Source organism: Pristiophorus japonicus, chromosome 2 (genome assembly GCF_044704955.1).
Source record: "Pristiophorus japonicus isolate sPriJap1 chromosome 2, sPriJap1.hap1, whole genome shotgun sequence".
Taxonomy (NCBI): Eukaryota; Metazoa; Chordata; class Chondrichthyes; family Pristiophoridae; genus Pristiophorus; species Pristiophorus japonicus.
The window spans coordinates 361230427-361352713 of record NC_091978.1 but is presented as its reverse complement, the minus strand read 5'-3'; the positions used below and the strand labels follow the sequence as shown (position 1 = coordinate 361352713).

Below are 122287 nucleotides of genomic sequence, written 5' to 3'. Positions count from 1 at the left end.
AAAAAAAATTGCTTTGTCTTCTCAATGACAGCCAAGTTGACACCTGTGTTGAAATGCGAACGGTCCACTTTGAAAGAAAAAAGTTGGCATGTGGGATTCTGTCTGGGCTAAATTCAAGACGGGATCCTACAGGTTAAAGGATAGTGTCAGCTATGACTCAGTGGGCAGCACTCTCACCTCCGAGTCCGAAGGTTGTGGGTTCAAGTTCCACTTCAGGGACTTAAGCACAAAAAAAATCTAGGCTGACACTCCCAGTGCAGTACTGAGAGAACGCTGCGCTGTCGGAGGTGCTGTCTTTCGCATCAGATGTTAAACCCAGGCCCTGTCTGTTCTCTCAGGTGCATGTAAAAGATCCCATGTCACTATTTCAAAGAAGAGCAGGGGAGTTATCCTCAGTGTCCTGGCCAATGGCCGGTGTTTATCCCTCTATCAAAAAACAGATTATCAGCTCATAATCACATTGATGTTTGTGGGAGCTTGCTGTGTGCATTGGCTGGTGCGTTTCCACATTAAGGACAACAATGATTACACTCAAAGAAGTTCTTCATTGGCTGAAAGCACTTGAGACGGTCCGCGTGATCATGAAAGGTGCTATAGAAATGCAAGTCCTTCCTTCCTTCCTTCCTTCCTTCTTCCCTTCCCTTCCCTTCCCCTCCTCCCTTCCCTTCCCTTCCCTCCTCCCTTCCCTTCCCTTCCCTCCTCCCTTCCCTTCCCTTCCCTTCCCTCCTCCCTTCCCTTCCCTTCCCTTCCCTCCTCCCTTCCCTTCCCTTCCCTTCCCTTCCCTTCCCTCCTCCCTTCCCTTCCCTTCCCTCCTCCCTTCCCTTCCCTTCCCTTCCCTCCTCCCTTCCCTTCCCTTCCTCCCTCCTCCCTTCCCTTCCCTTCCCTTCCCTCCTCCCTTCCCTCCTCCCTTCCCTTCCCTTCCCCTTCCCTCCTCCCTTCCCTTCCCTCCTCCCTTCCCTTCCCTTCCCTTCCCTCCTCCCTTCCCTTCCCTTCCCTTCCCTCCTCCCTTCCCTTCCCTTCCCTCCTCCCTTCCCTTCCCTTCCCTTCCCTCCTCCCTTCCCTTCCCTTCCCTTCCCTCCTCCCTTCCCTTCCCTTCCCTTCCCTTCCCTCCTCCCTTCCCTTCCCTTCCCTTCCCTTCCCTCCTCCCTTCCCTTCCCTCCTCCCTTCCCTCCTCCCTTCCCTTCCCTCTTCCCTTCCCTCCTCCCTTCCCTTCCCTCTTCCCTTCCCTTCCCTCTTCCCTTCCCTTCCCTCCTCCCTTCCCTTCCCTCCTCCCTTCCCTCCTCCGTTCCCTTCCCTCTTCCCTTCCCTCCTCCCTTCCCTTCCCTCCTCCCTTCCCTCCTCCCTTCCCTTCCCTTCTCCTCCCTTCCCTTCCCTTCCCTTCCCTCCTCCCTTCCCTCCTCCCTTCCCTTCCCTCCTCCCTTCCCTCCTCCGTTCCCTTCCCTCTTCCCTTCCCTCTTCCCTTCCCTCCTCCCTTCCCTTCCCTTCCCTTCTCCTCCCTTCCCTTCCCTTCCGTTCTCCCTCCCTTCCCTCCTCCCTTCCCTTCCCTCCTCCCTTCCCTCCTCCGTTCCCTTCCCTCTTCCATTCCCTCCTCCCTTCCCTTCCCTTCCCTTCCCTTCCCTCCTCCCTTCCCTTCCCTCCTCCCTTCCCTCCTCCCTTCCCTTCCCTCTTCCCTTCCCTCCTCCCTTCCCTTCCCTCTTCCCTTCCCTTCCCTCCTCCCTTCCCTTCCCTCCTCCCTTCCCTCCTCCCCTTCCCTCCTCCGTTCCCTTCCCTCTTCCCTTCCCTCCTCCCTTCCCTTCCCTCCTCCCTTCCCTCCTCCCTTCCCTTCCCTTCCCTTCCCTTCTCCTCCCTTCCCTTCCCTTCCCTTCCCTCCTCCCTTCCATCCTCCCTTCCCTTCCCTCCTCCGTTCCCTTCCCTCTTCCCTTCCCTCCTCCCTTCCCTTCCCTTCCCTTCTCCTCCCTTCCCTTCCCTTCCCTTCTCCTCCCTTCCCTCCTCCCTTCTCTTCCCTTCCCTCCTCCCTTCCTTCATCACGGTCTCTTTGACAAACGCATTTCTATTTCAGGTTTGGGACCAAACAGGGCAAAGAACCGAAAGATTGATGCAAAAAACCCCAATAGAAATGGTTTGCTGGTTATCAATTTCTTCTCTTTATGAGCCCACATCAAAATCAATAAATCATTTGGAAAGGTCTGGAGATTAATTTTCATAAATTAGTAATTGATGGGAAAAGGCTTGTACTTGACGCGCACGACACACTTGACGTCTTGTTTACGGCCACCGCAGGAATAATATTTGGCACCGAAGTCCATGCTGGCTTTATCTGACACTATTGTTTGCTTGCAACGTATAACCAAAATAATATTTTATTAGTAGTATTTGAATTTGGAATAAAATGTTAGCGCTGAAACATCTATCAACGATAAGTAAAATATCCCAGAACAAAACAATTTATTTGGTGTCAGAACCCATCTTCATTTCCAACATCATTGTTAAAAGGCTGATGTGCAACATGAAAACCCATTCAACATGGCAGAAACCAATTTGTAATAAGTTAACCGAGGCTATATTTCCACTTTCTATCACAGGAACACTGTGTGGAGCAATAAATTACTGACCCAAATATTACGCAGATGCACTATAATATAAACTGATGATAAAATGCCAATTAAGGCAAATAAATTGGTAACGTACAGTATTTGAAATATGTTTTATCCTTGGTCCTTTGTATTCTCATCGAGCAGTATTCATTCAATATATTGGTTACATTTTATCTGATGAATGCAGTGCAAACGACACAACAGCTAAAACAGACAGGAGATGCATAACCTGCTTTCTTTAATAGTTTATTTCTGCAACCACGCATATAATTGAGCAGCCACTTGAATATTAACCTGCCGTGTTGAATGAACAGAAACCAAATATAGTTCGGGAGACTCTTTTTCATTGATATTAGAAACAGGGCACGATGGTTGAGTCATGTGGCACGATATTCGAAATGAATGTGTTTGAAAATCAGTCTGAAATTCCTCAGGCCATTATTTAACAATGGTTAAGTGTTTTTGAACATGAATTGGTTAATGACCAGATAATCTATTTCATTTCGATGGTGTTGTTTGAGAGATTAACCAGGGGTAAGTCATTTAGGACCGAGATGAGGAGAAACTTCCTCACTCAGAGAATTGTGAACCTGTGGAATTCTCTACCACAGAAAGTTGTTGAGGCCAGTTCGTTAGATATATTGAAAAGGGAGTTAGATGTGGCTCTGACGGCTAAAGGGGTCAAGGGGTATGGAGAGAAAGCAGGAACTAAAGTTGCATGATCAGTCATGATCATATTGAATGGTGGTGCAGGCTCCAAGGGCCGAATGGCCTACTCCTGCACCTATTTTCTATGTTTCTACCCCTGCTCTTCTTCGATTCGTGCTGTGTGATCCACCTGCACGGGCAGACAGGGCTTCGGTTTAACATATTCATCCGAAAGGCTGCACCTCTGACAGTACAGCACTCACTGAGTATTGCACTGAAGTGTCAGCCTAGATTATGTACTCAGGTCTCTGGGGCAGGATTTGAACCCACAACTTTCTGACACAGAGCCGAGAGTTAGGCCACTGAGCAACAGCAGACATAGTAGATCTCCTCTGCACCCTCTCTAAGGCTTTGACATCCTTCATGAGATGAAGGGGTTGTCTCATGAAGAGATGTTGGGCAGGTTGGGCCTATATTCCTTGGAGTTTAGAAGAATGAGAGGTGATCTTATTGAAACATATAAGATTCTGAGGGGGCTTGACAGGGTCGATGCAGAGAGGACATTTTGCCTCCTGGAGGAATCTAGAACTAGGGGGCATAGTTTCAGAATAAGGGGGCGCCCATTTAAAACAGAGATGAGGACAATTTTTTTCTCTCAGAGGGTCGTGAATCTTTGGAATTCTCTACCCTAGAGAGTAGTGGAGGCTGGGTCATTGAATATATTCAAGGTGGAGATAGACAGATTTTTAGTGATAAGGGAGTAAAGGGTTATGGGGAGCGGGCAGGGAAGTGGAGTTGAGGCCAAGATCAGATCAACCATGATCTTATTGAATGGCGGAGCAGGCTCGAGGGGCCAAACGGCCTACTCCTGCTCCTCCTAAAGTGCGATGCCCAATATTGAACACAATACTCCAGTTGAGGCCCAAACCAGTGATTTATAAAGATTTAGCATAACTTCTTTGCTTTTATACTCTATTGCCCCACTGTTTACGGGGAGGCCTATTATGCGGAGGTCCTGCTGAATTTGACGGCAGGACCGTGTCATAATTTTTTTTCTTACGATTCCTGCCCGGGGCCGGATAATTGGCAGGCTGGCCAGCTGCCGGGCGGGAAAAATAATGACTAGAGACTGCAGCCGGGGACCAATGGTGATCGTCCCTGGCAATCGGGAGGGGTGATAAGCCGGAGATCAGGGCTTGGGGGTGGGTCAGAGAAAGGTCATCATTGGTGGAGGGAAGGCCGATGCAATGTATGCATCTGTGAGTATGCTCACAGGTATTTAGAGCTATTGCATTGTGATTGGCTTAGCCAGTCACGTGATGTTCACAAGACTCAATAAAACACTAGTCAGTTGCGTCTAGGTCATCCACGATGAGGTATGTAGTTGTGGGCCCAGTGCATGAACTGGTAATGTGTAGCGTGATTGTTGACTGCTAACGTGTAGTGTGTAATTGTCAACCGTGAGGGTTTATGGAGTGCCCTTCTCAAATTCGGTTGTCCTGAAAAATTTGTCACCATCCTCTGCCTGCTTCATGATGACATGCAAGCCGTGATTCTTACCAATGGATCCATCACACACCCATTACAAGTGCAGACCGGGATCAAGCAAGGGTGTGTCATCGCACCAATGCTCTTCTCAATCTTCCTCTCTGCAATTCGTCATCTCACCTTTAACAAACTCCCCGCTGGAGTGCAGTTAATCTTACAGGACAAGCGGGAAACTGTTCAACCTCCGACGCCTCCAATGCAGATCCAAGCTTGTTACAACCTCTGTCATTGAATTACAGTATGGAGACGACGCTTGTGTTTGTGCACACTCGGAGTCTAAACTCCAAACTATCGTTGACTCCATCGCTGAAGCCAACGAGAGTCTGGGCCTTACATTAAATATCAGTGAGAAAAAGGTTCTCTACCAAACTGCCCCCGCCATACAGTACTGCTCCCTGATTATCAAGATCCATGAAGAGACCTTGGACAATGTGGAACACTTCCCATACCTTGGGAGCCTATTATCAGCAAGGACAGACATCGATGAAGTCCAATACCATCTTCAGTGTGCCAGTGCAGCCTTCGGCCGCCTAAGGAAGAGAGTGTTCAAAGACCAGGATCCCAAACCTGGCACCAAACTCATAATCTACAGAGCAGTAGTGATACCTGCCCTCCTGTATGCTTCAGAGACATGGATTATGAACAATCGGCACCTCAAAACACTGGAGAAGTACCACCAATGCTGCCTCTGCAAAATACTACAAATTCATTGGCAGGACAGGCGCACCAACATCAGCGTTCTCTCTTCAGGCCAACATTCCCAGCATCGAGGCATTGACCACGCTCGATCAGCTCCGATGGACGGGCCACATTGTCCGCATGCCCGATATTAGACTCCCAAAACAAGCGCTCTACTCCGAGCTATGTCACGGCAAGCGAGCCCCAGGTGGACAGAGGAAATGCTTTGAGGGCACCCTCAAAGCCTCCTTGATAAATGTAACATCCCCACTGACTCTTGGGAATCCCTGGGCCGGAACCGCTCAAAGTGGAGGAGAAGCATCCAAGAAGGCTCTGAACACTTTGAGGCTCTTCACCTGGAGCACGCGGAAGCCAAGTACAAAAAACAGAAGGAGTGCATGAAGAATCAAGCACCCCACCCACCTGTCCCTGTAACCACTGTCTGCCCCAACTGTGACAGAGGCTGTAGGTCCCACATTGTACTTGTGGAGGTGGAGGTGGAGGAGTCTTAAGCAAATACACTACAGCTGATGATCGGGGGTTGAAACAGGGGGGTTGGGCGGTAAGAGATGTCATCACGGAAGTGAGGGGGCAAAGCCAGAGATCAGGGCTTGAGGGGGGAGGAGATCAAGGCCATTACAGTGGGTTGAGATCGCGTTCTCCTTTTTTCAGGTTTATTCCCCCCGACCCTCGCCTGCCCATCGTGGGGAGGGCTGGTGTTTAATGTAGAGGCCTATGTCTCTATTTATGTATCCAAGGGTCCCGTATACATTTTTAGCAGCCTTAATAACTTGTCCTGCACCTTCAAAGATTTGTGTATTGTAGGAGAGGACGAAAACCCCTCATTTTACCCAGAAGGAAAAGAGCTGTGGGATCTGTCTGTGCTGCAGCAGGCCAGTGTCCTGGAAGGAACAGGGAACCCAGAACCAGATGTGGATTGAAACCGAGACTTGGCAGGGCAGTGATTGGATGGGGGAGGACACCGGAGGGCCAATGGTGGGACAGAGTCAGCCCAAAGCAAGGGACTCCAAGCCAATGGGAGTGCCCTTGCTCGAAAACTCGGTACTGACTCATCACCGATACCGGGCTATTGTCTCCCCCACGTTTACACTATGAAGGGATATTATGCAGGCCTTAAGAAAACTAGGGAACCCAAAACAAACCGAGGGCCTACACAATGGCTACAGGAGGCCCACACCCTGCCAACCCAATTAACACCTACTCAACCCTTGATTAGGTTAACATCAGGGATGGCCAGTGGGAAAAAAAACCGCGAAATCCAACACTGCTGCATTTTTCAAAAATCACAAGCCCACCAATGGGAAGGATTTATTTCAGCATGAAAGTCTGGCTGGATAACTGGATTTAAGAAGGGGTTTCTGCCCTGACAAGTTGTTCCGTTCTCGTGTTCCAGCAATCAGTCAGCCTTTCGACACAGAAGGAAGACCAGTGTCTGAAGACACCGAAGACAGAAGAAGCAAACCACCATCCCAAGACGGCATCAGTTCAGCCTCCTTTCATTACTGGAGACTGAACCTTTTCTTTTTCCACAAGGATCTTCCCCTGAGAGCTGGATTCCGTTAGATCCACAGCAACAACAATCAAGTTTCCAAGAAAATCACAACCGAAAAAGTAACTTCAAGATCCTGAAGATAGCAAAAAGAGAATCCCGAAACCGCATTTTGACCTGGAAAGACTGTAAAGGCTGTAGTGAGTATAATCTTTGGTCCCCAGAACTTCCAACTTAGTTAGGTCAGGAAGGTGGGAGGTTAGACATTGCACTGCTGTTAAACTTGTGTAAAAATTTTCGTTGTGTCCGTTTAGTGGGATTTAGGGGGATTGTTTTGTTGGTGTATTGCGGCTTGTCAAATAAATTGGAAGCTTAAAGTTCCTCTTGGAATCACCTCGTTTCAGTTCTGTTGTATTACATCTCCTGATCGTGAGTCTTGGGTCAGAACAGTGTAAGGGAAGCCTGGAGCGCCTTGAAAACATTCAACTGTGTGCCACAGGCTAGGGAAGAAGGGGTTAAGAGTGTTTGACACTCACAGGTGCCTCACAGGCTAGTCATAAGCTGTGGGGACGCACGAGTCTCAAAACCCCCTTCATAAGCTGTGGACACAGTCTCTCCAGGAGTTCTCTTGCAGCACTCAGGGTACCTCACAGGCCAGGCATAAGCTGTGAGGGCTCCCCAGAACCCCTTACAGTATGTGAACCCACAGGTCTCACTTTCATGCCTTTTGTCATTTATTCTCTCCTGCCTTCCACCCGATCACAGACTTTCCCTTTTGTTCTTTCCTCCCCTCCCCCCTTTCCCTGCTCCTGCACTCGCTTAAATACCTGTTGCATCGCTAACTCTTTCCAGTTCTGACGAAAGGTCATCGATCTGAAATGTTAACTCTGTTTCTCTTTCCACAGTCGCTGCCTGACCCACTGAGTATTCCCAGCATTCTCTGTTTTTAGCCCAGATCTCACTTTTTCCACACCCCCTTTAAATTTGTACCATGGTAGTTAGATAAGGACGCGTTTATTTGTACTAATGGGATTGTAGCCCTTTCTCTGATTGGCTCTCTATTATCATATGACCTATTGCTGATTGGTCCCCCCGTAGGATAAGCCACATCCTGTGTAAATAGAACCGCCCAGCCTAACTTTGCACATTGTAAAAGATGTCAGAAAGGACACATCTTTTTCCCCCAGCCGAAGTCCCTTACCCCAGCACAAATGCCGCCTCCTCTATCCGAAGTCCCTCCTTACTCCAACGCAAGTGCATGACCTTAACCCCCTCCCCACCTCCCCCCCCCCCCCCCGGCCCGCCATAGCTGGCGCATTGTGTACGGATTGTTAACAAGTTTATTGGGTATGAATGAATAGTGACAGTGTTGTGACTTCTGGATTTCATCCACTCCATCAATCTCCCTTGTAGGGGGTTGGAAGAACGTGATCCGTCTTCCCTGTGTTCCCTCTCACCCTCTCCCCTCCAATTCCCCCACCCGTGTCTCTTGCTCCCCCCATATCTCCCCCCACCGGCCCACCCCCCACCCCCAGGCTCTCTTTCTCTCCCTCTCCCAATTTTGGGCCCTTGAAGTGAAATGTTTTAAAGGACATGGGAAAGAGCAGGTAGATAGCTCCAGTGTGGAGCTGGAACTGGCACAAGCAAAAGAAGCCAAAATTCCCTCCTTTTATGATTCTATTTGTGATTAGATGCCAGGGAACATTGGCCTGTGCATATTGGAGCCAACAGTATGTGGCTAACAGTTTAAACACACTTATATCTCAATAAAAAAGGATTAATTTAAGTGGCAGGTGCACTGACGTTTAAATATCGTTAAGTAAACACTGAAAGGTGCACAACACAACTGCTCTCCTTATTCATCTTTGTCTTGAGCCATTGTGTATTATACTTCAAAGACGGCCTTTGTGTAACACTCTCTACTTTCTAGTTGTAAAGTCAAACGTGAGGCATTTATCATTACACCCTGCATCACTGAAGTTTCCCCGTTGTGGGGGCAGCGTAGATAACATAACAACTCAGTCACTGACTGTAGACTGTCAGAAAACACGTACATAATCCCCAGTGTTGCAGCGTTACTCCAACTGCTGGCCAAAATGTCTGATACACTCACAGCACAAAACAAATAGCCTTGGCAAGCTCCTGGTTTGATCGCTGGTCGATGCCGTGTTAGCTATTCTTAGCCAAAGAAACACTGCGAATGCCGCAATTAATCTCAGTGCCTCTTTGCTGGAGAGGTTTCTTCAGTCGATATTCATGTATACATTCGAGTATATTCAAGATGGAGATCAATAGATCTTTGGACACTGTAACAATCTGACATTTATATAGCGCCTTTAAAGTAGTGAAACATCCCAAAGCATTTCACAGGAGCATTATCAAAATAAGTTTGATACCGAGTCACATAAGGGCAGATGACCAAAAAGCTTGGTCAAAGAGGTTGGTTTTAAGAAGTGTCTTAAAGGAGGATAGGGAGGTAGCGAGGCGGAGCGGTTTATTGAGGGAACTCCAGAGCTTAGGGCCTAGGTAGCTGAAGGCACGGCCACCAATGGTTGAGTGAGTAAAATCAGGATGCTCAAGAGGACAGAATTGGAGGAGCGCAGACATCTAGGGGAACTGTGGGGCTGGAGGAGATTACCGAGATAGGGAGGGTGGCGAGGCCATGGAGGGATTCGAAAACAACCAAGGGAATCGAAGGATATGCGGATTGGGCGGGAAAGTGGAGTTGAAGTCGAAGATTAGCCATGATCTTATTGATTGGCGGAGCAAGATCGAGGAGCCGTATGGCCAACTCCTGATCCTAATTCTTAGGTTCTTAGCTATCATCAATTTTTCTCTCTATTGAGAAACCTGGTTTAAGAGTTAAGGCCCATTGTACAGGTCACCGCAGTGGTAGAAAAGGAGGGAGACAGCAAGAAATTAAGAAATAGTGCTTGTAATGTATTTGCTTCATGGGTTCTTTGCTTAAGGATACATAGCAACACTTGACTGAGCCACTCACAACGCAACAGCTCCACAAACCTGTGAGCATACTCACAGGTGCACACATTACAATAGGAGGGAGGTACAACTTAGGGGAGCAAAGAGTTCAACAGTATTGAGGCTTTGGGGAAGAATAAATCAGTGAGAAACAGTGGGAAAGGGTCTTCATTGCAATTAGTGAGGGAGAGTTTGAGCCCCCCTATTGGTGGAGAATTATTTACTGCCCAGCTCCTACTGTCGCTATAGCAACCGGGCCTATCGCTGAGTAGCCGGAGCTCTCGCCAGAGTCAGGCAGTACGCCCTTTTAAACAGGCAAATTTGGAATCCTATGACGTGCATAGGACCTGGCGTGCCATTTTCGGACAACACCAGAGCAGACATACATGCTCATACTCCGCCCAGTATCAGCTGGCGAACCAGACGGGGAGGAGCCTACCGTTAAGTTTTCAGTTTTACATTTGCGGGGGCCGGGAGAATCAGGAATGCTCCTCCAGGCTTAACGAAACCGGTTTAGGCCGCTCCCGCTCTGGCTCTTCTGCCCCACCCCCTGCACCCAGATTGGGACCCACCCCACCCCAGAACCGATCTTCTTCCGGGCCCAGAGGCAAGCCGATACCTGACATAATGACAGACCCGAGACAGCAGGCTGCGCATGGGATGGGCCGGGCCTATCGGGACCCCAATATCGGCACTGGTGGCGAGGGCCATGGGGAGGGGGGGGGACAAATTGACCCCTAGTGAGAGGATGCTGCGAAAAGGAAAATCTAACGAAGCCACTTACATATGAGTGCACATTAAATAAGTGGTAAAAGAGGACTTGTACACTTGAAGACGTACGGTGATGCAGTGATTAGGTGACTGGAGCAGTCAGTCCAGAGAATGTGAGTTCAAATCTCAACAGGGCAGTTTGAGAATTTGAAGTTAGTTTAAAAAAATATCTCCAAGTCAATAAGAACATAAGAAATAGGAGCAGGAGCAGGCCACCTGGCCCCTCGAGCCTGCTCCGCCATTTAATAAGATCATGGCTGATCTGATCATGGACTCAGCTCCACTTCCCTGCCCACTCCCCATAACCCTTTATTCCCTTATCGCTCAAAGATCTGTCTAAACCTGCCTTAAATATATTCAATAACCCATCCTCTGGGGCAGAGAATTCCACAGATTTAGAACTCTCTGAGAGGGGAAATTCCTCCTCATCTCAGTTTTAAATGGGCGGCCCCTTATTCTGAGACTATGTCCCCTAAGTCAAAAGCTGGCTGTCAGATTGTTGCAAAAACCCAACTGGTTCACTAATGTCCGTTCGGGAAGAAAACCTGCCGCCTTTACCCGGTCTGGTTTATAAGTGAATCTAGTCTCGCACCAACATGGTTGTCTTTGAAATGCCCCATGGATTGGACCACTGCAGCGGTTCAAGAAGATCCACCAACACCTCCTGAAGGCAACTAGGGAGCGGGCATTAAATGTCGGCCTTGCGAGTGACACTCACATCCCAAGGACGAGTAATAACACTAAAAAACGCCTAGACCCGTAATATGGAGAGTGCACCCCTTAACCAATAATTCCTATTAAATGTATGGAGTGTGAATTAGAGCCTTGTGTAAATAATCCCCTTAAAGGGGCATTGCTGACCGCATTTCTGTATTTGAAGAGAAATTGCGGGTTATAAATAAATAAATGCAGCGAATGTTTGCATCTGAGGTGATGGCAGAATGTAATTCAAGCATCATTTTTAACTACTCGATCTGGGAAGTATGAATAATGCACTGTTGAAATTCAAAGCTTTAGATTGAAGATCAGATGATTTTAACAGATGACAGATACTTGCCATTTTCCAGTGAAGGGGGTGGGATGGAGGGAGATATTTATGTTTCCCTCTTTCTCATGGGGAATTTTAACTTGTCCTGCAGGGCGGAACATGGGAGGGAGTGCATCACCCCTCCCACCCATTCCCCCCTTCCCCCCTTCTCCCTTCCCTATTATAGTGTCAGCCGTGGCTCAATGCATCGCGCTCTCGCCTCCGAGTCAGAAGATTATGGGTTCACGTCCCACTCCAGGGGCTTGAGCACAAAAATCCAGGCTGACACTCCAGTGCAGTGCTGAGGGAGTGCTGCACTGTTGGAGGTGCCGTCTTTCGGATGTGACATTAAACTGAGGTGGACATAAAAAAAATCCCATGGCACTGTTTCGAAGAAGAGTGTGGGAGTTATCCCCAGTGTCCTGGCCAATATTTATCCCTCAATCAACATCATTAAAACAGATTATCTGGTCATTATCACACTGCTGTTTTGGGAGCTTGCTGTGCGCTCATTGACTGCTGCGTACAACAGTGACTATGCTCCAAAAGTAATTCGTTGGCCGTAAAGTGCTTTGAGACGTCCGATGGTCATGAAAGGAGTTATATAAATCCAAGTTTATTTCGATACTCCTTGCCTCCAATTTTCTTTTCCATAGACTTTCATTATCAGGGGATCAGCCAGCCGAGAGTGCCGACAGGTCTCACGCTCCATTTGGGGGGACCGAGCCTCATTACCATACGGCCGGCGGGTCTGTGGGTGAAAAACAGATATCCCGCGGGAACCTTAGTCTGTCTCTGTCACTTTGTAACTCCCTGCCTCCATCAACACAAATTACTGTTTCTCCTAACCTCGGGCCATCTGCAAACTTGGATATATAACTCTCTGTTCCTTCCACCAAGTCATGTTGTAAAAAAGCAGAGGCCCAAGTATTGATCCCTCGAGACACCACTTGTCACATCCCGCCAATCCGAGTACGTTCCCTACATCCCTACTCTGTGTTTCCGACCTCCCATGTCGCAAGATTCTCTCCGATTCCGTGCACTTTCACTTTTCCTAATAATCTTCGGTGCAGAACATTATGAGATGCCTTCTGGAAGTCCATACAGCCAACATCCATTGACCTCTAGCCACCATGTTAGTGACCTCTTTCCAAAGTGATGTCGGCCGACTGGGAGCAGGAACGGGGCGGTAAGCTTTTCCCGCCAGAGGCATCAGTGGAAATCTCCCGCTCTGTATCGTGCACCATCCCTGTAATGTATTTGCTTCATGGGTTCTATGCTTAAGAATTCATAGCAACACATTGCCATTCAGAACGAGCTGGTTTATTAGCAAAGGTTTAACAATCGCACTACACATTACCAGTTCATCCACCAGACTCACAGCCACCGGCCTCGTCGTGGATCCCCCCGAATCCAACTGGCTGGGGTTTTATTGAGTCTTGTGAACATCATGTGACTGGGTAAGCCACTCCCAACTCAACAGCTCTACAACTATTTTAGTTTAAAAAAAAAATTCAGGGAGAGGGTGAGAGATAAATTGAACGCAGGAGGGAGAAGCGAACAGTTTTGTGGATTGGTTGACGGCGGTGTGAATGTTGCGAGCAGGCTGTGGTGGCAGCAAAAGTCTACAGCACCTGGTATTCCCAGTCGGTCACCCCGCCAAGTACTGACCAGGCCTTACTCTGCTTAGTATCAGAGATCAAACGAGATCGGACTTTTTCAGACTAGTATGGCCATAGGCTACAGCAATATTAATTCGGGAATTATCCAAAGGAAATGTGTCCCCGACATGACCTGAACATGCAGCCTTCTGATCTGGAGTCAGACTCACTACAATTACTACAAGTGGCCTACTCAACAGCTCTACAACTATTTTGAGTTCTACCTGTAAAAACATAAATAATTAAATCAAGTGCCTCCTGGCTAAAATTGGTGCAGGGGGGCACTAAAACCAATCAACATAGACAAATTAAACTTTAAATATTGAGGATCAAATTAAAATTTGGTTGCCGGGGGTGATGATGCACTCCAGTCCCTCCAGCGCTCACCTCTCACAGAAGGCCGCGAGCGTAACGGTGGACACCACGTGCTCCATCTCCAAGGACACTCTGGCTCGGATGTAACCGCAGAAAGAAGGCAGGCAGTCGAGTTGAATGACCCCATCGACTGCCCGCTGCCTGGACCAGTTGATGGCCACCTTGGCCGTGCCCAGGAGCAGTCCGACGAAGAGGCCTTTCGACCTGCCTGCTCCCCTCCACACAGGGTGCCCAAAGATCAAGAGTGTGGGACTGAAGTGCAACCAGAATTTGAGGAGCAGCCCCTTTAAATATTGGAAAAGGGGCTGCAACCTCGCACACTCAACATAAATATGGAACACAGACTCCCCTAGACCGCAGAAATTACAGGCGGCCTGGGAGCCCGTGAACCAACTTAAAAACCGATTGCACGGGACTGTTCCATGCAACACTCTCCAGACCAGGTCCCCAATGAATAGAGGGAGGACTCCCGCATTGAGAGTACTCCATTGGGGACCCCCGCCTCCTCCAGACAGCAAGATGGTGCGCCATGGCGTGTCCAGATGGCAGACGAGGATGGCAAAGTGGAGAATATGCAGGAGCAACCCGTACAGGAATCCCCTCCGTGCAGAACTGAAAGGCACGGAGAGGATTTCCCCGAGGATGCTCAAGTTATGAGGCGCCGGCTCCCGAGGGAGGTTTCCGGGCTTGGTGCCGATGAGGAATTCTGTCCGGACGGGAGTCAGTTCGGACGGGATCTCCCCACGTGCTTGAGCCTCCTCGACACACCTAACGGAGTCAGGACCCAGTGCTGTTTTTAGCGACGCGATGACATTGGCCGCGCGCCCGACGTCGGCCCAGGATGGGCGTCATGCCAGCTTCGTCTGGCACCATCCAGCCCGCTCCTCCACCATCGAGCAAGTTCCCTGATCCTGGTCACCTCACCAGCCACAGCCCTCTTGTCCGCCTGCCATCTAAAACCGCGGTCGTGGAGGTACGGATTCCTGAGCAGTGGCTCCCGAAGGACAGCCGCAACTCCAGATGGGGGAGAACTGCGTTTGGTGGCGACTCTATTCCAGATCCTGATGAGTTCCTGGTAAAAGACAGGCAGCCCCTGGACGGCGTTCCTGACGTGCCCAAGGCTCACAAACAGGAGCTGCGTGTCGTAGTTGAGGCTGTACTGCTGGCGGATGAAATACTTTGCCAGGGCACGCCACCTAGGAGGGGGCTCGACGTAAAGGTATCTCTGCAGGGTCTGAAGACGAAAAGTCGCTAGCTGGATGCTGTATCTTGGCGACAAACCCAGGGGGAGGGGTCAAAGTGACCAGCCGGTACCACAGCATAGCGGCCACCAGCTGATTGATGACTAGCGCTCGACCCCTGTAGGACAGCACTCGGAGCAGTCCTGTCCAGTGCCCTAGGCGAGCGGCGACCTTGGCCTCCAGCGTCTTGCCAGTTCGCCGGCCTGGCTTCCTCGTCGGGGCTAAGGTAGACTCCCAGATAGAGGAGATGGGTCGTGCTCCAGGCAAAAGGCCTGAGCTCCTCCGGCAGGGAGTCCACCCGCCACTGACCCACCAGGAGTCCGGAACATTTCTCCCAGTTGATCCTGGCGGAGGATGCGGCCAAGTGAATCTCATGGCACTCACGCATCCTCCGCGGGTCAACGGGATCCTCTACCGCGAGGAGCACGTCATCGGCGTAAGCCGAGAGGACGACCTCCACACTCGGCCCTTGCAGAGCCAGTCCCGTCAACCTCGTCCGCAGGAGGCGCAGGAAAGGCATCCCTGGCGCACCCCTCTCCCAAAGCGAAGGGGCGCCGTCAAGGACCCGTTAACCTTAATCTCAACAGCTCCACAACTCTTTTGGGAGAAAAACAACTAAACATTAAATCGTGCCCCCCGATCTGGGGGACACACCAAACATTTTCAAGGCCCCTTTTTTTTGTGTGTTTTTTTGGGGGGTTTTTGTATTTTTTGGGGGGTTTTTGGGCACTAAAATCAAATTTTTTTTCCAAGTGCTCCCTATAAAAGGGGAGGGGAACACTAAAAACACCAGCAATTAAAACAAATTAAACTTTAAAACATAAGATCAAATTAAAACTCCAGTCCCTCCGGCGCCCACCTCTCGCGGAAGGCCGCGAGCGTACCGGTGGACGCCGCGTGCTCTATCTCTAAGGACACCCTGGCGCGGATGTATGTGTGGAAGAGAGGCAGGCAGTCAGGCTGAACGACCCCCTCGACCACTCGCTGCCTGGACCGGCTGCAGGCACCCTTGGCCGTGCCCAGGAGCAGTCCTACGAGGAGGCCCTCGGACCTACCCGCTCCCCTCCGCACAGGGTGCCCAAAGATCAGGAGTGTGGGACTGAAGTGCAGCCAGAATTTCAGGAGCAGCCCCTTTAAATAATGAAACAGGGTCTGCAACCTCGCACACTCCATAAAAACATGGAAAACGGATTCTTCCAGACCGCAGAAATTGCAGGCGGCCTGGGAGTCCGTGAACCGGCTTAAAAATGTGTTGCACGGCACTGCTCCATGCACCACCCTCCAGGCCAAGTCCCCGATAAATAGTGGGAGGACTCCCGCGTAGAGTGCCCTCCATCGGGGACCCCCACCTCCTCCGGACAGCAAGATGGTGCGCCATGGCGTGTCCGGACGGCAGACGAGGATGGCAAAGTTGAGAGTGTGCAGGAGCAGCCCGTACAGGAAACCCCTCCGCGCAGAACTGAAAGGCACGGAGGGGATTTCCCCGATGCAGTTCAAGTTGTGAGGCGCCGGCTCCCGAGGGAGGTTCCGGGGTTTGGCGCCGATGAGGAATTCCGTCCGGACGGGGGTCAGTTCGGACGGGATCTCCCCACGTGCTTGAGCCTCCTTGATGCACCTAACGGAGTCGGGGCCCAGAGCTGTTTTTAGCGACTCGATGGCATCGGCCGCGCGGCGGACGTCGGCCGAATTTAGGCGCCGCGTCAGCGTGTCTGGCGCCATCCAGCCCGCTCCACCGCCATTGAGCAGGTCCCTGACCCTAGTCACCTCACCAGCTATAGCCCTCTCGTCCGACTGCCACCTAAAACCTCGGTCATGGAGGTACGGATTCCCGAGCAGCGGCTCCTGCAGGACGGCCGCCACTCCAGCCGGTGGAGAGCTGCGCTTGGTGGAGACTTTGTTCCAGACCCTGGTGAGTTCCTTGTAAAAGACAGGCAGCTCCTGGACGGCGGTCCTGACGCCCCCCAAGCTCACAAACAGGAGCTGCGTGTCGTAGTTGAGGCCGTGCTGCTGGCGGAAGAAATACGTCGCCAGCGCATGCCACCTAGGAGGGGGCTCGACGTAAAGGTATCTCTGCAGGGTCTGAGACGGAAAGTCGCGAGCCGGGCGCTGACGCACACCAACGACTGACCGCCCTCCCTAAGAGGGAGACTCAAGACCACGGCAGAGACCCAGTGCTTCCTGTTGTTCCAGAAGAAGTCCACCAGCTTCTTCTGTATCTTGGTGACAAACGCAGGGGGAGGGGTCAAAGTGACCAGCCGATACCACCAGCATGGCGGCCACCAGCTGGTTTATGACTAGCGCTCGACCTCTGAAGGACAGCACTCGGAGCAGTCCTGTCCAGCGCCCTAGGCGAGCGGCGACCTTGGCCTCCAGCTCTTGCCAGTTCGCTGGCCAGGCTTCCTCGTCGGGGCTAAGGTAGACTCCCAGATAGAAGAGATGGGTCGTGCTCCAGGCAAAAGGCCTGAGCTCCTCCGGCAGGGAGTTCACCCGCCACTGACCCACCAGGAGTCCGGAACATTTCTCCCAGTTGATCCTGGCGGAGGATGCGGCCGAGTGAATCTCCTGGCACTCACGCATCCTCCGCAGGTCAGCGGGATCCTTTACCGTGAGGAGCACGTCATCGGCGTAAGCCGAGAGGACGACCTTCACGCCCGGCCCTTGCAGAGCCAGTCCCGTCAACCTCGTCCGCAGGAGGCGCAGGAAAGGCTCCACGCAGATGGCATATAACTGGCCGGACATGGGGCATCCCTGGCGCACCCCTCTCCCAAAGCGAAGGGGCGCCGTCAAGGACCCGTTAACCTTAATCTCAACAGCTCTACAAACCTGTGAGCATACTCACAGGTGCGTACATTATACACCCCATCTGACAGGTTGCACGAGTGACCTTGTCCCAGATATCTCCCGTTCTGTGACTGGCTGCTGGGAGATGCATAGGCCGATATAGCATTTTCCATCCTTCCCTCCTTCCTTGTCGGTAAAACACTGGGCCTCCTCAACATGCTCGGCTGAAATTGGACACCTCATGGAGAATCGTTTCTGCACTCTGCATCATCGCTGGGTTGCACTGTTTGCTGTCTCGGTACTGTGCTAGCAGTGCCCCTTTAAATCAACACTCCAACATTAACTGGTGTGTACTGTAACATAAAATCATACAAAGGGCCGATTGCTGTTCAAATTACTATAATTATCTCATGCAATCTTATTTTAAAATACAACGTTTACATAAAGAAGAAACTATATCAATCTTCGTTACATTGCAGGTTGTTAACCATAATAGCACATTCAAATGCCCTCTGTTGTGTTGCTGAAATCTCGGAATCGGTACCGAACTGACACAACATTATAGTTATCAATTTTAAAAATGCAGCATTTGTCTGCCAGAGCTTTGCATGCAAAATTCATGGCTAATAACATTAAATGAAATATTCAGATATCCGTAGCTTTTTAAGCTCACTAGCTCATCAGTCACCCGGTGTGCCGCTGGTGCTAATGTAAATAAGAATAATTACAAATGAGGATCAAGAGAACGCTGCATAATTTCCATTTTACAAGCTAAACATTTTCAGTTGGACTTCTAAGTTACATTTATGGGAATTAAATTCCGATGAGAGCTGACTGAACTGTAAAAGGTTACATTGGGATATTCTAGTTATGTATGTACATTCTTAGCATAAAGAAGCAATCTGCACACAGCTGTACTGATGCCTATTGTCTTATAATGCCGCCTTTCAGATAAGACATTAAACCGAGGTCCCGTCTGTCCTCTCGGGTGGACGTAAAAGATCCCATGGCACTATTTTGAAGAAGAGCAGGGGAGTTATCCCCGGGGTCCTGGCCAATATTTATCCCTCAATCAACATAACAAAACAGATTATTTGCTCATTATCACATTGCTGTTCATGGAAGCTTGCTGTGCACAAATTGGCTACCGCATTTCCTACATCATCATCATCATCATCATAGGCAGTCCCTCGGAATCGAGGAAGACTTGCTTCCACCCTTAAAATGAGTCCTTAGGTGGCTGAACTGACCAATACGAGAGCCACAGTCCCTGTCACATGTGGGACAGACAGTCATTGAGGAAAAGGGAGGGTGGGATTGATTTGCCGCATGCTCTTTCCGCTGCCTGTGCTTGATTTCTGCATGCTCTCGGCGATGAGAGTCGAGGTGCTCAGCGCCCTCCCGGATGCACTTCCTCCACTTAGGGCAGTTTTGGGCCAGGGACTCCCAGGTGTCAGTGGGGATGTTGCACTTTATCAGGGAGGCTTAGAGGGTGTCCCTGTAACGTTTCCTCTGCCGTGAAGGAGTTCCGAGTAGAGCGCTTGCTTTGGGAGTCTCGTGTCGGGCATGCGGACAATGTGGCCCGACCAGCGGAGCTGATCAAGTGTGGTCAGTGCTTCAATGCTGGGGATGTTGGCCTGGTCGAGGACGCTAACGTTAGTGTGTCTGTCCTCCCAGGGGATTCCTACATTACAACAGTGACTACACTTCAAAAGTACTTCATTGACTGCAAAGCACTTTGAGATGTCCTGAGGTCATGAAAGGCGCTATATAAATGCAAGCATTCCTTGGATTCTAGAACGGTCACCGCAGATTGGAAGGGAACAAATGTAACCCTGCTATTCAAGAAAGAAGGGAGAGAGAAAACAGGGGACTCTAGACCAGTTAGCCTGACATCAGTAGTCGGGAAAATGCTGGAATCTATTATTAGGGACAAGGTAACACAGCACCTAGAAAATGATAACATGATTGGGCAGAGGCAACACGGTTTCTGAGGTTGTAGCAGCAGATTAGATAAGAGGGAACTAGTGATGTAGTGTATTTAGAAGAATGAGAGGAGATCCCATTGAAATGTATAAAATTCATAAGGGGCTTGACAGGGTAGATGCTGGGAGGTTGTGTCCCGTGGCTGGGGAGTAAGAAGTAGGCGTCATAATCTCAGAATATGTGGTCATCCATTTATGACTGAGGTGAGAAGACATTTCTTCACATAAAGGGTTGTTAATCTTTGGAATTCTCTACCCCAGAGGGCTGTGTCTGCTCAGTCATTGAGCATATTCAAGACAGATCGATATTTGGAGACTTAAGGGACTCAAGCAATATGCGGATAGTGCAGGAAAGTGTTGAGGTGGAAGATCAGCTGTGATCTTATTGAACGGCGGAGCAGGCTTGAGGGGCCCAATGGCCTACCCCTGCTCCAATTAATAACAGGTTTCTTCACCTTTGCTTTGAACAATGCCAGGATGCCTGACTTTCTTCCTATTTAACAGCCAGTTGAGAAAATTGCACATACAGGAGTTGCCTTCATTAATATTTAATATTGGAGAAAGCTCCATAATAAGCAGATCCTCAAAAAAAACACAGCATTTTCCACTCCACAGAAATTAGTGAAAGGCAAAAGATTTATATACCATTACCATCTGAAGGGAAACCAGAACTGCGCATTCTTGCGATTGAGCTAATTATAGTGAGCAAGAAACAGTCTCCCATTTGTCATTAAAAGATGAATTTCACCTCGAGCAAAGGAGCTGATTTTTGGGCCCGTTTCAAGGAGGGTAATTTGCCAGTGAATTAGCAGCACAATGAGATAGTTTGGGGACACAAGAGATTGGGACCACATAATGAGATTTGTTTTGTGTCAGCACGTGAAAAGCTTGCACATCACCCTGAGGGCAGGGAACCCTCAAATTAAGAGTGTCAAACGTGATTTGCTTCAAGTATCGGTAGAATAAAGTCTCTGACAGATCCGATAGAGGTACCAGCTATTGTGGATTGTTGACTGAGGAACAAAGCAGGGGGACGGCAGCCCTTGTTGGGCGAGGAGTAGGAAAGTGGAGACAGATTCTGGTGGATGATGAAAGGTTATACATGTCAGTTATCAGAAAGATGGCGGAATACCATGAAAGAACAGGTGCTAATTTCCTTTGGGCGGTCCCAGCAATGCCACTCCTGCAAGTCAAACACTGTAATTTCCCGCATATTCGTGTGACATTTCACATCCACTCAAATTTTCTGAAGTACTTCGTAAAGTGGTCATAGCACACCTCTTGAAGAAAGGTCTTTGGATTTCCCCCCCACCCCCCTTCTAAATCTTTATGGCCAATATTTTGTGCTCATCGAGTGTGAAGAGTGCAGGTCTTGTGGGAAGGGAACTTTTTTGTCATTTATCACTTGAGATCTGTACTGCGTATGTTGGCAAATTCCACTTCCCACACCAGCCATTTTATGGCATCTCCAAAAGAGAGGTTTTCAATTTACTGTCAAAGGGTTATAAATTATAAAAGGAAATTGGGTGACAAGCAAAAGATGCTGCCGATTCGCTGTCGCCTGTCCTGCGACTCCGCCCAAGATGTATTTGTGATGTAGAGCTCACCCTGGTGGACTGCTATGGTAATGCAATTACTGATGTATATAATAAAAAGATCATGTGACAAGGTCACATGACAAGTTCCTGTTGGAGACATCTTGTCGTCTGTGTGTTTGTGATGTCGTAAAGAATATAGCTCAGTATTCATATCTCCAGAAGTTCTGCATTTGTCTTAACTAGTTTGAGCACTTGTAATTTTGCTTCCTGTCACCCAAGCCCAATAGGCGAAAGGCCAATTCACTCAGTCACCCACTAGTTCGGAAAATACATGTTAACTGTCATTGGCATAAATCCAGCAACGTGACACAACTGATCTCTTCAGCCACTAAATCCCCTTCACAATTTTTGTTTCATAATTTCAACTCCAAAGCTAATTATTTTATGATCCCAAACATTACAAAGTTCATTTGCATGGACTTGAGAATTCAAATCCGTCCATTGGCAGTCTGCAACATCCACCCAATAATGTCTTAAGAACTTCAGAACAGAAGTCTATTGTACCCTTTGAGATCATTTGATTAAGGACCATGTACATGACTACGTTACTGATTATCAGGATCTATACTGCATGTACTTTGCAACACCTCAAGTAATTACCATCAGCATGCTCTTCAACCAAAAACTTCAATCATAAGTTCTTGCCAATCTCTCAGAATAATTCCGTTTCCCAATAGTCCTTTGTGGTGATCGATAGTTGCACACTTACTTCAGCCCTTATTATAGTGTCAGGTCAGCTGAAATTTCATGTACGTCACTAATATATTTAGTTTCTATTTTGTGCCTGAGCAAGCTGAATCAACGAAAACCAGAACTCGGAAGTTTCCACCTTGTACGTGGTATCCACAATTATTGTTTTAAAAGATGTAACTTCTCACTCTTAAATAGACATGATCTGCTCCTACTATTATTACTACCACTAGTATGACAACAAAAACAACTTGCATTTATATGGCTGCTTTAACGTAGTAAAACGTCCAAAAGCGCTTCACAGGACTGTAATCAGACAAAATTTGACACCGAGCCGCATAAGGTTGATATTAGGACAGATGGGCAAAAGCTTGGTCAAAGAGATGTTTTAAGGAGCACCTTCAAATTGGAAAGAGAGGTAGAGAGGTGGAGTGGTTTAGGGAGGGAATTCCAAAGCTTAGAGCCTTGGCAGCCGAAGGCACGGCCATCAATGGTGCAGCGATTAAAATCGGGGATGCTCAAGAGGTCAGAATTAGAGGAGCGCAGACATCTCAGAGAGTTGCAGGGCTGGAGGAGATTACAGAGATAGGGAGGCGGGGGGGGGGGGCGAGACCATGGAGGGACTTGAAAACAAAAATGAGCATTTTAAAATTGAGGCGTTGCTTAACCGGGAGGTCAGCGAGCACAGGGGGTGATGGGTGAGCGGGACTTGGTGCGAGTTAGGACGCGGGTAGTCGAGTTTTGGATGACCTCAAGTTTACAAGGGTGGAATGTGGGAGGCCAGCCAGGAGTGCGTTGGAGTAGTCAAGTCTAGAGGTAACAAAGGCATGAATGAGGGTTTCAGCAGCCAATGAGCTGAGATGGGGCAGATTAATACTACTAATAGCACTAATTCTATGATTGGTAGTACTACAACAACAAAAACTTGCATTTATACAGCACCTTTAACATAGAAAAACATCCCAGATACATCACAGATAAAAAGCAGATGCTGAGCCAAAGAAGGAGCTATTAATAGGGGGCACCAAAGAGGTGGATCTTAAGGAGTATCTTAAAGAAGCAAAGGGCAGTGTTGAGTCAGAGGGGTTCAGGGAGGGAATTTCAGAGAGTGGAACTAGATAGCTGGATGCATTGCAGACAATAGTACAGCAAAGGGTAGGAGATTTTGGGGGAGGGCCGGGGGTGAGGTGGGTGGATTGTACAACCTGAGGATAGTTATAGAGATAGGGAAGGGTAATAGGGAGGCCATGAAGAGATTTAAATACAGGGATTTCCCGAGAAGGCATTGGCGATAACAAAATTCACTGAGACACATTCCCATGATGAAAGTAATTCACAGATCATCTAGCCCTACAACAAAAACACAACGCAGCAAGAACTTGTATTTATATAGCACCTTTAACGTCGTGAAACGTCCCAAGGCGCTTTACAGGAGTATTATGCGATAAAAATTGAACACCGAGCCGCATAAGTAGAAATGAGCTCAGGGGACCAAAAGCTCGGTCAAAGAGGTAGATTTTAAGAAACATCTTCAAAGGAGGAAAGAGAGGTAGAGAGGCGGAGATGTTTAGGGAGGGAATTCCAGAGCTTGGGGCCTAGGCAACAGAAGGCACGGCCACCAATGGTTGAGTGATTATAATCAGGGATGCTCAAGAGGGCAGAATTAGAGGAGCGTAGACATCTTGGAGTGGGGGGGGGGGTGGAATTGTGGGGCTGGAGATTACAGAGACAAGTGAAAAGCACTTTAAATAAACACATCTCTGGATATCTGAATGGTCTTTTGATCTGTCATGCTCACTGTGCCGATAAAATCTCAAACTTTGCAATGAGCCAAGATTGGAAACCATGCCGAATTTTGGAATTCTAGGGTCACAACATGGGCCTTCCTTCTTCAGAGATATTGGCGTTGATGTGCACAGGAAGTCGTATGATGGCACTTCCTGTGCTGAATAGAACTTTCTGTTGTGACAATTTCATTGAGTTTTTTTTTAACTTTTGTGCAACTACGCACAACAAGAAATAAAATTAAATGTTGTCACCACCACTTGGAAAGATTGGGGACACTGCAGTGACACTTCTGTTCTAATTAATGCTGTTTAGGTCCTGACTCCATCAATTCTAGCTCAGGAGAACACAGAGGAAAAAATGAACATCTAACATTACTAATACAAAAGCAAAATACTGCTGGAATCTGAAACAAAAACAGAAAATGCTGGAAATACTCAACAGGTCAGGCAGCCACTGTGGAGAGAGAAAAATGGAACGTCTGACCCGAAATGTTAACTCTGTTTCTCTCTCCACAGATGCTGCCTGACCTGCTGAGAATTTACAACATTTTCTGTTTGTATATCTAACATTACAAATTGATTTGAATTCTCCTCTAACGGGAGAAGTAGGTTAAGCATGCCTTTTTAGTAATTCAGTAGTAAAAGTTACATAAAATATATCGCTCGTGTCTGCTTTACTGGTTTTGAGGAGTTTATATATTATATATGTGTGCTGTTAGTTTATCTTATGTGCGATACAATAGATAGCCACCGAATGTTGTCACGGGTGGAAACTTTGCTGGAATTGAACCCGATGTCAATCTTAACCAAACTCTTTGCCCATAGTTTAACTCCAGCACCGCGTCGCCTGTCACAACTCTGCTGCTGGAGACGCTACTGTCCGTATCTTCAGACTGGAAGGCCAGCTTATCCACTCCATCAACCACCAGGTAGCCAGACAAATGTGGGCTGGAAGACTCGATAGTGTACTTGAAGACATACACGCCGAGGTAAGGAATTGAAAACTTGCCACTGCCGGTTGCATAGGAAGCACCATAATTGACATAGAGGTGGTTAAACCTGATTGGGCCGGCTGTTTTCATCATGTAGGTGTGCGCGACGAAGAACGTCACCATCGGGGCATATCTGTAGGATCCTCTTGAAAAATCTACCAAAGAATTCAAAGGAAAATCAGGTGAATGATTTGATGGCGACAAAGAGATCATGACTCAATGCTGTCACTACCCACTGCTATTGTAATGTTAAACTGCTGCAAGGAGTAAGCAATCTGCTCAAATATAAGATAGTCACCAATAATAGTCTTGCTACGATTGTACAGGGCCTTGGTGAGACCACACCTGGAGCACTGTGCACAGTTTTGGTCTCCTTATCAAAGGAAGGATGTACTTGCCTTGGAGGCGGTGCAACAGAGATTCACTAGATTGATTCCTGGGATGAAAGGGCTTTCTTATGATGAGAGATTGTGTTGAATGTGCCTATACTCTCTGGAGTACTTATATATTGCCTTTAACATAGTGAAATGTCAGAAGGCGCTTCACAGAAGTCTTATGAGATTAGAAAATGTGACACTGAGCCGCATAAGGAGAAATTAGGGCAGATGACCAAAAGCTTGGTCAAAGACGTAGGTTTTAAGGAGCGTCTTGAAGGAGGAAAGAGAGGTAGAGAATCAGAGAGGTTTAGGCAGGGAGTTCCAGAGCTTGGGGCCCAGGCAACAGAAGGCACGGCCACCGATGGTTGAGCGATTATAATTAGGGATGCTCAAGAAGGCAGAATTAGAGGAGCACAGACATCTCGGGGGGTTGTGGGGTTGGAGGAGATTACAGAGATAGGGAGAGGCGAGGCCATGCAAGGATTTGAAAACAAGGATGAGAATTTTGAAATTAAGACGTTGCTTAACCGGCAGCCAATGTAGGTCAGCGAGCAAAGGAGGTGATGGGTGAGCGGGACTTGGTGCGAGTTAGGGCTGCTGAGTTTGGGATCACCTCTAGTTTATGTAAGTTTCCATTAAGACAAAAGTATCAGGATTAAATGGGACTTACTTATTGTGAGGCAGAATATCTCTGTCACTAGCCTGGAAGTAAATCTATATTTCAAGTAAAAGGCAAAACTATTTCAGCTATTGACCCCAAGCACTCATCTGGGAAACTTTGTAACATGGTTAAAATGGCAACACGCATGCGCAGAGCGTGGTTTCGCTCCACCTTGTAATGGCACTGACTCCTGCTTTAAAGGGGCAGGCGTGTCCAAATCTGATGTTTTTTTTAAATCAGACTCAAATGCACACCTCAGCTTTGGAACATGACCTGTTGGTCATTCCTGCCTGGCACAGCACCAGCCTGCTCTGCCCAAACTCCACGGGGTGGAAATTCGCTCTCGCCTCGGTTAGGGGGTTGTCCTGGGCGGAGCGGTAAATTTTGCGCCGGCAAATGGTTTGCATCTACCACCGCAAAATCCATCAGCTGGGCCCGGAGTTTGTAGCGGGGCACTAAGGGAGGCGTTAACGCCTCCTTTAGGGCACTAGGCCGACTGAGCGACTGAAAATCCCGAGCTAAAGAGCCAGCCTCATACTTACCCGAAGTCGACATTACTTACCTCACTGCGCCTGCTACAGCTCGGACCGCCCGCTTTCCCAGGCGTTCCCACCAGGGGGCGCTACAGCGCGCTACAGGTCGGGCGGGAGCCAAAAATCGAGCCGGTGTTGCAACCAGAGGCGTTGCACACCGGCTCGCCTCTCCGAGGCGGTAATGCTCCGCGCCCCCGCCGATACCAGCACCAGATGTCCCGGTGGGGCGCTGGAAGCTGACCGTCTGGGTGCAAGTGCTTACCGCCGCCATTACCGCCCCTCCGAGGGTGCTAAGAGGGGCGGCAGAAGGCCGAATTTCCACCCCCATGTGCCTTCTCGCTTGGATTGGGAAACAGTGTCAAAATTGGCCTTGCTAATGAATGAGTTAAAGCAAAATAATTTCACTTTGTTTCCATTGATAAATGTTTTCGAAGCTTTGTTATTGTAAAAAAAAAACACAGCAGGTTCTGTTACTGCTGCCAAGTTACCCCCAAATAAGCCTCAATTTGTTTACAAGTGTAACAGTGGAAGATAAATTCTTTGGTTTGGCTCTTGATAGGACTTTGTCTTCCAGCACGGAGGGTTATGAATTCAAGCGCTGCTCCAGGGTATGAGCATATAATCTGGGCTGACACTTCAGCACAGTACTGAAGCATTACTGAATTGTTTGGTGGTGCCTCCTCTTGAATGAGACGTTAAATTAAAGCCCCGTGTGCCCCGCTCAAGGAGTCGTAAATGATCCCATGGCACTATTTGAAAAGCAGAGGGTTCTCCCAGTGACCTGAACACGACTCACCCCTCAATCAATACCATCAATAGCAGACAAACTGCTCATTTATCTCATTTGCTATTTGTGGGACTCAAGTGCGCAAATTAGCCGCAGTGTTTGCGTACATAATAATAACAGTGGCTACACTTCAAAAGCAAAGCGCAGGAGTGCAAAAGGTGTCTGCAAATACATGCAAGTTCTTTCTCACAGAAGGGGTTTTTGGCAGCTCATTCATCACAGGATAGCTCAGGTAAATACGTGGCTTGAGGAGTGGTGCAGAAGGGAGGGATTCAAATTCCTGGGGCATTGGAACCGGTTCTGGGGGAGGTGGGACCAGTACAAACCGGACGCAGGGCAGGACCGGAACCAATGTCCTAGGGGCAGTGTTTGCTAGTGCTGTTGGGGAGGCGTTAAACTAATATGGCAGGGGGATGGGAACGTATGCAGGGAGACAGAGGGAAGTAGAATGGGGGCAGAAGCAAAAGGTAGAAAAAAGAAAAGTAAAAGTGGAGGGCAGAGAAACCTAAGGCAAAAAGCAAAAAGGGCCACATTACAGCAAAATTCTAAAGGGGCAAAGTGTGTTAGAAAGACAAGCCTGAAAGCTCTGTGCCTCAATGCGAGGAGTATTTGGAATAAGGTGGACGAATTAACTGCGCAGATAGCAGTTAACGGATATGATGTAATTGGCATCACGGAGACATGGCTCCAGGGTGACCAGGGCTGGGAACTCAACATCCAGGGGTATTCAACATTTAGGAAGGATAGACAGAAAAGAAAAGGAGGTGGGGTGGCATTGCTGGTTAAAGAGGAAATTAATGCAGTAGTAAGAAAGGATATTAGCTTGGATGATGTAGAATCGGTATGGGTGGAGCTGCAGAATACCAAGGGGCAGAAAACACTAGTGGGAGTTGTGTACAGACCACCAAACAGTAGTAGTAAGGTTGGGGACAGCATCAAACAAGAAATAAGGGATGCATGCAATATAAGTACATCAATTATCATGGGTGAATTTAACCTACATATTGATTGGGCTAATCAAACTGGTAGCAGTGCGGTGGAGGAGGATTTCCTGGAGTGTAATAGGGATGGTTTTCTAGACCAATATGTCGAGGAACCAACCAGGGAGCTAGCCATCCTAGACTGGGTGATGTGTAATGAGAAAGGAATAATTAGCAATCTTGTTGTGCGAGACCCCTTGGGGAAGAGTGACCAGAACATGGTAGAATTCTTTATTCGGATGGAGAGTAACACAGTTAATTCAGAAACTAGGGTCCTGAACTTAAGGAAAGGTAACTTCGATGGTTTGAGGCATGAATTGGCTAGAGGAGACTGGCAAATGATACTTAAAGGGTTGACGGTGGATAGGCAATGGCAAACATTTAAAGATCACATGGATGAACTTCAACAATTATACATCCCTGTCTGAAGTAAAAATAAAACGGGGAAGGTGGCTCAACCGTGACTAACAAGGGAAATTAAGGACAGTGTTAAATTCAAGGAAGAGGCATATAAATTGGCCAGAAAAAGCAGCAAACCTGAGGACTTGAGAAATTTAGAATTCAGCAGAGGAGGACAAAGGGTTTAATTAAGAGGGGGAAAATAGAGTACGAGAAGAAGCTTGCCGGGAACATAAAAACTGACTGCAAAAGCTTCTATAGATATGTGAAGAGAAAAAGATTAGTAAAAACAAACGTAGGTCCCTTGCAGTCAGATTCAGGTGAATTTATAATGGGGAACAAAGAAATGGTAGACCAATTGAACAAATACTTTGGTTCTGTCTTCACGAGGAAAGACACAAATAACCTTCCGAAAGTACTAGGGGACCGAGGGTCTGGTGAGAAGGAGGAACTGAAGGATATCCTTATTAGGCGGGAAATTGTGTTAGGGAAATTGATGGGATTGAAGGCCGATAAATCCCCGTGGCCTGATAATCTGCATCACAGGGTACTTAAGGAAGTGGCCCTAGAAATAGTGGATGCATTGGTGATCATTTTCCAACAGTCTATCGACGCTGGATCAGTTCCTATGGACTGGAGGGTAGCTAATGTAACACCAGTTTTTAAAAAGGGAGGGAGAGAGAAAGCGGATAATCATAGACTGGTTAGCCTGACATCAGAGGTGGGGAAAATGTTGGAATCAATGATTAAGGATGAAATAGCAGTGCATTTGGAAAGCAGTGACAGGATCGGTCCAAGTCAGCATGGATTTATGAAGGGAAATCATGCTTGACAAATCTTCTGGAATTTTTTGAGGATGTAACTAGTAGAGTGGACAAGGGAGAACCAGTGGATGTGGTGTATTTTGGACTTTTGACAAGGTCCCACACAAGAGATTTGTGTGCAAAATTAAAGCACACAATACTGACGTGGCTAGAGAACTGGTTGGCAGACAGGAAGCAGAGAGTCGGGATAAACAGGTCCTTTTTAGAATGGCAGGCAGTGACTAGTGGAGTGCCGCAGGGCTCAGTGCTGGGACCCCAGCTCTTTACAATATACGTCAATGATTTGGATGAAGGAATTGAGTGTAATATCTCCAAGTTTGCAGATGACACTAAACTGGGTGGTTGTGTGAGCTGTGAAGGGGACACTAAGCGGCTGCAGCATGACTTAGATAGGTTAGGTGAGTGGGCAAATGCATGGCAGATGCCATATAATGTGGATAAATGTGAGGCTATCCACTTTGGGGGCAAAAACGCGAAGACAGAATATTATCTGAATGATGGCAGATTAGGAAAAGGGGAGGTGCAACGAGACCTGGGTGTCATGGTTCATCAGTCATTGAAAGTTGGCATACAGGTACAGCAGGCGGTAAAGAAGGCAAATGGTATGTTGGCCTTCATAGCTAGGGGATTTGAGTATAGGAGCAGGGAGGTCTTACTGCAGTTGTACAAGGCCTTGGTGAGGCCTCACCTGGAATATTGTGTTCAGTTTTGGTCTCCTAATCTGAGGAAGGACATTTTTGCTATTGAGGGAGTGCAGCGAAGGTTCACCAGACTGATTCCCGGGATGGCAGGACTGACATACGAGGAGAGACTGGATCGACTGGGCCTTTATACATTGGAGTTTAGAAGGATGAGAGGGGGACTCATAGAAACATACAAGATTCTGATGGGACAGGACAGGTTAGATGCGGGTAGATTGTTCCTGCTGTTGGGGAAGTCCAGAACCAGGGGACACAGTCTTAGGATAAGGGGTAGGCCATTTAGGACTGAGATGAGGAGAAGCTTCTTCACTGAGAGAGTTTTGAACCTGTGGAATTCCCTGCCGCAGAGAGTTGTTGATGCCAGTTCATTAGATATATTCAAGAGGGAGTTAGATTTGACCCTTATGGCTAAAGGGATCAAGGGGTATGGAGAGAAAGCAGGAAAGGGGTACTGAGGTGACTGATCAGCCATGATCTTATTGAATGGTGGTGCAGACTCGAAGGGCCGAATGGCCTACTCCTGCACCTATTTTCTATCTTTTCTATGTTCTATTTCCGTAAATTGGACGAGTAAATCCGCAGGGGGATGAGAGAGGACAATGGGAGTTGGGGGTGGGAATCGCAAGCCAGCAATGCCCCTCAGGACTATTTTAGAGCCAGGGGGGTCTCTCCCAACTCCACATCAGACTTAAAGAAAGATATATACTCGCTTTTTTGTTTTTGCTTGCTGCTCAGCCACAGCAACGGCTGCAGATTCCTGAGGCCGTTAAATTTAGCAGAGGGGGCGTCGGTCTAACATTTGCAGATGTAAGGAGCACGTTTTCGACGGCTGATGGTCACTGAAAAATCACCAAACCCAATATGGGGTCGCATGTCTTGGGGCGCAACAAGGGTCCAAAAAAGTAGGCCCAACAAGGGTCCATTTTCCCCACCACCCCAGTGTTGTGCATAAGCAGTAGAATAATGTGTTATTTAATATCCATTCTATGTATGTACAATGTTATGTGGCAAAAGGATGACTGGGGGAGAAATAGGGGGCGGTAACCGGCTTAGGGTGGAAGCCCAGGCCAGGAAATTGTGGTTACCGCTCCTCAGAGGAAGTGGAGTGCAATCTAACGCGCTCCACTTCCTATTGGGGCGGGTCCCGGGGCGGTACTGGGGGCACGCGTAGCGCTGACGCGTTTCAACACCCTTCCCCTTCGGTTAAAGGGGAGGGGCCGCTGCAAGCTCTGCCGGGCCTCTGACGGCCTCCACTGGGCCACCAGGGCGGTGTGGTGCTGAGGCCTCAGCCCGACCCTCCCAACCGGGGCGCGGGGGGGGCTGCACGATGGCGGCCCGGACCACGCCAGTGCCGAGGAAGTCGGGCCGACCGGCGAGTCGCCAAACCCACCAAGATGGCGGCACGGGGCGCTTGGAACCGGCCCTTTAACATCTGCTCCGCGAGCGGATGTCGACCCTCAGGGCGCAGGGCAATATCCGCCGCCGGGTGGAAAGGGGTCGGCCCGCGGCTGCTCAGGGGTCAGCGGGTACGGCGATGATGTAATCGCCGGTTGCGCGGTGGCCCGGAGCGCTACCGGCGGGCGCGCCGTTACCACGGCAGCTCCTCCGCTAACCAATGGGAGCAGGTAGCGCCCACCCCCCCAGCCACTCCCCACCCCAGGCAAAAAGTGTTTCATCTCCCATTAGCGCCCCCCAGAGGCGCTAATGGGCATCGCAGAAAGAGGCGATTCCGACCCCACTTTGCCGCCATACTTCTCCATGGGCTTCTGTCATTACCTATATGTGGACCGGGTGCAACTAATGTTCCACCGCCCCAATTTCCTGACAGGCCTATGATTCCATTCCCCCGATATTCTTCGGAGGGGATTTGCCCTGGAGGATTGCAGCTACTCTCATTATCTTTCAGATAATGGTGACTGGGATGTGACCATAATTTCCTTGGTGGTTTAGATCGGGAGCGCGATGTAAGTTAAAATCTTCCTTAACCGAGTGGCGCAAGATGCTATTAATCTGAAGTGCCTGGCGAGATGAGGATAGCGATTACATTATCATATCATGTTCCATGCACTTTCACCCAAGTCATCCCTTGGCCATTTAGTAGAGGCCTCAGACTTTTTAAAATACATGAGTGATCGGTGCCATGCAAATATCATGTATACATTGATACAGACGCACTAATTATTTGTACATTAGAAAGAGATCTCCCAAATAAATGGAGTTAAGTTCAACTAAGAGTGTTCAAGAGTGTTCAAGAGACTATAAAATACAGCAGGGAGTTCCAGAGCTTGGGGCCTAGGCAGCTGAAGGCACGGCCACCAATGGTTGAGTGTTTATAATCAGGGATGGTCAAGAGGGCAGAATTAGAGGAGCGCAGGCATCTCGGGGGGGCTGTGCAGCTGGAGGAGATTACAGAGATAGGTAACAACATAGGAGAAAAGTCATCGGGTCATTTAGAAAATTGTGGGTTCGAATTAGTTTTCTTTGAATGCTTTTATTAGTTGGAGATGGGGAAGAAAACTGTTTGACTGGGTGGGTCTGGTGGCAGGAGGTCATGTGATGAAACCTCCAGGAATACGTCCAACCAGAGTGGGAAACCCTAAGAAAGAAAAGAAAGATTTGCATTTATAGAGCGCCTTTCCTGACCACCAAAGCTCTTTACAGCCAATGAAGTACTTTTTGAAGTGTAGTCGCTGTTGTAATGTCGGAAACGCGGCCGCCAATTTGAGCACAGCAAGCTCCCACAAACTGTGATATGATAATGACTAGACAATCTGTTTGAGTGATTTTGATTGAGGGATATATATTGGCCAGGACACCAGGGATAACACCGCTGCTCTTCTTTGAACTATTGTCTTGAGATCTTTTACGTCCACCCGAGAGAGCAGATGGGTTTAACGTCTCATCCAAAAGACAGCACCTCTGCCAGTGCAGCACTCCACTGGAGTGTCAGCTAGATTTCCACACTCAAATCTCTGGAGTGGGACCTGAACCCACAACCTTCTGATTCAGAGATGATAGCACTACCCACTGAGCAATGGCTGACACAAAGTCCCACGTCAACATAGCTGACTCTTATCTGCCTTCCAAAGTGGTCTAGCAAGCCACTCAGTTGTATCAAACCACTACAAAAAAAATACAGAATGCAGTGTTTCAGGAAAAAGGTTTACCACCAACTTCTCAGGACAACCAGGGATGGGAAATAAATGCAGCCTTGACAGCGTTGCCCTCATCCTGAGGAAGAATAATTTAAAAAAATGTCTCTTGAGTGAGGCTTGAAATCATGACCTTCCCCGGCAGAAGCACGAATGCTGCCCCCGAGCCAATGCTGGCACCTTGTTAGCAAAGCTGGCGCCATTTTTACCCTACGGACTCCACTTGACCCAAGCCAACCTTTCGTCTGTTTGTCCAGCAAAGTTCATCACCCTTCACCGCTCCTCCCTGGTGTGTGTGTCTGTGGAATTTTAATTTTGAGTCACGGAATTGATTGTTTGGCAAGGGGTGGGGAGGAGATGGGGCAGAGAGGATCCAAATTTGAATCTAAATGCTGAAAAATGGAAAAGTTCAGAATCAGCAATATCAATGTGACTAATTGAGCATTTGGAACAATTTCAAGATCCTGATTAGTTTGCTTTAGGGTGTGAATAAAATGCTGGATAAATAGTGTGGCAAAAATGTCAGCTAAAATTTAGTACGTGTTTTACAGACCAAAGCAGACCCTATTTGGACTGCTTCCAATGTGATTTAGTAAGTAATGCGCTGATAGATTTGACTGTACCACAATGCCTCTGAACTGGAATAGTTGATTGCTGTCTGGTTTAAAACCACGCGTTTGTGGAGATCTTATTCATGGGCGTTGGGTTGTTCTATTGATTGCACTGCTGAAAAGAAAAGGGGTCCATTCAATTGGAAAATTCATCAGGTGAAAATAAAACCCTGTTGCTTTCTCTAGGGGGCCGGGACATGTCGACAGCACTGAGAGCTTAAATAAATGGAAAGTCCAAGAACCTCACCTGTCTTCAAGGCATTTTCGTCTAGCAGCTTTATGTCGCAGCTGGGACCACCAAATGGAGGGCGGCAGGCACACACAAAGCCTTTCCGTTGATTAATACACGTACCACCGTTCTGACATGGGGCACTGTTGCAACTGACAGGCTCCACTGCAAATATAGACGGCAAGAGTCATTATATGATACATTAGCACAGGGAAGTTTTGAAAACATTCAGCCTCTTCCATAGGTGCTACCCTCCTCTGACAGCATAGTCGTTGCTCTCTGAAGCAGCCATCAGCTTGATTGAATCTGTCCGTTCTCTTCCCCCCCCGCCCCCCCAATATTGCCATGTACTCGGCTGGCTTTGTGTGCTTAGGTCGGAAGCATTAGTGGAATGTAATAGCCACTGGTATAATGTATTTGCTTCATGGGTTCTTTGCTTAAGAATTCATAGCAACAAATTGCTATTCAGAACTAGTTGCTTTATTAGCAAAGTTTAACAATCACACCAGTTCACCCACCAGGCTCACAACCATCTGCCTCATCATGGATCCCCTGACTGCAACTGGCTGGGGTTTTATTGAGTCTTGTGAACATCACGTGACTGGCTAAGCCACTCACAATGCAACAGCTCTACAACTATTTTAATGGAATATTAAATCAAGTGCTCACTTTTGGCAAGGGCACTAGAACCCACAAATTTCCAAATAAAGCTTTAAAGAAGAATTAAATCAAATTAAAATTTGGCTGCCGGGGTTAATGATGACTCCAGTTCCTCTGGTGCCCAACTCTTGCGGAAGGCCACGAGCGTACCAGTGGACACTGCAACAGACCTGTGAGTTTACTCACAAGTGCATACATTATAACTGGCACGTCTTGTGAAAATGGTTACTTCATGATGTTGAATTTTGTGCAAAAACTGCAGTAGTCCTCCCTGTGCCTGCATTGGCTCCTGGTCCGGAAACTTAAAATTCCCATCCTTCTTTTCAAATCCCTCCAATGCCTTGCCACTCCCTATCTCTGTAACCTACTCCAACTCTACAACTCTCCGAGATCTCTACACTCCTCCAATTGTGGCCTCTCGCGAATCCCCAATTTTCATCGCCTAGGCCTTAACCTCTGGAACTCCCTGCCTAAACCTCTCCGCCTCTCTACCTTTCTTTCCTCCTTTAAATCGCTCCATAAAACCTACCTCTTTGACCAATCTTTTGGTCATCTATCCAAATATCTCTTTATGTGGCTTGGTGTCAAAGTCTGTTTGATAGTGCCCCTTTGAAGCGCCTTGGGACGTTAAAATTTCCTGCAATATAATGCCCCTCAACTCAACAGCTGCATCTCCCGCCATCACCTAATCCTTACTCCAACAACCAGTCTTCACTAAATCCCGGTCATGCCTACATTTAAATTTCTGCTTACAAGTGACAGAGATGTAGATTGCCTTCCTCGACAATATTTCTGCTCTTGCTCATACCTCATCATCATCATAGGCAGTCCCTCGGAATAGAGGAAGACTTGCTTCCACTGTTAGAATGAGTCCTTAGGTGGCTGAACAGCCCAATACAAGAGCCACAGTCCCTGCCACAGGTGGGACAGATAGTCGTTGAGGGTGAGGGAGGGTGGGACAGGTTTGCCGCACGCTCTTTCCGCTGCCTGCGCTTGTTTTCTGCATGCTCTCGGCATTGAGGCTCGAGGTGCTCAGCGCCCTCCCGGATGCTCTTCCTCCACTTAGGGCGGTCTTTGACCAGGGACTCCCCAGATGTCGGTGGGGATGTCGCACTTTATCAGGGAGGCTTTGAGGGTGTCCTTGCAACGTTTCCTCTGCCCACCTTTGGCTCGTTTGCTGTGAAGGAGTTCCGAGTAGAGCGCTTGCTTTGGGAGTCTCGTGTCTGGCATGCGGACAATGTGGCCTGCCCAGCAGAGCTGATCAAGTTTGTATCTAACGTACTACCATTAGTAAATCCATTGCTACCTACTCTGGCAACATGGCTTCCTTCCCTGAAGACACTGCCATGCTATGTGAGAAAGAAAGACTTGCATTTATATAGCACCTTTCACGACCAGCGGACGTCTCAAAGCATTTTACAGCCAATGAAGTACTTTTGGAGTGTAGTCACTGTTGTAATGTAGGAAATGCAGCAGCCAATTTGCGCACAAGCAAGCTCCCACAGACAGCACTGTAATAATGACCAGATAATCTGTTTTTTTGATTGGGGGATAAATATTGGCCAGGACACCGGGGATAATTCACCTACTCTTCTTCAAAAATAGTGCCATGGGATCTTTTACGTCCACCTGAGAGGGCAGAAGGGGCCTCGGTTTAACACTCATCTGAAAGACGGCACCTCCGACAGTGCAGCACTTCCTCAGCACTGCACTGGAGTGTCAGCTGAGATTTTTGTGCTCAAGTCTCTGGAGTAGGACTTGAACCCACAACCTTCTGAGGTGAGTGTGCTACCCACTGAGACACAGCGGACAGGACAGGCCAGGCCATTTCTTAACCCAACAGCCTAGTTTCCAGTCATTCAAATCACATGAGTGTAATAAACACTATGCAGGGTATGGACATCTACTGCTGGTATTTCACTCTTACTACTCTTTAACATTAATGTATTAAGGCTAATCAAAATAATATTAAAGCAGTCACTGACAATAGTGTCTTCCCCACCCCACCCCCACGCCCCCAATAGATTGACAGGAATAATCAATGACCAAAAGTTACAGATCAGTTCAACAAATGAAGCCATTGTAATTCCCTGTACAGTTCAGTACGAGCTGCAGATATGATCAATATTGAATGCATTGTAATGAGACAATTTATATCGCTGCCTTCTTTCTCGCAGAGAGAGCTGCAGGTGACACAGTTTGTGATCACAATTATAATAAAATCTGACAAGGCTTTAATATCAGTCGGCACAGGGCAGGCTGCAAAAATCCAGAAGTTCTTCGCTAGCTCTCCTGCGATGGATCGGGGCTCGCAACTTCTGGCTTCAAAGCGAGGTGAGCCCCTGAGAAACTTCACACAGCAGCACTGTAATTCCAGCTTTAATTAACACCGTGGCTGTGATTTCCAGGCGGATGTGTGACAGATGATCTATCCCGCAGGGAGAACTGGGAGCAGGTAAGCTCTCCTCCCCCACCCCTCACCCACCCACCAAGAAAAATCTTTTGTCACAGAGCCGTCAGGCAGAGAGAAAATAAAATGAAAACACGGTGGGATAGATTTTCGTCTTCACTGCCTGGATGGCTCTTTGCAGAACCCGGCTGATTATCACTTCATTGATTCCATGCTTGGTCACGAGAATCCATGCAAATGTGTGTCAGTTTTACCTTTGATGGGCTGTTGGAAATCAGGGTTGCCTAAAAATGTACAAAAGGACGTTTTTGCTATTGAGGGAGTGCAGCGAAGGTTCACCAGACTGATTCCCAGGATGGCAGGACTGACATATGAGGAGAGACTGGATCGACTGGGCCTGTATTCACTGGAGTTTAGAAGGATGAGAGGGGATCTCATAGAAACATATAAAATTCTGACGGGATTGGACAGGTTAGATGCAGGAAGAATGTTCCCGATGTTGGGGAAGTCTAGAACCAGGGGTCACAGTCTAAGGATAAGGGGTAAGCCATTTAGGACCGAGATGAGGAGAAACTTCTTCACTCAGAGAATTGTGAGCCTGTGGAATTGTCTACCGCAGAGAGTTGTTGATGCCAGTTCGTTAGATATATTCAAGAGGGAGTTAGATATGGCCCTGACAGCTAAAGGGATCAAGGGGTGTGGAGAGAAAGCAGGAAAGGGGTACTGAGGTGAATGATCAGCCATGATCTTATTGAATGGTGGTGCAGGTTCGAAGGGCCGAATGGCCTACTCCTGAACGTATTTTCTATGTTTCTATGTAAAATTAACATGAGTGATGTGTTTTACATCGTTGTTTGTAACTGGAGACAAAGTTTCTCCTTAGAACGATAGTAGATGTTTATAAATGATAACGTGCTGAGATGTGATAGCATTCTGCCCTATGACAACCATTATCTGTGGTTTTCAAGTTAAAATTTCAGCTATGTTTATGTATCTTTAAGACCATTTATTACAGAAAGACTTAGAATGGATGGAATTTGTAAGAGTTAATGTAAACATGTTGCTTCATCGTAAAGGAGATAACAACGCTGAGTGGATAGTTTTCTGGTTTGGGCTTCATAGTTCAAAGGGTACAGGGCAAAGGCTTTGTACCCGAGAGAATAGGGACAGAGAGAGATAAAACTATTTCCACAGGAAGAAAAACTGGGTTAATATAAACTGAGAATGACATGTGGCCAAATATTTAGGACATCTTTAGAGCGGGCTTTGTTTTAAGAATTGAGACAAAGAACTTGAAGCCTTGTTGGATATTAAGGTTTTTGGGAAAACTCTACAGCTCAAAAAGTCTTGTCAATATCCAGGGACAGGCCCACCCCTAAAAAGAGAATAAAAGTAGCCTAATCAAGATTGACCCCACAAATGGTGTGAGGGGAGAGTGAAACAGAAGTTGGACTGGTTGAACACTCTTCGAGTGATCCCATGTTTTACCGAAGGGTGCTCTAGACAGAGAGAAAGAGAATGCAAACCAGAGAACTGCTCATGTGCGACAGCCGTTTGTCCAATCGGGATGGGTATCAACTATTTGTTATGGTTATATGTTTTTGCTGTATAACCAATGTGTTATATTCCGTCTTAAACTCTGATTAAACACAATATACCCACCAGATTGGTTTACAGTTGATTCTGATTATTAAAATAATAATCAGAATCAACTTGATTCTGATTATCAAGCACAATGGAAATCATGGTCAGGAAACTGGACAATCCTAAAACAATGCAAACCCAGTGATAACACATTCTCACACCCTAATCGAGTTACTGCTGACAAAGGAGACATTTGAAAATCAATGGACCGAACAGTTTAAACAGAGCCCAACAGATTTGATGGGAGATAACGGAGCCTTTTTTTGGGGGATATATCTATCCCCAGTTTTACAAGGAAAAACTAACAGAACACAGACTGGAACTCGCACAGACTCGAACAAGGACACAGACTGGAACACAGACACAGACACAAGCAGCCTGCTTCCTCTACAGTGAAGAAATGGCATAGTGAAGGAAACTAACAGAATTCATCAAGAACTGACCGAGCACGAGGCCCACGAAACGGAAGGTTGTCAGCAACAAAATTGACAGCCACTCTACAATCTACTTCTGAATGACCCAACGGGGGAGAAATTATCAAAAAGGACTAACTAAAACTATTCCTAACCAAAGAAAGTGGGTACTTACCCCATACATCCAAAACGCAACTTAGCGCATCAACGGACGCACCCCAACCGAAGACTACGCAGTCCGAAGTCCTCTCCTCCGTCCGGGGTACGGCTCGCCTAGAAGGCCAAGTGCAGCAAAACCCGAAACCGCGATTCACCGGCAACTGTCTAAAGGGATTGGTGAGCATAACCCCTGAACCCCTAGAGCTATAACTTAGTTAGTTAGGGGAATTGGGAGGGGGGAGGCTGGGATAACTTGTGTAAATGTATCTGCATTCTCTTCTTTACCCCATTTAGAGTTAAAGCTGTATTCTTTTCCCCACAGGCTGTAATTTGACAATTTATTCAATGTGTTGTATCCCTCAGTGTGTATTGGTCTGTGTGTGTTATTAAAGGTGTGCCTTTTACTTATTTTTAAACACAATAAAGCCATACCTGCTTCCTACTTTGAAACCGATTGTCTGTCCAAGTCTGTCACAGTCCCTTCATAATTCTAGTGTCTAGAACCAAGGGTGTGGGAGCGATTCGGAACCGCTCATATAAGGTCAGAAAGGAAAGCTGACCCCCTGCAAACCGCCCCTTACAGTGTACAGTTTTGGTCCCTAACTTGAGGAAGGACATTCTTGCTATTGAGGGAGTGCAGCGAAGGTTCACCAGACTGATATCAAGAAAGACTGGATCAACTGGGCTTGTATTCACTGGAGTTCAGAAGAATGAGAGGGGATCTCATAGAAACGTTTAAAATTCTGACGGGTTTAGACAGGTTAGAGGCAGGAAGAATGTTCCCAATGTTGGGGAAGTCCAGAACCAGTGGTCACAATCTAAGGATAAGGGGTAAGCCATTTCGGACTGAGATGAGGAGAAACTTCTTCACCCAGAGAGTGGTGAACCTGTGGAATTCTCTACCACAGAAAGTTGTTGAGGCCAATTCACTAAATATATTCAAAAAGGAGTTAGATGTAGTCCTTACTACTATGGGGATCAAGGGGTATGGCGAGAAAGCAGGAATGGGGTACTGAAGTTGCATGTTAAGCCATGGACTCATTGAATGGCAGACTCGAAAGGCCGAATGGCCTACTCCTGCACTATGTTTCTATGTTTCTATGTAGAGTAAGGACTTTACACAAGTTCTACTACCAGAGACTTTGAGCACAAAAATCTAGGCTGACACTCCAGTGCAGTGCTGAGCGAATGCTGCACTGTCGGACGTGCCGTCTTTCAGTTGAGATGTTAACCCGAGGCCCTGTCTGCTCCCTCAGGTGGATGTAAAAGATCCTTTGGCACTAGTTAAGAGCAGGGGAGTTATCACTGGTGTCCTGGCCAATATTTATCCCTCAATCAATGTAACAAAAAAGATTATCTGGTCATTATCAGCTAATTGTGGGAGCTTGCTGTGTGCAAATTGGTTGCCACCCTTCCTACATTACAACAGCACTTAATTGGCTATAAAGCGCTTTGGGACGTCCGGTGGATATGAAAGGCGCTATATAAATGCAAGTCTTCCTTTTCTTTAAAACCTACCCTTTTGACCAGTCACCCATCCCAATGTCTCCTTCTTTGTCTCAGTGTCAATTTTTGTCTGATTACGCTCCTCTGGGTGCTATGTTAAAGGCCCTATATAAATGCAAGTGATTGTTGTCATGGTTGGAAATTCATTACCCTTTTTTAGCTTTTCTTTAAAAAAAAACGAAAAACAATTTGGTTATGGTTCCTCAACCTCATCCAGCCGGGAGTAGCAGAAAGTGTTGGGCTTCTTCGAAACTGGTAGAAAAACTACCCCATCATTGTCTCAACCAAAGGTACTGATCATTGTTGCATCCAATCCCCCTCCCACCCAATCTATCTTATGCACCCCCTTTCCCTCAAACGACAGGTGGAAAGAGACTTTTCCCTGAAGTCACCACGGTCACGCAGCAGGACTTTATGTTACCCAGGCGACCATATTTGTATTCCTTCTGTTAAAGCACTCTGTCACGGAGCGTACTTCAATCACCATCAGTTTGCTGGCAGCAAATACAATTTTGAGCGATAAATTATCTTAAAAGGAACTGCACGCTGTTTGACACTAATGCTGTTTGCACTGCAAATGGATGGCACTGTGTGAACGCAAGGATAATGTGAAGGTTGGTTTCTCCTGCCAGCAACCAATGGGAAACCTTCCCTCAGGTAAGAGATTCTATTGAGTAAACAGCAATGCAGAGAAAGGAAGAGTGAGGGGTCCGAGTCACTGCTATGTTGTGTGGCGATAACACTTCTGCAGTCTCACTGCTGCTGTCAAGGAACACATATATTGTGTGCAAGAATACTTCTGACATTACAACATGTTATTTTGCGCCACCTAGTGGACTACTGTTGTAGTGCAACGACTCATGCAATCGCAATAAAAGGTCATGTGGCAGGTCATGTGACAAAGGTCATGTGACAGTTTCTGTCAAGGAGCCATTTTGTGCAGTGTATGTTTGTGTTAGTGATGTATAAAGATACCACACAACAGTGCCGTCCTTCGGATGCAACGTTAAACGTCTGCCCTCTCAGGCGGATGTAAAAGATCCCACGGTCTTATTCAAAGCCAAGCAGGAGAGTTCTCCCCGGTGTCCTGGTGAATATTAATCCCACAACTAAACATCATTAAAACACATGTAGCTGGATTTTCGGTTGCCTATAGCCTCAGTTAGCGGCCAGAGGGAGCTTTTAGCGCCCCGCCGGAAAATTCGTTAGAGGCTCACTGGGGGTGCAAACCGCTAGCGTCCGGCTGCTGACGATCGCTGCGATCCTGACGTCAGTCCTGGTGCAATGCCCACACTTGTGCCCAGCTCGCTAAATTAGGTGCGGCCGCCTCATTGAGCGCCCGCCAACAACGTCTGTAAAATCAGTCGGTCCAGGCTTGCAGAGTCGTTAACTGGCGGCTAGTTAAGGGGATGAGGAAGCGCTTCCCTCGGAGGTCACAGTCGGGGCAACGTTTACACACAGCACGGGGCGTGAGCCTCCCAGTTTGCAGCGGCAGACAGACATTACAGCGCAGCCTGAAAACAAGTGATTTTGAAAACTTTAATGGGTGCATTACCAGGCCGCGCCTTTAAGACTCGACTTTTCCCGGGATCGCAATAGGAGATCAGCGCATGCCCAATGGGTCAGTTAAATTTAACACCGGCATTTTCGTTAGCGCCCCCCTCAGTTCAAGTGTGTAACGGCTGATTTCGCGCCCCTATCAGCTCTTCGCCCAATTCCGACGAATTTCACGGCGGGAGGCGTAAACTTTTTCAAGGTGCTAAAATTACCGCTCCGCCTGGATTAATGCCACAACAGGGTCGCAACCAAATTTCTCCTCCATGATCTGATCATGTATCTCTTCTCAGTTTGTGGGAGCTTGCTGTGTGCAAATTGGCTGCCGCGTTTCCGTGCATTACAACAGGGACAATGCTTCCAGAGTTCTTCAGTGGCTGTAAAGCATTTTGGGATGGTCTGAGGTCATGAAAGGCACCATATAAATGCAAGTCTTTCTTTCAAGAAACATTTCTTTGGATTTACATGCAAAGAAAATTGCATGAGTTCACCCATCGTCATACTTTTATTTGTTCATATCCCCTTCCTTCCTAAAAGTCTCATTGGGCCTTTGATTTGCAACATGGATTGGACAGACAGCTGACCCCCATTAGTTGTGCCGATTATACCCCAGCTGCCTGCTAGAAATCCTTGTATGGGGCTGGTTACACTCTCTCTTTCCCCTTGTTTTCAAATTCCTCCATAGCCTCGCACCTCCCTGTCTTTGTAATCTCCTCCAACCCTTCGAGATCTCTGCGTTCCATCATGGCCTCTTGTGCGTCCCTGATGTTCATCACTCTACCATTGGCGACCGTGTCCTCAGCTACCTGGGCCTTAAGCTCTGGAATTCCTTCACTAAACCTCTCTGCCTCTCTCTCCTCCTTTAAGACGCTCCTTAAAACCTACCTCGTTGACCAAGCATTTGGTCATCTGCCCATATATCTCCTTACGCGGCTCGGTGTCAAATATTGTTTGATAATGCTCCTGTGTTACTATGTTAAAGGCGCTTTACAAATGCAAGTTGTTGTTGTTGAGCCATGTTTGGGCTCCACTCATCATTTGCTGCTGATGCCATAAAGGAAGACTTGTATTTATATAGCGCTTCTCATGACCACCAAACGTCACAAAGCACTTTACAGACGTTGAAGTCCTTTTTGAAGTGTAGTCACTGGTGTAATGTGGGAAACGCGGCAGCCAATTTGTGCACAGCAAGCTCCCACAAACAGCAATGTGATAATGACCAGATAATCTGTTTTTTTGTTATAGTGATTGAGGGATGAATATTGGCCCAGGACACCGGGGATAACTCCCCTGATCTTCTTCAAAATAGTGCCATGGGATTTTTTACATCCACCTGAGAGCAAGCAGGGCCTCGGTTTAACGTCTCATCCGAAAGACGGCACCTCCGACAGTGCAGCACTCCCTCAGCACTGCACTGGGAGTGTCAGCCTAGGTTTATGTGCTGAGTTGGAGATGAGTCAGAGTTGTGGGTCTGTGTTCTAACTATCCATCCCAGTGAACTGCTGTAGCAGCTTTCTCTGTCACTCTTGCGACTTTGTAGTTCAGCTAAAAATTCAGGCGAATTTTTTCTTCTTCCTTCTGAAACCTTCTGGTGGGGGATAAAAAAATGTTCTCGTGGTTGCAAGAAAAGCCTCTGACAGGCCCAACTTCTGAACTCTCAGTGCACCAAAATTGATATCTCTGTTAATGTGCAGTGCTGAGCTAATCGATACAAGCTAGAATTTCAGGGGCCGAAATTCCTTGGCTGCTCCGGTGGAATCCCTCGGTAACACAACAACATAAGAAATGGGAGCAGGAGTAGACCATTCGGCCCCTCGAGCCTGCTCCACCATTCAACAGGATCATGGCTGATCTTCCAGCTCAACTCCCACCTTCCTGCCCGATCCCCATATCCTTCGATTCCCTTAGTGACCTATCGCTCTTAGTCGTGAATATACTCAACGACTGAACCTCCACAGCCCTCTGGGGTGGAGAATGTCAAAGATTCACCTCTTCCAGAATGGCAACAAGCATCGCTGGGACCTGGACATACCGGGGGAGAAAATGTCGTGGGATGGTCTCGAAGGCCTGGATAAGAACATAAGAAATGGAAGCAGGAGTCAGCCATTTGGCCCCTCGAGCCTGCTCCGCCATTCAATAAGAACATGGCTGATCTACCTCAAATTCACCTTCCTGCCCTATCTCCATATCCCTTAATTCCTTTTGTTCCCAAATATTTATCGACCTCTGTCTTGAATATACTCTACGACTGGGCATCCACATCACTCGACGATACAGAATTCAAAAGATTCACAATCCCTTGAGAGAAGAAATTTCTCCTCATCTCAGTCCTAAATGGCCAACCCCTTATTTTATGACCTCGTGTTCCAGATTCCCCAGCCAAGGGAAACATTTTCTCAGCATTAACCCTATCAAGCCCCTGAATAATTTTATATGTTTCAATTAGATCTTCTGTCCATCCCGACAAGGCCAACGACATCAGGAGGTAGGGGTCCACTGCCTCCTGGCCTCATTAGGACCCGATGTAACATTGGCTACCGCTGTGCCAAGCAAGAAGAGGCACACTGGCCTCTTGAAGGGCGGTGGTGGGCTGCATTGGAGAGGGAAAGAGGGGGTCTTGGCTGGGATTATGGACTAGACCCCTGGTGAATCCAGAATGTATTTATATAACTGCAGGTGCCCTCTTCTGGGCACGGCAGCTCAGGAAAGATATATTGGTCTTGGAAGGAGTACAACCCAACTCACCAGATTGATACCATGCTGCAGAGGGCTAAATTATGAGGAGAGGTTGCATAAACTAAAGTAGTATTCCCCCCAAGTATATAAGGTTAAGAGGTGGTATAATTGAGGTGTTTAAGATGATTAAAGCATTTGATAAGCGATTTCCTCTGGTTGTGGAGACCAGAACAAGGGGGCATAACCTTAAAATTAGAGCTAGGCCGTTCAGGACTAAAGTCAGGAAGCACACATTCACACAAAGGGCAGTGGGAATCTGAAACTCTCTCCCCCCTAAAAGTAATTGAGACGGGGCTCAATTGAAAATTTTGAAACTACGATTGGTAGATTTCTGTTAGGGAAGCGTGTTAAGGGATATGGAACCAAGGCCGATAAATGGAGTTACAGATCAGCTATGATCCAATTGAATGGTGGAACAGGCTTGAGGGGCTTGATGGCCTGCTCCTCTTCTTATGTTATCTTGGCCTTTATTGCAAAGGGGATGGAGTATAAAACCAGGGAAGTCTTGCTACAGCTATACACCTGGAATACTGCGTGCAGTTTTGGTTTCCATATTTACGAAAGGATATACTTGCTTTGGAGGCAGTTCAGAGAAGGTTCACAAGGTTGATTCCGGAGATGAGGGGAGTTGACTTATGAGGAAAGGTTGAGTAGGTTGAGCCTCTACTCATTGGAATTCAGAAGAATGAGCGATAATCTTATCGAGACATATAAGGTTATGAGGGGGCTCGACAAGGTGGATGCAGGGAGGATGTTTCCACTGATGGGGGAGACTAGAACTAGAGGGCATGACCTTCGAATAAGTGACAGCCCATTTAAAACTGAGATGAGGAGGAATCTCTCAGAGTGTTGGAAGTCTGCGGAATTTGCTGCCTCAGAGAGCTGTGAAAGCTGGGACATTATTTAAGGGCCGGAATTGCGGCCCATGGAATTTCAGAGCCCCGGTCTTGACTCACATTCACAATCTTGCTTCCCTAAAAAGGTGAGATTCAACAAAAGTGGCCTGGTTATCCACGAGAGGGCAAGGGAAATCGTCCTCGGAGAGTGACTTCCTACATTGCTCAAGCACTCCCCCTGGTGGGGCGATCGGGGAGCAGCACTGGTGGTGCACATGAAGGTGTTCGCTGAACAGAATATTCTTCTGGAGAAGGATAGCTTGTTAATTATTATTTTATTCTTCGCCATTATGTTGGGGAGGACGTCCATTGGAGGATAAGTGCTTTCCTGCAGGAGGGAATGGAAATTAAACGAATGGGGGAACAATGGGCCTAAATTCGTTAGCGACTAAAACCAGGTTCGATTCCAGCCAAGACGCACCAGAACGGGAAGGGACCATCCTAAATTGGTCCTGGGGCCTTGTCAAGTGTCAATCGGGCGCTCAGACGCAGCTCACTGGATGGGGCCTGGTAAATTTAAGGCCCACACCCGAGCGCACAAAGGGCAGGAAAGATGATCAGGAGAGGATCGAGCATGGCCAAATTCTTATTGTGGAGACAACAGGAGCTCACCTACTCTCCCCGGCTCCACCTTAAGGCAAATTTAAAAACAAAAAATTACTTGCAGGCTTCTTCCGCAAAGAACCATTGGTTAGGCCCACTGTCGAGCCTGAAAAGTACAGTTGGAGCAACCCAATATCCAACTGTCTTTTATATAAATAAAAGTTAATATTATTATTAGGCCAACAGGTTCTGAAGTGGGCACAGGAGCCGAATTTCATCATTAAAACAAAGCCTGTGCTCATTCCAGGCGCCTGCCATGGCCACCTAAAAACAAAGCATGCAAATCAGGTGCCTACTTTCCTGCGGCTAAATTTGTCATCGTTACACCAATAAAACGGGCACAATGTTGAATTCTTACACCAATCAATTAAAAATGGGAGGGGCACAGATACTGTATACATAAAGTATTTGATATTGCTTGATTCTGTATAACAACAACAACTTGTATTTATATAGCGCCTTTAACGTAGTGAAACGTCCAAAGTGCAGGAGTATTATGGAATAAAAACTTGACACTGAGCCACATAAGTAGAAATTAGCGCAGGTGACCAAAAGCTTGGTCAAAGAGGTAGGTTTTAAGGAGCGTCTTGAAGGAGGAAAGAGAGGTAGAGAGGCGGGGAGATTTAGGCAGGGAGTTCCAGAGTTTGGGACCTCGGCAACAGAAGGCACCACCACCAATGGTTGAGCGATTATAATCAGGGATGGTCAAGAGGACAGAATTAGAGGAGCGCAGACATCTCGCGGGGGGTTGTGGGACTGGAGGAGATTACAGAGATAGGGAGGGGCGAGGCCATGGAGGAATTTGAAAACAAGGATGAGAATTTTGAAATCGAGGTGTTGCTTAACTGGAAGCCATTGTAGGTCGGCGAGCACAGGGGTGATGGGTGAGCGGGACTTGGTGTGAGTTAGGACACGGGCAGCCGGGTTTTGGATCACCTCAAGTTTACATCGGGTAGAATGTGGGAGGCCAGCCAGGAGTGCGTTGGAATAGTCAAGTCTAGAGGTAACAAAGGCATGGATGAGGGCCTCAGCTGCAGATGAGCTGAGGCAAGGGCGGAGATGGGCGATGTTACGGAGGTGGAAATAGGCGGTCTTAGTTATGCTGCGGATATGTGGTCGAACTACATATAGGAAGAGGAGGAGGCCATTCAGCCCCTTGAGCCTGTTCCGCCATTCAATTAAATCATGGCTGATCTGTATCTTAACTCTTTCTACCCGCTGTGGTTCTGTAATCTTAATAGCCTTGCCTAACAAACATCTATAATCTCAGTTTTGGCACTTTCAATTGACCCCAGTCTTGACCGCTATTTGGGTGGAGCAAGTTTGCGATTTCCAGTACACTTTGTGTGAAGACATGCTTCCTGACATCACCCCTGTACTGCCTGGATCTAACTTTAAGGTTGTGCCCTCTGGTTCTGGAAATGAGCCAGTTCTTTGCATTGCTGCTATGATGGATGTCTTGTGACACTGAAATGTCCTGCCTCCTTCAGTATATCCTTCAGCAGTCAGTTAATTCAACAACCTGGGTCTCAGTCACAGAACGATCTGTGCCTCTCTACACTGGCTGAGTAACTACATGAATAGCAGCAGTGCTTGTATTTCGAGAGTTTGGAATAATGAGAGGGGATCTCATTGACACGCATGAAATTCTGACGGGGTTGGATAGACTGGATGCGGGGAGGATGTTTCCCCTGGCTGGGAAGTCTAGGACAAGGGGTCACAGTCTCAGGATATGGGGTAGGACATTTAGGACTGAGATGAGGAGAAATATTTTCACTCCGAGGGTGGTGAACCTGTGGAATTCTCTACCACAGAAGGCTGTGGAGGCCAAGTCACTGAATATCATTAAGAGGGAGATAGATAGATTTCTAGAAACAAAAGGCATCAAGGGGTATGGGGAAAAAGTAGGAATATGGTGTTGAGATAGAGGATCAGCCATGATCATATTGAATGGCGGTGCAGGCTCGAAGAGCCGAATGGCCTACTACTGCTCCTATTTTCTATGTCTATGCTTGAAAATAAGGAATCAAATAAGAAATTATCGTACATGTACCTGTATTGGTGTTCTTGTCAGCATAACGTTGGCTTCTCCCAGCACTGGTCGTGGCGTTGTATTTATTAATGGCTCCTGGTCTCTTATACAACTGTTTCATTTGTTTCTGGAGCTTGGTAATATTCCTGACAATAGTGGAAATGGCCCTATCCATGAACACTGTGATATTAGTGAAAAAGAATGCCGCGGTGGCCTCACTGGTAGACTGCATGAAGTCCCTGAGGTCCTCTTGAAGAGCTGTGATGTTTGGCTTTGCCATTGGCACTAGGGTCTGTGGGATGCTGGCATTCACCTGAGCAACCGGCAGAGTGAGATTCTGACAGCATCCCCAGGTTTGGCCCATGACGTCTTTCAGTCGGGAGACCCGGTCGTTCAGGTCAGTCCACTTGGACTGCAACCCTGACACCTTGCGACTCAGCTCCTGATACTTTGGCGGGGCGAGCTGGACTTTGCCACCCTGCGCCACTTTGGGTCTCTTAACTTTCGCTTGAGATCTGGAGCTGGCCGCCATTGAGCCCAGCTGTGATTCCAGCGCCAGAAGACGTGACTCATAGTCCCCAGCTTCTGGAGCAGAGTGGGGGGCAGTTCCTTCCAAATGTTGGATCATCCGCTGGTGATCTTCAATTCTGGCCACAGTTCTGTTCAACAACCGAGACACAACCATGAGATTAGGAGGCGCCCTCGTCTCATTGTCTTCTGCATCCTGAAGGGCGCCCATCATTACCAAAGCATTCTGGTGTCTCACCATGTCATCCAGCAACACCTGAAAAGAGTCATTCAACTGAGTCAATTGTGGGATCACAGCCAGAACATCGCCCTGCCTTTCAACACTCTTGTAATACAGTTCCAGAACATACCCCCTTAGATCAGTGACATTATTTTTCAAGATATAATAATCATCTCTGATGGAATCCACAGCACCATTAATAACCGTCATTGTATCATTCAAGCCGTCCTCAATTTCAAGACGGCACTCAGCCAGAAACCCGCTGAAGGTGTCCTCTCCAGCTTGGAGTTGGTTTCCAGGCGATTGACTTTCTGCTGTGCCTTTGACAAATGCAATTAAGCTGTCCACCGTGGAACTGAGGTTGTCCAATCGGTCCACCAGGGCAGCAACTTCAGATCCACGGTCAGCAGTGGCGCTTTCAACACGAGGCCCTTGCTCGTCAGCGACAGGCTGGAGGACTTCGATATCGTACGATAAATTGCTGATTCTCTCGTTCATTGCGTTGAGGAAGTCGTCTAATGGAGAGAAGGTGTCCGAGAATGTCTTGTTTAAGTCGAGCATTTGGTTCTCCATTTGGAGCAGCCGGGTGTCCAACTTGCTCTTGCATTCTTCAACCATTTCTTGGCAACTTCCAGTCACCAGGTTTTCCTGGCGTCTAGCCGAATGGGTCAAGTTGAAGAGTTGTAACCCGTGCTCATTTACTTCAGTGTGCAACTGCAATATTATACGGCTCTGGATTTTGACACTTTCGGTGAGGTTGAGCAAGTACTTTTGGAAGCTCTCCTCTCCCGGGCTCCCTTCTTCCCCAGAGATGGTGACATCTGGGAACATCTGGTTGTAGAGCAGTGCCTCCTGAGCCTCTCTTACCCGTGAAAAGGTACGGTTCATGCTTTCAAAGAAAATGCCAATCCTATCGCGTTCCTGTTCCAGTTCTGTCTGGAGGGACCTGTGCTTTTCATTCAGCTCATGAGATGTGTTGTGACAAGCCACCGATAGTTCGGCTCTGAGCAGTTCCATGTGCTCCCGAATCTCTCGGAGTTCAGCACCGGTTGTTGGATTTGCCTCTGCTATTTGGGAGCGGGGATTCTCAGAGAGTGCCAAAATGGTGCCATTTAGCTGATGGATTGCTTCTGTGGTGCTTTCAACTTCCTCGGTTAAACTGGAAATTGTTTGGTAGAGTTGAGCCACCGTCTCCTGGATGTTGTCTTGAAATGACCGAATCTGCTGTGTTACAAGTTCTTTCACCAGCTCCTGAATCTCTCTCGATTTAGTTGCTGAAACAAAGAAATTGAGTCGATTTAAAGGAGTGATTCTTCTTTGGCAAGTAATTTGCAGAAAAATCACTTGCATGGTAATTGTGTGTGTGTATTGGCAAAACAAATTAGGTTTTATTTGATCCCATTGACTTTCTCCCACATATTTCAAAGGAGAAATCCCTCTTTGACATCCTCGGAGGTGAAACTCCTGTGTTTTGTTTCTCTATAATTTACATTCTGCCTAATGAAATTGGATTCACAGAAATTGCTCATTTCAAAGCTGTGCCTTCCTCAGGTTCTATCTACCCCAGAGGGCTGGGGAGGCTCGATTGTTGAGTATATTCAAGACAGAGATGAACAGATTTTTGACACTAAGGGAACCAACAGATATGGGGAGAGTGTGGGAACATAAGAAATAGGAGCAGGAGTAGGCCATACAGTCCCTCGAGCCTGCTCCGCCATTTAATACGATCATGGCTGAGCTGATCATGGACTCAGGTCCATTTCCCCGCCCGCTCCCCATAACCCCTTATTCCTTGATCGGTTAAGAAACTGTCAATCTCTGTCTTAAATTTATTCAATGTCCCAGCTTCCACAACTCTCTGAGTCAGCAAATTCCACAGATTTACAATCCTCTGAGAGAAGAAATTTCTCCTCATCTCAGTTTTAAATGGTTGGCCCCTTATTCTAAGATCATGCCCTCTAGTTCTAGTCTCCCCCATCAGTAGAAACATCCTCTCTGCATCCACCTTGTCAAGCCCCCTCATAATCTTATATGTTTCGATAAGATCACCTCTCATTCTTCTGAATTGCAATGAGTAGAGGCCCAATCTCCTCAACCTTTCCTCATAAGTCAACCCACTCAACTCCGGAATCAGCCTAGTGAACCTTCTCTAATCTGCCTCCAAAGCAAGTATATCCTTCCTTAACTATGGAAACCAAAACTGTACGCAGTATTCTAGGAAAGTGGAATTGAGGTCGCGGATCAACCACGATCCTATGAATGGGTCGTATGGCCTACTCCTGCTCCTATGCTTATGCTCTTGTCTGTGCGTTATTCATTACATTGTCCCATTTTTTCACTTAAAGAGGATGCTACAAGTTTGGGGTCTTGCCTTAGATATCCTCTCAGATACTGCACTGCTGGTCACCTCATAACTGGACTCAGCATCTGATGTCACGGGGTTACCCAATATATAACTATATGATAACATATAGGTGTCAGCCATGGCTCAGGGATAGCAAGCTCCCCTCTGGGTCATAAGGTCGTGGGCTCAAGCACCACATCAGACATTTGAGCATATAATCTAGGCTGACACTTCAGTCTTTCGGGTGAGGCATTAAACCAAGGTCCTGTCTGCCCCCTCAGCTGGAGGTGAAAGATCCCATGGCACTATTCAAAGAAGACCAGTGGGCTCTCCTCCTTTCTGGTCAACCAGCATCACTAAAACAGATGATCTTGTCGTTATATCATTGTTGTTCTTGGGACTTTGATGTGCATAAATTGGTTGCCGCTTTTTGTATATTACAACACTGGCTACACTCCAAAAGAAAAATATTTCATTGGCTGTAAAGTGCTTTGGGACGTCCTGAGGTTGTGAAAGGTGACATGTAAGTGCAAGTTCTTTCCTTATAACCCAGCAGAGTAACTATGCACTCCTTTTGCATCTTGTGATGAAACCTTGCTCTCCCTCAGTACCACTTTTCTCGACCCCTCCTCAGTCTCTAAATTGTCAGACTGCTTGTCCGACATCCAGTTCTGGATGAGCAGAAATTTTCGCCAATTGAATATTGGGAAGACCAAAGCCATTGTTTTCGGCCTCTGCCACAAACTCCGTTCCCTAGCCACTGACTCCATCCCTCTCCCCAACTTCTGTCTAAGCCTGAGCCAGACTGTTCGCAACCTTGGTGTCATATTTGGCCCTGAAATGAGCTATTGACCACGCAGCTACAGCATAACTAAGACCGCCTATTACCACCTCCGTAACCTCGCACATGTCTGCCCTGCCTCAGCTCATCCACTGCTGAAGCCCTCATCCATGCTACCTCTAGACTTGACTATTCCAACGCACTCCTGGCTGACCTTCCACATTCTACCCTACATAAACTAGAGGTCATCCAAAACTCAGCTGTCTGTGTCCTAACTCGCACCAAGTCCCATTCATCCATCACCCCTGTGCTCGCTGACCTGCATTGGCTCCCGGTTAAGCAACACCTCAATTTCAAAATTCCCATCCTTATTTTCAAATCCCTCCATTGCCCTCGCCCCTACCTATCTCTGTAATCTCCTCCAGCCCCACAACCCCTCGAGATGTCTGCGCTCCTCTAATTCTTCCCTCTTAAGCATCCCTGATTATAATCGCTCAACCATTGGTTGCCGTGCCTTTTGTTGTCTAGGCCCCAAGCTCTGGAACTCCCTGCCTAACCCTCTCCGCCTCTCTACCTCTCTCTCCTCCTTCAAGACGCTCCTTAAAACCTGCCTCTTTGACCAAGCTTTTGGTCACCTGCACTAATTTCTACTTCAACGGCTCGGGGTCAAATTTTTTCATCTCATAATACTCCTGTGAAGCGTCTTGGGACATTTCACTACATTAAAAGTGCTATATAAATACACGTTGTGCACATGCCCTCACATGCCAATCCAATTTTCTTAGCAGACTTAAAAGCATCTGTTATGTTGAGTCGCGATACAATCATTTAGCTGCTTTCCTTCACACTAAGTGAACATATCAGGCAAGAGTTATGATCGGACACGCTTAGTTCAATCAGCACAACTGAGATTGTCCAATTGTTCTATGAGGGCAGCAACTTCAGACACATGGTCAGCATTGCAGAGCAATATAAAATTAAGGAACATGCTACACTTCCCCAGGTCAGTGGGTCATCTTGCTTGAGTTAAACAAAATACCTACTAGCTACTATTTTGATTTTAAAAACCTGACTGCCTTCATAGTCTTTCCTGGAACTGACTGTCAATGAGTGTTTCTGCAGCTGTCTTTAGCTCTCGATGTTCATAGCCTGCAGAGAAGGCCGGCCAGACCACTATTGTCACGCACCCAGGATCAGATACTTCCCAACACAATGGGTGTGAGGTGTTTATCAATTACTGACACAAACTGCTCAATTGATTATTGCTTTCAGTCTTTGGGGAAATTAACCTTTTACCTCAGTGCTTATTTTTAACGCTTCAGAGAATACACGCTGCTTTAAAGCTGAACATTTAAAATTAACTCTTTTTCTTAATTGTTTCTGTGGAAAAGCGCTTTAAAAACCTCAAAATGTGACAAAAGGGATTTCGGACCTTTGCAGGTGTACTGGTTTGGATGAGCACGGGAGAAAATGAGTCGTCGGTCTTCTCATCGCATAGAATCATCGAACGGTTACAGCACAGAAGGTGACCACTTGGCCCGTCGTGCCCATGCCTGCCCTCCGCAAGAACCGGGCACAGGAAGTCCCACCTCCCCAAGGTTACTGCCCCAAACGGGGCGCTCCCAAATTTTGCCCCCGATGCTTCTATTTATGAAGCCCTGGATCCCATATGCATTTTAACCGTTTTCTCAACTTGCCCTGCCACCTTCAACGATTTGTGCACACATACCCCCAGGTCTCTCTGCTCATGCATCCCATTGTTGGAATTTCCATATTTCGTAGGGTTTGACTCCAAATACAGACATTCTTGTAACAAGTCTGTCGACACAAGAACTCCTCCCACTCTGAAGAAGCAACTTGTGCCCACAGGAGGCTAGCAGTGATGGAGAACTCCTCTGTTTCTGACAATAATTTTCATTAACCAGTGTTGCACTGTGTGACAGCATCAGTGTGTCTTAACTTACCAGCTGCTGACATTCTTTGGGACTTTCCCAATTATTAATCCTTTGTCCCAAATCTTGATTTTAGCCCGTTTTTTTGCTTAAAAAATACAATTTTATCTCTTATTTTTGTCCCATAGCAACCCTTTTATCTTCCTCTCTATCATTTCCTTCCCAGTTGTTCCTATTGTTACCCTGTTTGGTTTATTCTGAGTGTGAGTGTGAGTGTGAGTGTGTGTGTGTGTGAGAGTGTGAGGGTGTGGGTGTAAGTGTGAGTGTGAGTGTGAGAGAGTGTGAGTGTGAGTGTGTGACTGTGTGTGTGTGTGTGTGAGAGAGTGTGTGTGTATGAGTGTGTGTGTGTATAAGAGAGTGTGTGTGTGTGTGTGTGTGAGACTGCGAGTGTGTGAGACTGTGAGAGTGTGTGTGAGAGAATGTATGTGAGAGACTGTGAGGGTGTGTCCGTGTGAGAGTGTGTGCGTGAGTGTGTGTGTGTGAAAGTGTGTGTGAGACTGAGAGTGTGAGAGTGTGTGTGTGCGTGTGAGAGTGTGTGTGTGACTGTGTGAGTGTGAGCGTGAGTGTGTATGCGTGAGTGTGAGTGTGTGAGTGTGTGTGTGCACGAGTGTGAGTGAGTGTGTGAGTGTGAATGCGTAAGTTTGAGTGTTTGAGTGTGAGAGTGTGTGTGAGACTGTGAGTGTGTGTGTGTACGTGTGAGTGTGAGAGAGTGTGTGTGTGTGTGTGTGTGAGTGTGTGTGTGACTGTGTGTGTGTGTGAGAGAGAGCGTGTGTGTATGAGTGTGTGTGTGTAAGAGAGTGTGAGATTGCGAATGTGTGAGACTGCGAGTGTGTGAGACTGTGAGAGTGTGTGTGAGAGAGTGTGTATGAGAGACTGTGAGGGTGTGTATGTGTGAGAGTGTGTGCGTGAGTGTGTGTGTGTGAAAGTGTGTGTGAGACTGAGAGTGTGAAAGTGTGTGCGTGTGAGAGTGTGTGTGTGTGAGACTGTGAGAGTGTGTGTATGTGAGAGTGTGTGTGTAAGAGAGTGTGAGTGTGTGTGTGTGAGATTGCGAGTGTGTGAGACTGCGAGTGTGTGAGACTGTGAGAGTGTGTGTGAGAGAGTGTGTGTGAGAGACTGTGAGGGTGTGTATGTGTGAGAGTGTGCGTGTGAGAGTGTGTGTGTGAGAGTGTGTGTGTGACTGTGTGTGAGTGTGAGAGTGTGAGTGTGTGAGAGTGTGAGTGTGTGTGAGTGTGAGCGTGAGTATGTATGTGTGAGTGTGAGTTTGTGAGTGTGTGTGTGCGCGAGTGCGAGTGAGTGTGAATGTGTGTGTGCATGCGTGAGTTTGAGTGTGAGTGTGAGAGTATGTGTGTATGTACGTGTGAGTGTGAGACTGTGAGTGTGAGAGTGTGTGTGTGAGAGTGTGTGTGAGAGTGTGTGTTTGTGAGACTGTGAGAGTGTGTGTATGTGAGTGTGTGTGTGAGTTGTGTGAGTGTGTGTGTGTGAGAGTGTGTGTGTGAGAGTATGTGTGTGTGTGTGTGAGAGTGCGTGTGTGACTGTGTGTGTGAGAGAGAGTGTATGCGTGTGAGTGAGTGTGAGAGTGTGAGTGTGTGAGAGTGTGAGTGAGTGTGAGTGTGAGTATGTATGTGTGAGTGTGTGAGTGTGTGTGCGCGAGTGTGAGTGAGTGTGAATCTGTGTGTGCATGCGTGAGTTTGAGTGTGAGAGTATGTGTGTATGTACGTTTGAGTGTGAGACTGTGAGTGTGAGAGTGTGTGTGTGAGAGTGTGTGTGTGAGTGTGTGTGTGTGAGAGAGAGTGTATGTGTGTGGCTGTGTGAATGTGCGTGTGTGTGCGTGTGTGTGTGAGTGTGTGTGTGTGTGTGTGTGAGAGAGAGTGTATGTGTGTGGCTGTGTGAATGTGCGTGTGTGTGTGTGTGTGTGTGAGTGTGTGTGTGTGAGAGAGAGTGTATGTGTGTGGCTGTGTGAATGTGCGTGTGTGTGCGTGTGTGTGTGAGTGTGTGTGTGAGTGTGTGTGTGAGCCTGCGAGAGTGTGTGTGTGAGTGAGTGTGTGAGCCTGTGAGAGTGTGAGTGTGTTAGTGTGAGTGTGAATGTGTGTGTGTGTCCTATTGTCTGTAACTCTGCTTGGATTCCTATCTCCTCCTTCTCCCATTTTAATTCAGAAGATAAGAAATAGGAGCAGGAGATAACCCTCGAGGTTGAGATTCAATGAGATAACGGCTGATCTTCGACCTCAACTCCACTTTCTTGCCTGATCCCCATATCCCTTTATTCCCTTCGAGTCCAAAAATCTATCCATCTCGGCCTTGAATATACACAACGACTGAGCATCCCTAGCCCTCCGGACAGAAAATTCCAAAGATTCACAACCCTCTGAGTGAAGAACTTTCTCCTCATCGCCAATGGCCAACCCCTTAACCTGCTCCAATTACTGTACTCCAATTTCCTCTTTCTCTCCTTTCTCACAGACCACGCTCCTAGATTATCGACTCCAATGTTTCTCAGACCACTTTGGATAGAACCATGTTTCAAGAAGACGAAATAGATTTTGATTTTGTTTTTTTCCCAATTACATTCACCACGCTCATGAACCAAGTGAGTAAATACAAGCAGGCTCTGAAAAAGGGAGTAATCTCCACAACACGGTGCTGATCATCCCTTAAATCAAACGAGACGCACGGCTTCTTGTCTCCAGAAATCTCCAACAATGAAAATCTGAGTCAACAATTTCCAGTTTGAACATCTTTTGAAAGCCCAGCCCTCGTCGAGCCCCGGGTCACAAACATACCTGACTGAGAAGCGAGGCAATTTAGGCTGTGTGCTGTGGACTCAACTGTACTGGGACGAGACGGAGCCTGATACATAATTTAACAAAAGCCCTTTGACCTGGTGTCGCTGCTGAGCTCGGTCAATTTCCATTGATCGCATGGGAACCCGCGCATCTGTGGGGACGGGCAAAGCACATTCGCAGAGTGGGCCAGCCGACCTAAGTGCGTCACGTTAGAACAAAAAAGAATGAGTTAACAGTGTCACGTGAGCTTAATAAACCTGACAGCAGCATGCATCAATACAGCAGCAGCTCACTGCAAAATTTACAAGCCATTTGTCTGCTGTCAGGGTAGGCATGTTAGAACTTGACAGAGGCAAGTACATCTTTCTTGAGGGAGGAAGCCAACTGCCCCAGTTCATTCAGGAGGGCTCTTGACTACATGTGAAGCAAACTGTGGGGGGGGCGGTGGGGGAGAGTAACCTAGGCCGTTTCCGTCATAACTCCGACGGGGTTAACTGCTGGGGAAAAGGTCAGAACTTGAATACGTCCGATCCCAATTTTAGTTAGATTTCCTGCTTGGCTTGATAAGGGCTGGATCCTCTTCCAGACCAGACCAAGTGGGAGGGTGGGGGCAGGGGGAATTCCTAGTCTGGGAATTCCCACTTTTGCAACCCATACTGGAGCCACTCGAACACCGGAGGCCAGTACACATGCGGCAGATATGCGTGGGAAGGAGGTGGAAATGAAATTCTTAAACAGAATACCCCCAGAATCCAAGTGTGTTTGATTTGGAAGATGCACTGCAGCAACTCGCCAAGACTTCTTTGGCAGAACCTCCCAAACCCGTGACCTCTACCACCTAGAAGGACAAGGGCAGCAGGCGCATGGGAACACCATCACCTCCACATTCCCCTCCAAGTCACAAGCCATCCTGATTTGGAAATATATCGGCCGTTCCTTCATCGTCACTGGGTCAGAATCCTGGAACTCCCTCCCTGACACGGAGTACCTTCACCACTCGGACTGCAGTGGTTCAAGAAGGCGGCTCACCACCACCTTCCCGAGGGCAATCGGGGACGGGCAAGAAATACTTGCCTTGTCAGTGAAGCCCACATCCCGTGAATGAATTTTTAAAAATCTAGACGGCAGCACACTGCTTTTCCTTCACTGACATCCGATCGCCATAATCAATTTATGAGGATGTTGCCTGGACTGGAAAATTGTAGCGATGAGGACAGATTGGATAGGCTGGGTTTATTTTCTTTGGACAGAGGAGGCTGAGTTGAGACCTTATTGCGGAGTTCTGATGGGTGGGGGCGGGGGGCCAGATGAGAGTTGAGAGTTTGAGAGTGAATTACTGAGGGAGTGCGGGGAGGGAGTTTCTTCAATGGCAGATTGTGAGGGTCGTGGAGTTGAGAGAAAGCAAGGTGGATGATTCCTTTATTAGCCAAGGCATGAAACACAAGAGCAGGGAGGTTATGCTTGAACTATAAAACACTAGTTAGGCCACAGCTTAAGTACTACTTGCAGTTCTGGTCACCACATTACAGGAAGAATGTGCTTGCACTAGAGAGAGTACAGAGGAGATTTCCGAGGATGTTGCCTGGACTGGAGAATTGTAGCTATGTGCTCCTTGAAACAGAGGAGGCTGAGGGGGAATTTAATTGAGGTGTATAAAGTTATGAAGGGCCGAGATAAAGTGGATAGGAAGGACCTATTTCCCTTAGCAGAGGGGTCAATAACCAGGGGGCATTGATTTAAAGTGATTTCTAGAAGGATTAGAGGGGAGATGAAGAAACATTTCTCCACCCAGAGGGTGGTGGGGGTCTGGAACTCACTGACTGAAAGGGAGGTAGAGGCAGAAACCCTCACCACATTTAAAAAGTACTTGGATATGCACCTGATGTGCTCCAGCAGACCCAGGAGCTGAAAAGTGGGATTAGGCTGAATAGCTCTTTGTCAGCCGCCATAGACACGATGAGCCGAAGGGGCCTCCTTCCGTACGGTAAGTTTCTATGATTCAGTGACTCTTTGTCATCTGAACTGCAGATTCAGCGACATTCGCAATCCGCACTCTTGGAACCTGAAGTCTGACTGCTCAATTGGCCGTCGCTGGGTATCGGCTATTCTTCACACACTGATCGGGACAAGCGATCAATTCTTTGTTTTGATTTTGGGTCTGAATGCCATTGGGATCGGTGCTAATGAGGCTGATCTGTCTCTTTGCCCAGTCCGAAAACGGACAACCCTGTTGCAAGCTTGGAGCATTCGCGTACCTTTCGAGGTTGCCTGTGGATCTTTCCCACCATCTTCGTGTATCTTGCCCTCCAGAGAGTACAGCACACTCCGCACATCATTCATGTTGGCAGAGATGTTTTCCACCTTCTTTTGCAGCAGGCTCAGTTTAATTTCCTGGTTATACAGCTTGTCGCTGAATTTTGCTGTTAACGCTTTAAAACATCAAAATGGTCGTTAAGGTTATGATTCAAGGGGGCTTACCTCTACCCACACATTCCGCGCACAGTGTGTAATTATATCAACACTAGCAGAAGGAGGATTACCTCCTGTTTACTATTATAAAAAATATATTGGGTTTTTTTTCCGGATCAATCAAGAACTCTACTTAAGCTTTTGTGCCTTTTTATATAAAAAGCTACTGCACCTGAATGAGAAATTTGCATTTTGAACATATTCCGCAAGTAAAGCATAGATAGCTTCCCGAACATTTCAAATGTATTTGATTTGAATGTCAAGATACTGTAAGGTGAAATATTCCCTGGTGTGTCCCGAATAAGGGTCTTGCTGTCAATCACGATTACATTGCAAGGGACACAAGACACGAAAGCAACTGCTCAACTATCTTATTCAGTGACATTCTCTCTGGACCCCGTTGTGATGGACTGAAGGGGCTTCCTTTATCGTTCAATGTAATTATTTTTTATTGATTTTTAAAGCAACTTATCAAAATATTTCTCCCCATCCTCCCAATCTTGCTCTCCCCCACCCACCAATCTCTCTCTCTCACTCTTTCAAAATCGTGAGGGGTCGAGACAGAGTAGACAGAGAGAAACTGTTCCCATTGGCGGAAGGGTCGAGAACCAGAGGACACAGATTCAAGACGATTAGCAGAAGAACCAAAGGTGACACGAGGGAAAACTTTTTTTATGCAGCGAGTGGTTAGGATCTGGAATGCGCTGCCTGAGAGGATGGTGGAGGCAGACTCAATCGTGGCTTTCAAAAGATAAGCACTGAAGGAAAAAAGAAATTGCAGGGTTATGGGGAAAGGGCAGCGGAGTGGGACTTGCTGAAGTGCTCTTGCAGAGAGCCGGCACGGGCTCGACGGGCCGAATAGCCTCCTTCTGTGCTGTAACCGTTCTGTGAGTCTATATATTATCGGCTCCGCCAACTCCAATATTTCAATATATGGACGGATTTCAGGGAGAATAAAAACTTCAAAAATGTCCACAACAGGCGTGCAGGAATGGCAGATTTAGGAATTTCTGAAGAGAGATGCAAGCGCTGAAGGAACAGGATTTATTTATTGAGGTGTGGTGGGGATTTTGATTTCCAACACTGGAGCTGAAACTATAATTTTGCCCTTCAAGCCAAAAAGTAATTATTCTAGTTGGGTCTATTTTTGTCCGATTATGCTTCTGCAAAGGGCCTTGGGATGATTTTCTCTGTTAAAGGCACTATATGAATGCAAATTGTTGTTGTTGCAATTACATTGGGCCAGATTTAGCTGGGTCTGGGACCGGGAGGTCATTCGGCCTGGGATAGGTGCGGGAATCGGGAGGGGGCAGCCATTCGGCCTGGGATAGGTGCGGGGACCGGGAGGCCATTCGGCCTGGGATAGGGGCGGGGACCGGGACAGGGAGGCCAAAAAAGTGCTTCCTGATATCCCCCCTGACAAACCATTTCCCGGCGCAAAATTTACTGCTCCGCCTGGGTTAACTCTGCAACAGAGGCGCGACCAAATTTCCACCCCTATGAATTTTAGCGTTTCATCAGTTTTCATCAGAGTAAAATCTTGCTTTGCTAAAGGACTGGGAATTAGTCACAGAACCATATTAAGCCTATAGCAGAAGTATACAAGATACTTAAGTTTTACTTCAGAGTTGGGCTTCTTTGTGACCCTAACCCCCTCAAGTCTCTCTGCACCATTATTTTCTTAATGAGCCTTCGTGCCATCAAGCTCAAACTGAGCTGCGTTGTAGTGATGACCCAACTCCACCTAGCACAGGAAATTTGAGTAGGGCATGTTGCCTATTGATTTTGAAGATGAGTGGGTGAAGCAGTACTGGGTCCTAATGCTGACTGCCTACATAAGAACAGGAGTAGGCCACTCAGCGCCATAGGCCCGTACCACCATTCAATTAAATCATGGCTGATCTGTAACTCAGCTCCATTTACCTGTCTAAGTTCCATATCCAATAATACCCTTACCCAACCAAAATCTCAGTTTTGACATTTGCAATTGACCCCAAAGCCATAACAACCGAGAGTATTCCAGATTTCCACCACCCTTTTGTGTGAAGAAGTGCTTCCTGCTATTCCCTCTGAATGACCTAGCTCTAATTTTAAGGTTATGCTCTCTTGTTCTAGACTTGCCCCCACCATAGGGGAATAGCTTCTCTCTACCTACCCTATCAAATCCTTTAAACACCTCAAGTAGATCCATCTTCAGAGAGCGTGGGCGATTAACGAATATGCCCAGGTCTTGGAACTGAATAAACGTAGCAACCAGTCCACTTCTGCACAAAGAACTTGCACTTTAACGAGTCTCCTTAATAACCACAATTAATGATTCGGTCTCGAGATAAAGAACGAACGCACAGAGTTCCTGACCTGGATCATGGCGGGGTTGAGGTTCCTGCGGCATTCCAACTCCAGCTGTCTTACTCTCAGCTTGATTCTCCTCGGCTTGTCTCTTCAAAAGTTGGTCTATGAACAACACAGACGCAACAGTCGCAAAATAACATTGTTTTGTCATTGTCTTTATTTTTCATTTTGGTTCATTAGCAATAAAAGTTTTGGAGAAGGATCAAAAGAAATGTCTGTTTGGCTGGGTTCTGTGCTCAAGAATTCATAGCAGCACATTGCTATTCAGAACTAGTTGGTTTATGAACAACATAAAAACATAAGAACATAAGCAGGAGTAGGACATTTGGCCCCTCGAACCTGCTCCGCCATTCAATAAGATCATGGCTGATCTGATCTTGGGCTCAGCTCCACTTCCCTGCCCGCTCCATATAATCCTTGACTCCCTTATCATTCAAAAATCTGTCTATCTCTGCCTTAAATATATTCAATGACCCAGCCTCCACAGCTCTCTGGGGCAGAGAATTCCACAGATTTATAAACCTCTAAGAGAAGAAATTTCTCCTCATCTCAGTTTTAAATAGGCGGCCCCTTATTCTAAGGCTATGGGCTAGAATCTCCACTTTTGTGCTTATTGCACAAAAATGGGCGATATTTCTGGAGTGGCCGGTAAAAAAGGGTTTTCCGATCGCTGGCTTCTCGCTCTTTCTCAAACCACCTAGTCTCCACTTTTGAAAATGGGCATTATCGATAAAATAGGCAGTAGCGTTAAATTTTTTTGACCTTCTGCCGTAAAGTGTGGCCGTTCTTAGCAACGGCATGGCAATGTTCGATTCCTGCGATTCTGGAGGTCAAGGGTCACCATGACATGTGCAGAAGAGGAGACAGAGAGAGAGGGTGCTCAGAGGGATTGAAGGTGTGGCTGGGTGTGGTGTGGCTGCTTTGGGAGGAAGGAAGGAGACTTTAGAGCTTCACAGCAAGTAGGCAAACAAAAAGTAGGTGTTACCGACCACATATTTGACCGAATTTGGCCTATAATGGAGAAAGAGGAAGAGGCATCACAGCACGCTGTGGAGACTGATGCTGGAGAGAGCAGTAAGCTGGGAGAGGAGCACATTGGAGGGCACAAAAGAGCCAGGAGGTTCTCTGACGAGGCAAATGCCTCCCTGCTGCAGGAGGTCAAGTTACGCTGGGGTGATTTGACACAGGGAGGGCGTGGGAAGCCCACCCCCAAAGACATGACAGAAGATATGGACCGAGGTAGCAGAGGTGGTCTCGTCGGTGACCAACGAGGTGCGTGAGGGCAACCGATGCTGCAAACGATGGAACGACCTTGTGGGATCCGCAAGAGTAAGTATTACATTGATTTACATGTACTTACGTATTTAAGTAATTGATTTGTAACAGTCATGATTGACTATCAGCAGATGTGAGGTCTTGCACTTTTACCGGGAATGTTTTAGAAACATAGAAACATAGAAAATAGATGCAGGAGTAGGCCATTCGGCCCTTCGAGCCTGCATCGCCATTCAATGAGTTCATGGCTGAACATGCAACTTTAGTACCCCATTCCTGCTTTCTCACCATACTCCTTGATCCCCCTAGTAGTAAGGGCCACATCTAACTCTCTTTTGAATATATCTAACGAACTGGCCCCAACAACTTTCTGTGATAGAGAATTCCACAGGTTCACAATTCTCTGAGTGAAGCAGTTTCTCCTCATCTCGGTCCTAAATGGCTTATCCCTTATCCTTAGACTGTGACCCCTGGTTCTGGACATCCCCAACATCGGAAACATTCTTCCTGCATCTAACCTGTCCAGTCCCGTCAGAATTTTATATGTTTCTATGAGATCCCCTCTCATTCTTCTAAATTCCGGTGAGTATAAGTCTAGTCGATCCAGTCTTTCTTCATATGTCAGTCCTGCCATCCCACGATTTAGTCTGGTGAACCTTCGCTACACTCCCTCAATAGCAAGAATGTCCTTCCCCAGATTAGGAAACCAAAACTGTATACAATATTCAAGGTGTGGCCTCATCAAGGCCCTGTACAACTGCAGCAAGACCTCCCTGCTCCCATACTCAAATCCACTAGCTATGAAGGCCAAAATACCATTTGCCTTCTTCACCGCCTGCTGTACCTGCATGCCAACTTTCAATGACTGATGTACCATGACACCCAGGTCTCTTTGCACCTCTCCTTTTCCTAATCTGTCGCCATTCAGATAATATTCTGCCTTCCTGTTTTTGCCACCAATGTGGATAACCCCACATTTATCTACATTATACTGCATCTGCCATGCATTTGCCCACTCATCTAACCTGTCCAAGTCACCCTGCAGCCTCTTAGCATCCTCCTCACAGCTCACACCGCCACCCAGCTTAGTGTCATCTGCAAACGTGGAGATATTACATTCAATTCCTTCATCTAAATCATTAATGTATACTGTAAATAGCTGGGGTCCCAGCACTGAACCTTGCGGTACCCCTCTAGTCACCGCCTACCATTCTGAAAATGACCCATTTTTTCCGACTCTTTGATTCCTGTCTGCCAACCAGTTCTCTATCCACTTCAGTGCATTACTCCCAATACCATGTGCTTCAATTTTGCACACTAATCTCTTGTGTGGGACCTTGTCAAAAGCCTTTTGAAAGTCCAAATACACCACATCCACTGGTTCTACCTTGTCCACTCTACTAGTTACATCTTCAAAAAATTCGATGACGATTTGCCAAGCATGATTTCCCTTTCATAAATCCGTGCTGACTTGGACCGATCCTGTCACTGCTTTCCAAATGCGCTGCTATTATATCTTTAATAATTGATTCCAACATTTTCCCCACCACCGATGTCAGGCTAACTGGTCCAAAATTCCATGTTTACTCTCTCCCTCCCTCAAAGCTTACGGTCGCGGTGTACATCTTTAGGTAAAGAATGATAATTATCATAATAATTATGATTACATCTGTCAGTTATATGTTGTATCAGTCTCTGTGACAATACCTAGCAATTATATCACACAATGAACTCTTGCCATGCCATCCCGTCACCTTTTACAGAAGAAGCTATCAACGATGAGGTCCGTCCAGAGGCGAACGGGTAGGGGGCCACCAGTCCCCAGCAACATCATTGACATGAGGAGCGTGTGCTCACACTCGTGGGAAAGCACCCCCGGACAGCCACGGACGCATCTGCAGACCCTGAAGTGATGCCACGTGAGCAAAGCTTGCATCATTACATCATGTAAAGTCTATAGATGCCACACCCTGTTTTGTGCTGCAATACAGCAGGACCTGGGGGTACTTGTGCACGAAACACCAAAGTTAGTATGCATGTACAGCAAGTGATCAGGAAGGCCAATGGAATCTTGGCCTTTATTGCAAAGGGGATGGAGTATAAAAGCAGGGAAGTCTTGCTACAGCTGTACGGGGTATTGGTGAGGCCACACCTGGAATACTGCGTGCAGTTTTGGTTTCCATATTCACGAAAGGATATTCTTGCTTTGGTGGTAATTCAGAGAAGGTTTACTAGGCTGATTCCGGAGCTGAGGGGTTGACTTATGAGGAAAGGTTGAGTAGGTTGGGCCTCTACTCATTGGAATTCAGAAGAATGAGAGGTGATCTTATCGAAACGTATAAGATTATGAGGGGGCTTGAGAAGGTGGATGCAGAGAGGATGTTTCCACTGATGGGGGAGACTAGAACTAGGGGGCATGATCTTATAATAAGGGGCCGCCCATTTAAAACTGAGATGAGGAGAAATTTCTTCTCTCAGAGGGTTGCAAATCTGTGGAATTTGCTGCCTCAGTGAGCTGTGGAAGCTGGGACACTGAATAAAGTTAAGACAGAAATAGACAGTTTCTTAAACGATAAGGGAATAAGGGGTTATGGGGAGCAGGCAGGGAAGTGGAGCTGAGTTCATGACCGGATGAGCCATGATCATATTAAATGGCGGAGCAGGCTCGAGGGGCCGTATGGCCTACTCCTGCTCCTATTTCTTATGGTCTTATGAAGGCACCATGAGCTGCAGCTGGTGCCGTGAAGCTTGACTTCAGAAGCTGAAGGCTGTAATTTAACCAGTAAACGTAGAACGAGCAATGAACAGCTGGTGCTTATTGAAACAGATTGCAGCGCAGCCCAACAAATACAGTGCGGCTCACATTAGCTCAGCAAATCACATGAATATTTAGTGCTCTAATATTCTGCTGGAAATCCGCCCGATTTGGGGCAGAGTTAGGACGGGAAAATTCGGCTGCAGAGATATTCGGCTGTTCATGAGATTTTACACTGGAAGCGACGGTGCCCCATTGAACGCAGCCACCCACATATTAAAGAAAGACTTTCACAACCTCAGGACATCGCAAAGCACCCTACAGACAATGAAGTACTTTTGAAGCCACTGTTGCAATGTAAAGAAAGACTTGCATTTATATAGCACCTTTCACGACCACTGGACGTCTCAAAGCGCTTTACAGCCAATTAAGGACTTTTGAAGTGTAGTCACTGTTGTAATGTGGGAAACGCGGCAGACAATTTGCGCACAGCAAGCTCCCACAAACAGCAATGCGATAATGACCAGATAATCTGTCTTTGCGATGTTGATTGAGGGATAAATATTGGCCCCAGGACACCGGGGATAACTCCCCTGCTCTTCTTCGAAATAGTACCATCTGACCTTTTACATCTACCTGAGAGAGCAGTCAGAGCCTCAGTTTAATGTCTCATTTGAAAGACAGCACCTCCGACAGTGCAGCACTCCCTCTGCACTGTATTCGAGTGTCAGCCTAGATTTCTGTGCTCAAGTCCCTGGAATGGGATTTGAACCCACAACCTTCTGACTGAGAGATGATTGTGCTACCCACTGAGCCACAGCTGACAATGTAGAAAAAATACATGAATGTTCAAACTGCGTCCCCCAGCATTGCTACAATGGGCAAGAGGGGATTGAAATTTTATAGGTCCCCCAGCCTAAAGTACAATCGATCACCCCACAAAACTAAAAACTTCTGAGAAAGCAAGAACAAACTTGCATTTGTATAGATGGGATGGCAAAGTCGGCTGAGTTCTAGCCTTCTTTGGTAGTTTCTGCAGGGGCTTCTTAGGGGCGGAGCCCCTCACTACCCCAAGCAAGAGTAGTAGCACAAGAGAGGTGTGGCCAGAGGCAGGGACACCCAGCCGGATGTTCCCACATGACTGGCATGGTAGGACATCCAAGGCTCGTTATAGTGAAAGAAAGCAGGCAAGCTGGCCTTGATCGGCAGAAGTGGAACCCATCTTTGGGGTCCTGGTCTCCAATGTCTCTAATAACCAAAGGATACCTAAGAAAAAACTTTTTGACATAGCGAGTGGTTAGGATCTGGAATGCACTGCCTGAAAGGGTGGTGGAGACAGACTCAGTCACGGCTTTCAAAAGGGAGTTGGATAAGTACCTGAAAGAAAACAATTTGCTGGGCTATGGAGAAAGGATGGGGTAGTGGAACTTGTTGAGGTGCTCTTACAGAGAGCCGGCACGGGCTCGACGGGCCGACTGGCCTTCTTCCGTGCTGTAAGCTGAAGTGCGGATGATTCTACGATATCCCCAGATTTTGTAATTCTATTCTTGTTCCCCTTATAAAGTGGACCGATGACCACAATGCAGCAGGACCGTGGTAGGACCCCGTACCATAAACCCAGCCCTAGCGCACCAAGTATCAAAGTCGCATTTTATGGTCTATTCACCATGGGCGGGTGCCCTAAGCTACATCTCTGAAGACACGGGGAGCCCATACAATTTTTTACCAATGAAGAGAGCCCCATAAACCCGTGGGATCAGTGCAAGAGTTCACTGATGGGGTGAAGGCCGAGGTCAAAGGTCGATATGTTTCTGGAGTTGGTGAATGACACAGCAAGAATGCCAGAAGGAAAAAGTCGGGGGCGGGGGTGGTGGAGAATAAATAACAAAAAAACATGCACACTAAGTAAAATGTCAATATGGTTGCACTATTGTTCACCTTGACACAAAATTTCATTGGTCTCATTAACAAACTAATGGCAAGGGACTGAAGCCTGATCTTGATGGGTGGTAAATATGTCCCATTAACTGCGGTGCTGGTTTAGCGTGGTAATTAGGGATGGAACGGCAAGTGATAGCTGAAGTGCGGATGACAATAATTACGAAAATAGCAGGGGGGAATACAAGGCTACAGAAGATTAGCAATACATTCTCCCTCCCCTTGTCTTTCTCGCAATACACACAGTTTTCTTCCTCATCGTTATGTGAATTGCTTACAGACTCAATCCAAGTCAGTCCTGAGTCTTCACTCTAAGGCTTGGCCTGAGATAGCGAGACGATGCCCTGTTAATGCGTAACCAGCAATTTGCCTGCCGAATACTGTGTAATGTAATGCGTGAGATCAATGAATGGGGAAGTCCAGAACCAGAGCTCACAGTCTAAGGATAAGGGGTAAGCCATTTAGGACCGAGATGAGGAGAAACTTCTTCACTCAGAGAGTTGTGAACCTGTGGAATTCTCTACCGCAGAGAGTTGTTGAGGCCAGTTCATTCGATATATTCAAGAGGGAGTTAGATATGGTCCTGACGGCTAAAGGGATCAAGGGGTATGGAGAGAAAGCAGGAAAGGGGTACTGAGGTGAATGATCAGCCATGATCTTATTGAATGGTGGTGCAGGCTCGAATGACCAAATGGCCTACTCCTGCACCTATTTTCTATGTTTCTATGTTTCTACTGATAAATCTGCTCACACACTTACGTGTAAGGGAATGTTCAATTTTTTAAAAATTCATTCATGGGATGTCAGCATCGCTGACGAGGCCAACATTTATTGCCCATTCCCAATTGCCCTTGAGAAGGTGGTGGTGAGCTGCCTTCTTGAGCCGCTGCAGTCCATGTGGTGAAGTTACTCCCACAGTTCTGTTAGGGAGGGAGTTCCAGGATTTTGACCCAGTGACGATGAAGGAACGGCTGATATGTTTCCAAGTCAGGATGGTGTGTGATGTGGGGGGGGGGAAACTTGGAGGTGTTGGTGCTCCCACACGCCTGCTGCCCTTGTCCTTGTAGGTGGTAGAGGTCGCGAGTTTAGAAGGTGCTGCCAAAGAAATTGCACCACGTAGGGCCTATTTTTTCACAGAAACTTGAATTACTACAGTACTCTTCAGGGTAGAGTTTTGTCTTCACCGTCTGGCTGTTAATCTGGTGGGGCAGATTGCAGGACCTTTGTAGGAGCCGCCTGAGTTTTTATTGCATCGATTTCAAGATGCAAATTTCACCTCCTTATGTGCAGGCAGTCGCCTCAGAGTGTTTGACATTAAAGGAGGAGAAAAAGAAAATGGTGGGGGAAGGGGGCAGAGAGAAAGGCCGAAAGGAAGGTGTGGGAAAATGGGCAGTGAGTTCCAGAGGACAAAGTATCATGGCTAAACGAGTGCCTACCAATGGGAAACATTGTAGAATTGAGGAGTGGCCTGATATTAGAGATGGTGTATGCAGAGAAGTAAGGACTGAGGGGGTCAGTGAGGCAAGGTGGAGGTGAGGTCATGGGCGGATTTGAAAGCATGGATGAGAATTTTGAAGCCTACTCAAGGGCAGGGGGAGCCAATGGAGCTTGAGGGGGGGGGCAAAAAAGAAAGACTTGCATTTATATAGCGCCTTTCATAGAAACATAGAAAATAGGTGCGGGAGTAGGCCATTCGGCCCTTCGAGCCTGCACCGCCATTCAATATTGGCTGCTCATTCCTTCAGTACCCCTTTCCTGCTTTCTCTCCATACCCCTTGATCCCCTTGACCGTAAGGGCCATATCTAACTCCCACTTGAATATATCCAATGAACTGGCATCAACAACTCTCTGCGGCAGGGAATTCCACTGGTTAACAACTCTGAGTGAAGAAGTTTCTCCTCATTTCAGTCCTAAACGACCTGCCCCTTATCCTAAGACGATGTCCCCTGGTTCTGGACTTCCCCAACATCAGGAACATTCTTCCCGCATCTAGCCTGTCTAGTCCAGTCAGAATCTTATATGTTTCTATGAGATACCCTCTCATCCCTCTAAACTCCAGTGAATAAAGGCCCAGTTGATCCAGTTTCTCCTCATATGACAGTCCAGCCATCCCGGGAATCAGTCTGGTGAACCTTCGCTGCACTCCCTCAATAGCCAGAACGTCCTTCCTCAGATTTCATGACTTCAGGACATCCCAAAGCGCTTTACAGCCAATAAAGTACTTTTAAAGTGTAATCGCTATTGTAATGTAGGAAATGTGGCAGCCAATTTGCACACAGTAAGCTCCCACAAACAGCAATGTGATAAAGACCAGACAATCTGTTTTAGTGATGTGGATTGAGGGCTAAATATTGGCCAGGTCACCGGGGATAACTCCCCTGCTCTTCTTCAAAATAGTGCCATGGGATCTTTTGCGTCCACTTGAAAGAGCAGACGGGGTCCGGTTTAAGGTCTTCATCTGAACGATGGCACATCAGACAATGCAGCACTCCCTCAGCACTGTACTGGAATGACAGCCTAAATCTTTTAGTACTCTGGAGTGGGACTTAAAGCCACAACCTTCTGACTCAAAGTGAGAGTGCTACCCACTGAGCCACAGCTGACACTGCGATGCAATGAAGTGAAGTGAGGGGTTAGAGAGGAAACACATCAGATCAGAGCTGGTAAAGCGGCGAGTAGTGTGGGACCGAGGATTGGCTGGGATTGCAGGGGTAGGCAGGAGCAAGGTGGCGGACGGATTTCAAAACAAGAAGGAGGAGTCGTGAGTGGGTCCGTGGCAAAAGCTAAATATGTAACTTAAATGTGTCAAAGTCTGTCTGCTTTGGGCACTCTGACTGATTGCCTTAATACCGACCTTTGGGTTGGCAGTTACCGCCAATGTATCCAGGGCAGCACTTCCATTCCAATGATGTCACTATTTTATGCCTCATTCTATAAGCTGGGCGGTTCAGCGTCTGGTATCTATAAACAGAAACATCCAGAAGGTTAAGTATAGACAACAACTTTGGATTTTGTGTTTTCTTCAACGCAGCAATTTTTTCTCAGCTTTAGAATCGTAAGAAATTTTCAGCACGGAAGGAGGCCATTTCGACCCATCGTATCCGCGCCGGCCGGCCAAGAGCTCTCCAGCCTAATCCCACTTCCCAGCTCTTGGTCCGTAGCCCTCTAGGTTACGGCACTTCAAGTGCACATCCAAGTACTTTTTAAATGTGGTGGGGGTTTCTGCCTCTACCAACCTTTCAGACAGTGAGTTCCAGACCCCCACCAACCTCTGTGAAGAAATTTCCCCTCAAATCTCCTCTAAACATCCCCCCAATTACTTTAAATCTATGTCCCCTTGTTGTTGACCCCTCTGCGAAGGGAAATAGGTCTTTCCTATCCACTCGATCTGGGTCCCTCATAATTTTATACACCTCAATAAGGTCTCCCCTCAGCCTCCTCTGTTCCAAAGAAAACAAATCCAGCCTATGTAATCTTTCATCATAGCTAAGGTTCTCCAGTCCAGGCAACATCCTCATACATCTCCTTTGTACCCTCTCGAGTGCAATCACATCTTTCTTGTAATGTGGTGACAAGAACTGTAGGCACGATTCTAGCTGTGGCCTAACTAGTGTTTTATACAGTTCAAGCATAACCTCCCTGCTCTTGTATTCTATGCCTCGGCTAATGAAAACATATGGAAGTATGCCTTATCTACCTGTCCTGCTACCTTCAGGGATCTGTGGACATGCACTCCAAGGTCCCTTTGTTCCTCTGCAATTCACAGTGCCCTACCATTTATTGTGTATTCCCTTGCCATGTTAGCCCTCCCCAAGCAGTAAAGATGTGCTTCCTGCCCAACCATATGGCGGACAACCTGCATCGTGGCGGGGAACTCCCTTACGTAACAGCACTGAGAGAGTACCTTGACCACACGGATTGCAGTGCTTCAAGAAGAGAGCCCACCATCAAGCCCACTGCTCAAGGGTGACGAGTGATAGGCTTTGCCAGTGATGCCCACAATGCTGAGAATGAACATAAAAAAACATGGCTGCCATCATTGTTCATTGAAAAACCATTAATGGTGATCTCTACTGGGATCGACTTCAAGCTTGGTTCTTTTACTGCTGCGAGTTTCATCATAAACCGCGGTGAAACCTCAATTCTGCATCAACAAACAGTACTTGCTCGCTGTGTTAATGAAGCTTTTTTCAGGCTTACTTTACATTACTCCTTGTTATGGTGGTTGGCGTTCCCTTGATCGTGATTACTAACAGCTGGATCGTGTTTTAATATCAGATTAATGCACCATTAACAGTGCAAATGCCAGCAGATTGTATAAATACAGCCAGACTAATGGAAGCTGAATGCAGCCCGTTGGATGACCCTGTAATGCAGAGCAGGTGTTTGCAAGCCACCTGCCTGAAGCAGAGCAAAGCAACTGAGAAAAGCACCCCTTGTCACCATCCTCCACAAATAGCCAACAATAATCGGGAGGCGGTGTGTGATGGGGGGAGAAAATGATTCAGTGCACGGCGGGGCCGCAATTCAGGGTGCGGATAATGCCCGTTACCAACGGCGGCAATCCAACGGCCGCCGATTCTGGTCCAACGGTCGCCGCAATCTAAATTTGGGGGGGGCAGGGTTTTTTTTTCTGGCGGTCCCCACTTCTGGTCCCGCCGGTGCGTCATCAGTGCGCTCACTGCCGGGACCACCCACCTCCGTCCATATACAGCCCGAAAAATCGCACTCCCGCCGAGCGGTGCCCCGGCCTGCTTTCTCTGTCAGTGCACCTTCTCTTCTCACCGCCAGCTCTGGCTGCGCGGCGGCCATTAAAGACGAGGGCCGCCATTTATTTTTTTTGTTGGCCGACTTCCACGTCAGCCCGACTATCGTGCCACCCCCCCCCCACCCCCCCCCGATTTCGGCCGGGCCGTCAACAGGCACCTGGCACACCCTCTTGGGTGCTGGGCTACTGGCCCAGCCTAAAACTCTCCCTGGTGGCCCAGTGACCGATCCTAAATACTCTCAGATTCTCTCCCCTTTAAAGCAGCGGAGCGACGTGGTGACGCAGATGCGCAATGACGTCACCACCGCTCCGCCGCTAAGTGACAGCGCCGTCAAGTCCCGATGTCAGCAATGTCAGCGGGGAGGAGGGAAAGGGAGGTCAGGTTGGAGAGTGAGCTGCTCAGCACATTCCAGTCCATCTCCGAGCAACTGATGAACTGATCGACTAGGCTTATATTCACTGGAATTTAGAAGAATGAGAGGGGATCTCATAGAAACATTATAAAATTCTGACGGGATTGGACAGGTTAGATGCAGGAAGAGTGTTCCCGATGTTGGGGGAAGTCCAGAACCAGGGGTCACAGTCTAAGGGTAAGGGGTAAGCCATTTAGGACCGAGATGAGGAGAAACTTCTTCACTCAGAGAGTTGTGAGCATGTGGAATTCTCTACCGCAGAGAGTTGTTGAGGCCAGTTCGTTGGATATATTCAAAAGGGAGTTAGACGTGCCCTGACGGCTAAAGGGACCACAGGTATAGAGAGAAGGCAGGAGTGGGGTACTGAAGTTGCATGATCAGCATAGTGAATGGTGGTGCAGGCTCGAAGGGCCTAATGGCCTCTCCTGCACCTATTTTCTATGTTTCTATGAGAGAGACATTTGCAGAGGACAGTCAGTAGATCACCCCAGCCCCCACCCACAAGTGCCCTCTCAACAGCGAATGCTATTTGATCAACCTAAATGGGGAAGGCGAACAAAAGGGAATGCACCCCAACTGGAAATGAAATTGAATTTAAGAAAGCACCAGAAAGGTACTTCTAAGGCGTTCGACAAAGTGCCATATGATAGGCTTGCCAGCAAAATTGAAGCCCGTGGAAATAAAAGGGACAGTGGCAGCCTGGATACAAAATTGGCTGAGTGACAGGAAACAAGGTAGAGGTGAAAGGCTGTTTTTCAGACTGGAGGAAGGTATGCAGTGATGTTCTCCGGGGATCGGTTCCAGGACCACTGCTTTTCTTGATGTGGGTGTACAGGGCACAATTTCAAAATTTGCAGATGACACAAATCTTGGAAGTACAGTGAACATGAGGAGGAGGAGAGTGAAGGTCTTGTGAGGAGGAGACGGATAGACTTCAGGAAGACATACACAGGCTGGCGAAATGGGCGGACAACTGGCAGATGAAATTTAACACAGAAAAGTGCGAAGTGATGTATTTTAGTAGAAAGAATGAGGAGAGGAAATATAAACTAAAGGGTACAATCCTGAAGGGGGTTCATGAACAGAAAGACCTGGGGGTATATGTGCATAAATCGTTGAAGTAAGTTGAGAAAGCAGTTAAAAAGGCTTAAGGGATGTTGGGCTTCATAAATAGAGGTATAGAGTACAAAAGCGTGGAAATTATGACGAACCTGCATAAAATATAATATGGTAGAATTTTTTATTAAGATGGAGAGTGACACAGTTAATTCAGAGACTAGGGTCCTGAACTTAAGGAAAGGTAACTTCGATGGTATGAGACGTGAATTGGCTAGAATTGACTGGCGAATGATACTTGAAGGGTTGACGGTGGCTAGGCAATGGCAAACATTTAAAGATCAACAATTGTACATCCCTGTCTGGAGTAAAGATAAAAAAGGGAAGTTGGCTCAACCGTGGCTAACAATGGAAATTAAGGATAGTGTTAAATCCAAGGAAGAGGCATATAAATTGGCCAGAAAAAGCAGCAAACCTGAGGACTGGGAGAGTTTTATAATTCAGCAGAGGAGGACAAAGGGTTTAATTAGGAGGGGGAAAATAGAGTATGAGAAAGAAGCTTGCTGGGAACATAAAAACTGACTGCAAAAGCTTCTATAGATATGTGAAGAGAAAAAGATTAGTGAAGACAAAAATAGGTCCCTTGCAGTCACATTCAGGTGAATTTATAATGGGGAACAAAGAAATGGCAGACCAGTTAAACAAATACTTTGGTTCTGTCTTCACGAAGGAAGACACAAATAATCTTCCGGAAATACTAGGAGACCGAGGGTCGAGTGAGAAGTCGGAACTGAAGGAAATCCTTATTAGGCGGGAAATTGTGTTCGGGAAATTGATGGGATTGAAGGCCGATAAATCCCTGGGGCCTGATAGTCTGCATCCCAGAGTACTTAAGGAAGTGGCACTAGAAATAGCGGATGCATTGGTGATCATTTTCCAACAATCTATTGACTTTAGATCAGTTCCTATGGCTTGGAGGGTAGCTAATGTAACACCACTTTTTAAAAAAGGAGGGAGAGAGAATACGAGTAATTACAGACCGGTTAGCCTGACATCAATAGTAGGGAAAATGTTGGAATCAATTATTAAAGATGAAATAGCAGCGCATTTGGAAAGCAGTGACAGGATCGGTCCAAGTCAGCATGGATTTATGAAAGGGAAATCATGCTTGACAAGTCTTCTAGAGTTTTTTGAAAATGTAACTAATAGAGTGGATAAGAGAGAACCAGTGGATGTGGTGTATTTGGACTTACAAAAGGCTTTTGACAAGGTCCCACACAAGAGATTGGTGTGCAAAATTAAAGCACATGGTATTGGGGGTAATGTACTGACGTGGATTGAGAACTGGTTGGCAGGCAGGAAGCAGAGAGTCGGGATAAATGGGTCCTTTTCAGATTGGCAGGCAGTGACTAGTGGGGCGCTGCAGGGCTCAGTGCTGGGACCCTAGCTATTTACAATATACATTAATGATTTAGATGAAGGAATTGAGTATAATATCTCCAAGTTTGCAGATGACACTGAGCTGGGTGGCGGTGTGATCTGTGAGGAGGACGCTTAGAGGCTGCAGCGTGACTTGGACAGGTTAGGTGAGTGGGAAAATGCATGGCAGATGTGGATAAATGTGAGGTTATCCACTTTGGTGGCAAAAACACGAAGGCAGAATATTGTCTGAATGGCGGCAGATTAGGAAAAGGGGAAGTGCAATGAGACCTAGGTATCATGGTACATCAGTCATTGAAAGTTGGCATGCAGGTACAGCAGGCGGTGAAGAAGGCAAATGGTATGTTGGCCTTCATAGCTAGGGGATTTGAGTATAGGAGCAGGGAGGTCTTACTGCAGTTGTTCAGGGCCTTGGTGAGGCCTCACCTGGAATATTGTGTTCAGTTTTGGTCTCCTATTCTGAGGAAGGACATTCTTGCTCTTGAGGAAGTGCAGCTAAGGTTCACCAGACTGATTCCCGGGATGGCAGGACTGACATATGAGGAGAGACTGGATCGACTGTATTCACTGGAGTTTCGAAAGATAAGAGGGGACCTCATAGAAACATATAAAATTCTGATGGGACTGGACAGGTTATATGCAGGAAGAATGTTCCCGATGCTGGGGAAGTCCAGAACCAAGGGACACATCTAAGGATAAGGGGTAAGCCATTTAGGACTGAGATGAGGAGAAACTTCTTCACTCAGAGAGTTGTTAACCTGTGGAATTCCCTACCGCAGAGAGTTGTTGATGCCAGTTCATTGGATACATTCAAGAGGGAGTTAGCTATGGCCCTTATGGCTTAAGGGTTCAAGGGTATGGAGAGAAAGCAGTAAGGGGTATGATCAGCCATGATCTTATTGAATGGTGGTGCAGGCTCAAAGGGCCAAATGGCCTACTCCTGCACCTATTTTCTATGTTTCTATGTAACACTGGTTCAGCCCCAACTGGAGTATTGTGTCCAATTCTGGACACAGCACTTTAGGAAGGGCGTGAAGGCCTAAGAAGAGGTGCAGAAAAGAATGATTCCAGGGATGAGGGACTTCAGGTACGAGGATAGACTGGAGAAGCTGGGGTTGTTCTCCTTGGAGCAGAGATGATTGAGAGGAGCCTTGATAGAGGTATTCAAAATCATGAGAGGTCTGGACAGGGTGGATAGAGAGAAACTCATCCCATTGGCGGAAGGATTGAAGACCAGAGGACAGAGATTTAAGGTGATTGGCAAAAGAACCAAAGACGATGTAAGAGAAAACATTTTTACGCATCGAGTGGTTAGGATCTGGAATGCGCTGCCTGCGAGGGTGGCGAAGGCAGACTCAATCGTGGCTTTCAAAAGCGAGTTGGATAAGTACCTGAAGGAAAAAAACTTGCAGGGCTACGGGGAAAGGGCCGGGGAGTGGGACTCTTAAAATACACTGGGGAAGGAGTCTAGAATATCAGCATATCTTTCATGGGGAAAGGAAGGCAAGCAGGAAGGGCCGATTGGTGGGGTGGTGGGGATTGTTGGGGGTGGTGGGGAGGCGGCTGGCCGTGATGGGATGGCAGCAACGATCGGTGGGGGGTGAAATGGGAGAGTTGGCATGGGCTCGACGGGCCGAATGGCCTTTCTCTGTGCGCTGTAACCATTCTATGATTCTAACTGCAAGAATCAGAGAGGGAGCAAAGGCTTGCCTAATGTGAGCAGTTGCGCAACAATTTATTGTCACATGGTCCCAGCAATGGCGGGAAGGAATTTGGAGCATTGCTCATTTTCAGACTAGGAAGCTGTGGGATGAGAAATTCGGTGGCGTCCCACCCGTGTTTTGGCTGTTAATCTGGCACCTGAGCCTTCATTATGAACCAGAAGTATGCCCTCTGCCATATTGGTATAGGCAAAAAAACATAGGCGTCCAGGCACCATGCCTGAAATAGGCATTAGGCTGTTGGCAAATAATGGGCCTAATGCCTGTTTGAGGCTCCCTGTGGAAAATTGGGTTGCCCTGGAAACAGCCAGTGCCAGGATAGCTGCATTCAGGAAAACCAGATCTTCATGCGGCCTAACAGCTGGTTCTTAAAGGACCGCTGGAGGCCGCTGCCAGGTAGGTAAGTTTGTTGCAACAAATACCAACCTGCACGTGGAACCGTGAGGTGCAGGAGTGATCGTCCCCATTCTACATTTAAAGTGTGGGCTGCTGTTGGCCATCGCTCTGACCCCCACCACCTGATTGCCGCACTACTGCAGCATCCCCCTGCCAACCCCCAATTGTATCCACTTCACCCCCCCGATCACTGCTGCCATCCCATCATGCCCCTCTCCCTCCCCCCCTTGCCACCGCACCGATCAGCTCCTTCCCGGTTTCCTTACTTTCCCCATTAAAGACATGCCGATATTCGAGACTTCTTCACCAGCGAACACCCGGCAGGTGTATTTTAAGAGGCCTGCGATGTAATATCAGGTGAGCCTCGGGCTCTACTCATTCAGGCACAGGGATAGATCCCTGTGTCCCGTTTACACCGGACGAGTTTCTACCTCACTGTGTGCGCAACGTTGGTGTCTGCACTCAAGTAAAGGGTGGAGCCTTGATTTTGTGATCTCCAGCAATGCCCACACCCTTTCCAGAGGTCAATGGATTGCGAGCAGGAGTTGGAACCCTGCATGATTCTTCTCCTCTCGAGTCGCCAAGGGCAATTGTATTGTCTCTGTTGTCACTCCAGCTGGGATCCACTAACATGGCATAGACGGCGTATCAACCCAGAGATCTCCCTGGTCTGTACAGTCAATGCCACATCAAACGGATGCAATTTATCCAGTGAGTCATTGGAGAGGAAGATTAAATGAGGATGTGTGGCAAGTGTCTCACCTCCTGACTCTCCAAAGCCTTTCCACCATCTACAAGACACAAGTCAGGAGTGCAATGGAATACTCTCCACTCCAACAACACTCAAGAAGCTCGCCACCATCCAGGACAAAGCAGCCCCACTTGATTAGCATCCCATCCAACACCTTCAACATTCACTCCCTCCACCACCGACGCACCGTGGCTGCAGTGTGCACCATCTACAAGATGCACCGCAGCAACTCGCCAAGGCTTCTTCGGCAGCACCTCCCAAACCTGCGACCTCTGCCACCTAGAAGGACAAAGGGCAGCAGGCGCATGGGAACACCACCACCTCCAAGTTCCCCTTCAAGTCACACACCATCCCGACTTGGAAATATATCAGCCGTTCCTTCATCGTCGCTGGGTCAAAATCCTGGAACTCTCTCCCTAACAGCACTGTGGGAGCACCTTCACCACACGGACTGCAGCGGTTCAAGAAGGTGGCTCACCACCACCTTCCCGAGAGTTATTGGGGATGGGCAATAAATGCTGGCCTTACCAGCGACACCCACATCCCGTGAATGAATTTTTTAAAGTCTAGACGGCGGCCCACTGCTTTTCCTTTACTGACATCCGATCGCCATAGTCACATTTACGAGGATGTTGCGCTAGAGAGGGTACAGAGGAGATTTACAAGAATGTTGCACTAGAGAGGGTACAGAGGAGATTTACGAGGATGTTGCACTAGAGAGGGTACAGAGGAGATTTACAAGAATGTTGCACTCGAGAGGGTACAGAGGAGATTTACGAGGATGTTGCACTAGAGCGGGTACAGAGGAGATTTACAAGAATGTTGCACTAGAGAGGGTACAGAGGAGATTTACGAGGATGTTGCACTAGAGCGGGTACAGAGGAGATTTACGGGGATGTTGCACTAGAGAGGGTACAGAGGATATTTAGAAGGATGTTGCACTAGAGAGGGTACAGAGGAGATTTACGAGGATGTTGCACTAGAGAAGGTACAGAGGAGATTTACGAGGATGTTGCACTAGAGAGGGTACAGAGGAGATTTACAAGGATGTTGCACTAGAGAAGGTACAGAGGAGATTTACGAGGATGTTGCACTAGAGAGGGTACAGAGGAGATTTACAAGGATGTTACACTAGAGAGGGTACAGAGGAGATTTACAAGGATGTTGCACTAGAGAGGGTATAGGAGAGATTTACAAGGATGTTGCACCAGAGAGGGTACAGAGGAGATTTACAAGGATGTTGCACTAGAGAGGGTATAGGAGAGATTTACAAGGATGTTGCCTGTACTGCAGAATTGTAGTTATGAGGATAGATTGGATAGGCTGGGTTTGGTTTTTTTTGGAGTAGAGGAGGATAAGGGGAAACCTTATTGAGATTTTTAAAATTATGAAGGGCATAGATAGATAGGAAGGACCTGTTTCCCTTAGCAGAGAGGCCAACAACCAGGTGGCATAGATTTAAAGTAATTGGGGGGTGGTTTAGAGGGGATTTGAGGGGAAATTTCTTCACCCAGAGGGTGGTGGGGGTTTGGGAACTCACTGAAAGGGTGGTAGAGGCAAAAACTCTCACGACATTTAAAAAGTACTTGGATGTGCACTTGAAGTGCCGTAACCTGAGCTGGAAAGTGGGATTAGGCTGGATAGCTCTTTGTCGGCCGACACAGACACAATGGGTCGAAATGGCCTCCTTCTGTGCTGTAAATTTTTATGATTGATTCTATGATAATATTTTTACATAACGCAGACAATAGAAGTCATCCACAATTCTCATAATTTTAACAGGAATATCAAATATACTGCTTGGGGGAGTTAATGCTCCATCCATATATGCTGTATTATGCGTTAAAAATGCATCTCGGTTTTGAAGGGAGAAGTGGGCAACCCGAATGATATTCACACAAAGGGTTATGGACTGCAGCAAGGACTTTGCTACATTGCACAATTTAATATAGTGCAGATCTCCGAATATAGTGATTGAGACATTTTACATGCTTTAAAGAAATGACGGTACTAATATTATAATGGGAGTTCCGAATGTACTGATATACACGTACGGTAAGATTTTGGATATACACATTGTAGGAGGTTCTGTTCCACGTAAGGATCTGCGGGTACAGATGCAGCAACATCTGACAGATGTGGGTGACAGGGGGTAAATGATGCATCTGTCCACTTGATACTTAATTATTATCTCTTTACTCATTTCCTGCAGGAAGAATGTTTGATTCGATAATAACTGCTTTTCATTTTCCTGTCCGGGAGAATAGATTCGATGCTTTTTATCAGTTCAAGGTGAATGGTTTTGATTGCATTGTGAGAAGGAGAGCTGAATGCGTAATTTCAGCCAGACATATATGTCAGTGTCGCTGATGATGTATTGTATCCTGCACAAGCCCGTTTCTAGGCTTCCTGGATGATTCCTCCTGTTTGCCCTCCTTTGACAACGACACCCGAATGTGGCACAGTCCCACAGGCAGCAGGCACCCTCCCGTACCTCGTCCGTATGGCTGTCATTCCCGTTTGATCCTTCACCATACCAACAACAACAACTTGCATTTATATAGCGCCTTTAAGGCAGTGCAGCGTCCCAAGGCGCTTCACAGGAGTGTTGTGAGATGATAAAAATTTATACCAAGCCGCATAAGAAGAAATGAGTACAAAAGCAAATTACTGTGGATGCTGGAATTTGAAATAAAAGCAGAAAATGCTGGAATTCTCAGCGGGTCAGGCAGCATCTGTGCAGAGAAATGGAGTTAACGTTTTAGGTCAATGATGAAGGGTCATAGACCCGAAACATTAACTCTGTTTTTCTCTCTACACATGCTGCCTGACCCGTTGAGATTTCCAGCATTTTCTGCTTTTATATTAAGTAGAAATTAGCGCAGGTGACCAAAAGCTTGGTCAAAGAGGTAGGTTTTAAGAAGCGTCTTGAAGGAGGAAAGAGAGGGAGAGAGGCGGGGAGGTTTAGGCAGGGAGTTCCAGAGCTTGGGGCCTAGACAACAGAAGGCATGGCCACCGATGGTTGAGCGATTATAATCAGGGATGCTCAAGAGGGCAGAATTAGAGGAGCGTAGACATCTCGGGGGGGATTGTGGGGCTGGAGGAGATTACAGAGATAGGGAGGGGCGAGGCCACGGAGGGATTTGAAAATAAGGATGAGAATTTTGAAAAGGAGGCGTTGCTTAACCGAAAGCCAATGTAGGTCAGCGAGCACAGGGGTGATGGGTGAGCGGGACTTGGTGCGAGTTAAGACATGGGCAGCCGAGTTTTGGATGACCTCTAGTTTACGTAGGGTATAATGTGGGAGGCCTGCCAGGAGGGTGTTGGAATAGTCAAGTCTAGAGGTAACAAAGGCATGGGTGAAGGCTTCAGCAGCAGATGAAGCTGAGGCAAGTGCGGAGACGGGCGATATTAGGGAGGAGGAAATAGACACACAGGCCTTGAGTTTCCATGGGGGTTACATATGAAAATGGAGGGCAGCAAAATAGCATCTAAGCCATCATACAGTCGTGATGTTTTTTCATACCCTCCACACTCACCCAGGAGCCGCGTAATCTTTCTCCAGCCAGTGCTCTTCCTGGGTCAGCAAAAGAACAAACTTCGTCCCGCCACAGGCCCATGTGAGCCTCCCCCACCCGTCCCCCCGCACCTCCCATTCCAGGATCGCCTCCCACCCAGACCCCGACCCCACCCAGGCTCCATCCCGACCCTGACCGACCAACCAGCTCAAGTTGGGCGCCGACCGGTTTCCCAACCTGCCGGTATTGGCGAGCTGCCCGCTTGATGCCCGCAGCTTAGTGGCAGCGTGTGAATGAGGACCAACGCCTCAAAATGACCGACGCCTCCTGGCAGCAAGAATGGGCGAGCGGCGTAACTACTCCCCTGACGTCACGCCCCCTTCGAGCACCTGTCGAACATGGCCCGCTGATTTCCTGGTTTCTGGATTCTCTGCGATGAAACCTCATGTTGAAATTTAGTTTGAAGAGTGTTCCATTAGAAAGACTTAAAAAAGGAAAGACTTTGAACTCATATAGCATCTTTCACGACCACTGGACGTTTCAAAGCGCTTCACAGCCAATGAAGTACAAACAGCAATATGATAATGACCAGATAATCTGTTTTTTTGTTTATATTGATTGAGGGATAAATATTGGCCAGGACACCAGGGATAACTCCCCTGCTCTTCTTCAAAATAGTGCCATGGGATCTTTTACATCCACCTGAGAGAGCAGACGGGGCCTCGGTTTAACCCTCATCCGAAAGACGGCACCTCCAACAGTGCAGCACTCCCTCAGCAGTGCACTTGAGTGTCAGCCTAGATTTTTGTGCTCAAGTCCCTGGAGTGGGATTCTGAACCCACAACCCCCGGATGCGGACGAGCAAAGGTGCTACCCACTGGGCCACAGCTGACACTGTGCAGCAGCAGTGCAGTACGTTGGACCACCAGATCATGCACCAAGGCACTGGGCGGGGAGGTGGGCTTCAAGCCCCCACAGTACTGGGTTCCTAATCCCATTCCTGCAGTTGTGAGGTGGCAGAGTCGCACAGAGGAGAAGGAATACAGCACAGAGGAAGCGTTGTCTCTGCGGCTGGGAGCACACACCATCTAGTGGAGAATCAGAAGTAGAATTAGTGGAACACTGGAACACAATGGCCAACAGCCTCCTTGGTCATAGGCTGTGTGTTTCCTGGACAGGGCAGGATTCAAACTCAGGACCCCAGTTATTCCTTCACTGAAAGAAGTTGCCAGTCAGCCATATTGTGTCAGCATACTCTAACAGTTTAAAAAAATAGAACCAGCAATAATCTACAGTTAAAAACAAATAGCCACCTTAAAAAATAAAACCATTTTGTGATTAGATTAAAATCAATTCTGGGCACCACACTTTAGGAAGGATGTGAAGGCCTTAGAGAGGGTGCAGAAAAGATTTACAAGAATGATTCCAGGGATGAGGTTACTTCTGTTTCGTGGATAGACTGGAGAAGCTGGAGTTGATCTCCTTGGAGCAGAGAAGATTGAGAGGAGATTTGATCGAGGTATTTAAAATCATGAGGGGTCTGGACAGAATAGATGGAGAGAAACTATTCCCATTGGCAGAGGGCTCGAGAACCAGAGGACACAGATTTAAAGGTGATTGGCAGAAGAACCAAAGGCATTTGAGGAAAAGTTTTTTTACTCAGCAACTGTTTAGGATCTGGAATGCGCGGCCTGAAAGGGTGGTGGAGGCAGACTCAATCGTGGCTTTCAAAAGGGAGTTGGATATGTACTTTAAGGAAAAGAATTTGCAGGACCATGGGGAAAGGGCGGGGGAGTGGGACTAGCTGAAGTGCTCCTGCAGAGAGCTGGCACGGGCTCGACGGGCCGAATGGCCACCTTCTGTGCTGTAACCATTCTATGATTCTATGATTCTCTGAGTTCTTCCTTGTGTCCTAGCCAAAGTTATCCTCAATCAGCATCACTAACGTAGATTATCTCATCATTATCATGTTACTGTTTGTGGGAGCTTACTGTGCGCAAATGGGTTGCCATATTTCCCACATTACAGCAGTGACTATATTTCAAAAATACTTCATCGGCTGTGAAGCGCTTTGGGATGTCCTGAAGTCATGAAAGGCGCTATATAAATGCAAATTTTTCTTTCATTGGAAAAATAAAGAGATTTCTATGTAATACTTTTATGTGAGCACGTGTGTAAGTGCGTTTTAAATATAGCCTGAGTTAAATGGCGTATGTTCTTCCTGACCACATTCCAAAATGGAGAGTGGAATCCAGCTGACTGTGACGTGAAGGTCAGATGTGAAGTTTCAGTGGCATCACTCTGCTTGGCTCTCTTACTTGCAGTCCTACCCATGACTACCCTCTTAACCTCCTCAGCTCTCATGGACTCTGCTCCCCAGGACGTGGTCACCAGCTAGCCCATCTCGAAACACTTCCCTGTCTCACTTGCCACCCTCATCACAGAATCAGAGTTGTAGAAAAATTATGACAGGCCATTCGGCCCATCGTGTCCGTGCCGGCCGACAAAGACCTACCGCGCCCAATCCCACTTACCAGCACTAGGTCCGTAGCCCTGTAGGTTATGGCACTTCAAGTGCACATCCAAGTACTTTTTAAATGTGATGAGAGTTTCTGCCTCTACCACCCTTTCAGGCAGTGAGTTCCAGTCCCCCACCATCCTCTGGGTGAAGATATGTTTCCTCACCTCCTCTCTAATCCTACCAACTACTTTAAATCTATGCCCCTTGGTTGTTGATCCCTCTACTAAGGGAAATAGGTCCTTCTTATCCACTCCAGCTAGGCCCCTCATAATTTTATACACCTCAATTAAATCCCCCCTCAGCCTCCTCTATTCCAAGGAAAACAACCCCAGCCTATCCAATCTTTCCTCATAGCTAAAATGTTCCAGTCCAAGCAACATCTTCATAAATCTCCTCTCTACCCTCTCGAGTGAAATCACATCCTTCCTGTAATGTGGTGACCAGAACTACACGTGGTACTCAAGCTGTGACCTAACTAGTGTTGCATACAGTTCAAGCATAACCTCCCTGCTCTTGTATTCTATCCCTCGGCTAATAAAGGAATCATCCCCCTGCTTTCTCCCAACTCCACGACACTCACAATCTGCCATTGAAGAAATTCCCTCCCCGCACTCCCTCATTAATTCACTCTCAAACTCTCAACTCTCCTCTAGCAATCCCCACCCATCACAACACCTCCCCTGTTGCACTATTCCACTGGTTCAGTCCAATCGACTCCACATTCAAGTTGTGTACTCAAACGTTCCAGGCACAACCGGTCTAGTCATTCATTGCCAGGATTGGCCCCAACCACACTCTCCAGCCACAACCGTCCACGACTCCCACAGCAGCCAGCAGGAAACACAAGACTCCTTTCACCTGTGAATAACTGCCACCTCCACCCTCAGCTCCAATAACCAAGTGCGAAGAGCTCATTTCTTCCTCTCTAAGATTGAGAGCATTCATGCAGTTCCCTCTCTCACTGACACCACCTCCCATTCCTCTCACCCTATCTTTGTTCTCCCTCACATGACATCCTGGGGCAGAGTTTCGGCTTTGGGCCCAATCGGCGATTCTGGCACAAATTACACCCATTTAGAAAAGTAATTCCTGGAGACGCCAGATGATCCTGGAGGATTAGAACATAAGAACATAAGAACATAAGAAATAGGAACAGGAGCAGGCCATACGGCCCCTCAAGCCTGTTCCACCATTCAATAAGATCATGGCTGATCTGATCATGGACTCAGCTCCACTTCCCTGCCTGCTCCCCATAACCCCTTATCCCCTTATCGTTTAAGAAACTCTCTATTTCTGTTTTAAATGTATTTAATGTCCCAGCTTCCACAGCTCTCTGAGGCAGCGAATTCCACAGATTCACAACCATCTGAGAGAAGAAATTTCTCCGCATCTCAGTTCTAAATGGGCAGACCCTTATTCTAAGATTATGCCCTCTAGTTCTAGTCTCCCCCATCAGTGGAAACATCCTCTCTGCATCCACCTTCTCAAGCCCCCTCATAATCTTATACATTTCGATAAGATCACCTCTCATTCTTCTGAATTCCAATGAGTAGAGGCCCAACCTACTCAACCTTTCCTCATAAGTCAACCCCCTCATCCCCGGAATCAACCGAGTGAACCTTCCCTGAACTGTCTCCAAAGCAAGTATATCTTTCTTAAATATGGAAACCAAAACTGCACGCAGTATTCCAGGTGTGGCCTCACCAATACCTTATATAGCTGTAGAGCGACGTCCCAGCTTTTATACTCCATCCCCTTTGCAATAAAGGGTGCAAAATTTGTGTGACGCCCCCCCGCCCCCTGCCCCCCCCCACCGTGTTTGGACTCATTGGAAAGGAAATTTAATTTGGAACTATCTACCAGAAAGTTTGAAATTCTAAAGTACACATGGAAGAAACTACGAACTTTAATCGAATTTGGGATTTAACGAGACAAATTTAGTCTGTGTGGGCAGGGCTAGAGAACTAAAGGATGACTATCCTACAAAGAAACCAGTTTGAGTATTGAAGCTGTCTGGGGTATTGAAACGAAAGTAAATTGTCTGGAGAATTATGGATACTCGAAAATCCTTCCCCACAGGAGACATTAACATTGCAAAAATCAACCCAGAGATAGCTAACCATCAGCCTGAATCTGTAAAGCCATTTCAGGATATGCATAACAAATAAAGGCCCATCCAGCTCGCATGGAAAAACCCAAGCACAAATAGACATTACAAATACCAAGCTAATATTTGCATCAAGAAACAGATTTAGAAGATCGACACACCCGAGACAAGTTATCATTTTAATGAGCCCGCCAAAATATGACAAAGAAATAGCAAGCCCACCAAAAGTTACACAAAAAATCCGGGCTGATTTGGCGCGAAGATTAGAACAGCTCCAACAGTATAACTGGGCCCTGTTTTAACAAAGGGTATGCTACTGCCTCAGAAGACACTGCTAGGGATGCTTAGCATCAAGAAGGGAGAGAGACCACCGTAGCAATTGTAACTAACTTCTCGACGACCTGAAATTGGAAAAGGAAGAAAGAACATCACCATCGCGGCAGCAACCGACCACAGCCAACGTGGTACCACCAAAACCACCGCGATCGACCAACTTCGAAACAAAACTCCACAAGGAAGAAACTGAAGAATCGAAAGTTTCCACTCTACAATCTAAGGCCTGACTACTAACAGGTGAAAACATTACCTAAAGAGACTTTAAGCCGATTTCTAACGAAAGAAAACGGGTACTTACCCCATAAGTCAAAAAATGCGCCCTACCGCATCAGCGGACACCACCCAACTGAAGATTGCGCAGTAAGAAGTCTTCTCCGACGTTCGGGGTACGGCAAGCAGAACCTACAGAATCCAGCGAACCCCGAAATCGCGAACTACCGCCAACTGACCATAAAGGATTGGTAAGCATAGTCCCTGATTGCCCTGGAGTCTAATCTAGTCAGTGTTAGGTATTGGGAAGTGGGAGATGTATTATTCACTGTAACCCCTTTGAATGTGTGATGTACTGTTCTTTATTCGAGTAATTATAAGTTTGACATTGCATTTTCTTGTCTTTAATAAAATCAAAGTTCTTTTGCACCAAGCCAGTTGTCTCTTGCACTTTATCACATCCCCCAAATAAATCCAGAGTCTAGAACCCAAGGGAGTGGGAGCAATTCGAACCACTCAGAAGGTCAGAGGTGAACCTGATCCCCGAGACCACCCCTTACAGCAATAAAGGCCAAGATTCCATTGGCCTTCCTGATCACTTGTTTTACCTGCATACTATCCTTTTGTGTTTCATGCACAACTACCCCCAGGTCCCACTGTACTGCGGCACTTTGCAATCTTTTCCATTTAAATAATAACTTGCTCTTTGATTTTTTCTGCCAAAGTGCATGATCTCACATTTTCCAACATTATACTCCAGCTGCCAAATTCTTGCCCACTCACTTAGCCTGTCTATATCCTCTGCAGCCTCTTTATGTCCTCTTCACACACTACCCTTCCTCCCATCTTTGTATCGTCAGCAAACTTGGCTACATTACACTCAGTTGGAAATCCGAGGCGCATTTCAATGTTACCTTTCTATTTTAAGAATGCACACGCACTTGGCTGCATAGATAGATTCCTAAATGAGATCCCATTGTGAGTATTGGGATGAAATAGCTGTAAACCATATCTGATCTTGGGGAGTTGGGCATCTTCCTGTTTACAACGATAAGACGAGACTGGGCATATGGGGAGAAAAAAAACAATCTAGACAGACCAGATATTTCTGTCAATCATTTCAAGGGGCATGATCTCACCGGCTGCTTCACTCCACAACTGAAGTGTACACCAAACTGCAAGCATTTGACAAGGTGCCATACAAAAGGTTGCTGCACAAGATAAAAGTTCACAGGGTTGGGGTAATATATTAGCATGGATAGAGGATTGGCAGTTTGGTGTACAGTGAGTGAAGCAGCCGGTGAGATCATGCCCCTTGAAATGATTGACAGAAATATCTGGTCTGTCTAGGTTGTTTTTTTTCTCCCCATATGCCCAGTCTCAGCTTATCGTTGTAAATCCTCTATCGCTGTAACGACAAGAAAACAGAGGGTCAGGATAAATGGCTCATTCTCTGGTTGGCAATCAGTAACGAGTGGGGTGCCGCAGGGATCAGTGCTGGGACCCCAACTATTTACAATGTATATTAACGACTTGGAAGAAGGGACTGAGTGTAATGTAGCCAAGTTTGCTGATGATACAAAGATGGGAGGAAGGGCAATGTGTGAGGAGGACACAGAGGCTGCAGGAGGACATAGACAGGCTCAGTGAGTGAGCAAGAATTTGGCAGATGGAGTATAATGTTGGAAAGTGTGAGGTCATGCACTTTGGCAGAAAATAAATCAAAGAGAAAGTTATTATTTAAATGGAGAAGGATTGCAAAGTGCTGCAGTACAGTGGACCAAAAGGATAATATGCAGGTACAGCAAGTGATCAGGAAGGCCAATGGAATCTTGGCCTTTATTGCAAAGGGGATGGAGTATAAAAGCAGGGAAGTCTTGTTACAGCTGTACGGGGTATTGGTGAGACCACACCTGGAAAACTGCGTGCTGTTTTGGTTTCCATATTTACGAAAGGATATACTTGCTGTGAAGGCAGTTCAGAGAAGGTTCACTAGGTTGATTCCGGGGATAAGTGTGTTGACTTATGGGGAAAGATTGAGTAGGTTGGGCCTCTACTCATTGGAATTCAGAAGAATGAGAGATGATCTTATAGAAACGTGTAAGATTATGAGGGGGCTTGAGAAGATGGATGCAGAGAGGATGTTTCCACTGATGGGGGAGACTAGAACGAGAGGGCATGATCTTAGAATAAGGGGCTGCCCATTTAGAATTGAGATGAGGAGAAATTTCTTCTCTCAGAGGGTTGTGAATCTGTGGAATTCGCTGCCTCAGAATGTTGTGGAAGCTGGGACATTGAATAAATTTAAGATGGAAATAGACAGTTTCTTAAACAATAAGGGGATAAGGGGTTATGGGGAGCGGGCAGGGAAGTGGAGCTGAGTCCATGATCAGATCAGCCACGATCGTATTGAATGGCGGAGCAGGCTCGAGGGGCCATATGGCCCACTCCTGCTCCTATTTCTTATGTTCTTATGTTCATGCCCCAACTATAATCGCACCTAACACACGAGTGAACAGAAAATAAACCACTTGTGTTATATAATAACTGACTTAGGAATGTAGGAACAGGAGTAGGCCATTCAGCCCCTCGAGCCTGTTCTACCATTCAGTTAGATCATGGCTGATCTGTACGTATCTTAACTCCATCTACCCGCCTTGGTTCCATCACCCTTAAAACCCTTGCCTAATAAAAATCTAGCAATCAATGTTTTGAAATGTTCATTTGACCCCCAGCTGCAGCAGCTTACTGGAGAGAGTTCTAGATTTCCATTACCCGTTGCATGACAAAGTGCTTCCTGACATCACCCCTGAAAGGTCGAGCTCTAATTTTAAGATTATGCCCCCAATTTGTTCTGGACTTCCCTCACCAGACGAAATAGTTTTTCTCCAAATACCCGATCAAGTCCTTTAATCATCTTAAACACCCCAATTGGATCGCCCCTTAATCTTCTATACTTCTATGGCAAGTGTCTTTTGGTAAGCATTTGGTCCCAACTAGGCTTATTAGAAACACAGAAACATATAAAATAGGTGCAGGAGCAGACCATTCGGCCCTTCGAGTCTGCACCACCATTCAATATGATCATGGCTGATCATGCAACTTCAGTACCCCATTCCTGCTTTCTCTCCATACCCCTTGATCCCTTTAGCCGTAACTCCCTTTTGAATAAATCTAACGAACTGACCTCAACAACTTTCCATGGTAGAGAATTCCACAGGTTCACAATTCTCTGAGTTTATTTTATCCTGCTGATAAATAGGTCTAACGCTTTGCACAATAAATAATGGTCTATTCCTGTTCCTATGTTCCTAATGTCAATCAATATTAATCAATGTCAATCAATCAATGTCAATCAATATAGACAAATGCTGATACATACCTCGGCTGGCAGTGTCCCACTTTCAACGGGCACGGCTGTGTTGATATCAACATGTACGTCTGCACATTCTCTACGGACACGGTTGGCGAGAGTCTTGTATGGACGTAAGCACACCAGTTTCTTTAAAACAAAACCGGAAACATTACTTTCAATTTGGAATGTGTTCATGAACGTCCTGTACGCTCGACAACATGGGCAACCCACAGAGGCAAGACCGCCAGAGAAAAACATGAAGACGTATGAGGGGTGAATGACTCTCTGGAGAAAATGATATGGACCAGGGTCTTGGGTCTTTCCGAGACACAAAACATCGAGAAGGACAAGGGCAGCAGGTGCATGGGAATACCACCAGCTCCAATTTCCCCTACAAGTCACACACCACCTTTACTTGGAAATATATCAGCCTTCCTTCATCATGGCTGGGACAACATCCTGGACGCCCTCTCTAAAGCACTGTGGGAGCACCTTCACAACACGGACTGCAACGGTTCAAGAAGGCGGCTCACCACCACCTTCTCCAGGGGCAATTAGAGATGGGCAATAAATGCCGGCCTTGCCAGCAACGCCCACATTCTGTAAATGAATCATTTTTTAAAATTGTGTCGAAGAGCATTCTGATTTCTAAAACACAAAGCCAATCTATTTTGCAGCAGTCGTAGCTGGAGTCAGCCTGTTCAATTCAACATGTAGTTTTGATGGAACCTTTCTCTGATTTTCACAGCTGAAATGCGAGAGGTCCCGGGTTCAAATCCCAGATACCTGAGATGAAAGGGTTGTCTTATGAAGAAAGGTTGAGTAGGCTGGGCCTGTACTCATTGGAGTTTAGAAGAATGAGAGGTGATCTTATTGAAACATATAAGATTCTGAGGAGGCTCGGCAGGGTAGATGCAGAGAGGATGTTTCCCCTCGTGGGGAGAATCTAGAACTAGGGGGCACAGTTTCAGAATAAGGGGTCGCCCATTTAAGACGGAGCTGAGGAGAAATTTTTTCTCTCAGAGGGTCATGAATCTTTGGAATTCTCTACCCCAGAGAGTTGTGGAGGCTGGGTCATTGAATATATTCAAGGCGGAGATAGACAGATTTTTGAATGATAAGGGAGTCAAGGGTTATGGGGAGCAGGCAGAAAAGTGGAGGTGAGGCCAAGATCAGATCAACCATGATCGTTTTGAATGGCGGAGCAGGCTCAAGGGGTCAAATAGCCTACTCCTGCTCCTATTTCTTATGTTCTTATGTTCTAAGTCACAAGCGCTAAGAGTTGTAATTTTATAATCATCTAATCCTTACATTTGAAGTACGCCATTTCTTGCAATGAGTGCAGTGAGTCTCTAAAATGTCTGTTTTCTTTTTGCTAAGATTTTCCTCTTGCTGTTGTCAAAGGGACTCTCGATTACACCAGTTCTATTTCCTGCCAAATTGAATCTACCCATTAGTATTCACTAAAACATTATAGGATTTGATAGGTGTAATGTAGTTGTTTCATGGGTTCTTGATTAAGAATTCAGAGCAACTCATTGCGATTAAGAACTAGTTGGTTTATTAGCAAAAGGTTTAACAATCACACTACACATTACCAGTTCATCCACCAGGCTCACAACCACCTGCCTCCTTGTGGATTCCCCTGAAACCAACTGGCTGGGGTTTTATTGAGTTTTGTGAACATCACATGACTGGCTAAGCCACTCACAATGCAACAGCTCTACAAACCTGTGACGGAGAAAGTATTTCCTCTGGAGGGGGAATCCAGAACAATGGGGCACAATCTTTAAATTCGAGCCAGGCCGTTCAGGAGTGAAATCAGGAAGTACTGCTTCACACAAATGGTAGTGCAGATCTGGAACTCTATCTGCCTAAAGACTGTGGATCCTGGGGGGAAATTTGGAGTTTTCAAGACTGAGGTTAAGAGATTGTTGTTGGGTAAGAGTATGAAGGGATATGGATCAAAGGCCAGTAAGTGGAGTTGAGGCACAGATCAGGCATGATCTAATCAAATGGGTGAACAGGCTTGAGGGGCTGAATGGCCTCCTCCTGTTCCTACGATCCTGCTACCTTCTGGGTCCATTCTGAAGAAGAAGTTTTGAAATAGCCGAATTTTCACTTGCTGAAAAACTGCTTTCTTTTCAATCAATCTTGACACGGATCAGATGTAACGAGTTCAATCTCTGACACTGTTGCAATGCTTCAAAGTACGCAGTCAGGCAAATCAGCTGGTGTAAATAGAATTATTTAGACATTATGGGCCCAAGTTTCCACATGATTTGCGCCTGATTTTTAGGAGCAACTGGGGGAGAACGGACTACCTTAGAAATCGCAATTCTCCACATTTTTTTTTCTGCAGTTCTAGTCAGTTAGAACAGTTTCACTTTGGAACAGAATTTTTTCTTCAAAAGGGGGCGTGTCCGGCCACTGACGCCTGATTTCAAAGTTTCCACAGTGAAAACGTACTCCAAACTAACTTAGAATGGAGCAAGTGAAGATTTTTGTAGAACTGAAAAAACCTTGTCTACACATTAAAAAATCAGGCGCAGGTTACAAATTAGGCGTCCGGAACGAGGTGGGGGGGAAGGGAAGTCATTAAATTCTATAATAAATCCTTATTTATACTTATACAAATATTATACAAATAAATCCAACCTGAATAAAAATTTATAAGCAAAGAAAAGATTAAATAAACCATCTTCCTACCTGTGTGAAAGTGCTTCAGCCAGGGAGAATGGTGCAGGAAGCCTCACAGGTTGAGGCAGCCGTTCCCGCGGGGGGGGAGGAGGAAGCCGTTCTAGACAGCGGGCGGGGGGGGGGAAGGAGATAGTGAGAAGGCTGCAGGAAGCCTCACAAGTTCAGCAGCCATTCCCGACGGCAGGGGGGGGAGGCCGTCGGGAAACGACTGCCTCAACTTCCTGAGGCTTCCTGCAGCCTTCTCACTGCTGCAGGAAGCCTCAGTGCTGATGGCAATGTGCTTTTATTAAAAAATGTTCAAAAATTAAACAGCTACAAAGAACTACAAAAATGGCCGAGTGCCAATGTTTCCTTCACACTGCGCGTGCGCGAACGCTCCAACGCGCACGCGCAGGGTTGCCGGCAGGAAAAAAACAAATTTAAATGGTACCCGCCCCCTCCCACTTACAAAATCGGCGCGAGTGGTAGGCTCCACCCCCTGGGCGCCGCACCAAGCTGCCATGGAGCTGCAGGGCGCTCCAGAATCGCGCTTTTTTTCACCGGCGCCGTTTTCGGCACGAAGAACGGGCGCCCAGCTCGGAGGGGCGCCCATTTTGTAGCGTGTGGAAACTTGGGGCCTATAAGATGGAAACAACTAGACCATGTTGGTATTTATCCTCCACACAAACTCTAGTCCTAAGCACCATGCTCCCACATCCACTTAGCCCCTGTTCTTAGGTGTAGTGAACCAGTTTGGGTTTTATACAAAATCCTACAATTTTTGACTTTTGATTACTATTTTATTCTTCATTTTTTAAGAACTGAACGCCAATCGCTGCCTGATTGTGTTGGTTCGTGGAAGAATTTACGTTTGTGATTATGCAAATGAATTTTTGCAGAAACTTGCTCTGTAACCTAACCAGCACAATTTCAAACGCACTTTGGCCGCAATTTTGCCCGCAACAGACACTCTATTCCCATCGCGTTAAGTTATTTTTAAAGATAGCTGAGGTTTTATTTTACCCTGGGTTCTATTACATTAAAGAAAGTCTCCCTTATAATACAAGGTATTTGAACCTGAGAACTAGTGCAGGCCCTTAAGCGGTTGAAATTATTGTGCAAGGTTCTCCAGATCGTCCATCGTAACTTTGACAGAAAATCCATGTAAATGCTTTTAGTGCCGTTTTCTCTGACGTTATGGCCGATGATCTGGAGATCCCACTCCCCCGCTCATGGAAATTCAACCTCCAATATAAATCTCCAATCCTAGGAGCTATCCTCATAGCTTCTGGGCTTTGTGTCAGCTGTGATTCACTGGGTCAGTAGTTGTGGGTTCAAATCCCACTCCAGAGACATGAGCACAAAAATCTGGGCTGACCCTCCAGAGCAGTGCTGAGGGAGTGCTGCACTGTCGGAGGTGCCGTCCTTCAGATGAGATGTTAAACCGAGGCCCCGTCTGCTCTCTCAGATGGACGTAAAAGATCCCATGGCACTATTTCGAAGAATAGCAGAGAAGTTATCCCCGGTGTCCTGGCCAATATTGATCCCTCAATCAACATCACAAAATCAGATTATCTGGTCATTATCACATTGCTATGTGTGGGAGCTTGCTTGTGCGCAAATTGGCTGCCGCATTTCCCACATTACAACAGTAACTCCAAAAGTACTTCATTGGCTGTAAAGCGCTTTGGGACATCTGGTGGCCATGAAAGGTGCTCTATAGATGCAAGTCTTTCTTTTTTTTGCAGAACCCCGTTCTGTTTCCTTCCAAAGTTTTAGTTGTGTTCATGCACCCAGTGACCAGCAGATGGCAACATCTTACAGCACAAACCATGTTGGGTCCATTTTGCTCTAACCGAAATTAGTATGTGCAGGAGTGACTGCTTGTCTCCACCCCGACTACATCCCAATCTCATATCCGGAGTAGCAGGACAATAGAAAGCATTGTCATATATATTATTACTACACCTAATGCTGAGCGACTTCCAGAATTGCCCATACCATTACAAGTACTGAATAGTGCAGTGGGTTCGAAATCTGTCTTTCATACTCTTCAGTCCTCGCTAGCTAAGAAAGAAAGAACTTGCATTTATATAGCACCTTTCATGACCTCAGGATGCCCCAAAGCGCTTTACAGCCAATGAAGTACCTTTGAAGCATAGTCATTTGATGTCGGGAAACGCGGCAGCCAATTTGCGCACAGCAAGCTCCCACAAACAGCAATGTGATAATAACATCAGTTTTATTGATGTTAGTTGAAGGATAAACTTTGGCCAGGAACCTGGGGGGAGGGGTGAGGGGGGCGACTCCCCTGTTCTTCTTCGAGTGGTGGCGTGTGATCTTTTACGTGTACAAGGTGTACAGGCCACAAGTTCCCGGGACCTGGTCTGGTGACAATCGGGTGACTGAGAGGCGACCTGCCAGCACCAAGAGGGGGCAGTCGGCAGCAAGGTAAGTCCAGGGGGGGGGTCTCGGGGATGGGACGGGGAGCGAGGGGGTGTGAGGCAGCAGAGCCCAGAGGAGCAATCCTGCTCCCCATGCCCCCCACTGACCTTCAGAACCTTGTTGCGTTGGGCTCTCTCCCCACCGCCCCCTCCTCGGGACGTATTAACCACGGAGCAGGGGGGCCTGCAGCCCCAAGCCACCACAGAACATAGACCCACCAAATAAATGTAGGAAATAAAATGTTAGGCCTTCCAAATAGGCTGAATAGACAAAAAGAGCGGAAAAACAAGACCGAGGAAAATATTGTTTATTGGCCTAACGTGTACATACCTATTTCTACAGACACACAATCTTTACTATTTATCTGTGTTATTATTTAACTGTGTTATTATATCATATAGTTAATATATAAAATATATGTTAATGTATAATATATTATATTAATGTATTATAGTAGAAGACCACCGTAGTCATTTGTTATTATATTTATGCATTTGATCTATTTGTTTCAGGTCAGACCAGCTATTACAGTCATAACCAGCCCAAACCACAGGCAGCTTCCACGCTTCAGGATGTAGTTCAGGGTCTGGAATATTAGGTCCTTCATTGAAACACCTGCGAACTCATCTTTTTTTGGCATGGAAGCAAGTCATCCTCGCTTCGCGGGACTGCCTATGATCTATATTAACGACTTGGAAGAAGGGACCGAGTGTAACGTAGCCAAGTTTGCTGTTGATACAAAGATGGGAGGAAAAGCAATGTGTGAGGAGGACACAAAAAAACCTGCAAAAGGACATAGACAGGCTAAGTGAGTGGGAAAAAATTTGGCAGATGGAGTATAATGTTGGAAAGTGTGAGGTCATGCACATTGGCAGAAAAAAAATCAAAGAGTAAGTTATTATTTAAATGGAGAAAGATGGCAAAATGCCGCAGTACAACAGGACCTGGGGGGTGTTTGCGCATGAAACACAGAAGGATAGTATGCAGGTACAACAAGTGATCAGGAAGGCCAATGAAATCTTGGCCTTTATTGCAAAGGGGATGGAGTATAAAAGCAGGGAAGTCTTATTACAGCTGTACAGGTTATTGGTGAGGCCACACCTGGAATACTGCGTGCAATTTTGGTTTCCATATTTACGAAAGAATATACTTGCTTTGGAGGCAGTTCAGAGAAGGTTCACTAGGTTGATTCCGGGGATGAAGGGGTTGACTTAAGAGGAAAGGTTGAGTAGGTTGGGCCTCTACTCATTGGAATTCAGAAGAATGAGAGATGATCTTATCAAAACATATAAGATTATGAGGGAGCTTGACAAGGTGGATGTAGAGAGGATGTTTCCACAGATATGGGAGACTAGAACTAGAGGGCATGATCTTAGAATAAGGGGCCGCCCATTTAGAACTGAGATGAGGAGAAATTTCTTCTCTCAGAGGGTTGTAAATCTGTGGAATTCGCTGCCTCAGAGAGCTGTGGAAGCTGGGACATTAAATACATTTAAGACAGAAATAGACAGTTTCTTAAACGATAAGGGGATAAGGGGTTATGGGGAGCGGGCAGGGAAGTGGAGCTGAGTCCATGATCAGATCAGCCATGATCATATTAAATGGTGGAGCAGGCTCGAGGGGCCGTATGGCCTACTCCTGCTCCTATTTCTTATGTTCTTATGATGATGATGATGATGATGAATCAGCCCAAAATCTAACTATAGGCCCATTTGGATCAGTTTGCCCCAGACCCATCAGGCCCTTAATCCAGCCCTGCCTCCCCCCCACCCCCCCCGCACCCTCAATGGCCTCCTCACCCCAGCATGGGACAACATTTCATTGAGGTCCCGTGTACTGCATTTATTTCCATTTATAAATGAGGCTACCGCCGGGCCTCAGCTACCACCGAGAGCAGCGGCATTAATATGACAGAAACGCGGTGAGAATCGCAGCGGCTCCATCTTAACCGCTCGGTGCGATGCCCTCCAAGGCCAAATAGCCCGTCCGCATTTACTGCCTCGACTCACACATGAAGATTGGCCACTTGGAGAATGGGCCCAGAGAGCTGCTGGCAGCCTGTGGGACTGAACCTGAGCGAGATCAGCGACTTCAGGAAAGGAGGGCCAAACATTAGGGCAGGAATGAAAGAGAACAATTGTATTGCCTCTGGGAGCAACAGCAACAACAACAGCTTCATTTAGGTAGCGCCTTTGACATGATACAACGTCCCAAGGCGCTGCACAGGAGCATTATCAAAAAATATATGACGCCAAGCCACATAAGGAGATATATGGGCACAAACGTTTGGTCTAAGAGGTAGGATTTAAGGGGCGTCTTAAAGGAGTAGAGAGAGGTAGAGAAGCCGAGAGATTTAGGGAGGGGGTTCCAAAGCTTGGGGCCCAGGCAGCTGAAGGCACGGCCACCAATGGTGGAGCGATGAAAATTGTGGATGTGCAAGATGCCAGAATTGAAGAAGTGCAGAAATCCCGGAGGGTTTTAGGGCTGGAGGAGTTTACAGAGGGTATGGCGGGATTTGAAATCAAGCATGAGATTTTAAAATTCAATGCGTTGCCGGACCGGGAGCCAGTGAAGGTCAGCGAACACAGGGGTGATGGGTGGAACATAGAAACACAGAAACATAGCAAATAGGTGCAGGAATAGGCCATTCGGCCCTTCGAGCCTGCACCACCATTCAATATGATCATGGCTGATCATTCACCTCAGTACCCCATTCCCACTTTCTCTCCATACCCCTTGATCCCTTTAGCTGTAAGGGTCACATCTAACTCGCTTTTGAATATATCTAACGAACTAGCTCAACAACTTTCTGTGGTAGAGAATTCCACAGGTTCACAATTCTCTGAGTGAAGAAGTTTCTCCTCATCTCGGTCCTAAATGGCTTACCCCTTATCCTTAGACTGTGACCCCTGGTTCTGGACTTCCCCAACATCGGGAACATTCTTCCTGCATCTAACCTGTACAGTCCCGTCAGAATTTTTATATGTTTCCATGAGATCCCCTCTCATTCTTCTAAATTCCAGTGAATATAAGCCTCGTCGATCCAGTCTTTCTTCATATGTCAGTCCTGCCATCCCGGGAATCGGTCTGGTGAACCTTCGCTGCACTCCCTCAATAGCAAGAATGTCCTTCCTCAGATTAGGAGACCAAAACGGATTTAAACAGTAGCTGAAAATGAAAATCTCTTGTCTATGGCAGCTGAAAGCCCATATCATGCTGGAATATTCACATGACAGAATGATTTCACTGTTCTGATACCAGTAAGACCTACTTAAGTGTGTAATATTACAGCTGGAGCCTCAAATATCATCGCTTGTTACGCGTCACAACATTGATATTTGCTGAAACTGGCATTGCACTTACCAACCCAAGTCCAACTCTTGCCAATCCCAACCAGGAAACTTATAGAACGAAATGTGAACCCGGATGAAATCAGTCCCTCACAATAGATGTTATCTCCAAACCTCCAAATGAGTGTCGCTGTGTATATATGACACCGTGCGGAAGTTAATCATAACACCATTGATTACGAGTTTTTTTTTAATTCACAACACGAGTGAGATGGCATTAGAACGAAGGATGTTCCAAAGCACTTCACAGTATTGGCTCCTAATCCAGTTAAGTGCAGAGGGAGGTGCCGTCTTTCGGATGAGATGTTAAACTGAGGCCCCGTCTGCCCTCTCAGGTGGACGTGAAAGATCCCATGGCACTATTCGAAGAGCAGTGAAATTCGCCCGGTGTCCTGGCCAACATTCAGCTCTCAATCAACATCACTAAAACAGATTATCTGGTCATTGTCACATTGCTGTTTGTGGGACCTTATTGCGCGCAATTGGCATTTCCTGCATTAGAAAAATGGCCACGCGTTAAAAGTACTTCATTGGCTGCAAAGCGCTTTGAAAACGAAGAAAGACTTGCATTTATATAGCGCCTTTCACAACCTCAGGATGTCTCAAAGCACTTTATAGCCAATGAGGTACTTTTGGAGTGTAGTCCCTGTTTTAATGGAGGATATGCAACTGCCAATTTGCGCACAGCAAGATCCCCAAAACAATTAGGTGATAATGACCAAATAATCTGTTTTAGTGATGTTGATTGTGGGATAAATATTGGCCAGGGCACCAGGGAGAACCACCCTGCTCGTCTTCAAAATGGGATCTTTTGCATCGGTTCAATGTCTCACCCCCAAAGACGGCACCTCCGACAGTGTGGCGCTCCCTCAGCGCTGCACTGGGAGTGTCGGCCTAGATTTTTGTGCTCAAGCCTCTGGAGTGGGATTTGAACTCACAACCTTCTGACTCAGAGTCGAGTGTGCTACCCACTGAGCCACGGCTGTGATGGATGTCGGACAGCCTGAGGTCAAGGATGGCACTTCCTTTTTGTGGGCAGTTGGTGTCAGTTTAAGGTCGGAATACATGACAAACCGACTGAAGGCACAGATGTCTCCCGTGGATGACTGGATGGACTCAGTGACACCAATGTCGAGGTCTCTGGTGACTTTCATTGCTGTAAACTGCGATTGGGCTCTTGCCAGAGCTCTTGTCAAAGCTGGTGCCAGATCTCATTGTCAACTTTCGTGCTGGATCAATCTGCTCAGATACTGATCCTCTGCTGCACCAAAATAACTCGTGAGAACATAAGAAACAGGAGCAAGGGAGTAGGTCATACAGCCCCTTGAGCCTGCTCCGCCATTCAATAAGATCATGGCTGATTATCGACCACAACTCCACTTTCCCGCCCGATCCCTTGATTATCCTCGAGTCCAAAAATCTATCTATCTCAGCCGTGAATATATTCAGAGACTCAGCATCCACAGCCCTCGGGGGGGCAGAGAATTCCAAAGATTCACAACCCTCTGGGTGAAGAAATTCCTCCTCATCTCTGTCTTAAATGGCCGACCCCTTATTCTGAGACTGTGACCCTTGGTTCTAGATGCTCCAGCCCGGGCAAACATCCTCTCAGCATCTCTCTTGCAGTTGCATTTACATTTACATTTGCTGCCTGTTGTAGTGGTGGTCTGCGCTGGTGTGCTCTGACCATGTTTGACCGCACACTCCCATTCTCTGCAGTCACCACCTGTACCGTTGAACTCACAACAAACTCCGCCCTTGCGGCACCTGCTGTGTTTTTTTTTTTGTTGGACCTCAGCCTTGAGCTGTCTGTAACGTTGCTTTGTAGCTCCCAAGTTCGGTTGTTGCTTGAGGCTCAAAAATGCTCTGCGCTTACGATCCACTAGTTCTTGGATCTCCTGATCATTTTCATCAGCTCAGTCCTGGTGTTTTCTGTTTGAGTAACCAAGTGTCTCTTCATAGGCACTGGTCATGGAGGCCTGGAGGGCAGACCAAGCGCTGTGGGCATTGAGCATCTCAGGGTCATCAAGGCACGCCAGATTGGTTGTGAGGCGCTGGCTGTATAGGGCTCTCTTAGCTGGAAGTACAGACGCACCAACATCAGTGTCCTCACCCAGGCTAACATCCCCATCAGTGAAGCACTAACCACACTCGATCAGCTTCGCTGGGCAGGCCACACAGTTCGCATGCCAGACACGAGACTCCCTAAGCAATTGCTCTACACGGAGTTCCCACCCACCCACCCTTTCCTTCAACGACTACCTGTCCCACCTGTGACAGGGACTGTGGTGCTCATGTTGGACTGTTCAGTCACCAAAGAACTCACTTTCGGAGTGGAAGCAAGTCTTCCTCGTTTTCCAGGGACTGCCTGTGATGATGATGTGCTTTCTTCAATGCCCTTCACCGTCAGACCCCAAACTGTGTGAGGTGACTACGCAATGCAGAGAAATGCGAAGGCAGTGGGATTTGCCTTGAAAGCAGGTCATGGGCGACACAGGCAGGGCCCCACTTATTGGGCCGTCCATGTTTGCCTGAGAATGTGTTTTGGGGCCTTCTCCTTGAACCACCGCAGTCCTCGATGAGTGAGACGAAGGAATAAAGAGCTGTCTATCCAAGTTTGACAACGACACCAAGTGGGGTGGCCCAGTCAGCAGTGAAGATGGGAGCAGAAAGCTGCAAAGGGCCATTGATATATTAAGTGAGTGGACAACACTCTGGCAGATGGAGTTGAATGTGGGGAAGAGTGAGGTCATTCTCTTCAGACCTAAGGTAGATAAATCAGAGTATTTTCTCAACGGGGAGAAGCTAGGACCTGTGGAAGAGCAGAGATTTAGAGGTCCGTGTACAGAAATCACTAAAAGCTAGTGAACAGGTACAAAACATAACCAAAAAGTCCAATGCAATGTCAGTCTTTATCTCCAAGGAGGCTGGAATACAAAGTGGGTGGAAGTTATAGAAACATAGAAACATCGAAAAGAGGTGCAGGAGTAGGCTATTCGGCCCTTCAAGCCTGCACCACCATTCAATATGATCATGGCTGATCATGCAACTTCAGTACCCCATTCCTGCCTTCTCTCCATACCCCCTGATCCCTTTAACCGTAAGGGCCATATCTAACTCTCTTTTCAATATATGTAACGAACAGGGCTCAACAACTTTCTGTGGTAGAGAATTCCACAGGTTCACAATTCTCTGAGTGATGAAGTTTCTCCTCATCTCGGTCCTAAATGGCTTACCCCTGATCCTTCGACTGTGACCCCTGGTTCTGGACTTCCCCAACATCGGGAACATTCTTCCTGCATCTAACCTGTCCAATCCCGTCAGAATTTTATATGCTTCTATGAGATCCCCTCTCATTCTTCTAAATGTGAATTATGTGAATTATGCAAAGCTCTGGTTAGACATCATTTAGAGTGCTGTATTCAGTTCTGGGCATCGCATCTTTGGATGGGGTGCAGTGCAGATTCACCATAATGACACCGGGGCGAGAGGGTTGCATTTTGAGGACAGGTTGCATAGACTAGGTTTGTGGTCCCTTGAGTTTAGAAATTAAGGGGTGATTTGATTGAGGCGTTTCAGATGATTAAAGTATTTGATAAGGTAGATAAAGAGAAGCTATTTCCTCCGGTTGGGGAATCCAGAACAAGTGGGTATAAGCTTAAAATTAGAGCTAGGCTGTTTGGCAGTAATGCCAGGGAGCACCTCTTTGACAAAGCCTAGTGGAAACTTAAAACCCGCTCCCCAAAATACTTTTGAGGCTTGGTGGGACGGGGGGGGGGCAATTGAAATTTTTTCAAAACTGATTTTTTTATCGGGTAAGGGTTTCAAGGGTTTAGGAACCAAGGCGGGTAAATGGAGCAAGGGTACAGACCAGCCATGATCTGATTGAATGGCAGAACAGGCTCAAGGGGCTACTCCTGTTCCCTATGGTCCTAAAATGTTTCACGGGATGTTGGTGCAGAGGTATGCTGTATTTGAGCTGGGCTGTGCCAGGGCAACGTGAGGACCAGACGTCTGTGAACCCTCTTCCCCATTTACTGGGGTCCTGATTTCAGCTGTGACATTGTGGAGGAGTTGCTGAGTGCTGACTGTACACACCCCGCAAAGGAAAAACAGCCAGCCGCTCTGGATGGGCGACCTTGCACTTCTCCTTGTGGACAATCACAGTCCTGCAGTGAAAGAGGTTCGGAAACTGAGTGTGTTTTGTATGTGTGTGACGGAACGCGGGGAAGAAGAAACAAATTAACTTCTCAATTATAAACTAGAACACGGCTCGTCCAGTTGAATCACGCAGTTTTCAGTGACGTGACGTATCCCTTAATATGCACCTCCCTGCATCATTCCGATCTATGAGTTTCGACTGTTGCACCAATGATGTGTGAGGCCGCTACAAATCTCTCATCTCCGGTGATTACTCAGGGCTCTGTTGTCAGATCTGTATGTAACCTTTCAGGGAAGAAGGGTGCCCGACTTTAAATCAAAATCAGCAGTTGGAACGCTGTCAGTTTCCCAGTCACTGGTCCAGAACCAGCAACGTCAATTGCAGAATCCCAGTGGTACAGGACCAAGAACTGAACATCAAACCCTCCTTGGCCCGTATAACTCAGAACCACACTGCATGGCACATTCAGTTATTGAGTCATCTGGGATTATATATATATACTCTCACATTGAGAATTAGACTCCAAAACATATAAGATGAAGCAATGTAATGTTTCTTGTACATGTGCACCAATAGGGATGAGCAGATAGGAGTACAGTTGCACTGTGGGTATATTACTGGACTAGTAATCCAGAGGCTGGATTAGTGATCTGGTGACATGAGTTAAAATCCCACCACCACAGCAGGGGGAATTTAAAGTCAATAAAATAAAATCTGGAATAAAAAAGCTAGTATCAGTAACGGTGACCATGAAACTACCGGATTGTTGTAAAAAACCCAACTGGTTCACTAATGCCCTTCAGGGAAGGAAATCTGCTGCCCTTACCCGGTCTGGCCTATATTTGACTCCAGACCCACAGCAATGTGGTTGACTCTTAACTGCCCTCTGAAATAGCCCAGCGAGCCACTCAGATATATTCAAGAAGGTGGCTCACCACCCACCACCTACTCGAGGACGATTAGGGATGGACAATAATTGCTGGCCTTGTCGGTGATACCCACATCCCGTGAATTAATAAGAAAATGTAGATAAACTATAGATGAAAAAGATAGAGATAAGCATATAGATTGGCAAGTACAGATAGACATCGACAAATATATAGATACTTGTAGATTATTGAATACGGAACTCGCTGCCGACGAGGGCGGTGGAAGCGGAGACGATCAATGATTTCAAAAGGAAATTGGACAGGCACTTGGGGGAAATAAACTTGCCGGGGATAGAGCGGGGGAATGGGACTGGCTGGATTGCTCTGCAGAGAGCCGGCATAGACTCAATGGGCCGAATGGCCTCGTTCGATGTCGTAATTACTTTATAAGAACATAAGAAGAGCAGGAGTAGGCCATTTGGCCCCTCGAGCCTCCTCCGTCATTCAATAAGATCATGGCTGATCTGATCCTGGCCTCAACTCCACTTTCCCTGCCCGCTCCTCATAACCCTTGACTCCCTTATCATTCAAGAGATCGAGAGATACAGTCAGGTAAAGATACGGAGATAGAGATTCCAGATTGGCAAGATATAGACAGATTTATAGATTATTCAGCATGGAGAGATACATACAGGTAACGACATGGCGATAGAGGTTCCAGATTGGTAAGACAGCTAGATATAGGTGCACCAACATCAGTGTCCTCGTCCAGGCTAACATCCCCAGTATTGAAGCACTGACCACACTCGATCAGCTTCGCTGGGCAGGCCACATAGTTCGCATGACAATAATGAGACTCCCAAAGCAAATGCTTTATGTGGAGCTCCTTCATGGTAAATGAGCCAAAGGTGGGCAGCGGAAGCGTTACAAGGACACCCTCAAAGCCTCCCTGGTAAAGTGCGACATCACCACTGACACCTGGGAGACCCTGGCCGAAGACCGCCCGAGGTGGAGAAAGTGCATCCGGGAGGGCGTTGAGTTCTTCGAATCTCAACGCAAAGAGCGTGAAGAGGTCAAGTGCGGCAAACCAGTCCCACCTACCCCTTCCCTCGACAAATGTCTGTCCCACCTGTGACAGGGTCTGTGGCTCTCGTTTGGACTGTTCAGCCACCGGAGAACTCACTTTGGGAGTAGAAGCAAGTCTTCCTCGATTCCAAGGGAATGCCTATGATGATGATGAGACAGACTTATAGAGATACATGTAGATTATTCAACAAGGAGAGATACAGACAGGTAACGACATGGCGATAGAGATTCCAGATTGGTAAATACAGATAGATGGTGAAATAGAGAGATGATCTGAATACAACAGGCCCTGACTACAACATTCCTTGCTATCTAAGGTTTTGGTGGCACTTACCTCCCTCTGGCTGTTTCGAAGTTTGGTTTGCTGTTTTCAGTCTTGCTGTAGAAAGGAAATCTCTGAGTGGAGCCAGATTTATGCACTCCTCCTTGCGCACTGTAACGGGCCTGCCTTGGAGGTCTGTTCCTAACAGCTGTACTGTCGGAAAGCTCTCTCCCAGCCACCACCTTCACAAGCCCATCCAAAAGCTCGCTTCCATTTCCCGTGGCGGCAAAATTGGTTCCATTCTTGGCATCCCCCACCGTTGCCCACTCCGCTGGGGCCTGTGCATCAAGAACCCCTTCGCAAGCTTTCACAAGAGAGGCAACTATCCCGAAAACAATGAGGCCTCTCATTCTTACTGAATTGAAAATCGCATCTCCTCCCTGCTCACAACCCATCACCGTGTGAGGATATCCTGCTCGCACAAGTCCAGTTGAACAGAACGATATTGCTCCTTTGGCAGCTTTTATGTCTTGTTTGAAAGGAAACAGCATCTGCATTTTGGAAGTGACATAAGGAAACAGAGGGGCCCTTGCCAGGATGTTTGTAAAAAATAAAGGTTGATGCTGTTAATTGATTTTGCGAAGGAAAGGAGGAATTTCATTCCTGTCATTGTGTCAGCAATCAAAGGTAAAGATGTCCAAGCTGCTTCTTGTCTGGACTCTTTATGCTGCCGTAGCCGACCAGATATGAAAAGATACAAAAAATGTTCTTGATTAATTTAGGTAATTATTACAAATCTAAAAGACAGGAATCTCGTCACTTCAAAAGTTTGCTGCCGTCTCCATCACACATAGCTAAAAAAAAGTAAGGCTTGCATTTATATAGCACCTTTCACAACGTCCCAAAACACTTTACAGCCATTGAAGCACTTTTGGAGTGTAGTCACTGTTGTCATGTAGGAAACGCAGCGGCCAATTTGCGCACAAACAGCAATGTGATGATGACCAGATAATCTGTTTGAGTGATCTTGGTTAAGGGATAAACCTTGGCCCAGGACATTGGGGATAACTCCCCTGCTCATCATTGCAAAAGTGCCATGGGATCGTTTATGTCCAGCTGAGAGAGAAGACGGAGCCTTGGTTTAACACCTCATCTAAAAGGCAACATCTCCAACAGTGCACTGCGCTCTCAGCCTAGATTTGTCTGCTCACATCTCCAGGGTGGACTTGAACCCACAACCCTCTGATTCCAAAGCAAGTGTGCTACCCACTGAGCCACAGTTAATTTTTGCTTACAAAAAGGACCAGCAGAGAATGGGGATTTTTTTTTTGAGATACCAACAGATTCTTGAGCTGTGAGACACACAACTTGATGGAGTGGATTTTCAGCTGGGCGCCTGGGTGTATAACCAGCATTTGTGGATCAGTCACCCGCTAGAGAAACCACCTGATTTTCATTTCTGTGGAGTGAATTGCAGGGAGGAAAAAAAAGCAAAGAAAACATCTAGCCCAAAACCTTTTACTTTTGAAAGGCATCAATAAAGGTGAACAAGGTTCCAGTCTCCCCCATACAGTGACCATCTGCACCATTGGAGCTTATATCCATTCATCGTGGATAATACATTTCATTCTAGTAACCATTTTAAGCTGAATAATGTTTAAAACCAGCTTTGCAAAAGGCTCGTCTGAAACCTTGGCAAATGGTTTCTCTTCAATTATGTCCAATATTATGTTGTTTATGTTGCAATTATAACCAGAAGGATGTTCAGTTCGGTCTCGGTTTTGCTGAACACACATTCTCTGACCTTATTCATAGCTAAGTAATTCCACTCTATCTCACTGAGTTATAATCAGATCTTTCCCAATTGTTTTTTTTGAAGCACCATGGTTGAGCGATTATAATCAGGGATGCTCACGAGGGCAGAATTAGAGGAGCGCAGACATCTCTGGGGGGGATTGTGGGGCTGGAGGAGATTACGGAGATAGGGAGGGGCGAGGCCATGGAGGGATTTGAAAACAAGGATGAGAATTTTGAAATCGAGGCGTTGCTTAACAGAGAGCCAGTGTAGCTCAGCGAGCACAGATAACGATCTTTATAAAACAACATCTCCTTAGATTGATGAGCCTTTTGCTGCCAGTCAATTCAGTTACGGGGATCTTTCCCATCCATCACGATGTTGTCCTGCCTGGAAAAATACTTGGCCATCCGAGCCCAGCGGCCATTTTGAAGACCCTTTGATTCTGCACATGTGCCTGTTGTAACAATTTGTCAGTGCGTGGGTTACAGTTGGGTCCGCTGCTTCGCGTTAAACGATGGGGGGTGCTTTATTCTGGTTTGTGCTGCCTGTAAACCCGCGGCTAGATTTTCCGCAATTAATCTCCGGGCCACGGGAAGATCAGAGCTTTCTGTCAGATTTGATTGCTCAGCAGACGTCTACTTAAACATTGTTTGAAGACAAATGGTGCAATCTTGCCATTTGTGGCTGCATGGCTGTCTGGTGCCTCCACAAAGTATGACAAATTGGAGTGAAATAAGCTGCAGGATGTAATAGATGACCTGGTGTAATTGTTTAGAATTGAGGCAAGGATCATGCAAGTAGTTTTAATAAAAATGAAATTGCTAGTCACCTTTTGGAGACCTCCTCCTGAACTTTGGAATTGATTCGTCTGAGTTAGGTCTGACCCACTGTCATGCGATCTCTCCTTCGAGAGTATCAGGAATTACCCCCCCCCCCCGACCCTATATTAAATGTAAGGGGCTGGAAATTAGGTTGAGGGTTTTTTGAGGCATTAATGTCGGGCGCTGGATAAATTTAGCAGCGGGAAATGGTTTGGGCCCTGAGAGTGGAGCGGGGTGCTAAGGGAAGCGTTCCACACTTCTCTCGGGGCGCTAGGCCGGGTGAGCAACCGAATATCCCGTGCTAAAGAGCCGGCTTCAGAGCGCCTGAAGAGAGGCCTCCCTGCAAAAAAATAAACTGGAACAAAAGAACACAAAAACATTCCCTATATCCCAAATAAAGTTAAATCGCAAAAAAGAAACAATCACGCTTACCTCACGCAGTCATTCCTTCCCTCACCGCCCCGGGACAGCTCTGCATGTCAACTTCTCTGGCGGGGTCACTAGGGGGCGCCACAGGTTCAGCGCAAAACAAATGTTGAAAGTGTGTCGATACCGGGGGCGTTGCACACCGGCTTGACGCTCCCGGGCGATACCGGCACACTGAAATTACCGAGCGCCGCGAATGCCGACACTCGCGGCTGCAAACCCTTTAGCGCCCCGTTCCGACCCTCGCCAGGGGCGGTGTCACACTGAGTTTCTCGCCCACGTGGTTACAAACAAGAATTTGTCGGGACATGACAAGACCATTCGGTCCATTGTCCTGGTTCAACCCTGTCTACATGTCTTCTCACACCTTGGGACCAATGGTCGCTCGCTATGCCTGTGATTAACGGGACATTAATGGCCCCAAAGCAGGGTCGGTAGCCTTACCGTCCCATTAGCACCAACGATGCGGCCAGCAACAATTTGAAAGGAGCCTACCGCTGGGTGTCCAAAGTGACTGCCTGTTTCAGCTGGTAGTCCAGTACCACAGCCGGTACATTACCACCCCCAATCAACTTCATGGGAACACGTGTAAACTAATTAGTCTGGGGCAAGGAATGAAAAGAGGAATCTGTGTTAAATGGAACCAGGTGCTCACTCCAGGGACTTAAGCACAAATATCTAGGCTGACATTCCAGTGCAGTACTGAGGGAGTGCTGCACTTCCGGACGTGCCATCTTTCGGATGAGGTGTTAAACCCAGGTCCGTCTGTTCTTCAGCATGGGCTCGACGGGCCGAATGGCCTTCTTCCGTGTTGTAATCATTCTATCATTCTAGAGGGACGTAAAAGATCCCATGGCGCTATTCAAAGAAGAGCGGGGGAGTTATCCCCAGTGTCTTGCCCAATATTTATCCTCGATCAACATTACTCTAACACATTATCTGGTCATTATCACATTGTGGGAGCTTGCTGTGCACAAATTAATTGTCGCGTTTCCTACATTATGACAGTGACTACACATCAAAAATAATTAATTATCTTTAAAGTGCTTTTTGATGTCCTGAGGTCGTGAAAGGCACTATATAAATGCAAGTCTTTCTTTCTGATCGGGTAAAGGACCTTGGGATTATAGTGCATAAACCTCTGAAACCGTCAACATAGCAGAACTAAGGGGATAATAAGCTTCTGGGTCCCAGGGATAAAGTACCAATTAATGGAGATTGTATTTTTGTTGTAACATTAAAAACAATAAATTATGCAAACCTTGTCCTTGATATGGGTCTACCTTTACTTTCATAATCAGAGTCATTGAACTGACTGGAAAGAAAGAGTTCTCTGCCTCTTTTACTGTTTCAAACTCAAATTTACTACTTCCTTTTTCCCCGAGAGAGAGAGAGTGCCAAAATTGTTAAGTATGGAAGAACTCCACAAGACTCAGTACTGTGAACTAAAGCTGATGTGACCTCAGTCTCTTTAATACAACTCCAGAGTGTCTAAGCAGCATGGCAGACGATCTTTTATACTCCCTTGCACGAGGTGTGCGGGTGACCCTTGGGCCTCCAACAGTTGCGCCCTCTGGTGGCAAGTCTTACACAGTTACACAGTTACAATGTTTACATATGTAACAAAAATCATAACCTTTGTCTCGAGGATTGGCCCATTAAGTTCCCAATCAACAGATTGTCAAATTAGCTCAGACCCCTGCCGTGCTCAGTGAGTGAAACAAATCCAACATAATATCCAATTCATCTCTGGAATGTGCTGATGAACTCTTCCATTGTCTCAAAACTGATATAGTGATGTGAGTTCCACAGTTCCATCATTACCTGGCGCTCAGCTAATGGCTATTATCAACATTTCCAGATAGATATGCTTACAGAGAGTTAATTCCCGTGGCAGAAATTTGCCGCAACATCAGAATACAAATTAACCTGAATTCCCATCTAGGCCAATTCGACAAAAATCTTGAAACATGACAGGCATATAATTGAGGTAAATCATTGAATACAACATCGATTGCATTGCAGATATGAGTGCATGGTATAGAGTACGCTTATAGTTAAGTAAAATAAATTCTCTACTACATATGTATATCACGAAGGTGGCATTAAACCTGGTATTAAAATAACTCAGTATTTATTACTGAAATGTAATTTTAATCAGGACTATTGTGAAGCGCTTTGGGACGTCAGGTGGTCGTTAAAGGCGCTATATAAATGCAAGCCTTTCTTTCTTTTAAGCATGGAAATTTAACGCTTCTTGGAACTTCATTTGAGGTGGCAGAGCTGTTTGAAAGACCTCCACGATAAAGTTAACGTTAGATGTTGGGGGGGGAGTTCAGTCCCATTGTATTATGAGAGCAATTTGCTTCAATCTTTGTCAACGGAGGCTAAACTTCAAAATCTTCATTATTTACTATGTTCCCAGTTTAAAGTTCGATTTGCATGGCTCCCCGTCTCTGTAAATATTACGAAATCGATGAGTTAATGTTGCTACCGTGCCTGTATTACCAAGTGTCAGTACTTAAATTATTCTGTCAACTTGGGATCCTCATTATACAGGTTAGAGAAAGCAGCCAGTGACCTAAGTGAGACAAGATGAGCTTCCTTATTACTGTCGTTTAACATAAGATCCCAGGGTTAAAATGTAATTACATATTTATAATGAGTTATGGAATCAGAGATTTACATTAGCTCTTCAACAAATGCTGTTATCGAAACTATGATTGAGGTAGTTGGGGGTGAGGGAGGGGGTTGATTCAGATACTTGTAGGAAACTAGTTACCGGAACCTGCAGCTGAACAAATCATATAAATGAGACTTTGGAATAACAACCATTTATTCAGCGGTCTGTACTCCATGTTCCCTCGAAGCTGCATGTGTGCGCGGGTGTGCAGTAATCTGCAGGGTCCAGTGCATACCGCTCACACGCTTTAACATTGGAAAAACCTGAAAGGGCACTGAAATATGCTCTCAATCACATATCCGCAGCATAACTAAGACCGTGTATTTCCACCTCCGTAACATCGCTCGTCTCCGCCCTTGCCTCAGCTCTTCCACTGCAGAAGCCCTCATCCATGTCTTTGTTACCTCGAGACTTGACTATTCCAACACACACCTGGCTGGCCTCCCACATTCTACCCTATGGAAACTTGAGGTCATCCAAAACTCGGCTGCCCGTGTCCTAACTCGCAGCAAATCCCGCTCACCCATCACCCCCTGTGCTCGCTGACCTACATTGGCTTACGGTTAAGCAACGCCTCAATTTCAAATTCTCATCCTTATTTTCAAATCCCTCCGTGGCCTCGCCCCTCCCTATCTCTGTAATCTCTTCCAGCCCCACAACCCCTCTGAGATATCTGCGCTCCTCTAATTCTGCCCTCCTGAGCATCCCCGATTATAATCGCTCAACCATTGGCGGCCGTGCCTTCTGTTGTCTCGACCCCAGGCTCTGGAACTCCCTCCCTAAACCTCTCCACCTCGAACCTCTCTTTATCTCATAGCACTCCTGTGAAGCACCTTGGGACATTTCACTAAGTTAAAGGCACTATATAAATACAATTTGTTGTTGATGAGATACCGCACGTGCGCAGAAATTTAAAGGGACCACGCATTGAAAGAGACAGGCCATCCAGAATAAGGTGCAGACAACAGGGAACATTGTCTGTAACCCTCCCCTTGGGGAATCAGCCAAATGCTATTGAAAGCACTCTTAACATTTAGCTAGACTTATACAGATTGAAGCTACCTTATCCAGTACCCTCGGGACCTGGGCTGTGCCAGATGAAGGATTTTGTCGGATGAGAGGAGGTCATGGGGGGGAGGTGGGGGGAGGTCGCCCGAGGTCGGGGGGGAGGAGTTTGCCCGAGGTCGGGGTGTGGGGGGGGGGGGAGGAGGAGGTCAGCGGCCCGAGCGGGCCCTGAAGAGTAGGCTCGACACCCCCGGATGGAGCGCTGTGGGGAGGAGGGGTGGGCCCGAGGACTGTGTCTGTAGAAGTTCCAACAGGGTGACTAGGAGGAGGCAGCCGATCGAGGAGAAAGATGATATTGGTGAGTAGGATTTTGACCGGCCGCGTTCTGTGCACGCGCCACCCGGTGGCCAGGAATGGTGCCATACCAGGGGTGGTGCTGGATAAGGAAGTCCCGGATAAGAGAGGTTTAACCTGTATTACAATTAACTCTGCAATTAATAGGGCTGTTTAAGTTAGTGATAATATAAATAAAACCATTACCAAGTTATGTATGAAACATGGAAACTATATTCAGATTGTCTTCTCATTAGGAAGTTTTGTGATAAAACCAAGAGCAGCCTCTTTCTGTTTGACACATTTTATAAAAGAAAGACTTGCATTTATATAGCGCCTTTCACAACCACAGGACGTCTCAAAGCACTTTACAGCCAATGAGGTACTTTTGGAGCGCAATCACTGTTGTAATGTAGGAAACGCGGCAGCCAATTTGCGCACAGCAAGCTCCCACAAACAGCAATGTGATAATGGCAACATAATCCGTTTTTGTTATGTTGATTGAGGGATAAATATTGGTCAGGACACCGGGGATAACTCCCCTGCTCTTCTTCAAAATAGTGCCATGGGATCTTTTACGTCCACTTAGTTTAATGTCTCATCCGAAAGACGCCACCTCTGACAGTGCAGCATTCCCTCAGCACTGCACTGGAGTGTCAGCCTAGACTTTTGCTCTCGAGTCCCTGGAGTGGGACTAAGAACCCACAACCTTCTGACTCAGAGGGGAGTGTGCCACCCACTGAGCCACAGCTGACGCTAATAAGAACTTAAGAAATAGGAGCCTGAAGAGGCCCTTTTGTTTGGTAAAAGGACGCTAATCAGAATGAATCCTCAGTCGCAGTAATGTGGTTCCCTTGTATTATGTTCAAAGCTGGTGTACATGAAAGCTAAAGGAATATTCTTTGCATCTCTAACTCAGTTCATTATCATTGTAACGCGTGGGTGCCTTGTACTACACTTGACTTATGTCATAACTGACCTTGAAGCCCTCGACACCAAGTGGATGAGCAATCCGTTGTAAATCAACAGTACCCTTCACCTCAATCCACATGTAAAATGCAAATCAGTGAAATTCATAAATCAACTGGGAGGCAATATTACGTGAAACAGCTCATCGTACCACCAGCTGTAGAGCTTCTAAAGTGACTGAAGAATCCCAGCTGCTACAAGTGAGAGCCTTTCAGGACCGATAATGCCCCGTGCTGGGTTTGGGCTCTTTGATAAACAAAGAAATGTTGCCTGTGGTAACGCAGCGTTCTCCCGGCGTTTGCGTGTTGCTTTGCGAGGCCACGACGCTCAGCGGCCTGCTCAGCACGTCAGCGCCGCGTTGATGATGTCAGCACGGACGTGCCTATTTTAAAGGGGAGGGCAGCGTGCGAACTCTTGCAGGCACTTTAGTGGCACCCACTGGGGCCACTGGGCAGGGGGTCGGCCGAGCCAGCAACTTGGTACCCAAGGCGAGGGGTGGGGGGGGGGGGGGGGGGGCGGTGCCAGTCAGCACGTCAGCGGCCCGGCCACATCAGCTGCTGCCATTGTCGGGCCGACTGATAAAAGATGGTGGCCATGACGCCATCACCTCCCCTTTAAGAGCAGCCGGGGCGCCACAGCCACCACGGCATCTCGCAACAAGAAGCTGTCGCTGACATCGGCCCTCGCAGACTTTGCTCCTGCCGGGCGCAAAGGGGTTGTCGCGGGGCGATGAGGGGTCAGCGCACACGACGATGATGTCATTGCCGGTGCTTATCACCGGTCGTGGTACAAACCACTGTTTGCCGACAGAGCCCCGGGGGCAAATCCGCGTGGGTCGATGTGGCCACTGCACCCGCGTGCTAACTCATTAGCGCTCTGTTAGCGCCGGCCGGTAGCGCTAACCGGCCCTGAACAAAGGGGCAATTTCAGCCCACTGTTCATACAGATTTCACAGGGCATCAATCTCCCTGTCAGGAGTCCCCCCTTTTTTTAAAATTATTGCGTCTTTTCGATATTTATTGGGCCAAGCTGTATTAGAAGCAATGGACATTATGCGTCAAATTGAAAAAATTGCCCTTTTATATCAAATCCATCCGATAATATTGAGAAATTATTTCCTAGGTTTGGTTCACCGACAGTTTGTGAGTTTGGCCGCTTGAGCAAGGGGCCCAGGACCCAATGGGGTTCAACGTTATCACCTGGACAGTAACCTGGTGGAGCGAATTGTCCGCCATTTGTGGAATCCACCTGATTTTTGTTCCATTGTTTTCCAAGTCAAGAAGGGCCGAGTACTGCCTTGAGCAATGAGATTGTTGGGAGTTGCATGGTGGCTCCCAATTGATGGGGTTGGACCTAGTAAGTACACCCAATCATTCTGAGCAAGTGGCCAGAACAAGGCTTGCATGCCATGGGATGTTGAAAGAAGGTATGAACATAAAAGCTAGGAGCAGGAGTAGGCCATTTGGTCCCTCGAGTCTGCTCCACCATTCAATAAGATCATGGCTCATCTGATCATGGACTCAGCTCCACTTCCCTGCCCACTCCCCATAACCCTTTATTCCCTTATCGCTCAAAAATCTGTCTATCTCCGCCTTAATATATTCAACGACCCAGCTTCCACAGCTCTCTGGGACAGAGAATTCCTCAGATTTAGAACCCTCTGAGAGAAGAAATTTCTCCTCAACTCAGTTTTAAATAGGCGGCCGCTTATTCTGAGACTGTGTCCTCCAGTTTCAGTTTCCTCTATGAGTGGAAACATCCTCTCTGCATCCATCTTGTCGAGCCCTCTCATTATCTTAAAAGTTTAAATAAAATCACCTCTCATTCTTCTGAACTTCAATGTGTACAGGCCCAACCAACTCAACATCTCCTCATAAGTCAACCCCCTCATCTCAGGAATCAACCTGGTGAATCTTCCCTGAACTGCCTCCAATGCAAGAATATCTTTCCTTAAATACTGTACACAGTATTCTAGGTGTGGCCTCACCAATACCCTGTACAGTTATACCAGGACTTCTCTGCTTTTGTACTCTATCCCCCTTGCAATAAAGGCCAATATTCCATTTGCCTTCTTGATTGCTTGCTGTACCTGCATGCTAACATTTTGTGTTCCAGGTCATCTGGACGCTTGGTACACCTACGTCTGATGTGGGGTGCTAAGGGGTAGAAATTCAGGGCATTTGCGCCTCCCGTTAGCGCCCGACTTTTTGCCTGGGCAGGTCGCCACTGCCGACTCCTACGAAATTCCGCGTGAGTTTGGCGGTGGTGGTAACTGGTAGTGCCCCGCTCCGCTGCGCCGGCGATGACAACGTCATCACCGTGCGCAGCCACCCGTTTCTGCCCCGGAGCGGCAATTCAGCAGTGCCCCTGAAGCAGCGGTGGGGGGAATGTAAAAATAAAAACGGTCAACTTACCGCTCACGGCCTTCTTCCTGCTCGGTGGCGGGGTCCATGCCGCCTGCGATCTTGCAGCACGGCACTCCGCTTGCGTGCCAGGCTGCTGCCATGGCACCCCGCTCCCTGGTGGTCCACAGAGTCGGCAGCGCGGCCCTGCCCTTTAAAGAAGGGGGGTGGGCCCGTCTACGTGGCAGCGGTACGCGTCCAACCGCGTGGCGCTACGCCCCCTCACTGAACCCCCTTCCACCCTGCTCGTGCCCCACTGATCACGTGGAGGCCAATACTTTGTGCTCCACTTGCTCTCGGGGGCGGTAACCCGAATATAGGTCGCGACGCAGGGACTCCTTCCCGGCGGCTCTTACCGCCCCGCGATTCCACCCTGTACGGGCTCTCGAGGGTAGCAGACCCCTGCATTCATTCATTGGCAAACAGAATGCGCTTGGTCCAAAACGTATGCACTTGGGATGGGTGAAGAAGAATTAGGAGTTTTAGTTTCATTGAGGTTTGACGCAGTTTTGAGCAATAATTTAAGTGTTGGTCTGCTTACAGCTTGTGCAGTTAATAGGGGACAGGCTAAGTTTGCAAAACAGAGCCAGGTCAGGATCACCGCAGCCAATAGCGATACTCCAACTGGCCGCATTGTGCAGAAGGAAAGGGATGAACAAAGTCAGGGAGCCACACTCTCTGGAGGCAGCGAACACGATACTGTACCTTTATTCTGAGCGCAGCAGAGGCTCGGGAAGTGGCAGCAGGCCACCTGCACGGCCTCGCACAATATGCAGCTATCCGGCGAGAGTGCAAGGTGATCGGGACCGGTCAAGGTTTAGCGCACTGACCCGACCTACGCAGGAGGCTGTGTGGAGGCAGCACATGCACATTAAGGTGACAGTGTAGTCTGAGTTCACAGGGTCATTTTATCCCATGGGTTCATCCGTAACTCGATACGCGGCGAAATTGAGTCAGTACCACATCTCTTCAAAATTCCAAATCTGGGATATGAGCAATCACTCCACTCATAGGTGGTCCCTCGGACGAGGATGACTTGCTTCCACATGAGTTCACAGATGTTTCAATGAAGGACCTGATATTCCAGTCCTGAACTCCAATTGAGGGGGTGGAAGATGCCTGTGGGTGGATTTATTTAACGTGTGGTGACCGTTGCACATCAGCCACCACACGGGCTTGACAGAGCTCGTCCTTTATCCAGTGGCAAGAGTTAACCAGGACGAATGGGGACTTGCTCTGCTGCACGGACCTACTGTGCGCACATATCGCAGTGTGGGCTGGCCCGTGCTGCCCCTGGGCCCTCGGCTCTTCTGGGCCCTGTACGCTCATTTGCCGCTCCTCCACCACAAACATTCGCCACACCTCTGCTACGATCTCTCATCGCTATATCCTTTATGAAAGTTATTATTGAATCTGCTTTCACCGTCCTTTCAGGCAGTGCATTCCTAATCATCAAAACTCACCGCATTAAAAAAATGTCTCCTCATCTGCCCTCTGATAGAACCATATAGTATGTAGTTTGCAATACTGGCAATGCAACATATATTGACCATCTTTAGTTGCCCTGAGGGCATTAAGAGTCATCCAGGTGGTGTGGTGCTGCAGTCACATTGTAGACCTGACTGGGTAGGGATAGCAGAACATTAATAAACTCGTTGGGTTTTTACGACAATCTGCCAGCTTTCATCATCATTTTATCTGGTGTCAGTCCACAAATTATTAGATTGATTGGATTCAGTGTTACAATTTGCCAGGCACATGCTTTTTGGGCCTTTAGGCCACCGTATCTATGTTTAATGTTCTGGATATTTGATATACCTGTATCTCTTTTGGATGAGATGTTAAACCGAGGCCCCGCCTGCCCTCTCAGGTGGATGTAAAAAATCCCATGGCGCTATTTCGAAGAAGGGGTTGTCTTATGAGGAAAGGTTGAGCAGGTTGGGCCTATACTCATTGGAGTTTAGAAGAATGAGAGGTGATCTTATTGAAATGTATAAGATTCTGAGGGGGGTTTGACAGGGTAGATGCAGAGAGGATGTTTCCCCTCACGGGGGGAATCTAGAACTAGGGGGCATAGTTTCAGAATAAAGGGTCGCCCATTTAAAACGGAGATGAGGAGGAATTTCTTCTCTCAGAGGGTCGTGAATCTTTGGAATTCTCTGCCCCAGAGAGCTGCGGAGGTTGGGTCGTTGAGTATATTTAAGGTGGAGATAGACAGATTTTTGAACAATAGGGAAGTCAAGGGTTATGAAGAGCGGGCAGGGAAGTGGAGTTGAGGCCAGGATCAGATCAGCCATGATCTTATTGAATGGCGGAGCAGGCTCGAGGGGCCAAATGGCCTACTCCTCCTCCTACTCTTATATTCTTAAGAGCAGGTGAGTTAACCCTGGTGTCCTGGCCAATATTTATACCTCAACCAACATCACTGAAACTGAACATCTCATCATTATCACATTGCTGTTTGTGGGAGATTGCTGCGTGCAAATTGGCTGCCGGGCTTCCCTACTTTACAACAGTGATCAAAAGTACTTTGGCTGTAAAGAGCATTAGGATGCCCTGAGGTCATGAAAGGCGCTATATAAATGCAAGTCTTTTTTTTGTGTGTTGACAGAAAAGCCACGAACACCTGGCTAGCTGGACTTTACTACTGTGAAAACTAGCTAGCCCCAACTAAACAACAACAACCTCTGTGTTGGAATGTGTTGGCATCATCAGATGACATAGAAACATAGAAACATAGAAACATAGAAAATAGGTGCAGGAGCAGGCCATTGCTGATCATGCAACTTCAGTACCCCATTCCTGCTTTCTCTCCATACTCCTTGATCCCTTTAGCCATAAGGGCCACATCTAACTCCCTTTTGAATATGTCCAACGAACTGGACTCAACAACTTTTTGCGGTAGAGAATTCCACAGGTTCACAATTCTCTGGGTGAAAAAGTTTCTCCTCATCTCGGTCCTAAATGGCTTACCCCTTATCCTTAGACTGTGACCCCTGGTTCTGGACTTCCCCAACAGGGGGAACATTCTTCCTGCATCTAACCTGTCCAATCCCGTCTGAATTTTATATGTTTCTATGAGGTCTCCTCTCATTGCCCATGGCACCCTCTTTGGCCAGGAAGCGAGCATTATTTTAGAACAATTGTGACCGGCGCACCAAGAGGGCAAGTTGTTAGCAGGAATTTCACCCAGCCATGTGCCATTTTTTTATGTTACGTTTTGGGGTTTTTAATATTGGATACTCTCTTTAGATTCAGTATCATCACCTTCCCCTGTAAGCAGGCTTCGCTGTGACCCAGACTGCATCTTCATCTGCCAAATGTCTGGATAAACATAGCTGGACCCAACAACAACAACAATAATAACTTGTATTTATATAGCGCCTTTAACGTAGCAAAACATCCCAAGGTGCTTCACAGGACCATTATCACACAATATTTGGCACAGAGCCACATAAGAAGAAATCAGCGCAGATGACCAAGGTCAATGAGGTTGGTTTTAAGGAGCGTCTTAAAGGAGGAAAGACAGGTGGAGAGGCGGAGAGGTTTGGGGAGGGAATGCCATAACATAGGGCCAAGGCAGCATGGCCACCAATGTTTGAGCGATTAAAATCAGGGATGCTCAAGAGAGCAGAATTAATGGAGTGCAGAGATTTCGGGGGGTTGTGGGGCTGGAGGAGTTCACTGAGATGGGGGCCAGGGACTGAACAGAAAACCCTTGCCACGTTACTACAGTTCATTGGACTGATCACATGCCACTGATAAATCTCCTCGATTTTGAAGACAGATGAATATACTCTCTATCAGGCTAAAAGCCAACAGATAAATGCATTTAAATTTAACAGGTAAATGAACCATACTCAGTATAAACCATACTGTGATTACAAACTTGACTATTGTCCTTGACATTTTAAAATAACAAAGACGCTCTCCTGCATTAATCCCCAACATAAACTTGATCCCTAAACAATGTCACCTTGTCGACTTTCTGCTCTATAAAAGGCTCTTATGTCAGAAACTCTTTGTGATGTTGCATGTTATTTTGCACAACAGAGGTCTCGGAATAGAAACAGAAATTGCTGCAGACACTCAGCGGGTCGGGCAGCATCTGTGAAGAGAGAAACAGAGTTAACGTTTCAGGTCGATGCCCCTTCACCAGGACTGGAAAAAGTTAGAGATGTAACAGGTTTTTAAGCAAGTGTAGGGGCAGGGAAAGGGGGGAGGGGAGAATAGAACAAAAGGGAAGGTCTGTGACAGGGTGGGAGGCAGGAGAGATTAAATGACAAAAGGGATGATGGTGCAAGGCAAAAGGGGGTGATGATGGAACAAGTAAAGAAAGTTAAGATGTGTCTCGAGGAGGTGTCAATGGGAATAGCAGAATCATTGTCAATAGCTGCTGTCTGCAAACATGGGAGAGGAGGTAATGATCTGAAATCGGTAAGATGGTAAATTGCCTGAGGTCTTGTTCCTCGATTTTCCATTGAGCTTCATTAGAACAGTGTAGGAGGCCGAGGACGGAGAGGTCAGAGGAGAATTAAAACGACAGGCCACCAGAAGCACAGGATCACGCTTGCACCGGTTTGGAGGAGTCTTAGAGGAGGGACTGTGTGTCCCTTGAAGATGTGGTCATGTGGCAAGCGATCCCCAGGTGGGCAGAGGAAATGTTTCAACGACAGCCTTAAAGCCTCCCTGATAAAGTGCAACATCCCCACCGACACCTGGGAGTCCCTGGCCAAAGACTGCCCTAAGTGGAGGAAGAGCATCCGGGAGGGCGCTGAGCACCTCGAGTCTCGTCGCCGAGAGCATGCAGAAACCAAGCGCAGGCAGCGGAAGGAGCTTGCGACAAACCAGACTCCCCACCCATCTTTTCCTCCAAACACTGTCTGCCCCACCTGTGACAGAGACTGTAATTCCCATATTGGACTGTACAGTCACCTGAGAACTCACTTTTAGAGTGGAAGCAAGTCTTCCTCGATTTCGAGGGACTGTCTATGATGATGATGATGGTGCTGGGAGGTCTCAGAGTGTTGGTTGAACAAAAGAGAGGGAGAAAATCTTGCAATAATAAAAAATGATAAAAATGTTGAAGCGTCATTCGTTTAAGCCTCTGGGATAAACAATCGCAGTGATGTGTGCTGACTAAATATTTCACTTACCCACTGGGTAATTTCTGAGAATTGGGTTCTGTCCACACTTTCTGCTTTTGATAAATTCAATAAACTATCAACCTTTGCAAGACAAATACCAGTGGAGGAAGGCAATCATTCCTTTTGACATAATTCCTATAGACGTCCAAGCAATTAACACAAGACTTTGAACCTTGTCTTTAATACTTCCGTATATAGAGATGGATTTTAGGAGAGATATGCCAGAGTGGTTTTGAGCCTCAGGCAGCGATGACTAATGGGTTGTATTCTGAAAAAAGTAATAACCTTTTTTCTTTGTTTCCTTTTACCTGATGAAAGGAATTATTGCATTCTGAGGTGTTTACTAAAGTATTAAATGATCTTTGTGACAATACCAACGGAAGTGACCAGAGAATTTCAGTCTGTAATCTGCCTAAAGCAGTGAGTGAGTGTCATGTATGTAATTTTGGGATCACTAGCCACTAGATGGCGTCACTGTTGGAGGCCATTGGGCTGCACGCACGTGTGTGCAGCCCAAGTATAAAAGGCCAGCCATTTTGTATATTAGTCACTTTGGGCCTTAATAAAGCAGAGCCAAGGTTACACCTCTTGGAATTAAATGGTACTCAGTCTAACAGTTATTGCACACACAACACTTGGCGACGAGGCAACAAGAACCTTTGCATGCAAAAATTAGCACAATTGGATTGTTGGAGCGATTTGTGGAAGGAGAAGATTGGGCAGACTTCGTGAGTTGTTTGAGCCAGTTCTTCGTGGCCAACAAAATGGAGGAGGTCGGCGACGCAGATCGGCGCCAGGCGGTGTTCCTCACGGTTTGCGGTCCAAAAATTTATGGTCTGATAAAGAATCTACTCCTGCCTGTGAGTCCAACAGAGAAGACCTATGAAGAATTGTGTACACTGGTATAGGAACACCTTAAGCCAGACGAAGGCATCATCATCTCGAGATATAGATTTTATACGCATGTTCGCTCAGACGGCCAGAATGCGGCGGATTTCATTGCCGACCTGAGACGTCTAGCGGGACCATGTAAGTTCGGGGCTGGGTTGGCAGACATGCTGCGGGTCTTCTTTGTAATCGACATGAACTACGAGGTGATCCTGCGTAAACTACTGGCGGTGGAGACGT

The 122287-nt window shown here is 47.1% G+C and overlaps 1 protein-coding gene and 1 pseudogene across 1 annotated transcript; both read right to left on the bottom strand.

Moving 5' to 3' along the window:
* Positions 1-13377: 13377 nt before the first annotated feature.
* On the bottom strand, positions 13378-13496 carry LOC139251640 (5S ribosomal RNA; annotated as a pseudogene).
* A 4709-nt stretch (positions 13497-18205) lies between these two features.
* On the bottom strand, positions 18206-106039 carry LOC139250309 (multimerin-1-like). Its single transcript, XM_070872803.1, has 8 exons — positions 105648-106039; positions 90750-90869; positions 70985-71091; positions 62168-62263; positions 59596-59769; positions 48754-50754; positions 34138-34284; positions 18206-25020 (listed from the first exon to the last, which is right to left on the bottom strand). The coding sequence occupies exons 1-8, from the start codon at positions 106028-106030 to the stop codon at positions 24599-24601; spliced, it is 3450 nt and encodes a 1149-aa protein (XP_070728904.1). The 5' UTR covers positions 106031-106039; the 3' UTR covers positions 18206-24598.
* Between the last annotated feature and the right edge of the window lie 16248 nt (positions 106040-122287).

Excerpts from the sequence above, each read along its gene's own strand:
- LOC139250309 (XM_070872803.1), bottom strand. The coding sequence starts at position 106,030 with ATGGGTTGTGAGCAGGGAGGAGATGCGATTTTCAATTCAGTAAGAATG. Across the intron at positions 71,092-90,749 it reads GTGGGACACTGCCAGCCGAG|ATACCAGACGCTGAACCGCC; the intron begins GTATGTATCAGC and ends TTCTGTTTATAG. Across the intron at positions 50,755-59,595 it reads TCCACAGGCAACCTCGAAAG|CAACTAAATCGAGAGAGATT; the intron begins GTACGCGAATGC and ends TCTTTGTTTCAG.